Source organism: Pongo abelii, chromosome 1, assembly GCF_028885655.2.
Source record: "Pongo abelii isolate AG06213 chromosome 1, NHGRI_mPonAbe1-v2.0_pri, whole genome shotgun sequence".
NCBI lineage: Eukaryota > Metazoa > Chordata > Mammalia > Primates > Hominidae > Pongo > Pongo abelii.
Window position 1 is genome coordinate 134169412 of NC_071985.2, and position 144179 is coordinate 134313590.

Below are 144179 nucleotides of genomic sequence, written 5' to 3' on the forward strand. Positions count from 1 at the left end.
ATACTTGGGGCTGTAATTTACTCAAAATGGACAGAGAACAGCTAAAGAAGAAGAGAAGCATCTTCATTCAGAATGTAAAATGTAAAAAACAATTGATACCAAGTGGGAAGGAGGGAAGATTTATATCTGAAAAGAGTAATTAGGTATTACCCCTCCCTAAACAATTACACAACATATATTTATAATCTATAATACATAAAGCTATAAATACACTATATATACACATATATATCTTTCCCAGATATTGAATATCTTTCATGTATTATTGACTATTTCCCCACCTGTCTTGTATATGTACAGCAATGCTTTAAAAATATAAAAAAATTAACTTTTATTTTTCTAAAAAATAAAATTTCCTATTTACTATCAGACTAGCAATACTTCTTTTTTTTTTTTTTAAGATACAGAGTTTCACTCTGTCACCCAGGCTGGAGTGCAGTGGCACAATCATAGCTCACTGCAGCCTCAACCTCCTAAGATCAAGCAATCCTCCTGCCTCAGCCTCCTGAGTAGCTGGGACTATGGTATATACCACCACACCCAGATAATTTTTGTATTTTTTTTGTAGAGACAGGGTCTTGTTATGTTGTTCAGACTTATCTTCAACTGGTCTCAAGTGACCCTCCCACCTCGGCTTCACAAAGCACTGGGATCGCAGGTGTAAGCCACCATGCCCAACCTGATCCTTAATTTTAAAAGCTTTTTGTGGATGTGTACTTTGCACTGAGCTTGTGCTGATGATGAACGACAACCAAAGGGGTTGCCTCCTATATAGAGCAAGGAAATGCCTCCTATATAGAGCAAGGAAACTGTAAATAAAGCATCTCCCTTCCCACCTCTTTGCCATTTACTTGATGTAATTAAGAAAGATGGCATTAGATGCTTGTATACTATCTGGAGTAAGGCAGCCGGACACTGTATATTAGGAGGAAAGTTATTTCAAGGAGTAAGGAGATTCACTTGAAACCATATTTGGCTAAGGAAGTGAGAGGACGAAGAGAGGGGATGAACAGTTCTAATTCTGACTCTGTTTTCAAATAACTGGAACCAGGGCCCACTGTATAATGTGTGGGGCACAGTGCAAGATGAAAACATTAGGCCTTTTGTTCAAAAATTACTAACACTTCCAAGACTGTGGCAGCAGAGCATTAAACCAAGTGTCGGGCCCTGGTAAGCCTAGGAACCTGCATAATGAAACAGGTCACATACTGTGTCCAAAGACCTGGGTTCACAATTTATTTGTGAATTCAGGAACTGATTTACTAAGTTAGCTTGTCTCCATGGACCCATCCAGAATTTAGAATTCCACATCATGACAGTATAACATCTTATGTTTCTTATATGGAAAAGGTTATAACCTTCACTTGCTGTAAAAGAATTTGATGATGTTTTTCTCTAAAAGTGAATTACTCACCAAAATATCTTCCAGTATTTATAGCATCCTTGCCTTAAAGAAAAAATAATAATCTCATAAATGAAATTTTTGATTTCTGTCACATATTTCTAAAGAAACACGAAGTAATCTTGCCTGTTAGAAAGAATTTGCATAAGTCCTTCTAGAAGGAAAAAGAAAATGCAGCTATTACGTATTTTGAATCTTAAAATTTAAAGTTTAAAAGCAGATGCTATAGTTCTTTGGTTGTATTTAAGCCTTCATTAAAGGATACAAATTATGCCATCAAGCCATTTTGAGTTTTTTATGTTTTTGTAATATGATAACTAAATTAAAAGGTTTTCTCTCCAGGAAAGTATTGATTTTAGCACAATTCTCTCTCTCTTGAAATATTAGAATCTGAATTCCTTTAAGGGGTATGTGTTACTTTATGACAGAAACATACAGGAGCATGAAATACCAAGAGAAAGAATGATTATAAGAAACGAAGAAAATAAAGGGGAAAAAGGAATGGAGAAAGGAAGGGGAAAAGGTAAGTTACCATGATGCTATTCTAAGGAATGTTTATATTTTATATTAAAGAATATTCAAAAGTAAAATTATGTGACTGCAGTGATGATTCAGAAGCAATAGTGGCAAAGAATCTATAAGACCTTTGAGAGGAGCTCTGGGCAATCATGAAGTCTGGGATCAGGCTTGAAGACATCTCCTAAGACTCAGTCTTCAGGTCAGCAATTCGCTGCAGCAGACTGACAGCAGTGAGAAATGGGATTTCTGTACTGTCCACCACAGGTTGTGATGTATTACAGATAATGCTGGTTATCCACCCTATACCTAGACTTCCATTTTACCCTAGTAATGGAGCTCTAATTTTATTCTGTGGAAGCTGTGTGTAAAAATAAATACTAAATTATCCAGTATCCCTTAAAGGTAGGTGTGCTATGTGACTGGCCTTTGAATTTGTGGTGAAATCTGGCCACTGAATTATAAACAAAACTATTCATTATAGTTAGCATGTAATTCCTAATTGCTTAGTTCAGTAGGCCCATTTCCTATAAGTTCTCTTTGGAGCAATTCACTTTATTTTTTTATGTATCCTGAAACTCTGTCCTTCCTTAGCTTTCAAAATAAAATTCTGATTTTTTTCCTCTAACGTTTTAGCCACTCTTTTCAAATATCTATTACCACAAGTTTGGTTAAGATCACAGTAATCTCTAATGGGGACTACAGCAATAAATTCTAAATTACCATCTCAGCCTTTGGTTCAAATATAGCTCTTCGGTTTGTTATGCACTGAACATTTTCATATGTTTCTCTAATGGCATAGAACTAGTACAGTTTGAGGCTGAGAATATGACACAGAGAATTAGAGAAAAATTATTATTCCTGTGACTGTATTATTCCCAGAATGATCTAAGCAGGTAGACTTCAAGAGCAGCGGCACATGTTACAATAAATAAACGTAGCTATAAAGTGCCACAGGAGGATGGAGGGAAGAGTGATTCTTGGAGATAATAGGAAAATTCATCAACGACTGGATGTCATTAAGGTGGGTCTTAAATGAGTAGGAGTTTGAAAGGCAGGAAGGAAGAACTCGTCAATACAAGGAAAAACATGAGCACAATTATAGAAAAATGAAAGTGCAACTGTGTTTGGAGAATGCTGTCAGTCTACGTGATTGGACTTTAGAGGAGGTGAAGAGAAAAGTATGGAAGGTCATTCAGACCAGTAGTCTTCAAACTAGCCTGGGGCTACAGAAGAAAATTTCCAGAAAGTACTCTGGTATGGGTAGTGTTTTTGGTTATCAGTTTCTAGACACTAAATTCCTAAATCTATTCTTTTCTAAAACTGTCTGCTTGAGAATATTCCTCCTTTCTAGAAGTCATACCTAATTTTCTTTCTTTCCGTTTTACAGTAGATGCTCTCTCACTTTAAAAAAGAGAGGCATAGCTCTTACACATCTGGAATTTTACTATGGCTAATTGCCTAAGAGTGCAAATCCACTAGTCGCTAAACAAAGAAAAAATTAAAATGTTTCTCATATATATATATGGGGTGCGTGTGTGTGCCCTGTAATTAAAAATGCTGCATTCTTGTCAATGTTGCAATGTTCAGAATAATTTTGGGTGAGGTAGGGTTTATTTAATTTTCATTTAGTGACCTCAATCTCATCTGCCTCTGGAGGATCATCAAAGAATGCTTTGCTCCAGTGACTGTGTCTCATGAGAGCAAAGCAATGAGTCTATTAAGAAATGTGGAAAGTTGTGATGCTTTATTTTATGCAAATGACAAGCTAGTAGCAAGGGTGAACTATCTATTTACCTATCTGTGCACCCATCCTCCCAGCTATCACCTATCTGTCCATGTAATGATCTTAAAATTCAGAAGGCAGATGATTCTCATGAAAATATGAATTTGTATATTTATTTAAACTGAAATATAATGATTGACTTCACAATGAGGGCTGGCTTGATCAATTAGGTTATATGGCTGACATTTTCTATAAATTTCATGAGCTAAGTCTGTAACTCCAAAGTTTTGACAAAAAAACTTACAATACGTAAGAATAAAGCACTTTATCAAAAATTGTTGTCATAGCAAAGGTTTATTAAAATTAGCAATATTTAAATTTCCCTAACATTTTCTGTTAAACAAGGTGCCTCTAAAGTGAAAGAGTAAAAGATGAGTCATTGTCATTGAATAAGTTTTGGTAAAATCTCTGCTATTTTCCAGAAACTAAAAAGAGAAGAAAAACTCTGTGTGACAGTCACTTAGACAGCAGCTAAGTCTGTAGCTTAGCTCTTCTTCCAGGAGAGACCCTGTCATGAGAACTGTAGTTAGCAGGCAGCCCCCAACTGCCACATCTTCAGATCCACTGCGATTTCCATGCAAACATCCTACTTTCCCCCAGACTGCTCTCAGCCAGTGACAGCCTGGCAGAGGTACCAGAGCTGGGGGCCACTTCTGCCAGGCCAGGATCCATAACAGAAAAGTTTTGCTCCGGGAATCTCTTTGGCCTAAGACTTTTTGAGAATTGTTCTGTATTCTGAGGCCCTTTGAACCCACTTTCTTCTCCTTCCTCCTCTCCCCTCATAGATCCAGACCTGCATGGCAGTCAGAAGCCTTTCTCTGGCCCTCTCTTCTTTATCTCTTCTACCCATAGTTTCTATCAATCTTTGACATTTCTAATTTTGTCTTGGAGTCTGCCTCCCAATCTGAGACACTCTAATACCAGGGCATCAAATCCTTTTTTGATTATTTACTTTCAACAAAATTGAGAGAGGATCTAAGCAAAAGATCCTTTGCTAAATAATAATTTTAAAAACTGGTAATACATCCAGAAGTAGGTTAAATAGAGTAAAAGTAATCTCATTCCCCTAGTTTGGAATTAGCTTAGAAACTCAGGTCTAGGCCAACTGTGTGACAAAATAGTCACAGGGATTGGTTCAGGATAGGCATAAATTTCAATTTGGAGAAATGAGACACAAGGAGAATGTAGGGTATTCTGGAAAAGAGTTTTCCTATTCTTAAAAAGTAACCATTGGAAAAGATAACTTCCTGCTTCCTTTCTATACCATGTATGTGGATACAAAATTAAAAGCCACCAAGTCACTTTCATACTGTAAGGAAAGGAAGCCAATAAGCAAAATGCTCACAGACCAGGGAACTGCAGAGAAACAGGGGTGGAGCAACCAGATTAAGCTGATCTTAAAGCCCACTCTACTCAGTGACTTCCTAGTTAAAGGAAGATACATTTTCTCTCCATTTAAACCTGCTAGAGTCAGTTCCCTATCACGGCCAAATGCATCCCACTTATTTGAGAGTGTTAGCCTTCCATGCCTCCACTTACATTGGAGCCTGCCTGGAATCCACCTTGCCCCAGCTCCCTCCCATGTGCAGTGGATCCTGTCCTTTATGTCTCAGCTGCTTTCCTGGAATGGGCATGCAGTTGTTTATCTGGACGTTGGGCTTTGCCTCTGCCTCAGCCTCCACTTCTTATATTTTCTCTGTGGAAAGGGACCAATTTGGACGTGAATACCAGCCTGAATCAAAGTCTACCTGGTCGTTTATTGGATTTTCTGCTTCTTTGTTTACCCAGCTACATTTCTGTCTCTAGCCCCTACAACTACCCTGTCAGTTAATGCTTTTGCGTCTCTGTGGATCGTTAAGATTTCAGAGACTATGGGCATATAAAGACAGACATATAAAATAATTAACTTTTAAGCTTATTCTGCCAATTTTCACTAATATATGCAAGTGTACAAACATATTTCCATATATATTTTTGCACACATGTACATGTATATAGACATAGAGACATATCTATATAGAGAGAAAAATGCCTTTCTATATATTTATGTCTGAATATCACATTTGAAAGTTCTTACTATGATATATCCAGTGTATCACAGGTGAACTAATCTAAATAAAGAACTAATCCAAATAAAGAGCTGATGCAGGGGTCTCCTAGGCCCCTGCTGTCTCATGAGACGTTTTCATTTCTGAAACTTGGGGACAATCTGGGGACAGTTCTAGAACACAAGTCAGTGGGGTGATTGGAGGCCTATGCCAGCAGCTATTTAGCAATTATTATCAAAGTATTTAAATGATTTGTTTTTCCTACTGGCATACGTCTCTAGATGGCATCAAATAGTTTAATAAGAAGTATGGCTGTACTAGTGCAAACCTCCCTGAATATGAACACTACTTATGACAATTTGAAGCCTGGTATCTTGAATTTCTATTAGTTCTACTGATGTTCTTATTTACGCTTTAGGTTTCCTAATTCTTCTGCTGTTCCTAGCTTCGTATGTCCTCCAATATCCCCACCTTTGTCACTCACTATAAAGGAGGTAATAAAAACCATATTGATTGAGTCCCTTAGAAGTTCACACTATCCCCAACCAAGTTCTGGTAATTGCTCACAATTCCTAAAACAAAACAAAACAAAAAACAAACAAACAAAAAAACAAACCACCAACAACAAAAACAACAACAAATTCTGGTAAGTTTCAACTCATCTTGGAACCTCTTCTTTCTTGCTCAGTACAGCCCAGACACCCTGGTTTTCTTTCACTTCCTCCTATGCATTAAGCTTTTTCCCATCTCTGGGCCCTTGCATGTGTTGTTTCATTCAGCCACAATCTACTCCCCTTTGCCTGGTTTGTTCCTATTTTCTGGGTCTTAAGTCGTGCTTCACTGTCCACTCAATTTAAAATAGATGCTCCATATTATTCCCTCTCTTACATCACAGCACTTCACACAATATGCAATTATGCATTGTTATGGGTTGGATTGTGTCTCCTTTCCAAAAAAACATATGTTGAAGTCCTAACCCTCAATACCTCAGAATGTGACCTTATTTCACTATGGGGTCTTTATAGAGGCAATCAAATTAAAATGATGTCATTAAGGTGGGCCCTAATCCAGTAAGACATGTGTCCTTGTGCAAAAGGGAAATTTGGACACAGGGACACAGAGGGAAGACAACGTGAGGACACACAGGGAGAAGATGTCCATGCAATTGGAGTGATGCCTCTACAAGCCGAGGAATGTCGAGGATTGCTGGCAAACACCAGAAGCTAGAAGAGGCAAAGAAGGATTCACCCCTAGAACCATCAGGGAGAGCACAGTCCTGCAGACACCTTGATTTCCCACTTCTAGTAGCCTTGAGAACTGTGAGACAAGTGTCTATTGTTGTAAGCCACCCAGTTATTGATACTTTTATAAGGCATCCCTAGGAAATAATACATGCATTAATTGAGATTTATTTATTATTTATTGTATGATGTCTGTCTCATTAGACTTTTAGCTTTATGAGAGTAGGGTATGTTTACTTACCATAATTATTTACAGCAACACAGAGGATGGTGTCTGGCACCTATTAGTAGTGGAGTATTTGTGGAATTAGTGAATTACTGAATAAGTGGATGCACGGATAATATTTTAATGCAAGGTCCTTCAAAAGAATTTAGAATCTCAGATTGTTCAAATAAACCACTTAAAAGCAACACTAATTTAATCTTAAAATCAGTAATCATAATGCTTCAAGTAGGAAAAGAAAATTTCTGATACCTAATTATCAAACACTTCATTTAACCAGCTCTGATTAGTTATTAAATTGTATGTTGTGGGATGATTCCCCTTAAAATGGGAAAGCATTGTTCTTCTGATCTTACCAAAAGATTACCGTCATGTTTTAAGACAAGAAGCACAAACAATCTCTTCAATCTTCACGATTTACATTAAGAGAAATATAAACAGGAATTGCAGAGGTACAAATTTTCCCTTTTGAACGTATGTAATTATAGCCTTAAAGAATTACACAAGCAAAAGTGATGGCAAACACATTTAAATAGCTGTCCCATTTTAAGGGATCTCATTGCACAATAACCTTATGAACAGGCACATAAATACATAATCAAACCTAGGTGAACTGTAACACATGAAGACTGGGAGACAAGTAACAGCAGGCACGCAGTTGGCTTCCTGCTCCATTGATTTTTATTCCCGTCTTTCCACTGATCACTATATACATTCACACACCACACATGTATACAAACACGCCACATAACACATGTATATCATGTATATAAATATAAGCTTAAATATGTATCTATATCTATTTCTATTGACACATATGCATGACATTCTGAACATATCTTACTATGACATGCCTTGGTAAATGTGACTATTGTTTGCTTTATCTCAGGATTCACCTATGAAGGGATTCGGAGTTTCAAAGATTTAGTAGGTAACAAGAGGAAGCTGAGGCAGAACTTAACTTTTTTAATTCAAAGTAAGTAGTCAAAGTCAGCTGTTTCTAATTTATTCTTACACTTTCCAGCAATGTAGATCTGGCAGATTAATTCCCCCTTTCCACAGATGGGAAATTGGGGCCTAGAATAGTTAACTCACAAGCTCAGAATTTTAAATGCTAAAATGACTATTTTTTTTTACAGTATGTTCAGAATTTAATTCTAGTTCTAACAACTCATGTGTTTCAATGGAATCTTAATTCAGTATTTCCACATAAGAATATTTCTTACATATTGAACTCCTTATTCAATCAATTCTAACATAAAGGTTGATTTTTTAATACAGATGAATGCACTAACAACTCTAATTTCACAGTCTTGTGCTATTTTTTAGCTAACACAATTATGATTGACTTCCTATGTAATTATATGTGCTGGACTAATGGTTTATTCACACTTGTAATCGCAAATAGATATTCTTCGAAGAGCTATTTTTACATGAGTCCTTGCTTGTTGAAGAATTTTAGGCGTAAGAAGTGTTAATTATATAAATATATAGAACTAATATAATTCTAGATAGATAAAAATGTATGTTCATTTAAAACTATCGTGTGGACATGTATTACTCTATCTTCCCCAGTACTCTTTTTTCTTCTGGATAAAGCAGCCCCTTCTTTTAGATGGTGAACACGTAAGGTGGCTGAATGAAAACTGCCATCTCCCTTTGGTCATAACTTCTCTGCCTACTGTAATTTGTGTACAAGTAGGAACTGACCTTGGCTATGATAATAATAGCACACTGGCTCCTAGCCACAAAGACTGACCTCAGACCTGGGGGTGGGGATAAGAGGGGGTTTGGCTGTATCCCAAGCCAGTTCTTCTCTCAAGAGTTTTAACTGAATTGAAGGTGGAAGGGAATAGCTCTCTCCTTCCTAGTAGCAAAGCTGGGCACTTGAGAGCCAGGAGCTACTAGCAGACATTAATCTAGCCCAGGATTTCTCAACCTCAGCAATGACATGTGGGGTTAAAAAAGTATTTGTAGTTGGAAGCTCTACTGTGCATTCCTACCTCTATCCACTAGATACCAGTAGCACCCTCCTCCCCAAGTGTGACAACAAAAAATAGCTCTAGGCTCTGCTAATTGTCACTTGGGGATCACATTGCGCCAGCTGAGAACCACAGAATTAGCTTCACGTAAAGGCAGCAACAGGAGAAAGTGAGGCCAACCATTCAAGAGAAGTAGGGAATAGACAGAAAGAAAAAGATATCTGTTTAGGACCAGTCATGCCCAAATATACCCTTTTCTTTTTGATTATGTAAACTAGTCAATTCCATATATATATATTTTAAAGTAGTTTGATTTGTTCTTTTGTCAAGTGCAATAATAAGAATCCTGAAACAAAGCATGGTCTCTTAACAAGTAATGCAGGGACAACTGGATACCTACATGCAAAGGAATAAAATTGGGCTTTTTCTTCGCACCATATACAAACTTTAAATCAAAATGGACTAAAGCCCTAAAACTCTCAGAAGAAAACAGGAATTAATCTTCATAACCTCATACTTGGCAATGAATATGATACCAAAAGCATGAGCAACGTAAGAAAAAATACTTTGGACTTCATCAAAATGAAAAACTTCTGTGCTTTAAATGGCATAATCAAGAAAATGAAATTCATAATTCGAGGGATTTGTATATTAAATACATAAAGAACTCTTACAACTCAATAATAAAAGCACACAAAACCTGAATTTAAAAGTGGGAAAAATATGTGAATAAACGCTTGTCCAAAAATATGTATACAAATGGCCATTAAGCACATGAAAAGATGCATCAGGTAAATACAAATAAAAAACAATGAGATGCCACTTCATACCCACTAGGGCAGTTATAATAAAAAAATCAGATAGTAACAAGTACTGGTGAGGACATGGAGAAATTAGGAACTTTATCCACTGCTGGAGGGAATGTAAAATGGTGCAGCCACTTTGGAAAACAATCTGTCAGCTCCTCAAATGGCTAAACAGAGTTATAATATAACCCAGCAATCCCACTTTCAGGTATAGGCCAGAGAAAAATGAAAACATATGTCCACCCAAAATCCTGTATATCAATATTCATAGCAGCATTATTCATAATAGCCAAGTTGGAAACAACCTAAATGTCCATCGGCGAAAGGATAAACATAATAGATGAACAAAATGTGGTATAACCACACAATGGAGCATTAGATGAACAAAATGTGGTATAACCACACAATGGAGTATTTTTAGCCATAAAAATAACGAAGTATTGACAAATACTTCAACATTGATGAATCTAAATGAAGGAAGCCAGTCACAAAAGATCACATATGATTATATTAATATGAAATATCCAGAATAGGCAAATCTATAGAGACAGAAAGAAGATTCCTTAGGCCTTGGGAGATGGGGGTTGAGGACTAAGACAGTGACAGTTAAAAGGGATGGGGATTCTTTTTGAAGTGATGAAAAAGTGAAAGCAAAGTAAATAATTATAAACAAGAAAATGGCTGCATAAATTGCTGTAGATTCATTCATGATATACTGTGCAGTCATGTAAAGAGTAGAGCTATTTTTGACTTTGAAGGCTTTCCAGAAGATATTGTTAAGTGAGGAAAGAGGCAAAACAGCATGTATAGTATGATGTCATTTTTAGATCAAAGATAAAAGCTATGTGTGTATAAGTATGTACAGTATATTATGAGAATGGAAAAGTGTAAGGAAGGGTACATGCTAGTTAACATGGGTTACCTGTGCGGCTATGCATGGTATGTATTTGGGATAGCAGCCACGTGGATGGAAAAGGAGGAGAGGGATGAGGAAAGGCATACGGTGCAGTAAAGAGGGGGGGGAAAGGTATTGCACTTAAAAACAAAGCACATTTCATATTATCCCATTGAATCATTTAATGATTTGATTAACTATCATTTCTCTGCCAGGTTTTCTAAGTTTACTGTATCATTTAACAACCTGTGGGTTAGAGATTTAGTATCTCCATTACCTCCAGATGGGGAAATGGAAGTTCAGAAGGCTTAAAGAGTTTGCAAAACAATACTGTTGGGGCAATTTTGATAAATAGGAAGGACTCCCACCTAAAATTTGTTTTGGATGTCAAGACTCATGATGCCACAAACACAGCAAGAGGATATGACAAGGTTTATCGCTTACATCATGAGGCTTTCGGGGGAGAGCAAGGCTGACCTCTTGGACTGATTTAAAAATGGTTTGAGACATTTGGAAAAGGAAACCAGCTAAGGTTTTTATGGTGGTTAGCAGGCAGATTCCCATCTGTAGGGAGGGGCTTGCATGGCTTGAACTTTATTCCAGTCAGTGCCAAAGGAGGGAGCACTTGGGCTCTCCAAGCAGCTTGCCCAGGAGATGTGGGGCAGAAGAGGAAGACAGAGGGATGGGACTTATAAGCTGTCAGCAGCCAAAGGTCAAAAAATGGAGGAAGATTTTTTTATTACAAATGGTTTAAAAATTATATTTGCCAATATTTAAGAAAAGTGTTTAGTTTTATATTTATAGCTGTGTGTGTATAAGTGAATCTCGTGTCTTAGTTAAAACAATTTAAATGTCTAGTTTTGTGACACTTAATTGATAATACCCCAAATATAGTCATATGTGTAAGACAGCATGCATGACCAAATTCCTCAAATTTCACAGTCCTGAGAAATATCTATTTCTGAAAATCAGCAAAAATTAAATAATCAACACATTTAGCTTTTTATATGGTTATAAAATTAATAGAAAAAATCTGTATGATCAATATTACCAGAATGTAAGCTCTGAAAGTATCTTTTTCATCACTACAGAACATAAGCACTTACAACTGTGCCTTGCATGGAGTAGACAATAAATGAATGAGAAAATAAACTTGATAAACACTGTATATCTTAACAAATAAAAGCTAGGTATGAACTGTAAAGAATATGCAAAAATTTTACAAAGCCCAAATATATCTACTAGTGGGAATATAATTATATAAGGATTTCTAATAAATAATAATCTAAATCTTGGAAACTTTTTAATTGTGGAAAACACTTACTTAACTTTTAACAAATTAATTTTTGAACAGTTACCAATTTTAATAATGTCAAATAATTTTTAGATATTACTTTGAGTTCCTAATATTAAACTGAATAGTATTTCAGAGGAAATGATAATGAAATAAAAATGAATACGCAGTATACTTGTTAACACATGCTGAACTCATTTTAGAATGTTTAAGAGGCTTGAGCTACTAGGAGGAAAAGAATACACTGCAGCCAGCCACTTCATACTAAACTTTTTATTAAAACCGTCCTTATAACATATTTAAAATGGCATGTTCCACAGTCAAATATTTAAGAAAAAAAATCTATCTGCAATTATTGGCACACAAATTTAAGAACATAATTAAAACCAAGCCAGATCTCTCTCTGTATTTATATATCTATACACATATAGATATATATCCATACAGATAGATATATCTTCAAATTCATGTCAGTGACCTGGAATACCTGAGATTTCAAGTTGTTGGTTTTCCAGATGGGTACAAAACATTTTTCATCCACTTTATAAGGGACACGGCAGATCCAGAAAGAATAACTTTGGTTAATAAATGCTGTCTCCCAAAGATCAAACAGAAGTCCTCAATGGGATTAAGGTTTATCTTCAGAGGCTTCTTCCAAGTGGAGGTTGGTCTGTGATGTAAGGAATGATTCCCACGTAGCAAGGCACTGAATAATGGAAACACACCATGAGGCAATCAACAATAGTTTACTTTCAGTGTTAAAGGATTAATAAATTCTAACACATCTGTTCCTACTGCAATCTGCTCTATTCTTCTCTCCCATCAGCTTGTCAGAATCCTTGTCATTTTCTACATATTTTAATTCTTAATGAGGGATGCTACTGCTAAGTAAGGGGAAAACATATTAAAGGTTAAAAAGATTAGCAAGGATTAGTTTGCTGAAATAATCTACTATTACCCCATATCAAGAGAAAAATAAGAGCTCCATGTTATAGAGGAAAAGATGGACCCAGCTGGAGCTGAGGAGGAGTGATGATACAAACATACTTCAGTTCGATTTGAATCCCATTACATCAATTGTGAGTTTGAGAAAGTTGATTAACCTTTATTAGTTTCTTCAGCTATAAATTAGGTTAATGATAGTACTTACCACTAGCACAACTGTGAGAATTAAATGTATATAATCTGTATAAATCTCTATGCAGAATGCCTAGCATAAAGTGAATGCTCCAAAAGTTAGCAACTGTTATGATGGTCTGTTGGGACTGGGTGGAAAGACTTAGTTATTAATGTGCCACAGGAAATGAAACAGGATTGTAAGCATCTGAAGGCGTTGGGAACACATAAACATAAATGTGGCCTATTTGATTTTGCCTGGGGACGATCCTCCTAACAGACTAGTCTCAAGCATCTGTATGAAGTTTATCTACAGCATAATTTTAATAGTCTGTACACATTTAGGATTCTTCTAAATCATACCTACTCTAATGTATATTCAGCCTGAGCTATAATGAATTTGGAAAGAAATTATGTTTTTTTTTTTTCACACGTGGATAGACTGCCATAGACATGTATGTTTCTACATAATACACTCCAAAGCTGGACTGATTAACACTGGTCCACCTGGCTCAACTACCTCCATGTCACTTCTTCTGCCTCTAATCCTTTCACAGCTTTAAAGTGTCCATATCAGACAACCAGTGCTAATAACAGACTAGAGATTTCTCAAACACTGTAAAAACTCAAATATTTAAAGCTCTCAAATTATAAGTGTGTTGCATTTCAAAAAGTATGTATGTATATACTTATGTATGTGTATGTGTGTGTGTATGCACAAACACATTTTTTTCAAACTGAAGATTTAGAATATGGGAAATACTATGTCAAATCAGATTTTCATAAAGATTACATACTGTGATTTAATTCTGAGATAGGCTCTAATAACCTAGGAAGCTAATAATAAAGCTAAAAGATTCGTATAATTACATGAGAACAGTAAAACCCTGAAAGACCTAATTGTCAAATAAAATGATACTGGGTAAAATTTACCCAATAAATTACTGGGTTAAATAGTGGGTATTTATTTTGTCATATATTTTGAAGGCCAGGCTTGGGGTAATGTAGGCCTCATTAGAATAATCAAGTTTATCAAGACTTTAAGGGATACTTTTTGCTTTAAATAGCTTTAGAAGGTACTGAAAGCCAAGTACAATCCAAGAAGCACAGTCACTGTAATGAATTGATTCTGGGATTTGCTTTTATCCTCCAGTAAGTTACTAACCTTATGATATTGTAGCTCCTCAGATATATAATAATAATAGTCTCTCTCATAGGGATGGAGAAATAACAAAATAAAATAGGAAGAGGAGGGGAGGGGAGGGGAGTAGAGGAGTCAGGGTCAGGTAGTTACTACAGGAGCCAATTAGTAAGAGTGGCCTCCTCTTAGACAGTACAGGAGAAGAATTTAGATATCTTTAAGTGTATCCAAATGTCTATACTCATGAAAAGGCATAAAAGATGAATACTTCACATTTAGTATATTTTTCAAATTTTGGGCTGTAATTTATAATTGTCCAAACTATGCATGATCTGGGGGACATGGAGGGTAGACATACAAAAATCTCTTCACTCAACAAATATTTTGAAGTTCTTACTATATGCCAGGCACTGTGATGATGCTAGCACACAGCCCACAAACTAATAGGAATGATGATTTAGCATGAAACCCAAGTAAGCAAATATAATCAAGTATAGGGTCTGTGATGTTACAGGACATGATGGGAGTAACAGTAATAGGATCTAAGTCAGATTGGAGTGTCCTAATGTTTCCTAGTGGAAGTAATCACCGAATGCAGACTAAAAGATGAGCAAAAGGTAGGTCCCATAAATCTCTGCATGTTTGTGAAAGGTCAATGTGAGGAAGTATAGTGTAGTGATCAAGAACTCAGGCTCAGGACTTCTGTTGCTGACCCAGAGGGTGTAACAGGGACTGGAAAGGCTCTTTTGCCTAAATCAATCAATCAATCAATCAGGTAGATACTATATATACATAAAGCAATGGTTTTCAACACCCTGGAAATCAGGCAACAAAGGATAGTGGTCCCTGAGGGGGAAAAAAAAAAAAAAACCAGAGTAAGCTCCATGATTACCCCAGTGTTATGGACGGAAGCTCTAATTCTAGTACCTCAGAAAGTGACTATATTTGGAGATAAGGCCTTTGAAGAGGTAATTAAGGTAAAATAAGGTCATATGGGTGAGCCCTAATACAATATGACTGGTGTCCTTATAAGAAGAGGAAATCTGGACACAGAGAGGAAACCAGAAATGTGAGCAAGGAGGAAAAATCATCTGAGGACGCAGCAGGAAGGTGGGCATCTGCAAGCCAAGGAGAGGGACCTTAGAAGAAAGCAGGCTGTTGACAACTTGATCTTAGACTTCTAGCCTCTAGAATTGTGAGGAAACAAACTTCTGTTGTTTAAGCCACCTAGTCTTTGGAATTTTGTTATGGCATCTGTATTGGGCTGTTCTTGCATTGCTATAAATACCTGAGACTGGGTAATTTATAAAGTAAAGAGGTTTAATTGCCTCACAGTTCCGCAGGCTGTATAGGAAGCTGGTGCCAGCATCTGCTCAGATTCTGGGGAGGCCTCAGGAAGTTTACAATCATGGCGGAAGGTGAGGTGGGAGCAGGCATGCCACATGGCGAATGCAGGAGTGGTGGAGGTGGTGCTACACACTTCTAAACAACCAGATCTCCTGTGAACTCAGAGCAAGGGCTCACTTATCACCAAGGGGATGGTCCAAGCCATACATAAGGGATCTACCACTATGATCCAAATACCTTCCACCAGCCCCAACTCCAATACTGTGGATGACATTTCAACATGAGATTTGGGTGGGGACAAATATCTAAACTATATTAGCATCCCTCTAATATGCCAGCTTATTGCCTTAACAGAATTTTGAGGCCATGGTGAAGGGAGACATTACCTGGCTGACTCACTGAGTTAAAAGGATAGAGCTAAGAGTTAGAGAAAATGCAGCTAGAGTTCATAGACCAGAGTATCAGAGAAGAGAGTGGTGCATGGAAAGCTCTGGAGATACGCGGAGGGTGCCCCACACCAAGCAGAGTACTGACTGGCACATGCACGTGAGAAGACTACCAGAGACAGGGGAAAAAGCCATTGGGAAGGATTAAACAGTATCCAGCATTCTCATAGGGCCTACAATAGTACAGGATCCCATCAAGCAGACTGGAAAATCACTTAATTCATTATCTGCAAAATTTACCAGTAGGAGAACACACTACAAGAAATATTAAAAAAAAAAAAAAAAAAAAAAAAAAAGCTCATCTGTCAGAAAAAAGAGACCAGATAGAAATATGGATCTATAAACAAATGACATAGTAGCTACATAAGTACATATGATACATACTTTTCCTATTATTTAAATGTATTTAAAAGCTAATGAATTAAAAATAGCAAAATCTTACAGGGCTTATAATACATGTATAGGTAAAATGTATGACAAAAACAGCATAAAAGCCAGATGAAAGGGAATGAAAAAACACATTTGTAGGTTCTTATATATGCAGTATAATACTACCTGAAGGTAGACTATGATAAATTTAAGACACATACAGTAACCTAAAAATAACCACTAAAATAATAAAAGTTATACCTAATACAAAAGAGTTATATCCAATACACCACAAAGAGATGTAAAATGAAATCATGTAAAATTGTCTATCAATTCAAAAGAAGGCAAAAGAAGAAAATAGGAACGATGTACAGACAGGACAAATTAAAAACAGCAAGATAAAAGACTCAAATATATCAATAATCTACTCAAATGTCTATATGCTAAACACACCATTAAAAGATGCAGATTGCCAACTGAATAAAAAAACAAGACCTACCTATACTTTGTTTAAATTTCTTAAAAATATTTTAAATATAAGGACAAATATAGTTAAAATTAAAAGGATTAAAGAATATATATATGGGCAGGCACAGTGGCTCATGCCTGTAATCCCAGCAGTTTGGGTGGTCGAGGGGAGAGGATCGCTTGAGCCCAGGAGTTTGAGATAAGCCTGGGCAACAGAGTGAGATCCTGGGTTTACTTTTTTAATTAAAAAAAAAATATATATATATATATGTTTTATTGTAACACATGTCAGAAGAAAAGCTAGCATGGTTACATTAGTATTAGCAATGTAGATCTCAAGAGCAAAGATCATTATCAGAGATAAAGATGATCATTTCATAATGATAAAAGGGCCAATTCATCTACAGGAGGACATAATTTAAAATGTTTACACACAGAAGAGAGTTTCATAAAAACTGACAGAAATACAAGGAGAAAGACAAATCTATAATTATAATTGATTTTGATAGCCCTCTGAAGAACTGACAGAATGTGTGGACAGAAAATCAGCACTCATATAGAAGATCTGAACCACACTATCAATCAAGTTGACCTAACTGAGATCTACAGGACAAAAGCAGAATACATATTTTCTTTCACGTGCCCATAAAACATTTACCAATACAGATCACATTCTGGGCCATACAAGAAGTCTTGATAAATTTTAAAAGATTCAAGTCATATAAAGTATGTTCTCTGAACATAATGGAATTAAATTATAAATCAGTAACAGAAAGATATCTTTAAAATCACCAAATATTTGAAATCTAAACAGGACAATTATAAAAAGCCTCCAGTGTCAAAGGACAAATCAAAGGAGAAATTAGAAAGAGTTTTGAACTGAATGAATATGAAAACACAACACATCAAAAATTTTGGTATGCCATTAAAATAGAACAGAGACATTTTTTAGCACTAAATGCCTACATAAGAAAAGAGGAAAGATTTCAAATCAGTGACTTTAGTCTCTACCTTGAAAACCAAAAAAAGAACAGTTAAATGCAGAAGAAAAAAAACAAAAACAAAACAGAAAAGAGCAAAGTGGGACTCAATGAAAGAAAAAAGAAAAACAATAAAGAAAAATCAATGGAACTGATGTTAGATCCTTGAGAAAATTAATAAAATTATTAAACTTTTAGCCACGTTAATCATAAAAAAAGAGATGACATAAATTGCCAAGGGTCAGGAATGAGAGAGTTAATGTTAGTTCGGATTCCACTAAAGGAAAAAAGAAAATTATGAAGATCTTTATGCCTATACATTTGACAATGTAGATGAAATGGACCAATTCCTTGAAAGACATAAACTACCAAAATTCACCACAGAAGAAACCAATAACCCAAATGAATTTGAATTTGTAGTTAAATATCTTCATACACATACACAAATTTCCAGGCCCAGAATTCTTCACTAGTGAATTATAGCAAACATTTAAGGAAGAAATCATACTAATTCCATATAATCTCTTCCAGAAAATTGAAGACATGGGGATGCTGTCCAAAATGCCAGAGCCAAAGATATTCCAAGAAAAGAGAACTACAGACCATTATTCCTCCTAAACATAGATGCAAAACTTCTAAATAAAATTTTGGTAAATCAAACACAGTAATTTCTATAAAGACTTATGCATCATAACCAAATGGAGTTTATCCCACAAATCCAAGATTGGATTAATATTCAAGTATTTATCAAATGATAATATTAAGTGCAATATTATCTCAATAGACAAAAAAATTTATCAAATTCCAATGTCCATTGCTTATTAAAAAAAATTTCTCAGCAAATTAGGAATAAAGGAGAAGTTCCACAACCCGAGGAACATCTACAAAAAGCTACAATTAACATCATATGCAGATATGCAGTAAATATTAGCTGTTATTAGTATTTTATTGATTTTCAATACCAAGAAAAAAAAGAAACTAAAACTCAGTTTCATAAACCACTCACAAATCTCCTTCACCAAATGTCAAGTATAAAAAAGAAGGAAATACAAAAATGCCAAAGTATATCTTTAAAAAATCTACTCACAATGTTTACAAAACAGAAAACTATTAACTGGGTTGAGAGGGCTGACAGGAACAGCACCACACTTTACATTTAGAGAAAAGCCCTCAGTTTCCTTTGCAAACCATCTTTCTACTAGAGCTCTCCGGTTTGCTCTCTGCAAACCCATACACAATCTTGTATCTGGTACCCCTACAGGGCAGCCCCAAAGCAATTACTACTTTCAGAAGATATTACATATTTTTAATAACTGCAAAACTATCATTTAAATAAACTTCTGAACATTCTCCAGGTAAAATTCAAAATGAAATTCTAAGCAGTCTGCTCTATTTAGAATTCCTGTCAAATAAGTGATTCAAATTGTACCAAAGATGGCATTAGTCCTCAAGTGAACAAACTCCTATCATTTTCATATTCTGCATTAACGATGCTAGTTTAATAAAGATCTAAGATATTCAGTAGTCATCCATGCTAATTAGTGATGTGAATTAACATTTTCCTTTCTAAATTGAGTACTAAAAGGGACAGTAAAACATGGTAAGACAGACAAATTAGCTATTTCACGATTTCCTTATCTTCCATACCAGAGGCAGAAAAAGTATGTGTTTTGAAATACAGAACATTATAGAACAATTGACATAGGACAGCAACAGAAATAACATTAGCAACTGCCATATACTGATATGAATACTTGGTCAGGCATTATAATGACTACTTTATATATCACCTTCTTTAAGCCTCACAATGACTACTGTGAATCCTATTTTACAGGTGAGAAAGCTGAGGCTCAAATGGTCTGAGTGTGTTTATATGATAAATCTCATAAATTGTATGCCAGTATTTATCCATTAACAAGTGGATAGTCAATCTCCTGAACCATCACCAGGGTACACTTAATAAGTCACTGGGCCAAGAGAATGAGATGCCTTTCTTTCACAAAGTAGAAGGATGATTTTGGAAGGAGAAGTAGGTAAGAAACCCTGACTGCAGGGCCATCGGGCTAATCACATTTTAGGAAAGAGTATTTACAAAAGGTGAGGGTATGGAAATTAATTCCCTTTATATATCTTGGAAATTCTGTATATATTTCTAGGAACAGATCTATACTTTGAAGAAGACTGAATTAATACATGCCAGGAATATGGTAAGTGCTCAGTAAATGCACATGACTCTATAGAGAAGGAATATATTGAACAACTGAAGCTAAGATGTTGGCCATCAGAAAACTGCACTTTTCTATTTGAACACTAACCAACTGTTACCTTGGTTTCTATTGCTCTCCAAACATGTAAATATTAGGTTCTGCCTTAAGAGCCCGATCCCCATTCATGTTGCTGACCAATATGGTTTTTTTCTAGGCCTGTAAAGCTGAGAATCGTAAAGCTGAGAATCTGACCTTGAACTATGCAGCTCCTGACGCTACCAGATCACTTTGGGATTCTTGATAGCCGATTTTTAATGAAATAAATGTAATTGCCTGTTTCCACCAATGTTTCATATTCACCTGTGTTACCTGATATCCTGCACATATATCAAATTAATGTACACAAGTCTTTATAAACAACAAAAAGATGATCTCTAAGGCTCCTTAAATTTCTTTGCTCTTGAGTAGGAAACCTAAGGGAAAACTCAAGAAATATATTGTTTACACCACATAGTTAGGTAATTTATTACAGTGAGTATTTACTGTCCTCAGGATTATAATTGGAGGATATAAAGAATCATTAATACAACCAAAAAAATCTCAAAACCTAGTGTGAGACTTGCTTCTAATTATAAGTTAGTATTTTTAAAAGATGTTTCTATTTGTTATTTGGCTTTGCATTGTCATCAATTTTTTTCCACTTTTAAATCATTACAATGAGTGAAGAAAGTTAGTATCTGTCAAAATCAGAGGAGTAATAAAAAAATATCCAGCATCACTGCTGGCCTGACATTTAATAGTTCTGGTTCGCTCACTGTAGCTTTGGATTCTCATACTATCATGGGAGAACCAAGAACAACAGGAGTTCCACTTCCATTTGAATAAGATGTCATCATTTTCCATACATACTGTTTTATTTCATGCAATAATCTTTTGACGAAATCAGGTAATTTCATTTTACAGTTAAGAAAACTGACTCTCATAGTGCAGTACTGTGTTTTTTCCAGTGCTCTACATGAAACCATGGTGAACAGCTCCTTCTCACTGCAGAAAAAATAAGCTGATAAATATGCTATACGTGCAATTAGCCAGGATGTGGGTTGACCAGAAAAAAAAGCTTATCACAAATCCTTGTTAATTGAGAATCCAGTACACGTTTCCCCCAGGTGGCTGCAGTTGTAGCCAAAGTCAAGTGCAATTTCTCTTTGAGGCGAGAACTCAGAGAAAGAGAGCCACCCCAGGAAGGTGAGCCAGAGGTGGGGAAAGCAGACCCAACAGGTAAACAAAGCCTTTTCGTTTCTACACACAGGCTGAAAACCTTCTTAAATGCAGTACACACAGATGGAATACATAGGAAATTAAGTTTTAATTCCAAAACTAACTTTCAGTTTTGAAAATAAATCTCTTGCTACTTCAGTAAAGGTGGTGACATTTTGCATTAGAAGAGGTAAATGTCTCTTCGGCTCTCATAAGTGGGTAGTAATCCCAGAAGCAGATGTGATCAAGTTTTCTAAAGAGTAAATGGTGACAATAATGGTATTTCTACAGATATGATACAGCTTTCAATGGAAGCTTCCACAGTTGAGAATCACTATTTTCTCAAGCTTGTGGGATATGAAGATGTTCTGTCTTACAGTGTGATTTAAGGCAAATTTCTTTATTGCTCTGGGCCTGTTTACCTATTCATAGTAAGGGGTTTGAACTATGTGTGTCCATTAAGCTTCATTCCAGAACTAAAACTGAAGATTTCCAGAGGCTAACCATGGCTGACAAGAAGTTGGCAAATGAAATCACATGTAATGTATAAATATGCCTCGCTCTGCTTTGCTTGACCCAGTGTGGAATACAGCAAACATAAAATTTTACTTCTCCTCCTAGCATTTGGTATTTATAAGATAACTGTCACTATAATTTCCAAAGATAAGATTCATAAATATATGAGAAATATTTTCAGTACCACTACAGCTGCTAGTACTACTAGTAGCCAACATTTACTGAATCCTTATTAGACACTGAGTTAACTGCTTTTCTTTCATTCATTCATCCATTCATTTGTTTAGCAGCTTTAAAACCTATTTTCTATGGTAGCAATTTTGGGCTCAAGTAAAATTAGTGGCTTAAGGCATATGCTGGTTAAGACTCCTAGAAATACCTGATGAGCATAAAATCTTATAAACTATTTTTAGTGACTCACTGGGAATGTTAAATTTTGCTTCTAAGACTTTTCTTTCATCTTTACGTATTCCTTTCCATACATACATATATGTATATGCATGTACATTTATATTTTAACACCCAAACAAATCCATGGCAGTTTCAGCACTTCATCGATGAGGATACTGAGGTTCACTAAAATAAAAAAACGTCCTCAAGGTCACTCAGCTAAAAGTCAGAAGTCATGCCTGTCTAAACCCATGCCCTTAGCCACCATGTGATGCCTACATAACACTTGATATCTCCATAGGTAATGACACCACACTGTTGATAGAAACAGCTAATAGAAAATTTACTTTCATCCAAATTATTACATAAGTCAAAACAAAATATAATTATGTATTTCTGTGGTAATAAAGTAAAATAACTAGACATTTACCTAATAATAATGATACTTATTATTATAGAATATGTAAAAGCCACACCTTCCCATATATTTATTTTAAAACTGGAAATTCCCATATTAAACCATATAAAGCTGTTGTGCTTCTACTTTTCACCTCTAATCAAAAAGCACCTTTTAGAGAGAGTACCATGATAATTACGTCTTTCTCAATAAGCTACCAATTGGAAATATGACTGAGTTTCTTCTAAGTATTTTAACATTGTCTCAAATGATCCTGGACACAGATGATATCACCTACATTTGAGAAAACATTGAAGCTCAAATTCGCAATCATTTCTATGCTAGGCCAATAGCATCACGAAATTATTTATCATCTATAAAAATTGTTAGGTTATGCCTAAAATGAGGGCCATAGGGTATGTAACATTTTAGTAACTTTTTTAATCTCCTAAACCTAAAACTGAAACACTAATTAAAACTTTCAGGAGCTACATATTTTCAAATTCTGAAATGTAATCAATCTGGAAATTAGAGTTGATATTGCCAGAGAAAAACAACTTCTATTATTTTGCAATAGCTCAAAATTATTCATTATATTTCATTTTTGGAAAAGTCTAAATTCAGCTTCTAAGAATCATCTGCCAACTTATAATTTCAGAAATACCAATAACTTAAAAATAACAGGATTTGCATATTATTTTTCTAAAAATTACTTTTACATATCTCTCAAGAATGTAAGTGGTAAGTGTGCACTTGTAATTATTGCAAATATTTAAATGACTGCAACACAGATAGTTAATGCAAAAGGACTCATTAGCTACAAACGCCATCTTGTGGTCCATTTTTTTATTATTCTGTAGCATTATTCTGTAGATGTCTAACTCAAGGCTGATAAAGACAGATGCAGCCCTAGATAAAATTTATTCCATTTCTCTTATTTTTATACATGGGGAAACTGGGGCTCTGAAAAGTCTAATATATTAGAACTCTTTATAGGAGAAATTAACGTAAGAGCCAAAACTTAAATTCATATCCTTACAAACTCATACTTTTTCTATACCACAACATCATTGTTGTTTACTTATAGCTAAGCCAATTACATGAAGTTTATCCAGTTTAATGCTAGACACTTCAGACATCAAGCTTATCTGTTTTCGTGTAAGCATACGCTGAAAGTACAACAAACTATACAGATAAGCACATTTACCTTCGGATTATTAGAAAATTATTAAGGTGCAACTATGATGTTTAAGCACATTATTTTATAGCATGTTATATGTGTTCCAGTTTTATTCTCCTAAAGACTTGTAAGGGGTGTATGTGAATGGGATGTGGGGTGGTGGAAGGGAGGAATATCTCTATTTGGCAGTTTAGCAAACTGGGTATATAGAGAAGACATGATTAGGACTTTATAATTAGCTAATGCAGGCATCATGGTACCCAACTTTAATTTTTTCCATTAGAAGACCCACCTTTCTTACTTGTGATAAAATGCTGTGTGTGTGTGTGTGTGTGTGTGTGTGTGTGTGTGTATGTATGTGTTTAAATCATTTCTTCCTTTTCTATACAGAAACTATTATATTGGCCCATAGTATGCAGTCTGTCATTTACAAAGCACAATAAGCAGAATGTCCTTGATTCAGAAACTAGACATTTTTAGAAATTATTTCATTATTATGTGTAATCTCCTTCTATGCAAATCCCTGATAAACTACATAAAAACTTATGTAGCCCAAAGGATGGGAAGAAGCACAGACTATGCCATGATATAACTGTCTATTTCATAGCTAAGTTCACTTTATTTGCATAGACAATTGAGAACAAACTACATTACAGAATATAGGGGACTGATGAGAATATTTTTCAGTTGAAGTTTTTGAGACTGCAGAAACCCGGCTGGGTGCAGTGGCTCACACCTATAATACTCTGGGAAGCCACAGCAGGCAGATCACTTGAGGTCAGGAGTTTGAGACCAGCCTGGCCAACATGGTGAAACCTCGTCTCTACTAAAAATATAAAAAATTAGCCAGGCATGGTGGCAGGTGCCTGTAATCCCAGCTACTTGGGTACTTGGGAGGCTGAGGCAGAAGAATCGCTTGAACCTGGGAGGCAGAGGTTGCAGTCAGCTGAGATTGGAACACTGCACTCCAGCCTGGGTGACAAAGCAAGACTCCATCTCAAAAAAGAAAAAAAAGTAAAAACCTGTAAAACAAAAATATTTAAGACTTATATGACACATAATAAAAGGTTCACAACTAGATGGAAACATGAGCTATAGCTATGGATTTTGAAAATTTAATTCAGAGCAGAAATCACACTTAATCAAACAACAAAATAATTAAGTACATAATACTTAAGAATTCTAAAAATGACAACCAGTTGATTCTAAAGTTTCCTTAGAAATCAATAAAAATAAAATCCTGCTGCATTTAAACCTAATCCTACCATTGACTGTGTTTTATATGCTTTATATGATGCTTCAATATTAATCACTATAAACTTTTAAATGAGAAAGGACACTATATTAAGTTTAAGAGATCAACAGACTTGTAAAAACCAGAAGGAACTTCAGAGAAATGCTTCTTAAACTATCTGTGGTGAAGAACAATTGTTCTGTTTTTTCTTCTTTCAGTCTTCTAAGGATCATTAAATGGTCTTACTGGCCATGACTCGTCTAATTCATGCCACATGCAAATCATCACAAAAGCTGGACAATATTTGAATTGTTCCACAGAATTCAACAAGTCAAACCTCCTAATCACCTACTTGGTTGTCTTGGCAATGTCTAATTGCTATTGAAGATTCCAATTGATTACTTTCAACTTCTCAATTCAATCTCTAATAACTTATGGAATGAGTATCAGTCCACACTTAAAGTAGCATTAGAGATCAACACTATTACCCAAGATTTCCTAAACTATGTTCTGTAGAACACTCATCCTGCAAGAAGAAACATTGATCTAGTCAAAAAAGTTATTATGTTTTCAGATTCACAACCATACAAGCACATAAAGTACTCTGAGAACTTCTTTAGTAAATAAACCTGCTTAACTACTTAATAATTATTTTGCTTTTTTTTTAAGTCAGAAGTGTCTGGTAATACAACAGGACCTTAATATGACTCTCATAAAACTTAACTTTTGAAAAAAATTAAGTTTTTTTCAAAATTAATTAAGAGGTCACCAAAACAAATACCCAGAAAATTAAATAAATGACCTCTAAAAAGCATATTATCATTCTCCACGCTAAAGATTATCTTATTCAAACTAACTTTGGCTTGAATATAAAGATTCCTGCAGAAAGAAAGTAGTTAGATTTTAGATTTACCTCCTGGACCTTATCAATAACATAGAAGATAATATTTACCTTCTTATTTGCTATGGTAAGGGAATATTCATCTATACATCAGTGAAAAGTTGCATCAAATTATGCAAACATAAGTTCAAAGGCAGTTGGCTATAACAGAGCAGTGTTTTAAGCCATGTTGAATTAAAATCTACTCTGTCAAGACCTCATGGTTACCTAAGCTCATTCAAGTGGTGTTAAAATGAACACTCTAATGAGCATTAGAAATCTTATATCTCTATCATGTGTTTTCCCTCTGTTTTCTAGAGAACATTTCAGACAATTACTCCATAAATGGCTTCTGTGAGCAAACAAATTCGGTATGTGAGAGAATAAAGAAAGGTGAATACGTTTCTTTCCTAAGAATTTCTTAGAAACTTAAAACAGGCTAAGATGCATTGCCAACCTTCTCCAACAAAATGAAACAGTATAACCTAAATGGGAGTAATCTGGCTATCAAGTTGTCATCCTCAATCAGTGGAAGTAAAGGATTGTGGGATCATGTATACCACAAATATACAATAATTCGAGACCCAAAGAACTATGCCCAGAGACTTCCTCTGATATTTATAATAGTCAATTTTTAAAAAGTTATTTGTGAAATATCTTAAATGTAGATTTCCCTGAGTTCAGCTTACAATTCTTGCTTCTTCACTTATCCAAATTTCCTGGTAATAATGTGTCAAACTGAGAAGGCAGTTTCTTGGAGTCTATGGTGGCTTGCCTCCAAAGATGTTCTAGAATCACAGAAGGCTATTCCATTTCTGTATCTTTTGCTCTGATCATTTCTATGTGCCTTTAGATTCTATTTGAAAAAAGAACTGATTGCTCAACAAAAAAGTGATATATTTGGTTAAAAGGACAAGGTTAATCATTAAATAATCAGTAACAATGTTGGTATCTCGAAACACGAGAAAACTCTATTCAATGTGTTGCCATTTAATGGCATTAAAAAGATGAAAAGTTGTTGTTTTCCTTTTGATGATCATCCCTAAATAAATTAGATGATCCACAGAAAAGTAGCAATGATGTAACCTGAATTTCTTAATGCATTCAGGCTTCCAGTGAGTACTTCCCAATGAATAAGACAGTAGGATAATGCAGGTACAAGGATGTAACGAATTGGAAAAGTTAACTGGTATAAAAATGGCTAGACTGAGTAAACTTCTAAGCTTCTTATCCTCTCAAGCTGGTGTGTTTGCTTTGCCAGAAATATAGCCTACACGTAACTGGAATCTATTCAATTTTAGAGTGTATAATGTAGTTCTGAGATATTCTTCACATAGTTCCAAAGATATAGACTGCTCTTTTCTGACGGCCTATTTTAGCACCATCAGGGCGTCTGTCTCCTGAGGTCTAGGGTTTAGGTCAGGCTTTAGTAACTATTAGGAGGCATGACTGTAAAAAGAAATGCACCTTGTTATGGATTCAAAATTCCCTGTCCTGGATAACTCTGGATTATTCCAGCTCTAGTCAACTTCTTTGTTTCATAATAAGGAAAGAGAATTTAACTTTAAAGAATGTGCCTCTTGACAGAGATTCAGCCTAGGAGCCTTTTTTATGGCCAACATAAAAAAAATGATTCAATACAGACCTTCTATTACACCTCTGTTCCAACAATTTAAAAGAAAACTCAAACACTACCTGCCATTTCTTAGGCTCAAAACTATGCTGAACAACTCTATCTGGGTAACTCTCCTACCATATCCATCCTTCTCTCTCTAATACAGGCTATTGACAAAGGGTTGAGCAAGTATTAGGTGACTGTGCATGGTGTGTATCAGAAATTACAGAAGAGGTTACTTTGGAAACATTGTTCCAGTATTGTTGAAAACCTTCTCTGGGGGTAATTTTAGGATTCACCTAGGAAAGTAACATGGCCTGCATTTCTCCTGGGTAAGTAAAGGTCTGTCAATCTTCCTTCTATGAGTAAATTTAGAATTAAGAGCTTCAACTGGGGCTTTGTAAGTACTGCTTTCAGGTTGGTAAAGGGTGGGCTTTTGCACCACTCACTGAAAAACAGAAGACACCCAGCCATCTCTTTTTGCAGCAATGGATAGTTTTTGTTTTATTACTTCTTCAAATGTACTGGATTTTAGTTAACTTTTATTTGTATTTGCCTAATCCTTTCATCTCATACTTTCATTCTCCTTTGTGGAGAAAACAGCAGTGAAATAGAAATGAGTTAATTCTGTTTTCTTAGTTTCCGTTACACAGTTTCCACTAGGAATTCATTTTTATTAATTTTTTGATAACATATTAATTCCTAATTTTCTTGCTTCCAAAGATGCTCCTCATACCTACTCTCATTTGACTCTGGTACTGTTTGGAAGCTCTTCACATTTTTTCCCCCAAAACTCTCTTCTTCCTGACATATGCTTTCACTGACATTGCCTGTTTTTTTTCCTGTATTCCTCCTTGACTGTATCCTCCTCTATCATCTTTGTTTCCACGATCCATGGTCCACAGGTATAATTGTGTCAGATTCTTTACCTGCTTCATTCTTTTCACTTTTTAGAATTGTCCACTCCTCAAGTCATATTCTCATTTAGAGTATAATTAACTTTTCTCTAATTTTTTAAGCTACTTCACTAAATTCTAGGAAATATGACTGAGAATGGCCAAGTCTTCCTTCCTTTGCTTTCACCTCCCAGATTCTGAAAATAGTACTGTCTCCTGATGGAACTGTCATGTTAAGATAACAGTTCTTTGTTAATCAGAATTAAGTCTAGGGAGACTATTCCCCTCATTGCTCCTTTCAACTCACAGATGAGCACAAATCAATACTTTTTCCGATTTTCAGCTTTGAATAGAATGAAATTTCTGACAGGAATCTAAATGCCATCCATCCAAATCTTGCTTAGGTAGCAGTTTTATCATCATTATCAATATAGTTTAACCTCTTAAGGTCAGAATACTTGGAAATTGTCCTAATTTGGACCAGGATGTTTTCAAGTAAATATTTACAAAATCTACAAAATGTTCCGAAGTATGTAGTGTAGTATTAAGTTTAAAACAAACAAACATGTCACTAGAATTTATTTCACCATTTTCCCAACACAACAAGAAATAAATCCCTAAATAAGTAAAACTACACTTGAAGAACCTTCTGGACACTCAGTGCTTATTCATACTTAGTTTTTAGAGGACTGCTGTGAGATCTATTTTTACAAAATTTCTGTAATTTTTAAATGAGCCATAAATAACTAGACTTGGATTTTAAGAAAACATTAGTAGTACTGTTCATCTGGCTAGACAGATACCCTTGTAACGATTTTTTTTTCCTCAAAATCTTTCAGAAATTTTCCTTTGCTAGAATTGTTTTTCTGCTTGCTAGATGTCCATATAAATATATTTGTGTTATCTGCTAAGAATAGAACCTTTTATTCAGTCTATCCATTACAATCAAGCAAAAAAACTAATTTAAATACTTCACCATTAGAAAAAAAATAACTTTAGGGCTGTATTAATCAAATAAATGAATAAATATTTTTATATGTTATTTTTCCCTAATCAACTTTAGCCTCCTAACAGCAAGACTTAAGTGTGAATTTGGATCACCTCTCCCCATGCCACGCCACCCCCGTGTTTAGCACAGGGCTTTGATGATAACAGAATCTCACATAAATGAGTTTACATGAGGGAACTGACATTCTTAAATAAGACAGAGAATAAGAAATGCAGTAATCATAGACCTGCTTATTTCTTGAAATTCTTACCAAGTAAGTTTTCAAAAAGCTAATATTTATAATTATTTTTAATGGTAATGATAGAAGAAAAGAGAAAAACAAATGTTTAACTATTATTATCTAAGCTAATAAATATACATCAGTATGATGTATCATAAGAAAATTATGACACCGTGGAAACATATGTAAAATAAATGAAAAATATGGAACTCAAAATACTATTCATTAAATACATTAAATGACCAAAAGGACATCAGAGCTGTCTGTCACCTCCTTAATAACAAAGGTGATTTCACTGGACTGGGTAAATGGTTCCCCATTTTTTGTGCTCGTCCTGCCAAAAGGTAATTGTTCTCTTTTATATTAATAGTTCTTGCCAAGTCCAGAGCTATTCTAAAGCAGTTCCTAAATAGCTGCACTTTCCTGCCAGAATTTCCAAATAAGCCCTCAAAGTCTAATTGTAAGAGGACATTGGATAGCCAAGTGAATTCAATGATATTAAAATAAAGCTTTGAGAAGAATGTGCTCTTCCAGTTCATAAGATCAGCCAGGAATCACTTGCTCTCAAGCCTTCATCATTAGCATCATCAGCATTGACAGCAACAAAGCAGATATTCTTTTGCACCTTCAAGAAAAAAGTTAAGAAACATCCATGCCCTGTATCCAGGGCATGGATGTTTTACTGTTTTAGAATCCTTTCACATTAGCAGAAAGTCATTTCTTTCATTATTTGGGTATCAATATACTTTGAAATCATTCACCCTGCTCAAATGGATTTTTAATTTTATTGTTTTGTTATTCATTTGTTTAAAAAGAGTCAACACATTTATCCTTAATTATTGGTCATACAGAACAAAATGGGAACAACATCATTTTACCTAGTAAAAGTTTCGTTTGAGACACCTGTTCTGGATTTAGAATCAACTCTCTCCCAATAAATTCATACATCTAAGTACAACATGACACTGATTATTACACGTTCTTAGATGTAATAGATGCCTCTAAGTATAACATGACACAATTATTGCACAATATGATAATAACTGGCGTTGGATACAGACCCATACCACATATTTATAATATAATTTCCCTCTGCCATTTTGATATTTAAGTTTTAATTTCTAAACAATCTGTGACCAGAACTTAATACAGGTAAATCCAAAGGCAAATGTATATATACCCTGTTTCATCCATCACACTAGGAATAGACCATTTTGGGAATACTGATGAAAAAAGAAGTATTTCCATTAGAATGTGATGAAATTAAACAGGAAATAAATGACCTCATTTCCTGTTTATGTTTCCTGAAATGTTTCCAACATTTCACTTCCCTGTATATCTGAGATTTTCTGATGTTAATAGTTAGTGACAGATTGTTGCTGTTTAGGCCTTAATCTTTCTGCTAAGAATCCTTGATCATTTAAGGGCTTCAACTTTTTGATTTTGTTTTACTGGACTGATGTGCCAAATCTGTTAGAAGTTTTTCACTCAGGAAAAAATTCAACAAACAATTGGAGCTATAAGGATCTCTGGAAGTTATACAAAAGAGAAACAATGATCCCTCCAAATTTATACATTTAAGATGGAGGACACTTGATATACTTTGTAACATTTAGAAATGTAGTACACTTGGGGAAAGAGTTAAAAACATCACACACTGATAGAAACTGCTGTGAAAAACAAAATTTGCAATATAGCACAGCGATGCTCATTTAGCTGTTTCTAAGAAAGGAACACTTTGTATAAACAGAATTCAATCAATGAGACTGAAAAAAAATACATTTTTATGTGAGAAGTAAGGTCAAAACCCAAACATTTTAGTTGAAATTCTGTGGAACTGTTATGAACACTTTTTAAAAAATCCAAATTTAGAAAAATTGGCAGATCTTAACATTTAAAGGAAAATAATATTAAGTGCATTTGTCATGTGATTTTTATACCCTAATATACTTAGGGTTTGTAATCATTTATAGAAAACTGCATGTTTTAATTTAAGGCATTTTCTTATAAATTATCTTAATTAAAATTTTGGTTTTATTGTTTTGTTATTCATCACAAGTTGACTTTCTTAACAATTCTGTAATGTAAGCGTAGACAAGTTCTACTATAAAGGAGAGGTAAGGTTAGTTCTGTGGATTTAAACAGCTAAATGGTAATAAAGCCTTATGTTGATAAATGTGCTTTATTAAAAAGAAATACTTTATATCATTCAAAACCTGAGATTTATGGGAAACTCATTTTAGATACTTGAATTTACTTACGGTTGTTACCAGAATAAAAAATTAAGGAGAGATAGAAAATGATCTTTCCAGTTCTACCCAGTTAAAAAACAAAACAAAACCACGGATCTGTTCGATAATCTCTAGCCCACTAACATGAAACTCCTAGGTCAGTTCACATCTCTGCCTTTCCTGCCTCCTAACTAGTCTCATCACGTCCAGTGTTGCCTAACTCCGACCCATGTACAGTCAGAGTGATCTTTCCAAAAGGCAAGTCTGATCCGGTCAGTTTCCTCCTGAAAACTACTCAATGGCTCCCATTTCCCTTAAAGGTAAAAGACTAAATTTATAAAGCACTCTTCAGCCTAATCTTTCAATTCAAAATTACCTTCACTCCTTCTTCCTCCAAAATAGAACCTCAGTTATCTGAACATGTTCTCTCTCCCTTCTGCGCTTTTGTGCATGCGTTTTCTCTGCTCCAACTCCATTTCTCACACTCTTATCTGGCAACTCCTTATTCATCATTCAGGTCTCTGCATAAACATATCCTTATTTTTTCTAGATTAGGTTATATGCCCCTGCAATGTCTTTCTATAGCGAACCTTATACCATTTTATTATGCTCTCTTTGTGACTGTTTCCTTCATTGGCTGTAACTACATGAGAAACGGATTATGTTTGTCTTGCATACTGTGGTCTCTCCAGGGCCAGGCACAATGTCTTAATTAACTTAATAGAAGGGGCTTAATTAACTCTAGGTGAATAAAAACATTAATATCAGTTCATCTTTCAAGATACATAATATTTCAGTTTAAAGTTCTTTTAAACTGATGAGCACTATATACTATAAATTACAGGGGTCCTCAACCCCTGGGCCACGGACTGGTACTGGTCATTGGCCTGTTAGGAACCCAGCTGCACAGCAGGAGGTGAGCAGTGGGTGAGCATTACTGCCAGAGCTCTACTCCCTATCAGATCAGAGGCAGCATTAGATTCTCACAGGAGTGCGAACGCTATTGTGAACTGCACATGTGAGGGATCTAAGTTGCGTGCGCCTTATGACAATTTAACTAATGGCTGATGATCTGAGGTAGAGCAGTTTCATCCTGAAACTAACCCTGCCCCCCACCTAGGTTCACGGAAAACTTGTCTTCCATGAAACCTGTCCCTGGTACGAAAAAGGTTGGGGACCACTGCTGTAAGACATAATTTTGTTGATGTAATAATTTCATATATTTATTAATTCAGCCAGAGATAAGGTTAAAGATGTTATTTTAAAATATACTTTCTAGAAAAAGTATGTTTACAATAAAAAAAAAACTTCTCTGAGGAAAAGTCAGTTGTAAAAAAAATGAAATACAATCATCTGAAAAACAAAATGAACTTAAAAAAAGATGTTGTTACTCTTTTGCTGATGGAATGGTGTGCTCCTTTGTTGATGGTTTCAGAATAGCTACAGAAGACAGGGATAGCAAGGACATAGAGTACAGGCCCTGAAATGATTTTCTGCTCATTCAAATCTCTGCTCCTTTCCTTCCTTTGCAAACTCTTCATAAACGGAGAAGAGAAAGGAAAGAGGAGTAGTTAGGAGAATCATTAGAAAGCATTATCAAATGCTTCTGAAGAATCCAAATCCAAAACAACAAACTGAGGATAAACAAAACCAAATGGTAACTGACAACTTCATCGAAACCAAGCTACCAGAGAGGCATTAGAATGTGACACTTGTTCTTTTATACACTCTTTCAACATTGGACAGACCAAAAGTAAATGAGAATATAACTTTAAAAGGAAGCAATATCAAATAACACTAATTACCTGTTCATAATAATGGATATTCTCCTCAGCCATATCTGTAAATGCTAACTTGATATCATTTTGCATATTTTGTTTCCATCTTTCCCAATCTGCTTTCAGGGCATTATTAGCGCATTCCACTTTATCTTCAAGTTTTCCAATCTCCTCTGGAAGCTGAATTAAGTCACAAAGAGAGATAAATTGATCTATGAATTCTTTCCATCAGGTGAATTCATCAAATTTAAGTTGAACAAAATACCAAAACAGACTAAATATAACTTTTTTGTTTTTAATCACCAGTATTTACTCTGTGTACTAATTAAAGTAAAAAGAACATGGGGTTCAGTCAGGTTGAGTCAGGGTTGTTGAGTACAGTTCTGTGGTTGGCCACCAATTAGCACCTGACCTTGGCTAAGTCTCTCAAATCCTGGGCTTCAGAATTTCACTATTTATAAAACAAAGGCAACTGAAGCAAAAATTAAGTCCAAAGTCTTTTGTATTAAGACTTTCCTTATAACCACCATTTCTGGTGATAATATTTATATTAAAAGATATGGTTTCTTTTACTTCAGATTCCCAGTTCTGGTCCTCATTTTTCAATGGTTTTTAGCTGAAGCCTCAACTAACTGAGAGGTTATAACATCCATACTCTGTAGTCCCACCTGGAGGCCCAGGGGATTAACCTGCAAACTCTACTCAGATAGCTAGTAACAGAGGCAAGTTTATAACTCAAGATGCCCAAATCCTAGACCATGAGCCACTGGACAGGCTTAGTGTAATATTTACCCTCTTCCCCACCTTATCAACCTTTGAGCATGTAATCCATTGATTTATTCTTTTATATTTGGCATATTCATATATATGTATTTTTATATTTATATTGTAGCTATTCATATATTCAGTATATATTTACTAAGTGTCTTGTCTGTAGCAGGCATTCGTCTAAGACCTGGAGATTCAGTAGTGAAGAAAATACACAAAAATCCCTGTTTTTACCACAGCTTATACTGTACTGGGGAGAAACAAACTACAAGCAAGGTAAATAAAAAATGCGAACTGTCCGCTGGTAATAAATGCTAAAGAGAAAAATGAAGCACAACAGTAGACAGGGAATGTTAGGATGCTGCAATTTTAGATAAGGTGGCCAGAGAAAGCCTAAATAAGTATGACTTGAATAAATATCTGAAGCAGATGTGAGAATAAACCATGGGATTCTCAGTGGAAACACATTCCCAGCAGAGGAAACACCAAGGGCAATGACCTGGAGGTAGAGGTATGCCTAGGTAATTTAAGAACGGAAAGACCAGCATGGTTGCAAAAAAAAGAGAAAAAAAAGAGGGGGGAAAAGTCCTGGGAAATGAGGTTAGAGAAGCAGTGAGTGGCCAGATCATACTGAGCCATGTAGTCTATGGTAAGGTTCTTGGATTTTATGGAGATTCAAAGCCAGGAAGATTTGAGCAAAAATGACATCATCTCTCTTATGTTTTAAAAGGGGCTTATATGTTACTACCGCTTCACGACAAAGTGTTTGTAAGAGGCCACCTTTTACAAAGAATTCCCACTTCAAGACGCTAAAATGTAAAAATGTCTTAGAACCAATCAAATGTGTTACTTCTGATGCTTGTTTGAATTAGCTCTTTTTTAATATGAAATTTCACTTCTGTTCTTATTTCACAGCAGCCATGTGTGCTTTCATTTCTGAAATAATAGATATTTGGTATTACATAAATCTTGCATGACCAATGTGAGATGTATTTCAGTAGAAAGGCTGACTTTCATGTTTGTGTCTGTGTTTTATTTTTTCACTCTCTTGTTTAGTTTGTAGGGTCAAACTATATCAATGAGAATACTTTATGGGAATCTGTAGTCTTCTGGGTATTTTGCTGAATCTTAAAGAACATGTCTAATGGGATGTTATTGAATAACTAATAATGATAGGCTGTGGGTGTTTGGAAATAGGCACCCACAACCATAATAAAATTGTTGAAAGGCCAAACTCAAACAGGATCTGGGTCTGCTAGGAGACCTCAGGGACGTTAGAGAGCCTCCTCTAGATTGTTGGATGGAATCCTGCCATTTGCAGAGCCAGGTGGGGATTATTAACACAATGCCTCCATCTAGGATCAAGGGGTACATACACCAATTGTAACCACACTGTTAACTCTCCTCTGCTTATGCTTTGCAGTTTAAATTGCCATGCAATGGCATGGAATGCCAACAGAGTGGTTCTACTGAAATCGGCTTTCAGGAAACATAGTATCTAAATCACATAGTCTATCTTCCTCTTCTTCCTGATGGAGCTTATAATGGTGTCACTGTCATAAAGGATTTACTACAAAGAGTTTTTCCATGTCAATCTGTAAATCCCCCTCATTAAAGCCTTTGAAGTGGTGGTCTGGTTAGTTGGTGGCTCTGCTCTAACCAACAGGTACTGTGTTCCTAGAGAAGAACTTAAGAACTCACTCTCAGAACTTTGCCCTCACTGTCACCTACAGAAAGAAGGACTGTAGCCTTATCAGCACAGCACTGGGATTAAGAGGACTGACAGTAGGTTAGCCTGGTCTCAGTTTAAGTCCCACTTCTGTCTTTTACAAGTTATGTGACATTGGGTAAGACAATCTGTTGAAGCCCTAGTATTTTTATCTCTAAAATAAAGGTAAAAATAATAACATGCATTTCATAGGGATTCTTATAAAAACTGCAGCATGAAACAATGACCATTAATTCTCTTATACAGGGCCTGAAAATTTGCCTACTAAATGTTCTCACCACCATCATCACCATCATCATCAGTTGGTGAAACTGACATTAATTCACTGTCTTCTTCCAGTATTTTAGTCTCTGGTAATATGTCATTCTTCTACTAGTGTCTAGGTCTTAAGTTAATTTCTAGTGCTATTTCCTCAATCTATTTTCACCAGTGCAGAAAATGACACATATGCTTTAAATATGTATGATCAATTCTTGTCATTTTTTGGTGACTATATCGGAGTTTTCTTCTTTCTTCGATGAGTTATTCATAATTTTAGTTGGAAAAAAGGAAGGTAAAAAAATTAGGTATTTCCTCACAGGTAATCATCTTTCCATAATTTCAAATCTAAGAAAGAATAACATAATAAGCACAAAACACCTAATTCAAATTAAGAATAATCTGCACTATATCTTTCCTAACAACTTACAAAAGCATAATATAATTAGATGTCCGTGTCCTTAGTTGACTTCAATTTTACTACGTTCTTTGGTACAAAGACTATGCATTCTGACTGTGCCACCCATCCAAGTTCTAATAGAACGTATATACTCAACAAAAGTTAATCTGAGGGGGAGAATAGCCCACTGGCAGGCTAAAGAAGTCCTTCTGGTATTTTACTGTTTCCTCCAACACCATATATCGGGTTTCAATAACTCTAACCATAGGAAATTCAATCCATATACTGCAAAATAGCATGGAAAAGACTGGGCTAGATAGGATTTAAGGCTTGGTATTATTCTTCTTTTCACAAGTACTGACAGCAGTTTAGCCCTCTGTTATTGGAAAAATTGAAGAAGCAAGCAACCCTTGTTGCCAGCAAAATTTGTAATGCCAAAATAAGTAATAATAAAAGACTGTAAGATAGTGAAAAAATGCTTTATATTTAATGGTAAGGCTAATGGGTAATTTCCAGCTTCAGTTATATTCAGCTGGAAATTAGCCACACAATTAAAGTCATCAATTCTAAAAGCTCAAACAAAACAATATGTTTCTACGATGGTGACTACATATCTATAGTAATAGTAACAGCAGTAATCATGACTATTTTTTGAATTCTGTCATTGGCTATATGCTTTCCATACATTATTTCACTTAATCTGCATAAGCATGTTACAAATTTGGTATTATCATCTTCCTATTACAAGCTGGGAAACTAGAAGAAAGAAGAGGCAGAGATTATATAGCTAGTTGTGGCATATTAGGGATTCAAACCGATGTCTGCCAGTCAAGGCACATGCTCTATTCATACTGACTGAATAGCACCAGCCATTGATTCGACAAGCTTGTCTGTGGCTTTCAAGCTCAAACTGATATAGCTGTTATCTCAAGGATAATCCATTAGGTACAGATACACAAAAGTAAAGCAAAAACCAAAGGCTATAATAAAAAGTAGAATGGGATACATACCATAATGGAAAGAAAAACGTAGAAGCGGTTATTTACAGATACAGAATGGAAGATTGATGCTGATTGTGGGGTAGGGGACACTTTGACTTTTAATTCACTAGGCAGTGACTGGGACAATGAAACACCTATCTGAGGGTATGATATGAACACAGCCACAGAAATAGCATGCTGCAGAGTATGACAGAAGAATGGACAAGAGGCTGGTCTAGAGTTGGCAAGGAGAAGCGTGGGAAATACAGCTGCAAATGCATATTAGAGACTGACCAGTAAAGGCTGGAAATGATATTGAGCATGAAAAGGATTTTGCAAGAGATGATAATCCACTGAAGGTTTTGATCAAGGCAGAGCTGTACTTCAGACGGACTGAGTCAGAGGTATGTGGAAATTGTTAAGAGAGAAACAAAGGAGGAGGAGAAGAAAGGAAACCAGTTCATCTGAAATGGGACTAAGGAATCAACCATAAAAAGCAATAGGGAGGATCTGGTTGGTTCTCACTCATTCACCCAGCAGCTTCCACTCATTCACCCAGCAGCTTCCACTCAGCATCCATCTAGTCTGCGTTAGGAACGAAAATGGAGGGGGAAGAAATGGACCTTGCCCTCACAGACTCATGCTAATGGGGTGAAATAAATAAGTAATCAGGAAAAGGAAACTTGAAAGGCATTCATGCAAAGCAAACTGCAGATGTTAGTTCACAGAAGCATGTTTACCTTGGAGTTTCTGAAGAACTACAGATAGTTCTTTAAGGTTGATACCTAGAGTACGAGTAGGTGAAGAGCTAAGGAAAAGGACAGAGAGGCAGGCAATGCCAGGTCCTAAAGGGATTTCTCCTGCAGGTTGTTCGTCTTTTCACAGAAGACAAGTGGAGGCGCTGAAGGAGTTTAAGAAAGAGGACTAGAGAACAGTGGTAAAGATCAGACTCCTGATGCCACAGAAACTGAAAAGCAGCAACTGAAATGCTAGGAGGCAGAGTCAGGAGGGTCAAGCCCTGACCTAGATGGTGGGCACTGAGAGAAAAGTCTGCATTGCTGATAAGGTTAACTGGAAGAACAGGTACAGTAGGGTGTGATAGGAGATGATGGCCTGAAGGCTAACAGCTACATTCACTGTGCCAAATAGTATTGCAAAGTGAGGGACACTGTTATATAAACATTCAAAACCACTCAGTTGCATACAGAGCAAAGAATTTTTGGAGGCTAGCAGGAATCAAGGTTAAAGTTAAGCTGTGAAGCTTCCAATAACACTTTGCTACACTAATTTGGGTGGTTTGGGCAGGCTGGGAGGTAATATGGATGCACCAATTGACATACCAATTGCACCGAAGCAGACCTGACATTTTAAATAAAAAGCTACAGGAATATGTCTAAGGAAATAAGTAAAACTGATGTGCAGCTCTGCTCTTTTGGGAGAGACCTCTCTCCATTATCAAGGTTTTTTATTTGATGTTTCAATGATGCTTAAACTGATTTGGAATCTGTTCATTTGGAAACTGTTAAAACATTTGGTCCTCTAAAATGAATGACTAATCCTCCTCAAACACATAAATATATAAATCTGTTTTTATTTGTTGACTCTGACCTCTTTCATACCTCTTTGGATACAATCAATTATGGATGCTCCTGACTTACCTACGTGAAAGAAAACAAAAACTCCAATCTGAACCCCAATTCACTATGCCAAAAGAAAAAAAATAAGCTGAAAGCTGAGTCATGCAAGAAGCTGCCTTTCCTTTTGTTCCTAAGCAGATACCTATAGATAAAAAGATTAAATATCTCCACAGGTAGCTACTCTATGTTCACCTTATCTTATGTAAAGTGCCCATCACTGAGGCTGAGAGGAATACATAATTGACTACTCCCCTACCTGCTCCTTTTCTCTTGCAACAAGTAGATAACAGTACCCTCCCTATTTCCCCTCCAGCCCACTTTTCCCCTTTAAATACTGAAGCCTTCAAAATCATCTTTGGAGAAAGTTACAGGCCATAGACTGTTTCTGTGATTCCATGTTTATTTCCTCCACGCATGTCCCTAACCTTGGCAAAATAAACTAAACGGATTAAGACCCGTCTCAAGATACTTTTGGGGCTACACCTACATCCCAATAAACCCACTGTTAGTTGAAAATATTGTATAAGTCAAAAATATATTTAATGCTGGCAACACAGCAGATGGTCTCCAAATTACAATCATTCAACTTAGGATTTTTTGACTTTAGGACAGTGAGAAAGCTAAACACATTCAATAGAAACTGTAACCCATTCTTAAAGTTGAATAATCCTAAATGGAACCATCAGAATTCAGGAATCATCAGAATTCAGAGACCATCTGCATTTTGAAGTGCTAAGCTTTCAGGGCTATCTGAAAACTGTAAATCATTTTACTGGTTATAAGTAATTCAAATGTCATTCACATTTAATTATATAAAAGCTTTAAGTTTGGTGTACCTATAGCAGAATCAAGTTAGTAAGAAATGCAAACAAATTCAGGAAACTTTGTAGAGTCATGTGCCACATATCGACATTTCAGTCAATGACAATCTGCATATATGACAGTGATTCCATAAGATAATCATATGCTATTTTTACTGTACTTTTTCTATGTCTAGATACACAAATATTTACCACTGTGTTTCAATGGACCAAAATAACATGCTGTACAGGTTTTTAGCTCAGGAACAACAGGCTATACCACAAAGCCTTGGTGTGCAGCAGAGTATGACATCTCAAGGTTGTGTAAGTATACTCTACAATATTCACACAATGAGGAGAATGCCTAAAAACAAATTTTTTCAGAACATATCCCAATCAGTTAATAACATATGACTGTATAGTAATTGAGTTATGGAAAGTTTGACATGAAAAACAGCTGAAAATTTTTCTACTGAAGTCCAAAGACAAGGAGGGCAACATGAGGGAATTCTGAAGCAGCTCATGCTCACCAAGACAACTACTTTGTGAGAATTACGAACTAAAACTATGAAGTTCATTCACTTAGTTAATAAATATTCTTCCTGTCTACTATGGGCCAGTCACATGGTAGATGTCATGAGAGATACAATCTAATAAGCACACAGTTCCTTGAGGCACTTGAAGCTAAATAAAACAGTATTCTTACACTTTTTAAAAAATTTTTATTCTTATAAAAAACAGTATTCCTATACTTCGGAGTTTTCTTTTGTTGGTTCTAAAAAAAAAAAAAAAGGCTGGAATAAATTCTGAATTGTTTTTGGTTAAAACTATTTTTCCTGAGAGGGGAATATGTTACATAGGTAAACATGTGCCATGGTTTTCTGCACCTATCAACCCATCACCCAGGTATTAAGTCTAGTATGCATTAGCTAGTTTTCCTGATGTTCTCCTTCCCCACTTCCCCCGCCAACAGGGCCCAGTGTGTGTTGTTCCCCTCCCTGTGTCCACGTGTTCTCACTGTTCAGCTCCCATTTATAAGTGGGAACATGTGGTGTTTGGTTTTCTGTTCCTGTGTTAGTTTGCTGAGGATAATGGCTTCCAGCTCAATTTAATGGGAATAGCATTGAATCCATAAATTACTTTGGGTAGTATGGCCATTTTCACAATACTGATTCTTTCTACCCATGAGTATGGAATGTTTTTTGCATTTGTTTGTGTCCCCTGATTTCCTTGAGCAATGGTTTGTAATTCTCCTTAAAGAGGTCTTTCACTTCTTTTGTTAGCTGTATTCCTAGGTATTTTATTCTTTTTGTGAAATTGTGAATGGGAATTCATTCATGATTTGTCTTTCTGCTTGTCTACTGTCGGTGAATAGGAATGCTTGTGATTTCTGCACATTTATTTGTATCCTGAGACTTTGCTGAAGTTGTTTATCAGCTTAAGAAGCTTTTCAGCTGAGACAATGAGGTTTTCTAGATATAGGCTCGTGTCATCTGGAAACAGAGACAGTTTGATTTCCTCTCTTCCTATCTGAATATTCTTTATTTCCTTCTCTTGCCTGACTGCCCTGGCCAGAACTTCCAATACTAACCTGAATAGGAGTGGTGAGAGACAGCATCCTTGTCTTGTGCTGGTTTTCAAGGGGACTGTTTCCAGATTTTGCCCATTCAGTATGATATAGCTGTGGGTTTGTCATAAACGGCTATTAGTTTGAGTTACATTCCATTCATATCTAGTTTATTGAGAATTTTTAACATGAAGGGATGTTGAATTTTATTGAAAGGCCTTTTCCGCATCTATTGAGATAATCATGTGGTTTTTGTCTTTGGTTCTGTTTATGTGATGGATTACATTTATTGATTTGCATACATTGAACCAGCCTTGCATCCCAGGGATGACGCCTACTTGATCATGCTGGATAAGCTTTTTGATGTGCTGCTGGATTTGGTTTGCCAGTATGTTACTGAAGATTTTCACACTGATGTTCGTCAGGGATACTGGTCTGAAGTTTTCTTTTTTTTATTGTATTTCTGCCAGGTTTTGGTATCAGCGTGATGTTGGCCTCATAAAATGAGTTAGGGAGGAATCCCTCCTTTTCAGTTGTTTAGAATAGTTTCAGTAAAAATGGTAACAGCCTCTCTTTGTTCCCCTTGTAGAATTCAGCTGTAAATCTCTCTGATCCTGGGCTCTTTTGGTTGGTAGGCTATTTATTACTGCCTCAATTTCAGAACTTATTATTGATCTATTCAAGGATTCAACTTCTTCCTGGTTCAGTCTTTAAAGTGTGTAGGTATCCAGGAATTTATCAGTTTCTTCTAGATTTCTTAGTTTATTTGCATAGAGGTGTTTATAGTATTCTCTGATGGTTGATTATGTTTCTGTGGGGTCAGTGATGATATCCCCTTCATCATTTTTTATTGTGTCTATTTGATTCTTCTCTCTTTCCTTCATTACTAATAGTCTATTAATTTAAAAAAAAAAAAAAAAAAACAGCTCCTGGATTCATTGATTTTTTGAAGGGTTTTTCATGTTTCTATCTCCTTTAGTTCCACTCTGATCTTGGCTATTTCTTGTTTTCTGCTACCTCTGGAGTTTGTTTGCTCTTTGTTCTCTCGTTCTTTTAGCTGAGATGTTAGGTTTTTGACTTGAGGTCTTTCTAGCTTTATGAAGTGGGCATTTAGTGCTATAAACTTCCCTCTTAACACTGCTTTAGCTATGTCCTAGAGATACTCGTATGTTGTTTCTTTGTTCAAAGAACTTCTTGATTTCTGACTTAATTTCATTATTTATCCAGGAGCCATTCGGAAGCTGGTTGTTCAGTTTCCATATAGTTGTGTGGTTTTGAGTGAGCTTCTTAGCCTTGAGTTCTAATTTGATTGTGCTGTGGTCTGAGAGACTGTTAGGATTTCAGTTCTTTTGTATTTGTTGAGGAGTGTTTTACTTCCAATTACGTGATCAATTTTAGAGTAAGTGCCATGTGGCACTGAGAAGAATGCATATTCTGTTGTTTTGGGGTGGGGGATTCTGTATACATCTATCAGGTCCACTCGATCCCTAGCTGAGTTTAAGTACTGAATATCTTTGTTAATTTTCAGTCTTGATGATCTGTGTAATATTGAAAGTGGTATGTTAAAGTACCCTACTATTATTGTTTGGGAATCTAAGCCTTTTTGTACGTCTCTAAGATCTTGTTTTGTGAGTCTGGATGCTCCTGTATGGGGTGCATATGTATCTAGATTAGTTAGCTCTTCTTGCAGAATTGAACCCTTTACCATTATGTAATACCCTTCTTTGTCTTTTTTGATATTTGTCGGTTTAAAGTCTGTTTTGTCAGAAACTAGGATTGCAACCCCTGCTTGTTCCTGCTTTCCATTTGCTTGGTAGATTTTCCTCCATCCCTTTATTTTAAGCCTATGTGTGTCTCTGCCTGTGAGATGGGTCTCTTGAATATAGCACACTAATGAATCTTGACTCTTTATCCAGCTTGACATTCTGTGTCTTTTAATTGGAGCATTTAGCCCATTTACATTTAAGGTCAATGTTGCTATGTGTGAATTTGATGCTGTAATCATGATGCTAGCTGGTTATTTTATAGACTTTAGTGCTTCCTTCAGTAGCTCTTGCAAGGCAGGCCTGGTGGTGATGAATTCCCTCCGCATTTGCTTGTCTGAAAAGGGTTTTATTTCTCCTTTGCTTATGAAGCTTAGTTTGGTCAGATATGAGATTCTGGGTTGGAAATTATTTTCTTTAAGAATGTTGAATATTGGCCACCAAACACTTCTGGCTTGCAGGGTTTCTGCTAAGAGGTCCATTGTTATTCTGATGGGCTTCCTTTGTAGGTGACCTGGCCTTTCTCTCTGGCTGCTCTTAACATTTTTTCCTTCATTTTGACCTTGGAGAATCTGAAGATTATGTGTCTTGGGATTGATCTTCTCATGGAGTATCTTACTGGGATTCTCTGGATTTCCTGAATTTGAATGTTGGCCAGTCCTGCTAGGTTAGAGAAGTTCTCCTGGATGATATTCTGAAGTTTCTTTTCCAACATGATTCCATTCTCCCCATCTTTTCCAGGTACCACAAACAGTCATAGGTTTAGTCTTTTTATATAATCTCATAGTTCTCAAAGGTTTTGTTCATTCCTTTTCATTCTTTTTGCTCTAATATTGTCTGCCTGTCTTATTTCAGCAAGATAGTCTTTAATCTCTGGAATTCTTTCCTCTGCTTGGTCTATTCAGTTATTGATACTATGGTTGCACTGTGAAATTCTCATGTTGCATTTTTCAGCTACATCAGGCCATTTATGTTCCTCTCTAAACTGGTTACTCTGTTTAACAGCTCCTGTAATGCCTGTAATGTTTTATCATGGTTCTTAGCTTCTTTGTAATGGGTTAGAACATGCTCCTTTAGCTCAGTGAAGTTCCTTATTACCCACCTTCTGAAACCTCTACTTCTGTCAGTTCATCCGTCTCAGCCTCAGCCCAGTTGTGTGCCCTTGCTGGAGAGGTGCTGTGATCATTTGGAGGAGAGGAGGCACACTGGCTTTTTTAGTTTTCAGCGGGTTTTTTTTTGGTTGATTCTTTCTCATCTTCCTGAGTTTATCTACCTTTAATCTTTGAGGCTGCTGAGCTTTGGATGGGGTTTTTGTGGGGACACTTTTATTGATGCTGTTGTTGTTGCTGTTTGTTTTTCTTTTAACAGTCAGGCCTCTCTTCTACATGGCTGCTGTGGTTTGCAAAATAAATTGGTAGAAAAGTAAACAATCATTTTTTAAAAACTTTATTTATTTGAGACAGAGTCTTGCTGTGTCACCTAGGCTGGAGTACACTGGCACAATCTCAGATGGCTGCACGCTCCGCCTCCCAGGTTCACGCCATTCTCCTGCCTTGGCTTGCCAAGTAGCTGGGACTACAGGTGCCCGCCACCATGCCCAGCTAATTTTTTGTATTTTTAGTAGAGACGGGGTTTCACCGTGTTAGCCAGGATGGTCTCAATCTTCTGACCTCATGATCCACCCGCCTCGGCCTCCAAAAGTGCTGGGATTACAGGCATGAGCCACTGCACCCAGCCAAAAAACTTTATTTTTAAGTGCCTATTATGTGCCAGGCATTGGCCTAGACACATGACCAAGGGCACAGGATGAATATGAGAGGGAAGGTCCTGCCTCTGGGAGCTTACAGTCTAGCAGGGACTTAAGATTCACATCGCACTGGGCATTCTCTGGCATTCTACCTTAACAGTCGCCTTAGAGTTTCTCAATGAGTTTTCTTTTTAAAATAAAACAAGTACCCTCCAAACTAAATCTTAAGAAATCCAGACAATTTAGATCCAAAAAAATCCCCTTAAAAAAGAAATATATCTCTATATTCAACGGACGTTTCTTACTGGACTAAATATTCACTTGATGAAATATAGATAAGTAAACAATATATAGATAATATAGATAATGTAGATAAGTAAACAATCAGACATAATCAAGCTCAGTTGAATGACATCTTTATTTCCAGCACATTTTTACATGTCCAGTGCTCTGCTACATGTGGGGAGAAAGACATGTACCTGTTATGAAGCGGATGCAACACCTGTCTCAACGATAAGTTTCCCGTCTCCTAATAACAAATGCTTCTGGCTTTAGGTCAAGACTCAGATTATACTGGCCACTCAGGCAGCTCCACTTTGAAGAAATAACATTTCATCTTTCTCAGTTGCCTTAGGGTATTAACAATTTGGTGTTACCTGCTTCTCTTGCGCCTTTCTTACTGAACTTTAAAAATTTACAATCACATACATTTATCAGTCAGTGATCTAAAGTCTGGGCTCTGAAGTCCTGTGGGTTCAAGTCCTAACTGTGTGAATGCAGACAAGGTCATTTCCTTCAGAGGGTGCAGTTTTCCCCTCTGTAAAATGCGGCACCCTGGTGTGATTATGAGAAGATTTTTATTAAGGTATCAGAACTGTCCTAAATGAATCTGCCCTCTCACTTATCCTGTGTTAAGGAATTGAGGATCTGTAAGAAAAGAAAACCACAGGAGAAACAAAGAGCTATGTTATTAATAACTCAGTAAGCTCCTCAATAGACCTGACAAAGCCTGAGAGTGTTGGTGGGTGAACTGAACAGTGAAATGTTTCAGGCCAAAAAGTCTTCTATTATAGTAAGACCCTTCTCCAAATCAGATAGTTGAATCCAAAAAGCCAAGAAATTACCTCTATTTTAGAAACTTAGGTTGCCATGCCACCTCAATAAATTATTCCTCTCAAATCCAAGAAATTTCAGTGTCTTGCAAATTATGGAATGTAAATACCCTAAGACAAAAATATGCAAATGGATGTTTTCCCCCTGACTCTGAAAGCACTTTAGAATATACTTCCTGGTAACTAAAAAAAGCTGTCTAGCAATGTAAGAAGAAGAAAAGCCAAGACCATCCCTTTCGACTTCCAAACATCTTTTTAGGCCTTTAGTTTTTTATTAGAGATCAGTTTTTTTAAAGTATATTAACTCAGCCAACAACTATTTCTTCAGCACTTACTTCATGCCAAGTACCATACCAGGCACAGTGCCCCCTTGTGAAATGTTTTTCTTTCTTTCTCATTCGTTTTTGGAACACTTCTTTCATAGAGGCAAATCTTTGCCTAATATCACAAAGTCCTTCCAATCCGGATATAGTCTCACGATGAGACCACTAAGGAATGCTTTAACATAGTTTTCTCAAATTGGGATTCCTATATCTACATCAACACTCAGCGATGGCCTAAGGATCGCCAAAGTCATGAATAAACATGGAATAATTTTCATAGATATTTTACAGAGATTAAACCATTTTTAAATTAACAAATATAAATATATCATGGAGTGGTGATATTCACACGAGATTTAAAACAGGAGATCTTAAAGAAATTTTGAGTTTGCATTGCCCATGAGGGGGTACCTCCCAGACTTACTGGAGCATATATTCCAACTTTCCTATACCATATAAACTCTTTTGGTAAAAATGTTTGAACTGTACACCATATTAAAGTATGTATTAAAAGAAACTCTGCTTGACTGCTAAACTATACATTTAATAAATAATTAATATACTTTAGCATGATGATCTAGAGGAGTTAGTTTTCATAATCACTAACAGTTTTATCAAAGTATCAATTATAAAAATTATGGATTGAGAAATCAGCTTCCCTACAGTCTGTTTCTCTAGGAATAGCTGCCAGAATGGCAGAAAATATCCAGTCAAAACCTTTTTAAGTCACTGCAATTTATCATTGCTAAAAAGCAATCTAGGGAGAAATTTCACTTCTCTAAGAAAGAGCCACCCATGTTGACTATTTAATTAATAATCTTCCATCACTTATCCCTGATTTTGTAATCTAGAACTAGAGCAAATAAGCATCCTTTATCCTTATCCCGTGATTGTCTCTATACATATAATAGTAAGGTCATATGGTAGCACAATTAAAATTTAGAGTCTCTCCAATATTATTACTAAGCCCCTAATGTCTAAACGTCTTATGAGGTCTGCTCCTAATACATTATGAAAAGAGTTATTTCTTCATTAACAAATAATAGCATTCTCATACAAATTAATCTAGTATGTAAAAATTTATGAGGCTAGCATAACTTTGATACAAAAAGTGGCATTTCTGGCAGAAGCAACTATAATTACAAATCATTCTTATTCAGAAATGTGGATACAAAAGTCCTAAAAAAGAAAGTGAGCAAGCCAAATGCAGCAATGGCCAGAGTGGGTTTATCCCAGGGACCCAAGCATGGTTAACATGAGAAAATCTCTAGTGTAAGTTGCCACAAGAAAATAATAAAAAGTGTACAATTATCTGAGTAGACACAGAAAATCATTCTGAAAGTTCGAAACTAACTTATGAATTAACCTCTCATCAAATAGGAATAAGAACTACCCCAGCCTGATTAAAATATATAGGATAAAAAACTATAGCAAACATTATTACTTATGACAAAAATCTTAGAAGCATTTACTTTACAATCAGGAAAAATACAAGAATGTTGTATCACTAAGAACATTATAATGTTTTTTTGCCAGCTAACAATGAAAAAGGAAATATGAATTACAATTATTGAATAAATAAGACAAAACTGCCAATATCCACCCGTAATAGAATTTTCTTTCTTTTTTTTTGAGTCAAAGTCTTGCTCCGTCACCCAGGCTGGAGTGCAGTCATGCGATCTCAGTTCACCACAACCTCTGCCTCCTGGGATCAATCAAGCAATTCTCCTGCCCCAGCCTCCCAAGTAGCTGGGACTACAGGAATGCACCACTGCGCCCAGCTACTTTTTTTTGTATTTTTAGTAGGGATGGGGTTTTGCCATGTTGGCCAGGCTGCTATTGAACTCCTGACCTCAGGTGATCCACCCACCTCGGCCTCCCAAAACAGGTGTGAGCCACCGCGCCCGGCCTAGAATTTTCTATGTAGAAAACCCATCTATAAATTATTAAAATTAAAAATAACTTAAATCATTAAATATAGAATAGATATGCAAAAGTGAATTACTTTTCTCTAATTCTGGCCAAAAAAAAAGGCCACAAAATGTTTTAAAATATAAAAGTTATAATAAATACAAGCCAAAAAAATAAGGTACTTAGTAATAAATTTAACAAAAAGTATACACGGCCTTTTTGGAGGAAAAAAACGTCTAAAACTTTATTGAGAGATACTGAAGGAGTTTAAAACAGTGAAGTATCTAAAAAAAATCATCTATTTTAAATCTTTTGCTGGTTTTCTTTCATCTCAGCTTAAATAATAGCTCCCAGATAATACTTCCCAAAACATTTATGTACAAACCAGGGTTGTTGTTCTTTTTGTTTTTTGTCTTTGTTTTTTGCTATTTCCTATTTCAGTCCATTCATTTCCTTAGCATTCATTAGATCTCGCAATTATTTTATTTATTTGTCTTGTACTTTTCTGTTGGGATGTAAGGTCTACCATGAGGGGCCTGGGGTCTATCCATCTTTTCATTGTTATCCCCAGTGTTTACACTAGGTGGGAATCTGGTAAATATCTGTAGATTGAATGAGTGATTTTAGGAAAGTGAAAGGTTAGTAATTAATCCAGGCTTATTTCTCCTACTGGCTTTATGAGTATTATTTCTTTACATAGATGTATGTCTATGTAAAGATATATCACCAACATTTTTGAGCAAAATAATAAAATTTGAGGATGATAGTTATTCTTACTTAAAAATATCATCATTGTTTTCCTTTTTAAATGGCTTACCTATTATTTCCTTTTATGGAAAAAAAATCAACCATTCAATCTATTTATTCAAATGCTAAAAATTTCTCTTCATAATCAGAAAAGCTGGGAAATTATCATTTTGAAAAGTTCTTGAAAATAATATATCTAAATAAAAGGATTAAGATTGCCACTCCATCAGAAGACAATAGAAAATTCTGAAATTCATTTCTAATCTGACAGCTACCTCTTCTTAACAAGTATTAATTAAATTGCAGGGGAAAGATAAGAGGGCTCTTAACAATAAGATTGTATTATTTTCTGATTCGTGAGAGAGGTGAGATATGTCTGAAGAAATTAGGTGCTTGATTATACAATGCTGCTTAAGCATACATGTGATTACCAAGTAGTACCTTTTTTACATACTTTACAATACATACTTTTCTTAAAAAGTGGAAACCTCTCTCCCTGAAACCCACTGCAGATTTTGTTATCCAAATGTAACTTGTTCAGTAAAACACAATGCATTTTCTAAAAATGACAAATTGAGTCATAAAACACCCATAAATGTAGTTAGCGCATCACCTTTCAAGCCAGCACCTTCAACACCATTAACATCCCTCAAATAATGATTATAATTTTTTGTGACATTGCAGGAAACAGAAAGCCAATTATTTAAAGGGCCACATTTTAGGACAGTAGAGATCTCCTCAGAATCTTCTATACAACAAAAGCCACTAAATATACATCAGAATATAAAGGATTCACTTCTTTCTAGGTGCTTCCATCAGTCATTAATATATTTTTATTAAAAAGAAATGATGTGGCTCCTTAAAAATAAGACAAAAAAATTCACAGTCCTTTACCTCTTCAGATATAATTCCCTGTACTTTTCTGCAAAATATAACCTAAGCCTAGAAAAGCAATATGTTCAATTACCATTAGGCTTTCCAAAGTTAAAAATTATTTCAAAGCCAAAAATCAAAATTTATTTATTTCACAGAACTTCACAGGCCAATTTTCTGTTATTAAATATTTTTATTTTACTCACTACTTAACTAAACAATATCTCATATATTATCTCATTTAGTTCTCAATATACCCTGTAAGGTAAATATTATTTTTCCCAGTTTACTTACAAGAAAAAATAAGGCTTATTGAAGTATAAAAGTGACTTATTTTGAAACTTCGATCTAGAACCTAGGTTCTCTACAGCTTGTGATGCAAACCTTAACATACTACAAAACTCCAAAATTGGGTAGATGAGGTTTAAGGCATATACAAGACAGCTCACAATACTACATAAAAGAACCTCCATTTATATTTAACTGCTATGCATTGTCTTTAATGTCTACTTACATGCACAGTTTGTAACACAAGTAAAACATGAGTATCCCTTATCCAAAATGCTTAGGATCAGAAGTGTTTCAGATTTTGGAATATCTGCACTACACCTACCAGTTCAGCATTCCTAACCTGAAAATCCAAAATCCAAAATGCTCCAAAGAGCATTCCTGTAAGCGTCATGTCAGTACTCAAAAAGTACCAGATTTTGGAGCATTTTGGGTTTTGGAGAAATGCGTTGGGAATACTCAACTTGAGGTGCAAGTAAATAATCTGTAAATTAAAAATGAACATCTACTGGGAGGTGTGCTTAAAAGATATTTATTTGATGGAGTATGTGATCAAAAGAGTCTGGTGACTACCATATTATTTTTGCTCTAGTACTGTGTACACTATAGTTTTAATCAGGTGAATTCCCCTGATGTTTCTTTCAGATATTCATCTCTTTTCTGTCTGAATCCCTACCAAAGCTAAAACTTCCATGAGAAATGATCTCCCTTCTTTGATTCGATCAACCAAACTACCATATATAAAAAACAGCTCCTAATGCTGCAACATACTGTAAAACAAATCCAGCCAAATAGAACATTCTGTGATGATAGAAATATTCCATTCTGGACCGTCCAAAATGGTACCAATAGCCACATGTGACTACTGAAATTCAGCTAGTGTGACTGAGAAACTGAATTTTTAGTTGTGTTTAATTTTAATTAATTCAAATGTAAGAGTAAATAGCACATGTGGCCAGTGGGTACCATAATGTACAGCATGGCTCTAGAAAGTTGTGATCATGTAACTAGAATAGTGTCATATGTATAGCTCAAGTATAAAAATTAGGGGTTCACTCAAAAAAGTATCCTTTAATAAGGATAAAATTGCTTTCATGTGTTTTCCTAGAAATACTCTAATATTACTGAATATTTTCTCAATCACTTCATTTTGAAAAATGAGGTAATATTTTATAAGAAATATTAGCCTGAGGCAAATTCAATTAATGGTAGTTTTGGATATACATAGTAGTCTACTAACGGAGTTATTTTTTAAAGAAAGGAGACAAAGATTAACAACAGAGTTATTTCTAGGAAATCTCTCATGATTCAGGTATTTGATTATTATTATAAATATTTTATAGTTTACTTTTAAAAGCTCTGTAAATAGACAAGCAAGAGGAACAAAGAGTGGGGGTAGATAAGTCCTGCCATTTATCAAACATATTACAAAACCTCCATTATTGACACAGTATGGTCTTGGAGCATTAACAGCCCAAGGGAACATATCAAAAGTCTTAACATTGTTGCATATGAAAACAAATTAAGTATATTTCAAAGCCAGCATCAAATCACTAGGGAAAACATGATTATTCAATAGATAACTTGGGTACAACTGGGACAGTTAATAAAATATATACAGTTGAATAATATATATAATATACATAGTTGAAATATATATAATATATAGTTACATATATCATTAAAAATATATATTATATATATAGTTGACTCAAAAACCTCATATTTATAAGAATCAATTTCCAATGGCTCAAAGATTCTATTGTAAAAAAGGAATCTCAAAAATTAATGGAAGAAACCATGAGACATTTTTTCTGTTACCTGAAGTAGAACGCTTTCTAACTCGTCCTTAAAGGTAAAATCTTTAAGAAAAAGATAGATAAACCTGACTTTATAAAAACTAGAAACTTCTGCTAGTAAAAATCAGTATAAAAAATTACAATATAAATGAAAAATAAAGACTAATTTCCCGAATAAGAAGTTCCTATAAATCAGAAAGACAGAGATAAAGAATTAATAGAGAAAATATAATGAACAAAAACCAGACACTGACAGATAAAAGCAATACAAATTTTACTTAAATATATAAAGCAATGCTTAACCCCACTCATCAGATGAGAAATGCAAAATTAAACCTACAAGAAGATACCATTTTTCACTTTTGAGGTGGCAACAATTCTACGGGTTGATATCTCCCCTTAACAAGACTGGGGGTGGAGGGTACAGGAATAAGCCAGCTGGTGAGAATGTAAATAGCTTTTCTGTGGACAGCAGCTGGGTGCTAACAAGAACAGCAGCAGCAGAAGAGCTAATTCTTTTATCCCTTCCTATGGGCCAGGCAATATTCTAAGCACTCTACATGGGTTAACACATTTAGCACTATGAGCTAGGTACTATTATTATCTCTAATCCACGAAGTAAGAAACTGAGGCATGAAGAAGTTAGCTAATTTGCTCAAGATAGCTCATCTAGTAAGGGGCTATCAAAATTAAACACCCTCCGATTTAGCAATTTCACTTCTAAGTATTCTAAAGATCTACTGGTATACTTACAAAAAACATCTACAAAATTCTTCAGCAAAGCATTATTTATAGTCACAAAATATCAGAAATAAATATTTACCAGCAGGGGTCAGGTTAAATAAATTCTGCACAGCCATACAACGGTATATCATGTAGCTGTAAAACACCAATAAATGGAATGATCTCCAAGATATCTTATTACATTCAAAAAGCAAAGTGCAGAAATCTTTAGAGTGTATTACCACATGAATTAAAAAGTCAAAATGTATATTGGTATTTACTGTATATCCATAAAGAAAGTGGAAGGCTACAGAAGTAACTAACAATAGGACATGCTTATACTAATAACATGGGTAGTGGGACTTGGGAGAATAGGATATTGGGATGAGCACACTTTTCACTGGGTGTGTTTTCTAAATTTATGAATTTTGAGCCATGTGAATATATTATCTTTTCAAATAAATCATAATTTGGGGTTATTTTTATAAGCAATGCACTAATTAGTTATGTTAGAGATCAAGACTATATATCTTATGGGATGAATGAAATGTTGAAGTACCTAATGTTATATAAATGAGTAGTGGTGGTTGGGAAGTAATATTTGTAGGGACACATTACATCCGGATTCAGAAAATAAGGCATAAAAATGGAGACTCTGAGTTCCTTTTTCCTGATGTGTGTATATGTTTCCTCCTCCAATAAAAGTGTTAGATGATAAAAGAAGTATTGAAAATGCATGTGAAAGTGGAAAAGGTGTTATTTCTATATTAATGTATTATTTAATATATACTAAAAATCACACATTCATGTGTGATCTTGACTCAAAGTTAATCTAAATATTGTAACTAAAAATTTGACATTGGACAAAAACTATGTTTTTTGGTGAGGGACCTTCTTCAGGAAGTGTGTTAGGGAAACCTTACATTTGCACTTCTATGTGCAATAAGTAATTAGCACATCTGGCACTTCTCTCACCATCTGACCTATGTGCCGCCCCTTCCATTTCCTCATTTATGGAGTGCCCATTATATGTCTTGCATTTTCCTGGTACAAGGGTCTGCAACAGCTCTTTAAATGCATTAAGGTTTATTCTGAATGCATTTCATGGATATCTGTCTTTTTTCTTACTAAGTTTACATTAAAAGCTTCTAAATAAGAAGGTCTCAGAAGCAACAGAATCTGCCTCCTGGGAAGGACACTATCTTCGTAATTTTGTGTATTTTGAAAATGCCTCTTACCCTCTTCCTACCCACACTGCTTATGAGAACCACTGACATACATTAAGGAAAGAAACTGTACCTCCTTAACTCATTTCATACCTTCTTTGTGACTGAGAGATAAACAAGGCAGGTCAATTTAACCTAAAATAAACACTATTAAGACTGCCAGTTCACTGTAATAAAATATTTCAAGTCACCAATGATGTTCTGGCAAAGAGAATTTATCACATGCAAACTCTGATTGGTATTAATTATTTGAAGCATGTTGGTAAGTATTTTCTGAGGATTGTTCTGGGATTAGATATAGCGGTTTCTGCAATGGGTAAACCAGTAGTAGGCTATTTACAAGTATTGTCTTGGAATATAGTTTTCAAGTCCTGGAATATAGTTAATAGCACAATTTCTGAAGTTCTGCTTCAAAAATTCCTGCATGTGCAATGTTGTTCAAGTAATTCTATTTCTCTGTTCCTCAACTGTGACATTTTTAAAACATATAAAACTTATAAAATGAGGAAAATAATAGTAACTACGCCCCATTGTATTGTGTGAAACAATACACATAGAACATTTAGGACTCTGCCTGGCACATCATGTGTGCTTAAGAAATGTTAGCTATTATTATTATTATCATCAATTAGTTTTAGTACGACCTGTTGATCTAGTTAACACATAATTCTATATAATAATTCCTTGAAAGAAAAAAAGACTTTCAACTCTCTGAGATAATTAAGACTCTATGTATTTCAAAGCATTTCCTAGTGGCAATTTACAATTTATTATGAAATCCAAGTATTTTTTTTAAGAAGATAAAAGAAGAAAATACCAAATTTTTATTCCTTTTTGCTTTGATTTTAGTAGTAGATAATTGTTACTTGCCTTAAAATTTTCTCATCTCCCTATGTATTTCAAAGCATTTCCAAGTTGCAACTTATAATTTATTATGAAATCTAAGTATATTTTTTAAAGAAGATAAAAGAAGAAAACACCAAACTTGTTCCTTTTTGCTTTGATTTTAGTAGCAGATAATTGTTACTTGCCTTAAAATTTTCTCATCTCCATGGACTTCAGACCCACCCATTGGGAAAAAAAATTGTATTTATGATACATCAGGGAGTACAGAGTTAGGTTACAACTCTGGCTCTTCTATTTAACTAGCTGTATAACTGTGAGCAAATCATCTAACTTTCTTATCAAAATCTCCACTACTACCTTCTTTTTTTATGCCATCATTCCCCACTCATGGTATTGGATTCAACACAGCTTTCTGTTTTCCCATGCAGGAAACATAGTGAGCATTTGAGAGCAACTATAAACACTTCCTTTCTCTTTTCCCTTCATGAACAACTCAGCTCTAAAGGTTAATCACTGCAGGTAGAACAAGAATAATGTCCACACTGGTGGAGAAAAGGAGGCAAAGTCATGGTGGCCTAGCACAGATTGTCAAAGCAGCGAGATGAGGAGGTAGTTCCTGCAAACGGTGGCCTAGAGTAGGGAGTAACTGCCCAAGTAGGATGAAGAGGGCACCATATGGGGACAGGAGGCAAACCTAGCATGGGGAAACAGAAGTGTGGTAAAGAGGAGGTATGGTGTGAAAGCCCAAGTGGAGTGGAAAGTGCCACCAACTTAGGAAAGATGACTTGGCCTATACAGGATTGGTTATATACAGGGGGATTAATCAAATATGTAGATATAAAAAAGATGAGAGCCTGTCTCTCGCTGTCAGAAAGGGAACTACAAATACAGAAAATAAAAGATATCAAGAATGAATCCTTATAACTAGATTAAAATTGGAGGCATTGGTGTAAATTCATTGTTTTAATACATACGTAAATACACAAATAAATCATAGATATAAAAACATGTGTGTGTGTGTGTGAATATGATTAAACAGACATACTCCCTAGCTCTGCTCATACAGAAGGTCTTGGATAGTGATACCTCAATAGCAATGAACACATCTAATGCCAAGATATTGTATTCTAAATATAACTTTTTCTACCAAAAGGAACCAGGGCTCATTAAAGAAATAACTGATTCCAGGGCTGAGTCAGGCAAAGCGTACGAGAGTCAGAATGTTTTGTTGTATCAGAAGCAAAGAGGGGATCAAAATGATGTGAACATATCAAAAGGGCATAGAAGCCAGCTTGAAGATGGTCCCATTCATCAAATTTGGGTAACTCATGCATCAAAACAAGTAATGATAATAAAACCCACATCCTAAAATAAAAACAAATTCATACATGAATAAATTGAAAGTTAAATTACGATAGGGCATGGGATCATCAGTCTCAAAGACGCTCCCCACAAAACACTTATTAATTACATTGGAAAAAGAGTGATTTTTATAGTGGAGAAGCTGGATGGACATTGCCTTAATCAGTGATCAAGAATCATAGAATCATTAATGGGACAAATAAACATCATGTACTACCTAAAAGGAATCAATGAAAGGATCACAGTAACACTTAAGTGACATTCCTATCAAAGACTGATAATATAAATCTAAGCTTAAGGAAATATGAAACAAGTTAAAATAGGAGGATTTCTACAAAATAATCTTCAAATGTAGAATGGCCATGAAAGTCAAGGGAAGATGAAAGACTGTTCCAGACTGAAGGAGACATCTAACTAAATACTGTCAAAAAAACATTACAGAACTGGTGAAACTTGAATGGGTCTGAGCATTTGATAATATAAATATATCAATAATTTATTGATATTGATGGTTGTACTATAGTTATATAGGAAAATATTCTTGCTTGTAAGAAACACACTATTCAAAGGTTATTAGATTTACCACTTATTCTCCAATAGTTCAAAGGAAATGTAGGTCTTTGAAGTGTACTTGCAACTTTTCTGTAAGTTTGTCACTTTGAAATAAATTTAAAAACACGTACCATGTCAAATACAACTCTTCCCTACTTGAAACCCTTCAGGGGCTCTCCACTGCAAATAGAAGAAAACTCAAGGCCTACACGTTCTTCATCCGCTCACTTTCAGTCCTCATGCCATAGTGCTGTGCCTCTGTCCTTCATATTCTAGCTACTTGCAACCTAACAAAGCTCCTGGAACATGTGAATTCATTCTCATTTCAGAGGATCATGGCTTTTCCTCCTTCTTCCAACACTGGTGCTCCAGAATTTGGATCAATGGCCCCTTATGATGATTCAGCTCTCTTCTCAAGGTCATCTCCTCAGAAAGTCCTTCTCTGATCACTCTAGATACTTCCCCTCCTGGTATTCTTTATCATATTACCCTGTTTTATTCTCTTTATAGCACTAATCACGGTCTAAAATTATCATATTCATTTAATTTTTTTACTTATTTTCAGTCTCCTTCCACTACAGAATAAGCTTCTAGGGAGACGGGCTTTTTCAGTCTTCTTAAGGAGCTAAGAACTATTTGCTGATTGACTCTCTAGGAGTCAATTTTCCCATCCACAAAAATGGAAACAAATTACTACCTATCTCGCAGGATTAGACATTGGCTGATATATGTGAATGCTTAGCATAGTGCCTGGCATACAACATGTACTAAATAGATGTTAAATATGCTTATAAAATGAAAGCACTAGTTTGGGTCTAGAAATTCTCTGAAAGTTGAATGGCCAGGTGATTGGGGCATTGACACCCCTCTAAATTGACTATTGACTAAGATTCACCAGAGAGAAAAGGCTTATTCTCCAAAGTCTACTAATTATACAACTATACCTAATTTTATTGTACTGTGCTTTTCCGTACTTTGCAGATATTCCATTTTTTTTCTAACAAATTGAAGCTTTGTGACAACCCTGCACTGAGTAAGCCTACTAGCATCATTTTTCCAACAACATGTGCTTACTTCACGTGTCTGTGTCACATTTTGGTAATTCTTACAATACTTCAAACTTTTTCATTATTATCACATCTGTGATGGTGATCTGTGATAAGCAGTCTTTGATGTTACCACTGTAATTTGGAAGAGGGGGAATTGTGTCCATATGAAGTAGTGAATCTAATCCATAAATGTGTATGTTCTGACTGTTATCACTGACCATTCTCCTGTCTCTGTTCCTCTCCTTCGTATTCCCTGAGAGATAATAATATTGAAATATGATCAATTAATAACCCTACAATGGCTTTTATGTGTTCAAGTGGAAGAAAGAACTGAGTATCTCTTACTTTATATCAAAAGCTACAAATGATTAAAGTTAGTGAGGAAGGCATTTCAAAAGCTGAGATTGGCTGCAAGCTAGTCCTCTTGCACAGAACAGTTAGACAAGTTCTGAATGCAAAGAAAAAGTTCTTGGAAGAAATTAAAAATGCTATTCCAATAAACACATGAATTATAAGAAAGCAAAAAAAAAGCCTTATTGCTGATATGGAGAAAGTTTTAGTGGTCTGAATAGAAGATCAAACCAGCCATAAAATTCCCTTAAGCCAAAGCCTAATCCAGAGCAATGCCCTAACTCTTCAATTTTATGAAGGCTGGGAGAAGTGAGGAAGCTGGGGAGGAAATGTTGCTAGCAGAGGTTCGTTCACTAGGTTTAAGGAAAGAAGCTGTCTCCATAACATAAAAATGCAAGATGAAGCAACAAATGCTGATGTAGAAGTTATAACAAGTTATCCAGAAGATCTAACTACGATCATTGATAAGGATGGCTACATTACAAACAACAGATTCTCAATGTAGAGAAGTTTTTTTTTTTTTTCCTGAGACAGAATTTCGCTCTTGTTGCCCAGGCTGGAGTGCAATGGCATGATCTCAGCTCACTGCAACCTCTGCCTCCTAGGTTTAAGCAATTCTCCTGCCTTAGCCTCCCGGGTAGCCGGCATTACAGGCATGTGCCACTATGTCTGGCTAATTTTGTATTTTTAGTAGAGACGGGGTTTCTCCATGTTGGTCAGGCTCATCTCGAACTCCCAACCTCAGGTGATGTGCCTGCCTCGGCCTCCCAAAGTGCTGAGATTACAGGTGTGAGCCACCGTGCCCAGCTGACAAAAGTTTTATATTGGAAGAAGATGCTATCTAAGACTTTCATAGCTAGAGAGGAAAAGTCAATGCCTAGCTTCAAAGGACAGCCTGACTCTCTTGTTAGGAGCTAATGTAGTTGGTGATTTTTAAGTTGAAGCCAATGCCCATTTACCATTCTGATAATTCTAGTGCCCTTAAGAATTACTCTAAATCTACTCTGCCTGTGCTCTATACCTGAAATAACAAAGCCTGGATGACAGTGTTATCTGTTTACAGTATGGTTTACTGAATATTTTAAGCCCACTCTTGAGATCTACTGCTCAGAAAAAAAGATTCCTTTCAAAATATTACTGTTTATTGACAATGTACTTGGTCACTGAAGAACTCTGACGGAAATGTACAAGGGGATTAATACTGCCTTCATGCCAGCTAATGTAACTTCCATAGTCCATGAGTCAATGAGTCATTTAGACTTTCGAGTCTTATTTTTAAGAAATACATTTTGTAAGGCTGTAGCTGCCATAGATAGTGATTCCCTTGATGGAACTGAGTAAATTGAAAATCTTCTGGAAAGAATACACCATTCTAGATTCCATGAAAAATATATGGGATTCATGGGAACAGATCAAAATATTAACATTTATAGGAATTTGGAAGAAGTTGATTCTAACTCTTATAGATGACTTTGAGCAAAGGGTTCAAGATTTCAGTGGAGGAAGTAACTGCAGGTGTGGCAGAAATAGTAGAGAACTATAATTAGAAGTAGAGCCTGAAGAGATGACTGAATTGCTACAATCTCATGATAGAATTTGGACAGATGAGAAGTTGCTTCTTATGGATGAGCAAAGAAAGTGATTTCTTGAGGCAGGATCTACTCCTGGTGAAGACGCTGTGAGTATTCTTAAAATGACAACAAAGAATTCAGAATATTATGAAAACTTAGTTGATACAGCAGTGGCAAGTTTTGAAAGGATTGGCTCCAATTTCAAAAGCAGTTCTGTGGGTAAAATGCTATCAAACAACATTGCATGCTACGGGGAATTCACTGGTGAAAGGAAAATCAATCTCTGCAGCAAACTTCCTTGTTCTCATATTTTAAGAAATTGCCATAGCTACCCCAATCTTTATCAACCACCACGTGATCAGTCAGCAGCCATCAACATAAAGGAAAGACACTCTACCAGCAAAAAGATTACAGCTCTCTGAAGGCTCATATGATCATTAGCATTTTTAACAATGACATCTTTTTTAACTAAATTATGTACATTTTTTACACATAATGCTATTGCATATTTAATAGACTACAGTATAGTGCAAACATAACTTTTATATCCACTGGGAAACCAAAAATTTCTTGTGACTTGCTTTATTGTGGCAGTCTGAAACTGAACAGAGTATCTCAAAGGTATGCCTGTAATAAATCAAAATGCATTTAATGTAATATATCCAAATGTGCCAGACGAAAACTACTGGTTCTCTATTTGGTAGGAATACAATTTTTGATTTTAGTACTAAACTATTTATACTTTAAGCCAGTCCTGTAATCCCAGCACTTTGGGAGGTCAAGGCAGGCGGATCACTTGAGGTCAGGAGTTCGAGATCCAGCCCGGCCAACATGGTGAAACCCTGTCTCTACTAAAAATACAAAAATTAGCTGGGCGTGGTGGCGTGTACCTGTAATCCCCACTACTTGGGAGGCTGAGGCAGGAGAATCACCTGAACCCGGGAGACAGCGGTTGCAGTGAGCCAAGATCACGCCACTGCCCTCCAGCCTGGGTGACAGAGCTAGATTCTGTCTCAAAATAATAATAATAACTATTTATACTTTAAATAATGTTTTATAACACCATGATGAATTATCTAACATTTGACATATTCATACTATAACTTACCAAAATTTTTACTAACACAAGTCCTAGATTTATAAACGTTAATTCATCTTCAAAAAAAATTCTTTAAGCGTAATTTCTGCATGTTAATGGATAAGGAATAATTAACATCTGATTAAGGTCACAAGTTAAATAAAAGTGAATCAAAGCCTTCTCCTGGCTTCTAATTCCCAGTGTGTTACTGCTCTAAGCATTATGAAATATTTATTAAGTGCCCAGGCAGGGCCGGGAGTGAAAGAGATATGTAAGACAGATCCTTAGGACATATTTCTCATTAACAAAAAGTCTAAATTAAAAAGAAATTGAATCTGGTTTGAGTTTCTATATACGAAAGCTATTTAAACTTTCTATCTATGGCAGGCAAACCACATAAAACACACCACAAATCCAAAGGACACCGTAAGTAGAATTTCTTAAAACCCTGAGAAGAAATGACTGGAATTTTAAACTACCCCTTTTACTTGTCCATCTGTTACTTTTTCGGTTGCAGTTAAGGCAACAGAAAAAAAAAAAAATCTTCCTAGAGAAAGACACAGAACTTAGTCTTTCTTTAGAAATTATCTGCAACATTGTTACACTGCCTCTCTTTTTCCAGTCTTTGTCTTCTTCCTTCTTCTCCCCTTCCACCCTCACCCACCACAAACATACACAGGCCTTATTCATCAAGACTGTACATTTTTATGTTCTACTTTCAAATTAGCAAACCTTAATATGCAGTTACTTCCCTAAGCAAATTTCATGGTAAAATTTTGAAAATAGTACAGTATTTTTCACCTCACCCTCTAATATCTCTTGACAAGTCTTCTGGGTAATGGTTACATGAGTCATTCTGTGTTCAGGTTTGTGTTCATAACAGACATGCTACTGTTTATGAATTTCAAAAGAAATGACTAAAAACACACTTAGGCAGGGTGGGTCACAATATGTTGTAAGAAATGTGTGGTCTTTAAAATGATTTGGAATACTTTACCTCTAGTTCTTATTAATTTGTTTCTAATTTATTCCTTATTAGATTCCATATTCCATATAAGAGAGCTTCCACAATTGTACTCTACAAGTTTAAAGACAGTAAGTAAAGACATTAGTGCAATGAGAACACGAGAGTAAGGAAAAAAACAAGGTAAAGCCAAGGGTGAGTCTGACACACAAAAGACACACTTGCCAGACAGAAGTGGATCAGAATTGGGGCTCTCAATAGTCTAGTAACTACTGTAAAAAGTGAGATAAATGGGATAAGATCAGGTATAAAACCCAAGATGCGTATAAGCTGAAAATACACTAGCTACTCAGGAGAAGTGAAACCATATCGCTGGTGCTGAGATGTAAATGAAAGCTTTCTCATGAGGTCTCATAAAAGAAAAATATAAAATAGTGCTGTTGATGTTTATCAAAAATAGATTTATAGTTCTCCTTAAAATGTCCTTCTGATGCATCAATGGTACAAAATCGAGTGAGCTGAGTTAAAATAATTCCATAGGAGTCCAAAGCACAACCTCTGAATAGTCTGCATAAATTCAGATACAATTTAAAGTATCTATGCAACTGCCTAGAGCGACCAGGTAGGGCAAATGGGAGTGGTCACTACACAGCTAAAGCTAATTGCTGCCTCGCTTTTTCTTTTTTCTTATTTTAACACTGTGGAGGTCTCACAAGCAGTACTGCGGTTAACACTTTCCAAACTTTGATTTAGAAGAACGAAACTAATATATACTTCAAAGAAAGTTCCTTTAACGTTGTTTATAGAAATATTTACAATCTAATCCTGGTTAGGCACTGGGCTAAGGTTTCAATATGCTCATTTTACAACACTCTACGGAAGGTATTACCCACATCTCTCACAGTTGAGTAAATTAAAGTATGGAGAATGTTAAGTAACTTGGCCCAGAACTACAAAGGCAGTAAGTGGCCTCTGCCACAAAATGCTGTGTTTTAAATTACACACAACTCTGCAACTGGGATTAAGACCTTATATTAAATACTTTATAGAGACTGCTCTGTTGGGAAGTGCCAGGGGCACAAAAATAAATGACAGAGAGAAAAATCCAATATGGTAAAATTCCAACCAGAGATCTCAGGCTCAACAGACTCCTATTCATAAGGTAGATATGGTGATTTTTACAATTTAATCAAATATTCATTATTATCCTTTACAAGTTTATATAAATAGGAGAACACAGTTTTGCTTTTGTACCTACCACTCAAGCCAATGAAGCCTTGAATGAGACAGGGCTGCCCAAGAAGACATAGAGGGAGAGGAATTCTAGGCACTCCCTGGTACTTTCTTCTGGGAGGAGCTGGCTGCTGAGGGCCTTCTTGATAACAGCATCACTCATGCACCATTCCAAATTCCCGGCCAGCTGTGTGTGCAAACCCACTACCCTGCTGCACTGTCTGTGGCCAGCATTTATTAGTGTTTTACCCAGAATCCATCCTCTACTCTCCACGTTACGTTCTGCAAAGGCCCCAGTTTTTTCAGGTACCTGTAACAGGGTGTGTATTGTAGCTGATAAGTAAATTCTGATGGCCACATTCCCACTCCACGTGACTGGTTTGATCCTGACTTTTCACAATTCTGACCAATAAGTTTTGAGGAAATATCAGCCAGGTGCCTTTTAGGATAAATTGATAAAAGGAAATATGCAAGAAAAAAAGCCTCTTCTCATCCCACTGGACACTGTCATGTTCTTTACTGCTGTGTGTGTTTATGTATACGTGTGGATGCATGTGTATCTGTGCGTAAGAGACAGACACACAGCTGTAAACAGACAAAAAGAAGCAGAGTAGAAAATGGATTATATTAGGAAATGAGGCATATAGAAAGGAATAATTTGTAAAAAGTTCAGGAGAGAAGTGAGCCAGACAATACTTAAAAAAGGAAGAAGCAACCTTCACCCCCATCACAAGCAAGGCTCGCTATGTCAAAATTATTTCTTTAAAGCTTCCTAGAATTAGAGAGAAGGCAATCTTGCTCTGTGCACCATTTATACACTACCAAGATCATCTGAAAATTAATAACCTCTATTTAAGGATGAGAGTGAAACAGCAGCCAAAAATAGCATGTCATACTGAATAGGGACCAGCTTGAATAATCTGGTATCTGTTTGCATCTACTGAATGTGGCTGTGCAAAATTCCAGACTGTGATGATCTTATGAAAATGCATTTCTTTGCTCACATAAATATACTGCTAAACAGCTATGGCATTATATCTAGATCCAACTTTCCAATTCTATGCACATATTGCTAAATGTCAAATGTATTCATATTCATTTATGTTTGAATGCTGCTTTGAGTGGAAAACTATAAATCATCCATTCAGAAATAAAAATAAAATAGATACGCAGTATTATTTAGCACCACAGATGAACCTTATTTATTTTACAGTTAAGCAGTGAAGTGAATAAGCATTTTCAAACAGAAGCTCTGACTCTGAAAACTTATAACAAAATGGCAAAACTCACAAGTTTCTCCAAATATCTGAGTTTCTTCATAATCTCAGTTATTATTATACCTTTATCATCCCAGTCAAAAATTATGACTTTCATAGGATGGTATCTATTACATTGAATATCTTCTTTACTGGTGCACATAATGCAACTCAATTACTCTTGAAATATTTTAATTATCATATATCAAATTGTTTTTTGAAATGCCTCATAAATGGAGAAATGGTTTAAAAAGTTGGATGACCCTAATCAGATCTCTTTAGTTAATCTTACTGGTGCAATGATCTATCACCAGACAAAGCTACATCAAATTCTTTTCCTTCTCCCCATCAGCCAAAACTTCTGATTTTCCATTATCATTAATCTCTTAATGTTGAAATATGCCAAGGCTCTGACCGAATTTCTTTCTTCTCTCTTTTCTCATACTTTAATGACCTTGACAAATCTTATAGCTTTAAATACCATCTATTTGCTAATAATTTCCAAATATATATCTTCAGCTGAACCTATGAATTTTTACATGTAACTCCCTACTCAATAGTTCTATCGGGTGACTAATAGGCAAATCAAACTTTACCTTTCCAAATCTGAGAAAATTATCTTCCCCATTAAACCTGTTGTTTCCAAAGTCTCCTCATCTCAATTAATGCCAACTATTACCTTCCAGTTGCTCTGTCTAAAACCTCAGAATCATCCTTGCCTCTCCTTATTGGCTCACGATCCATAGCCCACCAAATAGCAAACAGCTCTTCCTATGAAATATACTCAGCTTCTGACCCCTTAATATCACTTCTGCTCTGGTCCAAGCTATTATGTCTCACTGGGAATACTTTAAGAGCTACTCTCCTGCTCTGGCTTTCCTCCAACCCATGCACATACCACATGCACATACCACATGCACATCATCTTGTGCTTTCTCCAAGCACAATAATCATCTTGTAACTTAAATATGATTATGTTAATCCTCTGTTCAACTATTTTCCTATCTCACTGAGACTAAAACCTTATAAAGCTCTATATGGTCTAACCCTTGGTTAGACCTGACTTCATTTCCCACAACTCTTCTACTTGCTCACTTCATTTCTGCAACACTGGTCTTCTTGCTTCTTCTGGAATGTACAAGCATACTTCATTGTGCATGTATTGTCCCCTCTGCCTGAAAGGCTCTTCCCCCAGGTACACATATTACTTAAACATTATCTCCTTGGTGAATATTTTACTGACCCCTAATCCTAAATTGCACTGCTCCTCAACACTCTGTCTCCTCCACACTTATCACTATATGACAATATATTATAAATTTTAATTATTTACTCTTTTTTTTAACCCACTAAAACATAAGCCTCATGAGGACCTGGTTTCTTTCCCCAGTGTTGGGAACAGTGACGTTCATAGGGTAAATAGTCAATTAACTTTGCTGAAAAGTGTTTGTTGAATACCTCTACCTTAAATATCATCTTATCATTATGTAAAGTTGCACACCTCCAAATTTCTTCTTCACTTTTTATTCTGTAGCTCAGTGTAGAGAGCCACGATCTGCCCTGCTGCAAGTTAGAAATGTTAGTTATTAACAACTTGAAACATTGGCTGCCCTGCATTCTTTAAGTGATGTGGATTCTACCCTCTGCCTACCTCTTTCTCATATTAACTCTTCTCTGCAACTCCACTGCCACCTCTTCCGTTCAGGTTCCCACTGGATCCATACTGAGCAAAGGATAAAGTACGTATTTCTCAACCTGACAGATAAGGCCTCCTTTCCACCTGACTATAGTCCATCTTTAAGTCACATCCCCTCTTCCTTACTGTACCCTCCCCTCCACACACCAATCTGGTTTAATCAATTTAGCATGCTTTTTGAGCTTCTAAAGCTTTTCATAGTATCCATTCTACCTGAAATATTCCTTGTGCTTTGCAAGGAATAATTCCATAGTCATTTTATAGGACCAATCTCAAATATTACCTCTATACTGTCATCAAAATGACAACAGCTAAAAACTACTGAGTGCTTACTATGATCCAAGCAATTTATTTGCATTATATAATTTAATCCTTAAACAAGCCTATTAGAAAGGTACTAATAATTTCCTCAACCTATATATGATAAAATGAGGCTGAAAAAAGTTAGAAAACTTGCCCTGGGTCACAAAATTAATAAACAGGTGAGCTAGGATTTGATGCTTCATTTATCAAATTCCAAAGCTTAGATGACAAAACTCTAAATGAACAGCTGAACTGACCTTCAAATGAATATTCCGAATGTCTTTACTGACTTAAGTAATTTTGAAACCATTAATTTTATTGCTGTGAGATAAGAACTATAAACCACAAACTCTAAGAAGGAGCCACTTTGCAACTAACCATGTAATGTATCAAGGACCCACTGTCAGATATTATTTTAGTTTGCAGGAAAACACATACCTTTTGTGGCTATATCTGTGTGATAAGAAAAAGTAACTGTAATGCCATTATTGTTCATTTATAGCAAATGCAGGATTATAGGCAAGGTAAAAAGACCAGAGCCCTTGCATTTGCATACCACAAAACCCACACAAAGGTCACCTGACATAGTCAAATGTCCTCTGGAATGTTACATAACTGCTATCTTTCTACCCAATAACTATAACTCCTCTAATCTTTGCCTTTCTTACTAGAGCTTCATTTCACTGACCTTTTCATTATCAGTTGCTTTGCTGGGTTTGCACTTAGCATCCCACCCAAAGGTGACTTTGATGGAGTCTCTGAAGGCTGCCCCAATGTCTCCATAGAAATGGCCCCAGGGTTGTCTCCAAAATGGCCCTGTCTGAGTTGCCATGGCAAACAACCAGGCAGATTGCTATATTCAGTTCTCTGCCAGGGTCGCCATGGTGACTGCAAAGGACGGCTCCTTAGAAGGACCTCACAAGGGCACGTTGCCATGGTGACCCTATCCTGCATATTTCTAAGCAACTTCCTTTCAGTCTTTCTGTGACCAATCAAGGCCGGTTCATTTTTAGAGTAACTCTGGTAGGTTCCTCCCGAAGATACCATCATAAGGCACAGGGATTTTAAAAGTGAGAAGGCCTATAAACAAATTAATTATTTGAAAATATAAACAGTTCCATTCACAAATCATTAACTCAGTCCCCATAAATTTTAGGAAAAATTTGTTTTGATGATAAACAAAAAAATACCTGCAATGTCTCTGTTAAATGTGTCTGTTTTAAAACTTAACCAAAAGTATCTTACAGAATATAATGCAGATAATTAAAGTTTCAAATTTTTCCAGTTTTACAATGTAGCAGCTACGTGGGTATTAAACACTTTAGAGTAGACATGACACACACACCCAAGTGAAATCATAAATATATACTGATTAAGTTATAACAAAATATCAAAAAAATTCTTATACAGCAGAAGACAAAATATTTGCAAGCTCAGTGGAAAAATAATGTGTTTTTTTTTGTTTTTTTTTTTTAACTGAGTTGGGAAATCCCAGCCATATTTGGACCCAAGCTATTTTTTTCCTTGTGTTTTTGTGTTTGGAACAATCCCGATTAATCTTCTTTTCATTTTAAAACATGAATATAGGCCATTCTTAAAATATGCTTGGTTTTTCAGCCATGCTATTATTCTCCTGAAACTTTAAAATATTCTACTGTTTCTAGTATTTCATCAAGAGCAAAATTTTGTCTAACCACTAACTTCGATATCCTTAGTTACTTAACACCTAAAAACAAATTCTAAAATTCAAAAGATGCAATTACAATTTCTATACACATGTGCAGCCTTTCACAGTCAATTCTAATTGACTCTTAACTCTATATATATAGTTAAGAAATATATGTATATATGTACTTCTATGTTTATATATACACATATGTATATATATGTTTCTTAACTATATATATTGAGAGTGTTAGGAGTCAATTGTTTCTTACTAAATAGAAAAGGTTAATCTGGGGTTCTCTCTAAATCACAAAGATGATTTTTCCCTTGAGCACTAGTTCCTCTAGTTCTACATTTTCTGTTATTCTCTCTCACAGATTCCTTTCTCCTACTCTGTCCACAGCAGCCCACCACTCCCCACTCACATTCCACTGGAGAGAACAGAATTTCACTTAATATGCATAGTCAAGAAACGTAACAATAATTCACAGTATAATAATTCTAAGTTGCACAGAGACATGCAAGTTAGACTTCGTAGACACAAGGACTCTTCGTATTTGTACTCATCTTTTCTGGTTTTCACAATATTAATTAAATAATGAAATAATTGCACAGTCTGATTTTCTAGAGACTTCATGCTTCAAGCCTTCAATATGCTTGCACAAATCAGAGTAGTCACTGTGGCTTCCACTCATTCCTTCACTACATATTTATTGAGTGACCACCATGTGCCAGGCAGTGCACAAGGGTCTGGGAACACTCCAGTGAACAAATAAAAAAAAATCTGCCCTTAAGGAGTTTCAATTATGGAGAGGGAAAGAGAGAGAAAAATATACAAAGAAAACTAATTAGGAGGTCATATGTTAGGAAGTGATTAAAGTTAGGGAGAAAATTAAAGCAGGGAGGGGGGATGCAGAGTCCTTGGCCAGGTCAGGGCTGAGGAGGCTGCAACACTACAGATTTACAGGGAAGTTTCAAGGACTCCCCCACTCACCTGATGTAAGTGCACTCAATATTGTATTCAATAACAACCTAAATCCTTAAATTTAAAGCAAAATTTAAAAAATATTTCATAATGCACTCAGTAGAAGTTCATTAGATTAAAAGCCCACTTTTCCCACTTCTATACCTGCTTTCTGATAGGCAGCACTGTCTGAGGCACGCAAGAGACATCACCACCTCCAATCCTATTCTGCATTTCAAGACCTATATATAAACTTAGGCAAATTACTCTACCTTTCAAGTGTCTTCTCACTTTTAAAATGAGAATAATTATTCCAACCTGATAGTATTACTCTGAAAATGCGAAGATACTAAAATATAAATATAAAAATACCATGGGTAAAATAATCTATATCTAGAATTTGCTTTAGAATATTCAGTAAAAATTTAAAAATGAGGAGAGACAATAAAAAAAGTTGAGCCAAATGTTGAGAATTAATGAAGCCCAGTTATGAGTATATGAGAGCTCATTATATTATTAGATCTCACTTTGTTTGAAAATTTCCATAATACAATATCTTAAGGGAAAGATTAAACTTGCAAACACAAAGATATTCCCTTTCATAAAGATTTTAACAATACTTAGAAAAAAAGTATACAGGAACATTAATGTATATAAATATCTCAAAAAAACTATTAAAAAGTCGATTTACTTACTGAGTACTTACTAGCCTGGAATAATGCTAGCATTGCCTTTCATACTTTCTTCCAACACATTATCTCCTTTTTACAAAATTATACTTTCCTAATAGTACCAGACATAAGTCAGAAAGGCAGAAAACCATCATTGTTAAGCTTGTAGACTCACATGGTATCCAATGTATAACAGATTTTAGGAAGAAATTTTACTATAATTTGCTGAATGCTTAGAAACAATCATATAAGAAACAATCATGTAAGGACATTGCTAACAAAAATTTTAGACAATGAATTTTATATGATTGTATCAAGAAACTTAAAAACTTACCAGATCAGTATCTGCCTTTTTATAGGTCAAAGCTTCAACTTTGGAATCCAGTTCTGCTTGTATTTGGTCTCTTCTTTTCATAACACCCTTTACATTAAAACATACAGATAAAATAGGCTGTACTTAGTTTTAATAATCTTTCCTATAGCAAAAATATATATTTCAGAATATAAATAGCATCTCTTCCCCAAGCCATCAGTCATTTGGGGATACAATACATTTTAAAAGTTGTGGTTTTCTTTGTTAATCTCTAAAAACTAAATTGAAAGCAAGTATTTAAGAGGGTTTTTTTTCCTATAAATGTTTTATTAGTTTTCCTAATGCACATTTTACCCATTTAAGCATTGTACATATGTACTACATTTGATGGAATCCGCATGTATAATTCTTCAAAAATAGTAAAGAGCAAAACAAACAAAAAATAGTAGAAGCACTGGAGAAATACACTATGGCATAAACTAGTTATGGGTGGGATGTCACATGGACCATATCTACACTCTGTGGCAACCTTCTTATCTGACTCCAAAGGATCAGATAATCAAACAGGAAATTATGGTAGGGAATCAGAAAACTGAAGTATGCATTCATAGCCTAAGCATTTTATTTTAGCTCAAAATATAAAATATTCATCAGTTAGCCAAGCTTTGGATGAGAGATCATAGCCTCCTCTTTGATAGTTTCATCTTGTTTTCTTGATTTCATGTTTCAGAGTTTTTAAACTTAAACCACCCACGTGAAGAAATTTGAGTGCAGAATTCAACTACATCTTTCATTTTTGCCGAACTTTTACAATGTCTTTAAGTGATTCACATTTCTTCCAAGACATGTAACTTAGACTTTATGGACACAAGGACTCTTTTTATTTGTACTCATCTTTTACTGGTTTTCACAATATTAAATAATGGCATTCTAATAAGAAGCACAAATGGCCTGAACAGGTTAAGGAAAAAATAAAATTAAGTTTGGACAAGCAAACAATTCAACCAGCTAGAGAAGTACAGGACATAAAAGAGAAGGGCCTTCTGGTGTTTTAAAGAAGAAGGAAAGAAACTAGACACAAATCAGTTACATGGAAGTCAAACAAGATGGCTCTACACTATTTAAATGATAACCAAAAAGCATTAAGTATCGAGAATCACCTAGTACAGTTTTGCACCTGGTGGAATGACTCTTAAGACATTCAAAGCAGGCCAGGCACAGTAGTTCACACCTATATCACATCTCAGCACTTTGGAAGATAGAGGTGGGAGGACCACTGGAGCCCAGGAGTTCAAGGCTGTAGTGAGCTATGATTATGCCTCTACACTCCAGCCTGTGCAACAGAGTGAGACCATGTCTCTTAAAAAAAAAAAAAAAAAAAAAAAAAAAAATTCAAAGGAAGCTAACATTTTTCCTAGTTGCAAAGAAGTCCATAGAAAATTCAACTAATACCTCAAATTCCCTTATATTTACCTCAATGTTTAAATGCCATTAATGTCAAGAAAGCTCTTCCTTTCTTTGACCAAAATGACTCACTCTCTAATTCAGTCCTATTTATTTAAGGTCCATTTCAAAAAAGATGAAGCACTGGTTTTCATATGCACAAATACATTTTAAGTAAAAGGTTGCTTCAGAGGACAACTGGTGAAAATTACATGAAATTAATCATTTTTATGGAAGGATTACTTTTCATTACTTTAGCTGAAATTGAAGAGAATGTTCCAATATCAAACAGAACAAGAAATGCAATATAAGTACTACTTATTATACCCTAGGCTTCTAAAAATTAATTCAATCAAACGAGGACCTATAAAATAATTCTAATTTTTCCATACCATTAATAATGTAATGTAATACTTCAATTACATAATTTCCATCTTGATATAATATAGGAGAAAACACTAATTAATGGAACAGAACATAAAAATCCGATCTTCTTGAAGATTTACACAAGGGGGTGACCCCAATAATGACGTGAAACCAAAGGATGTAGCCAAGGAAATGGATAGAGAGAGGAAAGAGAATCATCAACAGTGAAACATCGAAGGCCTTTGGGAAGCAAGAAGCTTTGTTTACAGGAGGACTCCAACAAAGTTAAGTACAGCCGAAGCCTGAAATGTCTGTGCAATATTTAATGACTGTCAAAGGAAACCTAAACATGATCAACGAGAGAGGCAGATCTCATGCTGAAACACAAAGTGAGCTTTTCAGACTAAAACAAGGAAAAGTTTTTAATAAAGAAAAAAATTGAAAGGAATCCCTAGAAATCAAGGGTACATGTCCAAAGAAACCATGGTTCCAATTATAAAGAACGGAAAAAAGGAGCTGTATCTGAATGCAAGCTGATTCCTTTCCCCATCACCACCCTAAAACACTGAGGGTGCCAATTTGCCTGTGCAAAGTATTGTAGGCACAGAAAAATACTGGATGAAAAATATTAGCTTTGCAGATAGGATTGTTAAATTCCAAATATCTAGAAACCTTAACTTGAACTGAGGAAGTAGAATGCAAAACTTTGATATAAGAGGAATAAAAGCCTTTTCAAGTAGTGAAAGAAAAACATTTTAACTTGAAAGATTTCTTTTAAAAGCTACCAGAAGGCAGAACATCAAGATCCGACTCAAGTACTTTCTACATAATGGTACTAAATATATTGCTAAATCAAATGTACCTAGAAGCAGGAGAGCAGTTCTTTCATGAAAAGAAATCCCCAAAGCACCAAAAAATTTTAAAGTAAAATTTCATAAGGTTTGGAAAAACTAATCATATTCCCTATGTAAATTTTGATTGAGGATGCTTCAAATCTATGTATAATCTGATAAATTGTTGGTGTTGCTATTGAGTGTTCCTGCTTTTTAACAACGGATTCTTTCCTTCATCTATTTAGGCACACAGTGAACAAATATTTATTGAACATCTACATTCAAAACAACCTGCTAGGACAAAAAGATAGTGGTTTTAAAGAAAAGAAATATAGCTGCCTTTATAGAGCTTATAATCAGGTAAGGGACTGAGGTAAAATTAGAATTAGGTGTTCTTACCATTAACATTTCACTATAAAGCACATACTCATGTACAACAGGAAGCAGGGCCTCTGAGAGTCCAGACATCCGCTTTTCAGTGGCCTTACAGCATCTGTCAATGCAGCTGGCAACATCCTTTAGAGTATCAACCAGATCCTCTTCTGACGCTGACCACAGAATATGAATTGGGCCATATTCTTTCATTTCATCAAAATATTCTTAAAAAAAAAAAAGAATAAGCTCTTCAATAAACAAAAGTTTTCAAAATACCTGTATCCTAGATAGTAGGAAAGGGCCTTATTTCTCTCACAGTGCACATGTTCTTACACAAGAACATAAGAAAACGGATATCATCCTTCATTAAATCAACCAGCCATCACAGTTTGCCCAGGTCAGTCTTTGAATGACTACTATCCAAGTGTAATCAATAATGACATACCTTTTCACTGTCAAAAATGTCTTGGCTTGAAAAATAAATTATATGACCATCATATCTATTATAGACTTCTGCCTACCACACAACTGTATCTGAGTGCCTCATAGGCAACATGCCCTGAAAAAAACTTAGCATCTTCTTTCTCCCCTTCTTCTGACTATATATTCTACTTAGTGGTAACTACTATCCATAAATCTAAGCAAAAAATTGGGAGGTTATCCTAGAATCATACTTACACAGAGCCAGTCAATCACCAGTTCCAAAACTTCTAGATCTTAAACTATCCATCTACCTATGTACTTATCTTCACTTCCACCACCATCAGCATCTCTAATCTGTACTGCTTCAAGGGTCTCCTATTCTCCCTCTATTTTTATCACAGTATAGAAACATTGACTCTTTGTAGCTAAATTAGAATTAGTTAAATTAAACCTTTATCATTAGTCCTCACCGTCTGCTTCTCCAGGTCCAATGTGAAATTCTCTCCCAAAGATTTTAACTCAAGACAAATTGCTTGTTCAGTCATGCATAACCCATGATTTCTCTTTACAAAAACATTTGCACATGTCCCTCTGCCTTGTCCTCTATTTCTATCACCTGACAAACTACTTCTAATCCTTTAAATTCCAGTTCAAATAAATCTCCTCTGATTCTGTTTCAAAGGATTCATAGATGCTTTGGCCCTCAATGAGCTTATCATAATTTTATACTTTCATTAAAGCATTATCCCACTGTATTATAGATGTCTCATAACTCAAATGCTCTTGGCCACATACTCCTTAAAGCAGGGACTGAGTCTTATTATTTTTCTATCTCAAACCCTTACATGTAATGAGTTCAATAAATATTTTCATATCAATGAAAGAATGCATACATGAGTAACCAAAGACCATTCAATGTTTGATACACTATGTATTCAAAAATTTTTGGATTTCATTTTAAAATGTGACTGTCTTTACAATTTTACATTTTTACTTTCACACTTAATTTTCAATGATGTACATAGCTTTTTGTGGTGGAAAATTTATAAGCAGTGACCATTTTTTGTCCACTATCCATATAAATACAATTAAATTATCTATATTTAACCATCTTACAGTTAACTCATTAGGATTTGCTGATATCTGTCATATTTCTCTAAACTATTAAAACTTTAAAAGTTTGTATTAAATAAAAAGTTTAAAAATATGAAATTTAAAAACAGTGGAGATACTAGTTGTTACCTAATGAACATTTAATCACCTCTATAATCCTCCCAAACTCCACCTTCCTGATCCTAGGCCTGTCTTTATGTTAAATAATGACCATACTGAACTAATTTCTAGAAAAGAAAATTTTCCACTCTCTTTTCTCAATTGAGTCAATTGAGAAATCTCAAATTTCTCATTTTCTCAATATATGTCAATGTCAGTCATTAAATCTGAACAATATTTATGTTTATATGCAAAGCTGCCCTAAAATTCTAAACTGCGCTTACATACCACTCAAATCACATCTGTGTGCAAACATTTAGTTAGCTGCGCTGTAATTTGTCTGTTAATATACATATTTCCCAACTAGACTGTGAGCTTAACAGGTACCATCTTAATTACTCTTTGATACTCATTGATAGTTTATAAAGCTCTTAACTAGCAATAGTTTCCAGAGATCTCTTTGAATTGCCATACCACCTAACTATGCATCCAGAATCTACTAAATAGAACTGGAATCACAGAACCTAGTTAAAATAATTCACTTATTCAGGTTAAAAAAAAAAAGACAAATAATAAATGTAAGGGCAAACCAAGGAGGTTTAAAACAAATTATTATACTACATTCAGTCACTGCAGTAATCTCATCAGGGGTCAATGCACCAAAAAAAGGTAGAAAAGGGGCAAAGTACATGCAGTTATAATTTTTTTCTATATCTCTTTTTAAAACCAATCAATTCTTAATAAAGCACATTTTCCTACACCATTCCAAATCTTATGTTCATTCATGTTTTTTTTTCAATCACTGAAAAAATTTTAATTGAGTATTTATTATGTTTAAACACTGTCCGGATACTAGAAATAAAATATTTCCCAGCTTATCCTGATGGGCAGTACAGTTAAGTAGAGGTCAATTAACAAATAAGCCATCAACTTAGGAACTTTTGTTTGTCTTTATGTAATTCCTCATCTCTAATAACAAATTATATTAGGAAATTATTTGCTGACTCAGTTATCTATTTTTTAATGTAAGTAAATGCAATTAGAAAATTAGGGGAAAAAATCATCACGTGATCAGAATTAGAATTAGAAAAAATTCACCAACAATTCTGATTTATAAACTAAAAAAAAAAAAAGAAAATAGGAAAAGAGGCAGATTTTCCAATACGTAAATCTCTGCCATACTTCGAAAGGTTTAATACAGAGTATCTGTTTCCTCCAGAAAAAAATAATTACCAGAAAATATGAAAATCCTATTTCCTGAAACATTACTTCTTTGATTCTGAGCTCTGTTCCATGTTGAATACAAACAACCACATCCACAATCTTAAACTCGGGGCTTACTTTACCATTATTATCTATGAATGGGAAGTAGAGCAGCTAGTGATTGATAAAAGCAAAAATGGAGACTGGCCATAACTACCTTTGAAATCATTTAGGAATCAGAAATGTCCATCAGATGGCTAGGAATAAGCCACACTTTGAAGCTGACATTCTAACTGAATGTTGCTATAATATACCAACAAATGTGAAGATTCATCAGAAACTGAACAACTTTGAAATCACATTTCAGTAATTCTACTCACCCCTTTCTTCCTTATAAATTCTCTGAGATATTTTATCTATCAAATTTATTTTCTGGCTAAATAGTTCAATAAAGTTATTCATTTCCATGAACTCCTCTGGGCGGTTTTTAACTCCTCTCATTGAGGATGCAACAGCTCTGACTGTTTGCCCCATCCTGCTTAGCAAGCCAGGACCTTGCTTCTTGTGAGAAGAGAGTTCCTAGAAACAAAAAACAGTATTTCTAGTGAAACAAGTCTCAATATTCCGAGACTCAATACAAAAATAAACCTAATTAGGAGAATAAAATTAAGATAAAATGGTTTCATAGGCATCAATCTTTTTAATGTCAGCTTGAAGCAGATGAGCTTTATTAAGGTACAGTGTTTCCTCTAAGTGGCAGCCTCCTTAATAATATTCCCTTTCACAGTACTCATGTAAAACAGCTATATAGTCTTTCCTCAGACGTAAATCTTTAAAAGAACAGAGTTTAACAGACAGAATACTGCTCAATGAGATACTAGAGAAGATAAGGATAATATGACATACCATCTATATTTTATAACAGGAATTTAATGGAAAATGATTGAGAGAAGATTTCTCAGGGCCTAAGTTATACTCCGAAAAATAAAATTGGAAAACTTCATTAATTCTTTAGATGTAATAGTAGCTAACATTTATTTAGAGCTTAATACCTTCTGGGCACTATACTGACATTTTAATACACGTAATTCACCATAAACCTATGAGGTAGGTTTTATTATTTTCCTCATTTTACAGAAGAAAATAGAGGCACAAGAAAGTTAACTAACTTGCTCAAGATCCCAGAGCAGGCTGGCTGCAGTGGCTCACGTCCGTAATCCCAGCACTTTGGGAGGCTGAGGCGGGCAGATCACGAGGTCAGGAGATCGAGACCACCCTGGCTAACATGGTGAAACCCCGTCTCTACTAAAAATACAAAAAAATTAGCCTGGCATGGTGGCAGGTGCCTGTAGTCCCAGCTACTTGGGAGGCTGAGGCAGGAGAATGGTGTGAACTCAGGAGGCAGAGCTTGCAGTGAGCCGAGATCATGTCACTGCACTCCAGCCTGAGCCACAGAGCGAGACTCTGTCTCAAAAAAAAAAAAAAAAAAATCCCAGAGCAATTAAGTGGTAGAGCAAGAACTGGAATCCTAGAAGTCTGATTCCAGAGGCTACATTATTAAGCACCAACTTGCTCTGCCCACTTAAAGTCATTAGGATGGTTTGTAAATAGATACTACCTGAACATAGCACTTCAACCAAATGAAGTGGGTAAACTGTGACACCACCTTCACCAGCTGGCTGTCTACAGAGAAAACTTTTTTTTTTTTTTTGAGATGGAGTCTTGCTCTTTCCCCCAGGCCAGACTGCAGTGGCACAATCTCGGCTCACTGCAAGCTCCGCCTCCCGGGTTCATGCCATTCTCCTGCCTCAGCCTCCTGAGTAGCTGGGATTACAGGCGCCCCCCACCGCGCCCGGCTAATTTTTTCTATTTTTAGTAGAGACGGAGTTTCACCGTGTTAGCTAAGATGGTCTGCATCTCCTGACCTTGTGATCCGCCCGCCTCGGCCTCCCAAAGTGCTGGGATTACAGGCGTGAGCCACCGCGCCCAGCCGAGAAAACTTTTAATAACACACGAAACTAGTTATTTCATACTTAACCTAGAAGGGACAACTATAGACTTCCAAAATAGATAGAAAAAATCCTATAAAAGAATATACTACACAGAAACATATCCCTTGAGAAGTATGGTGTAAGTTAAAAGAACAAATAAAAACAAAAAAGGACAAGGGATTCTAATCATCGTTGTGGCCCTTGTTGAAACACAAGCTTGGGATCAAATAAAATATGTGATCAAATAAAATACTGCTGACTACCTAATCTACAGATAAAAATATATTATTTACCCAAATATTAAATAACACATTGTCTATCTTCCTTCAGGTTTTCGTTCCTGAATATCTTGCAGAAAATAATACATACAAAGTAAACTTGTTTACTTCCAATTCAGTGTGATTTCTTTTGTGCCAATAATAACAGATGCCATCCTTGACCAGGCAACACATCCATCCAAGAGTGCTACAGCCTCATTTGATAGAGTAAACATTATCAGAGACAGCTCACGTCACAACTGGCAAGCTATTACTGAAACTGTTGACTGTAGAGAATATTTCTAACAGCTTCTAAGGTTCTGAAGTCAGGCCACATATTCATTTCACGTAAGTCATAAAGGGCTTCCATAGAGCAGGACTATCTGTCAAGATTGAAATGAACCACTTTTTAGCTTCTACCACTGGCAACAACTGAGAGATATAAAACTCAACATTTGCCAGTAACTGTTTAATATTGACCCTTTGTCCTGTTTGTTATCTTTCTTGCTGAGTTATAGCTTTATAGAATAAAAGAAAAAACAAGTAGAATGGATAAGGTTTCTGTATTAAAAATTAGGCACTCCCCCACTTAGATAATTAAAGGAAAAGTAAGGAGATTATATTATCTATCTGTCCGTCTGTCCGTCCGTCCATCCGTCCATCCGTCCATCCATCCATCCATCCATCTCCATTCATCCATCTACCCATTTAATAAGGACTTTTATCCTAACTTAAAAAGCCCTGATCCATTATTACTCAAAATAAAGTAGACCCTTGAACAACACAGGTGTGAGCTGAGCAGGTCCACATATGTGGACTTTCTTCAATAAATATATTGGAAAATTTTTTGAAGATTTGCGACAATTAAAAAAAACTCACAAACCATAGTCCAAAAATGTAGAAAAAACTGAGAGAAAGGTATGTCATGAATCCACAAAATATATGTGGATACTAGTCTATCATTTACTACCCTAAAATGTATATAAATCTATTACAAAAAGTTAAAATTTATCAAAACGTATGCACATATTCTGACTCACATGCCACCATTTGCAGCTGAGAGAAATGTAAACAAACATAAAGATGCAGTATTAAATCAAAACTGCTTAAAATTAACTACAGTACACACTGTACTATTGTACTATTTTTGTAGCCCTCCTGTTGCTATTTGTGGCAAGCTCAAGCGTTGTGAATATCTGCTTAAAATGCCATGTGACGCTGATCATCTCCGTGTTAGTAGTTCATCTCTCCAGTAAATTGGGTATAGCAGTAAAAAGTGATCTCTTGTGGTTCCCATGTATTTTTTTTATTGTGTTTAGTGCAGTACTATAAACCTGAAATAATACCATGGGACCCATATGAAGTGCCACTAGTGATGCTGGAAATGTTCCCAAGAAGCCAAGAAAAGTCACGTCATTACAAAAAAAGTTGAATTGCTTGCTAAACACCATAGACTGAGGTCTGCCACTGTCATTGCCCTCCATTTCAGACCGACAATTCATCTTGTAAACAGACAACATAAACTTATGGTATCAATAAATACAGTAGAATACTGTTAGTATATTTTGTCTTCCTTAGGATTTTCTTAAATAACATTTTCTTTTCTCTAGGTTACTTTATTGCAAAAAATACAGTATATAATACACAAAAGGTATACATATGTGTTAACCAACTGTTTGTTACAGTTAAGGCTTCCAATCAACAGGAGGCTACTAGTAGTTAAGTTTCTGGGAAATTAAAAGTTACACATGGATTTTCAATTTCATAAGGGGTTGGTTTCCCTAACCGCCATGTTGTTCAAGGATCAACTATAGTGTCAATGAAAGAAATATATTTATACCTGTTCAGTATTTGCTATTTATGCAAGAAGCACCCTGACATTAAAACATTAGAGAGACAGAAAGAGAGAGAGAGAGAGAGAGAGAGAGAGAGTGTGTGTGTGTGTGTGTGTGTGTGTGTGTGTATATATATATACACACACATGGAGAAGATACAAGATTTCTGTAATATTTATATGTAGATTTGACACAGGGTTATATCTGAAGGATAACTCTCCAGTGTTTCTGAAAAATTCCATCTCAATTCAAGTACACCACTGCGTGATTTGTAATGAAACAAGAGGAAGAATACAATCTACTATAGATACAGACACCCAAAGATTATATGAGTATAAATAAAAATCCTTTACCCAAGCTTGTGCAGTGAGAAAAATTTTGAAGTCTTCATTAAATGTTAAAGTTGGATGATCAGCAATTCGGTTCAAAAATTTATGTAAAGCCTTCCTGCGTGTCTCAATGAAGTCATCGTTAAAGCGTTCCACCATTCCTTTTACTATAAACTTTTCTGGCAATGGCTAAGGCAAAAAAAATTAAAAAGGTATTCAAGTATTATTAGCCATAGGTTTATAAGCAATTCTACGCTTTCCCTTTTTGGAAGACTAGTTGAACATCGGATCATTTCTTATTAAAATAATTTTTAAAAATTCACAATGTTAGAACCAAAAATGAGAAATCATAATATATTATGAAGAGTTTTTTTTTTTTTTAAAGTGTACACTGATTGAAACATTTAGAAATCAATATTATTCCTAAGATAAATGAATTACAGTGAACTTAAGGTCTGAAATTAGGTTTTAGGCATTCAAAAAGACTCAACAGAAAACTGGTAGCTATTCTATGAAAAAAAAATTTTGCAAACTTACTGGAATAATCAGAGTGGGGTGTGCTTCTTCCAGTTTTCCCTTCAACCAAAGGAAATCTTGATACCGTCTCCTAACTTCAAATTCACTGGAGTCAAATTCCCCACGAGATGTCTGAAGAAAGTAAGAGAAAATAACAGCACATGCAATATAAGATAGAAGAAACTTGCCTAATGTTATTTTAGACATTGTGAAATAAATGGGTCTCTAAGAAAAATTAACAAATCCTAATTATTCAGTGTTTGTCAGCCTGTAATTTTTTTTTCTTTTTTGTCATCTATTCATGTAGCAGATGAAATAAAGCAAACTTTCTGGTATTTCCAGAAAGAAAGCAAATATCATACTTAAATTTAAAATCCAAACTGAAAAATCTGTCTTACAACAACCATCTGCCTTCCACAAGATTTTAACTACTATTATCTTTGGCATGACTTTCTCGCTAACAAGCAAGTGTGTTCTGAATTTAGGTTTCAAATATATTTCTTTTCTCAAGATGATCAGAATTCAGAATTTGAGGAAAGTCCTATTTTTGCAATTTGGAAAATAACCTGAATGTAACTGAGAAAAATGTTTTCTTGGAATTTGCTCAAATGAATTGCTGTGCTAGGATTTGCTTTTGGTATATGAAAATTCTAACATTTTAGAGTGATTTTACCACTGTTTAAAAAGAAGTAATTAATAGACATTTGATGTGAAAAGAAAATCTTCCTGTCATTTCTCAAAGAATTTTATTTTGGGTTATATGCCTAAACTCCTAAAAATTAAGCAAATACATTAAAATATCTGTTCTCAACAAACCAAAAATCCATGCCAACACATGTGACAAGAAGAACATGGGTACAATATCAACCTCATTTCTATTGCCTGAGTCCCAAGCCAAAGACAAAAATATGAGTTATCTAATGCACACTCACCTCTCATAGGAAAACAGTCACTCACACCAGTACCTTATTTAACTGAATTTTTGCATATTAAAAATTACATGCAGTAATATTTAGGTTGAATTTTCCTGCAGAAGTAAACATGGAATAACACATTGCATATATATTTCACACTCACCAGAAATATCAATCACCCACACAGATGTACACAATTGTAAATTAAACAGTCCAAGTCATAAGATGCAATCTTCATTGTCATAAAATAAGGTCCATGAAAGCTATACTTTCCAAAGTTTATTCTCTTAAAATGAATGTTTAGAATATTATACAATGTATCTTTGTACAACGTTCCCTTTATAATGGGAAAAAGTGGGAGCAAATGAAATGCACAAATCTAAAAAACTAAATGTTCACAAAACACTACAAAATTTTAACTATTATACCACATGGTACATGATATGGAAATGGTAAAAACAGGAAACTAAATCAAGTACCAGCACAGTTTAATAATATACACTGGTTGGTGTATGTCCATATGCAAATAGATGCATGCACCCAAAACATGGTTTAGAGTAACTCATTAAAAAATATTACTGAGCATCTCCTTGTACCGGGTACATATGTACAGGTCCACTACCAATTTCTAAGAATATAAATTGCCATAACGAACAATGAAGCACTCAAAAGAAAAAAGCCAGCAGTTAAAATAAGATTGAGCTGTATATGTCTTCAAGAATATCCAACATTTTATGTAAGCATAAAACAATCTAGTATAAATTCCAGTAAGAAGATATAAAATCAAGTCAAATAATTGGTTCGGTCTATCCTCATCACTCTGTCACTGACTCAAAAGAATTCTCTAATGCAGTACAACAGAAGAAGAAAACAGAGGATAAGTGCAAGCAACGAGAAGAATATGTTATTTCTTCCTACTGTAAGATTTCATTCTTCTCTTGAAGGGCTGTAAGAGATACATATGTAGGAATATGATAAGGAAAACAGTCATTATCAGCAGGGTTTGGAACAAGACTATTTTCCCTACAGCAAGGATTAGAATCATTGTCCCTTCTAAAGTGGACAAATTTGATCATTATAAGATGCTGCAGTGGCTCACGCCTGTAATCCCAGCATTTTGGGAGGTCGAGGCAGGCAGATCACGAGACCAGGAGTTCAAGACCAGCCTGACCAACATGGTGAAACCCCGTCTTTACTAAAAATACAAAAATTAGCCGGACGTAGTGGCGAGCACCTGTAATCTCAGCTACTCAGGAGGCTAAGGCAAGAGAATCGCTTGAACCTAGGAGGCGGAGGTTGCAATGAGCCAAGATCACACCACTGTACTCTACCCTGGGTGACAGAGCGAGACTCTGTCTTGAAAAAAGAAAAAAAGAAAAAAGACGCACAAAAGCTTCCAAACCAAAGCTTCCAAACTGTAGAAATATCTGGGTTTGATAACATATATCCAACTTAGAAATATCATGTATTTCATAAAGTGCATTTGGAGTACAAATAATGCTTCTAACATAGAACACAGTTTTCTATGGAAGCAACATTGAAAATGCTGGCCAATTTTTCATGTTTGACCATAAAAGCTTGGGTACTTGAAGTTTAGTACTAATGAACTCGTGTGATCTCTACCCCCAAATGCATTTATTCCAAAAATACCAACCTTCGGTCAAGTGTGAACAGTTATTCTAAACTCACTATTTAGAAAACTTTTTTTGAGGGAAAATGAAACCTAATAGTCAGTTCAGCCAATCAAGAATATAGCTTAACTCCTAACTATACAGTGACAGGCATTTATAGTTTTGTTTTCACAAAGAGAAAGTGGAAGGAAAGTATCTTGTTAAATCTCTTCATTCTTACTCTTATATGTACTAAGAGAACATACATCTCTAGATCTCCAAAAGAGAAAATACTTCTTTATAACAGTCACTTAAAATATGCTAACCTAGACAACAAAGGGTAATTTCTCATAAAAAGAACAGATGCCACAAATGTGGTCTTCCCGATACAATCATTTACAGATGGATCATTCTTAAGTACTCCTAAATAGGTGATTGTCCACGTACATATGTGTATATTCATTTATGCTTACAATCCTTAGTATCCATGAATATAAATATTTATAAAACCAAGATTTTCCCAGGAAAGCCATCTTTCAACTTCCAAATTAGATGGTGTATCCCATGCTCATAATATCCAATATTTTTCCTTCAAAATATTTATAACTATAAATAAATAACTTAGTATATGATATGGTTTGGCTGTGTCCCCATCCAAATCTCATCTTGAATTGTAATAATCCCCATGTGTCAAGGGCGGGGCCAGGTGAAGATAACTGAAGCATAGGGGCAGTTCCCCCATACTGTTTTCATGGTAGTGAATAAGGCTCATGATATCTGATGGTTTTATAAATGCGGGTTTCCCTGCACAAGCTCTCTCCTGCTTGCTGCCATGTCTTGCTTCCCCCTTGCTTTCTGCCATGATTGTGAGCCCCCTAGTCCAGCCATGTGGAACTGTGAGTCAATTAAATGTCCCTCCTTTATAAATTACCCAGTACTGGGGATGTCTTTATTACCAACATGAGAACAAACTAACACAGTACAAAATTAATTATTTAATATCATCATATGCAAACACCCCTTCCTCAGAGAGAAAACACCAGGAAAGTAGAAAGTTCCTTTTGTCATACCTATCCTGATCACTGACATATTCTTAATATATAAGCACAATACTTGGGACAAAGGGGGTACTCAATAAAAGCTTGTAGAATAAATAAGTAAATGATAATAAGAAAAGACTATTTGATAACATGATCTACCTGTACTATTTATATATTTGTATCTCTAATATATATTTCTGTATATATAGACATAGTCTATATACTAGTAATAAGAAATAGAACAAAGGAAGTCAGTTTATAATAGTGAAACTGAAAGTTTACCACATCCATACCTAAATGCACAAAAATATAATAGAAAAAATGTATACTATGAAAGTAAACTGTTTGGATTTAAATCTCAGCTCAGCTAATTACAATGTTGTGTAACCTTTAACAAGCTACTAAGTTTCAGTGTCCTCATGCATGAAATGGGGGTAAATCATAATATCTGTGTTTGAGGATTACTGTGAACCTTAATGAGTTAACATGTAGAAACTGGTTAGAATATTACCTGGCACAAAGCAGTCACACAGTAAATGTTTGCTAGTTTACACGCTTTAATATTATTATTACTACTACTATTACTACAAGACCAGTCCATTTAAAGTATGTGTAAACAGGAAAACTCAGAAGAACAGTATGTCCATGATCAGAATGAGACTCATAAGGTGCCTTTTGAAAGAGTGTCTTTCTGAGAGACGCAAATGATGGAAAAATAATTCAGTTTCACAAATTATTTGCTAGAATGGATAATGACAATAGATAATTATAACAGTATTAATAGAAGAAATTTGGCTCTACTCTAGCAGTATGCCTGTATTAACATATTCCATTTTCATAAAGACCTTATAAGGTTAGTACTGTTATCCTATTTACAAACAAGAAAACTAATATAGAGAGGTTAATTAAATTGTCCAAGTCACATAGCAAGGAAGGAGAGAAATCAAGATTCAACTCCATGTTGTCTTGCTCTACCACATCTTGATATAGCTAAGATAATTCCTTCATTCATTCATCAACAAAATAAATAGTTTACTTCTTATGTCCTAAGATTTGTGTTTGGAATTATGGATAACTTAAAATACAGTTACCTTCCTTGAGAAACTCACAAACTCACTGAGAATAAATACAAATAAACATCTATTCACATACAGGTAGATGGCAATTACTGAACACTTATCGTGTGTTAGGCACTTTACTAAGTGGGGTGTGCACTGATTACTTATTCTACTGCAACCCTACAGAAGTGAGTTCTATTATCTCAGTTTTATCGATTTAAAAAAACAGCTTAGTTGGATTAAATATATGCTTTTGATGTTTTGCTATATTGACTCTTATGTTTTACATTCCTTAAGAGTTCAATAGAACAGTACGAGAAAACAGAGGAAGAATAACTATTTCAGCCAGGGGACAGTAACAACTAGAGAAGCCTTCACAGGCATCTAACATTTTGAGTTGTATATTGAAAACTAAACATGACTTCTTCTGTCTAAGAAGGGGATGGACACAGCAAACAGAAGGAAAACTATATGCAGTTATGAGAGCAAGAGATCCCCTAAATATTCAGAAAACAGAAGCAGCTCTACATGAGTGGAGAGCAAGGGTACTGAATGTGAGGTGTAACAAATAAGTCTTATATGGTAAGTGGGCACCAGACTGAGAAGCCTCTTTATATGTCATACAAGAAAGTCTGCACTTTGCTCCGCCTGAAATAAGGGGTCAAGAAAGGATTTTAAGAATTCGAGTGAAGAAATAAGACATATATATATATATTCAGGAAACAAAACTAATAGCAGTGTGGCAGTTTCATTGGAAGAAGTGATTATAGGAACATAGTTCAGAACTTTTTCAGCTAAAAAAAGAGATGTACTTTTACATTTATGAAATATAAAAGTCTAGGGTGAGGCTTCATAAAATATTATAAAGAGAATTATTTAAAAATGCTATTAAATAAAGGACTTAAAATACAGATTATACTAGGTGGTTGCTTAATTGTGTCTGAGGTAAACTGTCTTTGTAGCGCTTTGCCCTACCATTAAAGAGATCTGTGTTCTAGATCTACTTTGCCCTTGAATTATTGCACACATAACAGTATCTCATACATGAGACAAAGTGGCCACCTGCCCCACTTTGAAAAACAAATGGTACCATATATAATCTTCCAAAGAAATCTGAATACATAATATTGCGAACAGTTTAAGCATTTTCTTTTTTTATTAACAACTTGAGGCCCATCTTTTCTAAAGGTATTTGTTAATACTTTTTTTTAAACTAAAAACCTAGATATTCTTATTCTAAGAAGTATAGCTGCTATAAAATGAGTGACTATTTCTCAAGTCAAGTTGAATTTCACTGACTTAATACAGAACAAGTGAAGGGCAGATAAGAAGCAATGTGTTAGCCAAAAGGTTTGAAAAAGTAAGTCAATTCAGCTAAGATCCTGGAATGTTGAGAATTATAATGAACAAGAGGTACTTACTTCCAAAGCTTCATAAAAAGCATCTATATTCAAGAAAATATTCATCCAATGTTTACCTTAGTAATAATCCTATACGTAATGAAAGTTTCTATTGTAGTAACGTGACTTTCAGGTTCATCAACTGTGATGAAGAGATCCTTTAAATCTGGTTCATCCTCAAACTTGATTTGATTTATCATTGATAAAGGGGATGTTGGCATCACAGGGCTGAAGGAGTTCATGTCCATCAATGAGGCATCCTAAGAAATAAAACATTCAAAAATTAGTATCAATAGACAAACTCTTCTATTTCTAGATGCTATCGATATTAATGAAATATAAGAACAAAAGGGATTATTGGACTTTTAGTTAAATGTGGTGTATTGAACATGTATTTTTACCTGTTTCCTCTTGAAAATCCCACCCAAAAGATGACAGTAAAGAAAGAAACAAACAAATGAAAAGTATAAACCCTCAAGGATTGCTATGGTTTGAATGTTTCTGTTCTCTCCAAATGTCATGTTGAAACTTAATCCCCAATGCAATAGTATTAAGAGGTGGAGCCTTTAAAGGTAAGTCATAAGGGTAGAGCCCTCATGAATGGTACTAGCCACCTTATAAGAGGGCTGTAGGGAACGACCTAGTGCCTCTCCTGCCCTTTCACCATCTGCCATGTGGGGACACAACAAAAAGACACCATCTTGGAAGCTGAGAGCATCCCTCGCCAGATGCCAAAACTGCCAGCATATTCATCTTGAACTTCCCAGCCTCCAGAACTGTGAGAAATCAATTTCTATTATTTATAAATTACCCAGTCTCAGATATTTTGTCACAGTAGCACTAACGGACTCAGACAAGAATAAGAAGAAAAAACTATAGTAAATGAAATGTGCCAACTGCTTTTTGGAAACTGGAGATCTGATCGTCAAGTGGTAACTAAAATAGCAGTGCAGAGAAAACTGAAAAGTAATCTAGAAGAGAACAGTAAACTAGGAAGAAGCAAGGATATTTATGATGTAGAATGCCAGAAAGGTTCAAGAATTGGAGGCACTAAGAACCTGTGGACATAAAGGTTGTGGCAGAGCAGAAACAAGATGATTGGTTATTAAGAAGATCTAATAAAACAAAAAACAGTTAGAACCTCAGATTCCCTCACCTACCCTAGGCAATCTGGTAACTTTCCCACCCCAATCTGGCAGAACACTGGAAGTCTACTTTCTGAAAGGTCTGAACTCGAGGGCATCCAGTAGGATAGGGAAGAGGTCCTATGAAAATACAGATATCAAGTGAAAGTCCTGTATACCAGACCAAAAGACATGCAACCCTGTTCACCTGGTCCCAAGAACGTTGGCAGGAAGGTGCAACCCCCACCCCATCATAGTCCATTCAGGCTGTTATTAAAGAAAAATACAATAAACTAGGTAGCTTACAAACAACAGAAATTTATTTCTCACAGTTCTAAACTAGGAAGTCTAAGATCAAGATGTCAGCAGATTCAGCATCTGGTGAGGGCCCACTTTACAGAACAGCTTCCTTTCACTATAATCTCACATGGTAAAAGGGGCGAGGGTCTCTCTGGGGTCTTTTATAAGGGCGCCAACCCTAATCATGAGAGCTCCACCCTCATGACCTAATCACCTCCCAAAGGCTCCACCTCCTACTATCATCAGCTTGGCAGTAGCATTTCTATGTATGAATTCTGGGTGGACACAAATATTCATACCACAGCGCCCACCATAGTTGGAAGTTTCCTCTCTTAGCTGATCTTGGAGAAAAACTGACAACTGACAGTTGTAGTCGTCTAATGAATTAGTCAGGTCTCTGCATAACCACCCTACATCAAAGCCCCTGCCATGCATGCAGAATGTCTACTCTGCTTTTTATTATTTGGTGTAGGAACTACCAAACATCTAAACATGAGGTAAGGCTCTGATGTGAAATAAAGTCACAAACAAACCAAAACAGAAGATTAGAGGAAGCAGATAGAACAGAGCATAAACACTTTTAAAAAACCATGAAATACCAGAAAGATAAAATATTAAATCCATGAATGAAAGCATGCTGTTTTTAAAAAGAAAATTCAGAGAACAGCAACAACACCAACCAAAAAAGAGACTCATGAAAATTAAAATATGATAGCAATATAAAAATGCAACAGAAGGTTTGAAAATCAGAGCTCAAGAACTGTCCCATTATGTGAATCAAAAGAACAAGAGATGGAAAATGAGAAGATTTTTTAAAATGAAAGGATTCAGGCAGGCAGTGCCTGAATAAAAGGAATTCCAGAAAATGAGAAAGAAAAATATCCTTGACATAAAGTGTTTCCAGGTTGATAGTGCCTGTGAGGTCTCCCCAAAATGAACAGGACACTGGTTGGGTAGGTGGTAATCCTACAAACATCCATCACCATGACATTTCATAATACTAGAGATTTTTAAATTCCTGAAAGATTTAAGAAAGAATATAAGTAAAATAAAGGAGGAATCTTGGGAATCAGAATGGCATCTGAGTTCTTAAACGGTGATGCTGGAAACTACATGATAATAAACTAATGTCTTCAAATTTTTGAGAGAAGTATTTTCCACCTAGAATTATACATATCCAGGCAATTGTCATTCAAATATACAAGTAGAATAAAGCCATTTCAGACATAGAAGATTTCAAAAACTTACTTCCCATGTACCTATTATTTGGAAGTTCTTTACTTCTCCAAAATAAGGGAATATGCCAAGAAAGAAAAAATAGAATCTAAAAACAAGAGATACAACAGAAGACTAAGGTAAAGGGAATTCCCTGGAAAATAATGTTCTAGGTTGACAGTTTTGCAGCAAACCTAGAGAACAGCCCATATATACTGGACCAGGAAAATAAATATCCAGGGTGTCAAGGAGACGACAGGGAGAAAGAATAAAGGAAGTGAGGGAGGGAGGAAGGAAAAGGAGATGGTGAAAAACAGAACAAGAAAGGGGAGTAAGCAAAGGAGGAAAGGAAAAAGAGAAGGTGAGAGAGAAAAACAAGGAAGAAAGGAAATTAAAAAAGGAAGTGAAAGGAGGACAAAAAAAGGAAGAAAAGAAAACTGATAGAATAATGACATAAATGTGACAGGAAGCATGCCTATGTTAGACCTGTAGATAAATTACAACTGGTACAAGAAAGTTAAGGAGAGAGAAAGCAAAAGAGAGAAAAGGAGGGATAAGAAAACTTTTACTTATTGAGAGTAAGCTAGAAACATGTTGCCCCATTATTCCTAAATAGGTCTGTGTGTATTTTCAGAAAACAAGAACACTCTCCTATATAACCATAGTACCGATACAGGTATTTGAATCGGGAAATTAGCACTGACACAATACAACAGTCTAATCCACAGACCCTTTTGAATTTCTCTGTCCCAAAAATATCTTAAAAAGAAAATGTTCTTCCCCTCTGGTACAGAACTAAATCCAGGTTCATCTGTTACATTTAACTGTTATATCTCTGGTCCCCTTCAATCTGGAACCATTTCTCATCTTTCACTTTCTATTATGGTATAGACCTATTTGAAGCTATTTTATAGGCAATGTTTCCTTTTCTCAAATATATACATATGTTTTTCTCTCTCCCATCATCTTAATTTATCACCATTTTAAGGTAGATCCAGGTTTAAGAAAAAAATTATTTTTATTCACAGCCAAGCCATATAGTGAAATTCTGATTACATTTTCATTTTTCCACTGCCTTAAAAAATATCTTACAGTGATAAGGTCTTGCTATGTTGCCCTGGCTGGTCTCAAACTCCTGGCTTCAAACAATCCTCCTGCCTTGGCCTGTGACAAGGTTTGGTTGTGTCCCCACCCAAATCTTATCTTGAATTGTAACTCCCACAATTCCCATGTGTCATGGGAGGAAACTGGTGGGAAACAATTGAATCATGGGGGCGGGTCCTTCCCATGCCGTTCTCCTGATAGTGAATAAGTCTCATGAGATTGTTTAAAAATGGGAGTTTCCCTTCACAAGTTCTTTTGGCCTGCTGCCATCCACATAAGATGTGACTTACTCCTCCTTGCTTTCCACCATGATTGCGATGCTTCCCCAGCCACGTGGAATTGTAAGTCATTAAACCCTTTTTCCTATATAAATTGCCTGGTCTCAGGTATGTCTTTATCAGCAGCATGAAAATGGACTAACAGTAAATTGGTACTGAGAGTGGGGCACTGCTGAAAAGATACCTGAAAATGTGGAAGCAACTTTGGAATTGGACAACAGGTAGAGGGTGGAACAGTTTGGAGGGCTCAGATGAAAACAGGAAAACGTGGGAGAGTTTGGAACTCCCTAGAGACTTGTTCAATGACTTTAACTAAAATGCTGATAATGACACAGACAATGAAACCCAGGCTGAGGTGATCACAGATAGAGATGAGGAACTTGTTGGGAACTGGAGCAAAGGTGACTCTTGTTATGTTTTAGCAAAGAGACTGGTGGCATTTTGCCCCTGCCCTAGAGATTTGTGGAACTTTAAACTGGAGAGAGATGATTTAGGGTATCTGGTGGATGAAATTTCTGAGCAGCAAAGCATTCAAGAGGTGACTTGGGTGCTGTTAAAGGCATTCAGTTTTAAAAGGGAAGCAGAGCATAAAGTCCAGAACATTTGCAGCCTGACAATGCGATAGAAAAGAAAATTCCATTTTCTGAGGAGAAATTCAAGCCAGCTACAGAAATTTGCATTAAGTAACAAGGAACCAAATGTTAATCCCTAAGACAGTGAGGAAAATCTCTCCAGGGCATGCCAGAGGTCTTCATGGCAGCCCCTCCCATCATAGGCCCAGAGGCCTAGGAGGAAAAAGTGGTTTTGTGGGCTGGGCCCAGGGTCCCCATACTGTGTGCTGCCTAGGGACTTGGTGTCCTATGTCCCAGCTGCTCCAGCTGCTTCAGCTATGGCTGAAAGGGGCCAATATAGAGCTCAGGTCATGGCTTCAGAGGGTGCAAGCCTAAAGCCTTGGCAGCTTCCACACAGTGTTGGGACAGACAATGCATGGAAGTCAAGAATTAGGGTTCAGGAACCTCCATCTAGATTTCAGAGGATGTATGGAAATGCCTGCAAGGCCAGGCAGAAGTTTGCTATAGGGATGGAGCTCTCATGGAGAACCTCTGCTAGGGCAGTACAAAAGGGAAATGTGGGGTTGGAGCCCCCACACAGAGTCCCTACTGGGGCACCACCTAGTGGAGCTGTGAGAAGAGGGCCATCATCCTCCAGGCCCCAGAATGGTAGATCCACTGACAGCTTGCACTGTGCCCCTGGAAAAGCCACAGACACTCAATGCCAGCCCATGAAAGCAGACAGATGGGGGGCTATTCCCTGCAAAGCCACAGAAGCAGAGGTGCCCAAGACCATGGGAACTCACCTCTTGCATCGGCATGACCTGTATGTGAGACATGAAGTCAAAGGAAATCATTTAGGAGTTTTAAGGTTTGACTACCTCACTGGATTTCGGACTTGCATGGGCCTGTACCTCCTTTGTTTTGGCCAATTTCTCCCATTTGGAATGGCTGTATTTAACCAATGCCTGTACCCCATTGTATCTAGGAAGTGACTAACCTTTTGATATTAGAAGCTCATAGGTGGAAGGGACTTGCCTCGTCTCAGATGAGACTTTGGACTGTGGACTTTTGAGTTAATGCTGAAATGAGTTGAGACTTTGGGGACTATTGGGAGGGCATGATTGTTTTTGAAATGTGAGGACACGAGATTTAGGAGGCATCAGGGGTGGAGTGATATGGTTTGACTGTGTCCCCACTCAATCTCATCTTGAATTGTAACTCCCACAATTCTCATATGTTGTGGGAGGAACCTGGTGGAGGGTAATTGAATCATGGAGGCAAGTCTTCACATGCTGTTCTCATGATAATGAGTGTCACAAGATCTGATGGTTTTAAAAATGGGAGTTTCCCTGCACAAGCTCTTTTGCCCTGCTGCCATCCATGTAAGATGTGACTTGCTTCTCTTTGCCTTCCACCATGATTGAGGCTTCCCCAACCATGCAGAATTGTAAGTCCATTAAACCCTTTTTCCTATATAAATTTCCCAGTCTCGGTTATGTCTTTATCAGCGGTGTGAAAACAGATTAATATAACCTGCCAGAGTGCTGGAATTGCGGGTGTGAGCCACTGTGCCAGCCCAGTTTTTGTTTTCCTGAGTGTTCACTATTCATGTATTCATTCCCTCTCACTCCAAACTATATCAGTGTATATATGTATACTGCTATTTTTTATTTTTCAACATTGATATCATCAATAGGCTTTCCACTAAGGAGACTAAAGAGTATAATATTTTGTTTAAGTTAATTATATGACTATAATTAATTCATTATATGATGATAGACTCAAATTAATTATATGACTACAGACTCACAGATTCCTATTTTATTCAGTGGATATAATTCATTAACATAATTTATTTTGATGTTTAAACAGTCCCAAGTTTGACAAGTGGGAGCCCCTTAAAGCTGCACCAGTATGTTTTCGATATGTCTTCATTATTCTTTGAGCACTTTACTTTTTAGAACAAGATGTTTCAAGTTTATAATATTTTGTTCTTTCCCTGCCCAAGCTCTGGAATCAGACATTTCTTTGAGGAGCTCTGGTTCCTTTTAGAGAAGATTGGTATTTACAAACCAAGATATTAGTGCTAGGAAATAAATGTATGAGACATACACATACATATATACACTGATATAGTTTAGATGTTTGCCCTCTCCAAATCTCATGTTGAAATGTGACCCCCAATGTTGGCAGTGAGGCCTAGTGGGAGGTGTTTGGATCATTGGGGTGAATCCCTCATGAATGGCTTGGAGCCATCCTTATGGTAATGAGTAAGTTCTCAGTCTATGAGTTCAGGCAACATCTGGTTTATTAAAAGACCGTGGATCTTCCTCTTTCTCTTGCTCCCTCTCTGGTCGCATGACATGCTGGCTGTCCTTCACCTTTCACTACAATCATAAGCTGCCTAAAGCCCTCACCAGAGGTAGATGCCAGCACCATGCTTCCTGTACAACATACAGAACCGTGAGCCAAAATGAACCTCTTTTCTTTATAAATGACCCAGCCTCAGGTATTTCTTAAAAGCAATGCAAGAACAGACTCACACACACATACACACAGACTCATACAGCTCTAGATCTATGGCTAGATACAGATATAAAATACCAAGAGTTCACAAATTAGAATTATACACCTCTATTTCTTTTTTTTTTTTTTTTTTTTTGAGATGGCATCTCACTCTGTCATCCAGGCTGGAGTGCAGTGGTGAGATCTCGGCTCATTGCAACCTCCGCCACCTCGGTTCAAGCAATTCTCCTGCATCAGCCTCCCAAGTAGCTGGGATTACAGGCGCCCACCACAATGCCTGGCTAATTTTTGTATTTTTAGTAGAGATGGGGTTTCACCATCTTCGCCAGACTGGTCTTGAACTCCTGACTTTGTGATCCACCCACCTCGGCCTCCCAAAGTGCTGGGATTACAGGCATGAGTCACCGCACCCGGCCTATATACCTCTATTTCTAATTTGACATGTCATGGCTTATCTAGCCTTTCCCTTTTCCATATTTATAACTCTTTTTGCCAGCAGTGAGAAGCCTGGCTCCTATTATCCCAAATATGTTCACTTATTGGCTCAATTCCCCTGTATGTAACCAATCTCCCAACCACACCGGCTTCCTCCTCTACTCTGACCACACAGGCCAAGGCAGCCTTATTCCCAACCCCAACCATGCAGGATGCCTCCTCAGCTTCAATTTCAATTGGCAACACTGGTCATCTGCTCAGTCACCTTCAATAGTTCTGTCTAAATAAAAGAAAGAAAAAGATGGGAAAGGAAGGGCTACATGTTATTCTTTATAAATAAAATTAATTGAAACATAAGGATAATTATGGTAAACTTTAAATTCAAATAATGGTTCTTTCACATGCAAAGATAAAACTAACACTCTCAATAGAATATTTGAGTTATCTCTGCAGTGGTAGTAAGAACTTGTTCTCCAACTCTATACTTTTTCTTTTAGATACATTTGTTCCCCTAAAGTAGTGATACAGATGTTGGAATCAAAAGTTTCGTCTGTTGTTATGTATAAGATTATAAAGTTAACTGATATGAATATTAAATCTGCAACAAAGCCCATTTTAGCTTAGCAACAAAGTTGGCCAGTACTGAGTAAAAAAAAAATCATAAAGGAGGCCAAAAATGGCTTCTAGTCCTATCTCTGCCATTGACTAGGCAGGCACTGAACCACTAATTCAGCCTTTCTATGTTAAATTACAAAGTTGGACCTGATGATTTTCAAAATATCTCGGATCCAAATGCATTAATATAGTACAATGTAATAAATTCTGATGTTTTAAGAAGAGATACTTTTTTGTGAAACTATGAATGGGAAAAAAGATGAAATCATAATATAGACTTGTTTTCTCCTCAAACCAAATCAATAAAAATGCTTTTGAAGCGTCAATAATACTCAGAGCACTGCTCTAAAGGCTCTTCCCACAAAAAGTTTAGCTCTGTAAACTACAATGTAACATGTAGGTCATCCTTCAATTAATAACAGAAGAGATAGTATCACAGGATATGCTAACTGAAGAAAGAAGAATAACAATAGTCATGAAGATTACGAAGGTTCAGCCTATTATCACAAAAAGATTTGTGATCATTTAAGCATTGCACAAGGAGTAGAAGACAAATTTCAGTTGGATTAATCAGACACAGAAAATTTAGAAGCAATAAATGTCTTGCAAAAAAATTTAGTGAAATAAATCATTTTATATCTCTATGGGAGGATATAATGAATTCTATCCATATGATAGAATACAACATAGTAACTTAAAAGATGATTTAGAAGAACATACAATAACTTGGAAAAAGTTTCACAGTATGTTATTCAGAAAAAAATGGCAAAATATAAAATTTGTGTAAAACCAGATTCCAATGTGTGTGTATGTGTATGGCAGGGAGGGAGACAGGGAATTCAGCAGCTATTAAAAAAAAAGTTAACAGGAATTATTCCAGATGTGGGGATTGCTGTTGGGTTTAATATTTTTCTATGTGATTTTCTTTATTTTCCAAACATTCTAAAACATATGTTATATTTTGTAACCAGAAAAAATGTTAAAATTGTTAGAGTCAACATTGTACATGATGTGCTCAGAGACAGTAAGAACCATAGTGATAAAACAGTTGCCTAGGGCTGTTTTGGCAGAATACCTTGGATTATATTTGATTTTTTTCTTAACAAGGTTGCATAGTTAAATAATAAGTTATGGGATGCTAACACAATGAAATACTAAGCAGCCATTAAAACCAGAATTTAGAGCTTCCAAATAAATGTGTAATCAGCATGTACAAAAATCTCTCTCAAAAACCATTTCATATAAATAGCAACTTTGTAAGCTGACAAATTTTAATTTGGTGGGCAAACGTACTTTGTATTTTACTGACATTACGTACAAACGTGCTTTGGCATTCTTTTTGCTCATCCTCCCAACTCACCACAGCCTACTTCTTTTACCTACTACATAATTTAGCATTCTATTTCTTCCACTTGAAATGCATCCTTTTGTAGAGTGGGAAAGATCTGCATGAATTTACAAACGCTCACAATTCCAATGAGTACAGTGTGGTGTCATAAAAATATGCTTCGATATCTAGCAAAGGCAGAAAATTACAGGCTGAAATTTAGCAACATCCAAGATTTCAGTAGAAGGATTTAAATTACTATGAATCACTCAAAAGCATTCTTAAAACCTCAATAAAACTGACTATCTAAAGTGTTTTATATTCACTTCAAAAAAACGAAAGAAAATATACTGACAATACTTAAAAGACTTAACATTTGGACATGAATAACTGAAGAAAATAAGTGTTTGGGAAGATCCAAAGAAGCAATTAACCAAAAAGAACTCCATTTAACCTTTTGCGGTTGATGCGTTTCAGGAGAAATGGATCAATAAAATTTGTTCTTTCCAAACAAAGGTCTCACCTCCACAATAATGGATGTGTGTCTCTCTGTCTCTATTTGGATATAAGACCATTATCTTAGGGTCATTTAAATGATGAAAATATATCTTTTTATTTTTTCCTTCAACAGATTATAGCATAATAAAAATTATCTGTGTGACAAATCTCTACTTCTTAAATAACATTTACTCCTATAGCTAGAACAGTGAAAATGCACACACACAAGAAAATCCTGGGATGGTTTCAGGCTGAGATTTGAGTGTGTTTCATATAGAAGAAAGCCTGTGTTGCAAGAATTCATGGTCTTTTATCCTTACTCCAAAACAATACATCCACTGTCAGAAAAACCACTTAAATAACTTAACTGAAATAAATGGATTAGATTGGTGTTAGCATGATAATAGAATTTATTGCAAAAATCACAAATTAAGTGTAAGTTTTTCTGTTGTTACTCGGGGCTTATTATAAGCATTTGTTATGGGTCGAATTGTTCCCTCACCCAAATTCACATGCTGAAGCCCAAATCCCCAGTACCGTGGAGTGCGACCTTATTTGGACATGGGGTCCCTACAGATCTGATGAAGTTAAAATGAGGTCATTAGGATAGGCCCTAATCCAATTACGACTGGTATCTTTCTATAAAAAGGGTAAATGTGGACACAGAAACATGGACGGAGAGAAGAGGATGTGTGGAGACACTGGGAGAACACAGATCTATAAGCCATGTTGGGAAGTCTGGAACAGATCCCTCTCTCACAGCCCTCAGAAGGAACCAACTCTGCTGACTTCTTGATTTCAGACTTCTGGCCTCCAGAACCGTGAGTCAATACATTTCTGTTATTTAAGACACCCAGTCTGTGGTACTTTGTTATAGCAGCCCTGGCAAACTCACACAGCATTTCTGCACTTAAAATGGTACACAATAAAAATCTGAGGATGGAGGCAAAGCTAAAAGGAAGAAGTCATGATTAAAATATTTCAACTTTGCTCCATTCTTTGTAACAGGTTAGTAGTCAACTCCAGGAATTTCTGGGAATGTTTTTTTCCACCCTCCTTTAATGCAATTAGATGATTCCAACATTCTACCACTGAAATAAATAAAATAGATAGCTGAAATTTAAAATAAATGATGGTTTGTCAATATTTGAGTGCTCAGGTGATAAACACCAATAGAAACAGGTTAAAAGGTGAGATATGACCTCTTTAAGAGGTGTCCTTCCTTAACATCCCTCACTGAAATGCTACTCAGGAATGTCTCATAAATATAACGTGAATTACTCTGATAATACTAAATCACACCCACCATCTGTGCACAAACAGCTATTTTCTTTTTGTAAGTTCACAGGGAAAAAAAAATCCATGTGAGAAGTGTAATAAATCAGAATACTGGCATGAAAAGGCCATGCAAATAAAATTGCTGATGCACAAGAAACACACACACCCAAGAGACATCTGGTAAAAAAGCAACTTAAGGTGGAAGGAGTTTGAGAAACCATGTTGTTAAGAAGGACACTCATCTTGATAGGCCTAAATTTAGACTTGCCAGCTGTGTTTTGGTTTACAAATCCTTCCAATCTGCCTGCTTATAATAATAATAAAAATGAGAAAGGCTTTCTGTGGAACACTGTTGAAAATGTGACTGGGGGAAAAGTCAGCCTCTGTCATATTCTATAAAGGGGCATACAACACTCTTATCTTGTTTGACATGATTTCCATCACTATGTACCATATATACACCCTTGCATACACATATCACAATTTATCCATTCTTTTGTCACTAGTTTTTCTACTTTCTAATGGTGCTGCCTTGAATATGCTTGTACTTCCTCAAGTTTTATATACTACAGAGCTACAGACTGACCTTAGAAATTTTTCACATAATTTTATTTAACATAATTTTCCCTTCTGGCAGAAAAAAAAAGAGTGGTATAATAAAAGAAAAAGTCTCTGTACATAGGCAGTGCTAAAGTTAATCCAAGTTTACACATGCACCAGCTGAGTGAACTTGGTCAGGTAACTTTTCTGAGGTTCAGTTTTCTTTTACTTGCAACTTCTTAGAGAGGTCATAGCTCACCTTAGATCACAGAGGACTAAGAGGACAAAAAGAGATAATAAATGTGTGGTACACAATGTCTGCTTGAAGGGTTTATATGAATTATCTTATGTAAACCTTACCACACTCCTGCAGACTATATTTTCCCCCCTTGTTAGAAAGACAGAAATACTATTGGTAAGTGCTCTTTCCCCTCTTATTTTCAGATTAAATTACTTGTTCAAACAGTAACTGCTATTAAGTGAAAGAATCAGGATTTGAGCTAATGGCCAATAAGCTCAAGTATGACAAGGGTCAAAATCTTACATCAAAATATGACAGAGGTCCCTGGGACTCATCACTGAATTCACTTTTTTCAGTTTCCCATGAAGTTAAATAGAAATCTAAAGCAAAAATAAATAAATGTATGTGGTCAGTATACAGCTCTGTAGCATACAGAACCTGAGGAAGTACAAGTGTATTCAAGGAAGCACTGTTGGAAATTAGAAAAATACTAGAAACAGAAAAATGAATAAATAGTGAAATATGCATATAAGGGTGTGCATACTACAGAGCAATGAAAATAAACTACAACTTCATATAGCAATATGGCCAATTCTCATAAACTAAGTATTAAGAGAAAAAAGCAAATTATAGGAGAATTTGCACGGGATGGTATCATTTTTTAAAGTCCTAAAACATTCAAGGCCCCAAAATCAGTAAATCTTTAAAATATATTACTTCAAGATACCTATATAAACTTCCATAAAAAACAAACAAATGACAAACATAAAATTCAGATTATTAGTTTCTTTTTCATAGGAGAAGGATAATCTCCTTCTCCTATGGGGAACACAGGGATGTCAAAATTTTTGAATGTTTTATTTCTTAAGCTGAGGAGTGGGACATGGATACAAATTTTATCATTCTATTACCAAGAATCTGCAAAAATTTTCTGTAAAGGGCCAGACGGTAAATATTTGGGGCTTTATAGGCCATCTGGTTTCTGTCACAAATTCTCATCTTGGCCACTGTAGTGTAAAAGCTATCACAGACAATAAATAATTAGGTGTGACTGGGTCCCAATAAAACTTTATTTATAAAAGGTCAACCAGATTTGGCCCACAAGCTGTTGCTTGTTCCTACTTTACACTATAGATATTATATAGACAGCTATATAATATAGACAGATATCTTATAAATATGTATAGTGTTTCATATGTATGAAAATATTACATAATAAAAATCATTTTGAAAGTTTTCAAAAGGTATCTTTGAGTAGGTTAAGTATATAGTGTCTTTCCACAGTTTTGTTTTGATTTTTGTTTTTTGTTTTAGAGACAGGGTCTTGCTCTTTTGTCCAAGCTAGAGTGTAGTGGTGCAATCACAGTTTACTGTAACCTCAAATTTCTGGGCTCAAGAGATCCTCCTTCCTCAGCCTTCCAATTACTTAGGACTATAGGCAGGAGCCACCATACCTGACTATTTCTTTAAATTTTTTTTGTAGAGACAGGGTCTCACCATGTTGTCCAGGGTTGTCTCAAACTCCTGGCATCAAGTAGTGCACCTACCTCAGCCTCCCAAAGAGCTGGGATTATAGGAGTCAGCCACCACACCCAGCCTCTTTTCAGTTTTCTAATGAAACTTAGAAATAAAAATAAACTCCTCTTGACAAGTGGTAGGTAGGCAGAGGTAAGTTCCAGATTTGTAGCATTTCCCTTTCAGCTATGGACATTTTTTACACTCAGACAGATACACTCACAAATCAATGTTTTTAATCACCACAATAAAGACAACTCCATATATAAGCAAGAACAAGTCAACAACAACTAAAATAATTAAAGCTGAAAGGTAGGCAAGGCTCCCCCACTAAGCGCATCCTCCAGCACACTGGTGCAGTTCGCACGTGTGCCTCAGCGATAGGTCATATTATTGCATGTCAAAAATATTTTAAAGCCATGAATGCTAAATCTACAAATGATAGACGGTCAACTGAAATTGCCTTAAAACAAGTTTGGGGTAATGGATACGCACATAAAACACAGTATCAGCCAACTACCCAACTGTGTTTCAATGATGACTAACTGGAAGCGAAACAAGCCAGGGAAAATAATTTCCGTAACCAGAACTTATGAAGAGGTTTAATATATGTCCTACAGACAGATAACGCTGCAGACCCAACTCAGGAATGTAATCAGAAGTGGTTTTAAGGAGCACAACCAGCTGACTGTGCCCTTAATAGGCATGTCGAAAATGGATCCTGTCTTATCGTAAACTACAACTATTCCCCTAAACTAAAGTGTTGTCTTTATAGATATTCTCCAGAGAAACGGCCTAGATATCTAACTCTACCAACAAATTGACAGAGCATTTCTCAAGAGACAATATATGCTTACACATATATCGGGAAAACCAGTCGGTGATTAAAACAGATTCACCAAACAATCTAATCTCCCAGGAATTCTAAATTGCCTGGCAGATATTACATGAAAGGACTCACTCAAAGAAGGAATTACGCACATACTGTATCACTTAAGAAACAATACTGTTGAAAGTGATACCAAAATTCTGGTAATTTAAAAACATGTGCTCTAGTTATTTCAAATTAAAAGTACCCTACCCTCCTATGTTTTATCTCCATGGAGCCTTTATATCCACAGAAAATTTTTCCAAACTTCCCATACTTAACTAAGTAGATGTACATATAGCCCTATCTAGATTATCAATTTATTGCCACAATATTTTCCCTTAAATAAGTATAGGTTCCTCAAAGACAGAAACCAGTATATTTTTGTGATCCTCTGAAGATCTCACCACAAATTCAAAGTGGCTGCTTACACAAGTCAAAAACAAAATATTAATCTTATATACCATAATAGGAAATACTGAGAGTTTTCTAAGTGCCAGAGACTATGTGCCTTAGCAACATATACATGTACTATTTCATTTAATCCTCTCAACAATCTGATGGAAGTGTAATTATCATTGTCCATATTTTACAGTTGAATAAATGTGTGGTATACGGATGATAATCATTCTCCCCAAATCACTTACGTCTTAATTGATAGCAAGACTCAACCACCCTCACCATCCATGTGCACACGAAAAGCACTCAGTACAGTATTTTGATTTCATTTAACAAATGTTCACTGGACGTCACCCATGTGTCAGGCACTGGGCTGGGGATACGACAGTGGCCAAGACTGGTAGAGTTCCTGCTCTCATGAAGCTTATACTTTAGTTGAGAGGGAAGGGGAGGGTACATATAATGAGCAAATCTATAGATAAGTAAAATAATTTCAGATAAGAAGAATAAGTGTTAGGAAAAAATGGAGCAGGTTGCTGAATAAAGGGGCTGCAGGGAGCAGGAAGAATGCTTTCCATAGAGCTGTCAGGGAAAGCTTCTTTGAGGAGGTAACGCGAGAAGGAGTCAGCTATACAAAACACTTGGAGAGGAGGATTCCAGTCGGACCAACCAATGAGGCCCAAGGCAGAAGAATATTTGAGGAACAGAAAGAAGACATGTGGCTGGAACATAGACTATGATGAAGGAATGACCAGCAAAGCTCATTTTCACATTTGCTGTATCAGAATTCAAGTATTCATATATTTTATCTAATAGTCTTTTAAAAAGGGAGGAGCATTCTGTGATAAATGAATGTTACACCTGAAAATCCCAAAGTAAAACACTTGTTGCAAAGCTAGAGATTGTTAAGCATCTGTATGGTCTTATTCAGACTCTTCATGAGCATTAGCCAATTGGAGGTGATTAATCATATCAAATGCAGCTCCATTTATCTTGATTACACTTGAATAATTTCTTACTTAGTAGAAAGTTTTACTTCTTGTATTTAATACTCTATTTTAAAAATTTGGTTTTATTCATTCAGAAAGGTCTAAGATGCCATTTGCCTATAACTTTGCCACAAAACCATTGTTAGACGTGGTCTGATTGTTCCTAATGATCCCTCTTCTTCCTGTGAGAGGATTACATCTCCTGGCCAGTTGCCAGGTGATTTTCAGTGCCTCCCAATTGGTTTGACCAGTTACTTGCTTTGGACAATGGCAGTATCTGGGTAGAAGATCTGGGAACCATTGTCTATTTCCACCAGTGCTCATACTATTTTCCTTCTGTCACAGGAGTGGCATGTCCCAGTTAGGGGTTACTGCTTCAGTCTTGATCCCAAAATGAAGAAGATATGTGGAACAGAGTCAAAGCCGAGAGAAGAATCACAGTTTAGCCACAGCTGACAGACACACGAGCAAGAAAGAAAACTTAAATTGTAAGCAAGCCACTGAAATCTCGAGGTTGTACTGCAGCATAACCTAGTGAAAGCTGATGAAGATAGCATTCAGTGTTCAATTAGATTACAAAATACACACGCACATTTTTCTCAGAACAAATTAGGGATTCATTTTTTCTAATTTTCAAGATTCATATACCAGGAATTTGCCATTTGTTTCTGGTTACACACAAGGCTTTCATTTTCATTCTAAACAGACTTTTTTTTCTTAATATTTCAATTTAAATGATTCAGCTTGTTTATTTTAAAACAAAAACTTATCTAAAAATAAAACTGATATAAAATCATTTTTGTAATAGAAATGAACCTAAAAATATGACAAATGAAAGAATCTCAAAATTCTGATAAAGCATATATGATATGATTCTATTTATTTGAAATTACCTAAAAAGACAAATTTATATAAACAGAAAATTTAGATGAGTGGTTTTTGTCTATGACAGAGAGAAAACAGAGATTAACTGTAAACAGGCATAATGGATCATACTGGGAAGATGAAAATGTTCTAAAACTGGTTTATAGTGATAGCTGTACAATCTGGTTAATTATCTTTAAGAAAATCATTCACCCAAAATGGGTGAATTTTATGGTATGTAAATTATACTCAATAAAATTGAATTTAAAAAGAAAAAAAAGAGCATGTCATATAAAAGCATTTCTCAAAGCCAAAAAATAATAAAATTTTTCTATTTCAATGTTAAAACTGTTGGTTTAACCCTATGTTTTAACATAAGCAGATTTTTATTGTCAGTATTTGCTAATAATTTTAATTGTCTTTTTGTATTAATACTAGAGGTAACACTATTATCCAGCTTGATTGATATATGCAACCCAAAGTTAATCACATATTCTGTTTAAAACGAGCAAAATCTTTTAAGCATATAACTCTTTACCTGTTTACTGACAAAACTGTAAAGTATATACTTAAGGTGATTCCAATGAAAATGTTTAACTTTTAGTCTCATATCTTCTTTGGAAAGTGTGGGACACAAATAAACAAACATGAATAAAATAAATTCTGAATACTGTAACCACGTAGCTATTGAATGTGTTTCCTTTTGATCACACTAGCTACTTGTAAAACTACAGCAGGCTATGAGGACCCTCAAGGATACAAACATAAAACTTTATCTTTAAAACTCAGGGAAATAAAGTATTCTTTTTAGAGTACACTAAGTTTAAATCTGGAGCCTTTTAACATCATTTTCTCAAAATATTTGTAATAACTTTCCTCATTGCTCCTGACCAATAAATAAATAAATAAATAAATAAATAAATAAATAAAACTCACTGTCTCTACATAAAAGAGCTGTAGCTCTCTTTCCTATAGGTCCTCATAATTTTTTTTCTTTGTTTATACAACATCCAATCCCCTTTCCAAATACAGGCATGTGTCATTTAACGATGGGGATAGGTTCTGAGAAATGCATCCTTAGGAAATTTTGTCATTGTGTGAACATCATAGAGTTCACTTACACAAACCTAGATGGTATACCCTACCTCACACATAGGCTAGATGGTATAGCCTATTGATCCTAGGCTACAAACCTGTACATGTTACTGTTCTGAAAACTGTAGGCAGCTGTAACACATGATTAGAAAAGGTACAGTAAAACACAGTATTACAATCTTAGGCAGTCCATCATTGACCAAAACGTTCTTACACAGCACATGACTATATACCGTTGGCTATAGTTTCTGCTAGCGCCTGTCCCTTTCTGCACCTGCATTTCCAGCCTTTACATCTACTCTGTGAGCAATCTAATATTCAAGATTGTACTTCTTTCCTGCCAGAGTTGGCTTCCACTACTTGTAACCAAGCTCCCTGAGACAGGTGCTATTATAGTATTAATAGCTTAATATGTTTTTTTTTTCAAGTAAAAGAAGGTTTCTAAATTATTATCTTGGATTGTTTATGCTTTATGTTTATTTCTTCTAATATAATCTAAATGGGAGATTTTGTTCAGGATTGAGGCTCAACATAGCTCTCTGTATCATCAAACAATAACATTACTCACCATTAATTAAGACTAATTTAATTCTATGTAGTTTAGTATCCTGACAGGAAAGACCAGTATGATACAAACTGAATTCACTAAAAACAGATCACCAGCAAATTGCTGTAATAACTGTCTCTATAAATATGAAAAAAGTCAGAGGCTATGTCATTCATTAATGTATTTATTCTGTAAATAGAGTTCCTACTCTCCTACCTTCGAGGAGCTTAATCTATTGAAAATAGATGAGCAATCAAGATTTTGGAAAAGAGAAATAGTATCTATTTATAAGACAGAATGTATTAAGCATTAAATGATTCAAAACACTAGTATGGAGAGCACAGACTGGAAAAAATTAATTTCAGCTGAGGATTGAAGACAGTTCTTAGGGATGATGAGTAACAGAAAAGGTTTTGTTTCACTGCCCTAACAATAACTACACAAAAGTAAAAAAATACACAGTAAGTTCACATAGTGGCAAGTGGACCAACCTAGATCAGTGCTTCTCAAATTGTACGGTGGAAACAAATCACCACAAATCCTGTTTAAATCAGATTCCAATTCACTGGGTCTGAGACTGCATTTGTAACTAGCTCCCAGGTGATGTAACAGTCATGGAACTGAATAGTGAGGCTCTCCAGGAAAGAGAGTGATGGTGAAGGAGAAGGCTGACAGCCTAATCATCAACAGCTGTGAATGGCAAATGGTGACAATATGATCAGAGCTGTGTGCTCTGGAAACACTGACTTGCTGGGAACACATAGAATGGGGGCAGAATATTAGGAGAATGAAGACCTTATGAGGCTATTTTAATAGTTCTCAGAGGTAACTACATAACCACTCCAAACATAGGAGAGGAAACTGAAAGAAGGCGCTAATTCCAGAGATATCAAAAAGGTAAAAATGATGGGGACATTCGGATATATGAACAGACATGAAGAGTGCATGAGAGGGATGATTAGAAGGTAAACACTGAGGATTTTATCCTGGACACCTAAGGATTATGTAATTCTTACATCACTAGGAGAAAATTAAATGGAAAAGACAACAGGTTTGGGAAGAGAAATTAAGAACTGGAGAATGGCAGAACATAGTCCGGTTGGAAATAAACTGAAGGGATGACTAGGCCCATCTAATTAAGACTTTCCACTGCTCTTACAGTTAAATTTAGTAAGTTAAAATTCCATTGGAACAGCCACTTAATAGTAAAAAAGGACAGTTCAACTGTCACACCCTCCTCTCCTCTGGGACAGTCAGTCATCCAGCTTGTACCAGAACATTTTTAGTGACAGAATTCACGATCCTGCTGGGTAACCCCTTTCATTTTGGAAACTTTAATTAGAAATCTATTTTCTGAATTAACCTGAAACTTCTCTATATTTTTTGACCCAGTGGTCCTAGTTTTGCCCTTCAAAACTGTAAACATTTAATCCACCTAGATCATAGTAAGTCTTCATAAGGAGTTATTAAAAGAATTAACTCATCTCTTCCAAGCTAAATCACTTTTTGTTCTTCACCAGACTTTCTTCACAGGCCATGGTTACTGTGGGGAAAAGAAAGAGAGATCAGACTGTTACTGTGTCTGTGTAGAAAGAAGTAGACATAGGAGACTCCATTTTGTTCTGTTAATCTATAACCTTACCCCCAACCCCGTGCTCTCTGAAACATGTGCTGTGTCAACTCAGGGTTAAATGGATTAAGGGCTGTGCGAGATGTGCTTTGTTAAAAAGATGCTTGAAGGCAGCATGCTCGTTAAGAGTCATCACCACTCCCTAATCTCAAGTACCCAGGGACACAAACACTGCGGAAGGCCGCAGGGACCTCTGCCCAGGAAAGCCAGGTACTGTCCAAGGTTTCTCCCCATGTGATAGTCTGAAATATGGCCTCGTGGGAAGGGAAAGACCTGACCGTCCCCCAGCCCGACACCTGTAAAGGGTCTGTGCTGAGGAGGATTAGTATAAGAGGAAGGAACGCCTCTTTGCAGTTGAGACAAGAGGAAGGCATCTGTCTCCTGCCCGTCCCTGGGCAATGGAATGTCTCCGTATAAAACCCGATCGTATGTTCCATCTACTGAGATAGGGGAAAACCGCCTTAGGGCTGGAGGTGGGACATGCGGGCAACAATATTGCTCTGTAAGGCACTGAGATGTTTATGTATATGCATATCTAAAGCACAGCACTTAATTCTTTACCTTGTCTATGATGCAGAGACCTTTGTTCACGTGTTTATCTGCTGACCTTCTCTCCACTATTATCCTATGACCCTGCCACATCCCCTCTCTGAGAAACACCCAAGAATGATCAATAAATACTAAGGGAACTCAGAGGCTGGCGGGATCCTCCATATGCTGAACGCTGGTCCCCTGGGTCCCCTTATTTCTTTCTCTATACTTTGTCTCTGTGTCTTTTTCTTTTCCAAGTCTCTCGTTCCACCTAACGAAAAACACCCACAGGTGTGGAGGGGCAACCCACCCCTTCAGTTACCAGAACATATCATCAGTGAAATCCCTTAGTTGATTCTCTTTCATGAATAGCAAATACGTGTGACAAAACTGTTGCTACTTCCTGTGCCAAAGGAAGACAGTGTTAATGGATCTAGACCTCTTTCTAAGCTCAGACCAGATTTCAGCTCCATCTTAACACAGTATTCCAAAGAATCCATAACAAGGCACTGGCATATGAAGATGAGGCCATATTCCTCTGCCATTTTTTGACATCGACTGTTAACTCTCCTTTTAAAATGCTGAGAGTGGAATGGATCTTCTGAAGTGGCATGGACAGTTCAGATTTACATTAAAATTAATACCCTATATGACCTTGAAAATATGGTGTTTAAATTCAATATCATGTCATTTGTGTATACTGGTTTTTCAGTCACTGAAAACCACTAGGAATGTTTGCACATAAAATGGTCCTATACAAGGTCTCCCCAGACTTATTTTGAAGTTTCCTTATTTGTTTTGGTTTTATTGTTGATCACATATGCTACCTCAAAAAGAGAAACTTAGAGCTTTTCACCTTCTTTCTATTTCACCTACCTAGACTTCCTCCCCAAGGAGAAATATAAAAGAATACTTAACCTATAAGAGAGCTATAATGGCACAGAGTGAAATTTTTTGCAAGAGAAATATAAATAGTCCTGGATCAGCCCTATTTTGTTCTATTGTTGTTGTTTTTTCCTAATCATCAAAACGGTAAGGCCCACTAAGACAAGATCAGGATGTAGGCCTTAGGGATTAGGGAAAGGGGAACATATATATTAGGGCATGTAATTGTCATTAGTATTTATCCTCATCTTACAGATGAAAAATCTGATGCACTGACATTAAGTTACTTGCCTTAGGCAACAATGCTAGTAAGCAGTGCCGCCAGGATTTCAAATGTAGGCAATGTAGTTAGAGTCCCTACTCCTGGACCAGGTATGGTGGCTCACACCTGCAATCCCAGCACTTTGGGAGGCCGAGGTAGGCAGATCACCTGAGGTCAGGAATTCGAGACCAGCCTGGACAACATGGCAAAACCCTATCTCTACTAAAAATACAAAAAGAAAAAAAAAAATGCTGCGTGTGGCAGTGAGCAACTGTAGTCCCAGCTACTGGGGAGGCTGAGGTGGGAGGACAGCTTGAGCCTTGGGAGGTGGGGGATGCAGTGAGCCAAAATCACATCACTGCATCTAGCCTGGGTGACAGAGTGAGACCTTGTCTCAAATAAAAAGAAAAGAGAGTTTCTGCTCCTAACTGCTAAGCTTATATCTTAATGGTATTTTTACTTACAATGACTAATGGAGCTTTCTTCAGAACTTCATATTTATCCCAATTAAATTTCATAGTCTACTTCTGAATACAATGTTCTAACTTATCAAAAGATTTGGAAGGCTGATTATGATATACAGACTATTAGCTATTGTTATAGTTACTACTGCTGTGTAACAAACCATCTGAAAACATAGTCGTATAAAACGATTTTATTGTTTTAGATTTTATTATGCTCACTGGTTTACGCAGGAATTCAGGAAGCACACAGCAGAAATGGCTTGGCTCTCCTCCATTATACATGAGGGCTCAACTGAAGAGACTTGATGGCTGAGGGCACATGAATGCTGGAGGCTGAAATCATACAGACATCTTCACATGAAAGCCTGCCACTTAATGCTGGATAGTGCCAGGGACTTCGGCTGGGGCTGCTGACCAAGCATTTACATGTGGTTTCAATGTAACATGGGTTTCCTAACATGGAGGTTTTAGGTTGCATTTCTTACATGGTGCTCCAAAAAGCACAGTGTCCCACTGGACACCACAAAACCTACATTCCCTTTCATGATCTAGCCTGGGAAGTTTCACAGCATTACTTCCACCATATCCTATAGATCAAGGCAGTCATAATCCCACCCAAGTTCAAGGAAAGCAGCACTTATTCCATCTCTCTGTAGGAGAATGGCAGGTCACATCATAGAAGAGCATATACAATGAGAGATACTGACAGTCACCTTTATTGAAAGTAACTCTCCACATTGTTGTACTATGTCCTACGACCCCACCCATCTATTTTCTGTGCCCTAGGAGGCTGGCACCTATAGATGACATCACCTTAGCAAGATCACTCAAAGAGGAGTGCAAGCAGGAGATCCAAAGGCAGGAGGAGAGGAATTCAGGGAACATACGCCTTATTTCCTCCTGCTTTGGCACGTTTCCGGCAGTAGCTACCTCTCTCTGTAAATGCAGTTCCTGAAGAAGTGTCCTCATCTCCACAGCTCCAGGTCTGACTGGTTTCCAGCAATGCTATCTCCATTTCTTGTCCCTTTAAAGCTAGGGACGCTAATAGCTTTTTCCCACTACAACTCTCTAAATGCCTCAGTATTCCTTGTTTGTTCACTAACTCTGCCAATAATTCCATAAATAGTCCCCGCATTCAACTCTCATTTAAATCATTGGAGAGAATTCTGATTTTTATCAGAGTGATGACTGATATAGGCACACAACAGAAACCAAATAGACTGTGCAGAGAATATATGTGAGAAATTAGTAAGCAGGATTTCCTAATCTTTTTCTAATTATTTGATAGCATAGATGAACAGTATAATTATGCTGCTCCATTACTATACTGAATTTCCAAATTGACAAAGAAAAAATATATATATATAAAGATATGTATACATGTGTATGTTAGATGTCTCAACTTTATTCTTCCAGAAATAACCTTTTCAGCTGGGCGCGGTGGCTCACACCTGTAATCCCTGCATTTTGGGAGGCCGAGACGGGTGGATCACTTGAGGTTAGGAGTTTGAGACCAGCCTGGCCAACATGATGAAACCCTGTCTCTACTAAAAATACAAAAAATTAGCCGGGCATGGTGGCGCATGCCTGTAATCCCAGCTACTCGGGAGGCTGAGGCAGGAGAATCGCTTGAACTCGGGAGGCAGAGGTTGCAGTGAGCCAAGATTGTGCCAACGCACTCCAACCTAGATAATAAGAGCAAAACTCCATCTCAAAAAATAAACAAATAAATAAATAACCTTTTCTGAAGAAATGAGTGATTTTTTTCAAAAGCCTTGCTCAATCATGTCATTATAACTGTGATTTACCATAAACACAATCTTAAGTCTTTCATTATTCTTATAAAACTTGTAGCTTCTATTAATCATGGTTTTTTCAAAGTGTGTATAAACAACATACTAAATAATTCACTTCATGGCTTTTTTGGAGATTGAAATGAAACCTACTGTTTGGTACCTTCCAGAACTTCCTTTTGCCCATTATTTTTAAAAACAATATTTACCTATCTCTAGTTTCGGGGAACCATTATTGCATTTCATGATTTCTCAAAGACGACTAGTGGTGATGAAGATGATTACATCTGTAAGTTCCCTGACTATCCTAGATGATATATATCTCACTTTATGATCCCGAATATCTTTAAAGAGGCCAATTAGAGCTATCACTTACTGAGTACCAGATAAGCATCTCAGTGCTTCACTGTGGCCTAATCACGTACACTGTATCCACAGCTGTTTCTTTTATACAGTATTCAATAAAAATAAAGGCAATTTATTTTAATTTATTGTTTTTCCCCCAAAGAGGAGGATTTTTTCCTTTAAACGTGAAGAAACTGGCCCTTTTTCTCCAGTTAAATTTTTTGGAAGCTTCATCTCATTGTGACCTAGTTCTAAAATAATTCTTAGGCTCTTGTTAACATTTGTGTATCTTTTTTATTTTTTTTTATTTTACTGTTTTTGTATGATTGGTTCTGTTCTCTTCCTTCTAACATCTATCCCCGTTCTTTTAAATCAATGTTCTCTGCATTCTCTTGAAGTCTGGCATCATTTTCTTCTCACTGGATTATATGAAAATTCAGAACAACTTTGTTTTACTTTCCATCCCTCTTGATTTATATTGCCATTTAGAGTTTGTCACATCTTCCCACCTGGACTATAAGATTGTGACAGCAAGAACTAAATCTTGTATTTCTTTTTTTTTAAAGCATACTTAACACAAAATTTATATTTGCCATGTACTTGTAATATGTTGTGGAAAAAAAAATAAGAAGAAGTTGTTTTGTTCTTCTTTCGAGACAGTCTCACTCCGTCACTCAGGCAGGAATGCAGTGGCGTGATATCTCAGCCCACTGCAACCTCTGCCTCCCGGGTTCAAGCGATTCTCCTGCCTCAGCTTCCCGGGTAGCTAGGATTAAAGGCTGCCACCACCACACCCGGCTAATTTTTATATTTTTAGTAAAGATGGGGTTTCACCACGTTGGCCAGGCTGGTTGTGAACTCCTGACTTCAAGTGATCCGCCAGCCTCAGCCTCCCAAAGTACTGGGGAAATTTATACTCTTTAAAAAGCTTCTGGAAGAGTATACCAGACACATATTCACAAATAATCTAAGGGAATAAGGGGACTATAAAGGTGAATGTAAATTAAATATGTAGTTTGCCAATCTCAAATTACTAAAGGGGAAGGACAGTCTGCTTCATAAGTAATTGTGAGATTCCATCCTAGGGTAGGCTGAACAGCAGTGGTGTTTGTCTTATAGAGGAGCAGGCAAGGAAGGTAGTGGAAAGGGAAGGCCACGTGCAGCAGGCTTTCTTAAATTTGCTTGCTTAACTACAGATAACGGTTGAGAAATTCAACTTACTGAAATGGATGAAAGTGGCTAATTTTAAACTTTTCCAACTATTCTTTTTGGATTTTCACTAATGTTAAATCTTTGCCTTAATCTATGTGGGCAGTTTCTACAGAAGTTGTTCTTAACTTTTTCTAAGCATCCAACACGCGCAGTTAACACTAACAAGCAGGGTGGACCCAGGTGTACGGGCTTTTAGAGTTTGGAAGGTCCACTTGTAAAAGAATACAAAATTAGGTGGAAAAACAAATTATTCAGAATGAGAAAAGAAATCTCAATAAATGATTGGAGCCGTGGAGATCTAGATTCCTTAGTCTGAGAGAGCTTTAGGCAAGTCACCAGAAATGCTTATTTAGAAATGCTTCTGGTTGGGACCTGTCATTTCCTTCCCACCTAGAACATCTGCAACTCCAGCAACCCCCAACACGCCCAGAGGTCTAAGCAAACGAATAGCGCTGAAGCTTCAATTTCACTAGCTTCACGTTGGATCTGCCTCTGACAAGAGGACCTCATTTAAACATTGATTCTTAAGTCAGCTAGAACACTTAGAATCTGGGGAAAGAGAAACCACTTGACAAGTTTAAAACAATCCCAAGCACTGTGGCTCAAGCCTGTAATCCCAAGCCCTTTGGGTGCTGGAGGTAGTAGAATCCCTTGAGGCCAGAAGTTTGAGTCCCGCCCCGACAAAAAAAAAAAAAAAAAAAAGAAAAGAAAAAAAAACAGAAAGAAACCCCGATGATTCTGATACACTATTGCTATTTCCAACATCCCAACCCATTCCATTTTGAAAGTTTCACAATGCATAACCATAGACTAATATTCCTTATCTAAACAGCAATGTTAAGAAGGAAAGAAAGTAAATAACCAACTGGCCATCTGTCGTTGATCTGAATATAAATTGTGGAATATAAAAAAGCAGAGTTTACCTTTTACAACTAAACATAAAACAATTCCATTGTTTTACTACTTAATAGAAAAGTCAAGAGCACAAAACTGTGATAGTCTGTTTAAATATCCGGAATACAAACCTGGGCCTATCATTCCATCTAATCCGAAGTAGAAATAAGTTTTATATACTCCTCTTTGGAGTCAGAGTATGCATGTTCACTTCCTAACTTTGGTTTGCTCTCCCAGAGTAAATGCGGTGGTTAAGCAGGTCGTTTGCTTTACCTAATATCTCCAGGTAACATTAAAATCAACAGGCTTATTAGTAATGAATACAACGTTGTGATCTGAACTCAGTTCTCTCAGCAGCAACTTGCGAAACTGGAGTGACATTCAACCTCCCTGCAAAAAAGGTATTTTTCTTTTCTAAAACCCTTTAAGAAATTACAACCACCAGTCTACACGTACCAAAAGTCTACCACTAGCCCCCACAAGTCAATTTCCCTCCAACTGTAAAATAAGCAAATAAAAGCCTTTGGTCCTAAATTTCCCGGGGGCAAGGAAAAACGAAAGCGCTGGCTGTGGGTTGGGTGGCAGTAGCTGACCATCTGAAAAATCCTTAGCTCCTCAGCGGAGGAGCTTCCTGTTAGAAACAACCGTTTTCTCCTGTTCAGGGAGATTTCCTAGAACCTATTCCCACAGGACCCGAGACTCACCCAAGTCTCAAATCCACAACCAGCAACACTAAATTAAGAATAATTTCTCTAAACTCGGCTGATCTCTCCCCCAGAGTTCAGGGCTGGCCTCGCCCGAAAAGCAGCTGGCGGGAGCGGTTTCGAGCCACCAGCCTCCCAGGTTCGGGAGCTGCCGCCAGGAAGATGTCAGAGAAGCAGAAAGGGAAAACAAATCGCAACTTTGCAGACTCCACTAAGCCACAGCCCCGCCGAACGGAAGGTCAAAGTGCGGAGGAGGGAGCGGCTGCGGTTTGAGGCCCCGAGGCGACGCGGCCCCGGGTGCGGCCAGAGCTGGCAGGCGGGGTCCAGCAGCCCGGGGGACCTCACCCGTCCCCAGTTCAGAGCCACCGCCCCGGGAGGGCAAGCGCGCCGGAGGCAGCCGTCGGCGCAATGTTGGCAACTCCCGGAGTTGCCTTGGAAGTTTCCCGGGACTCGCCGCCGCCGCCCTCACCTTGCTGAACACCTCCAGGTCGTCCTCGTCCTCGTCCAGATCCAGCACCTCCGTCTGCAGCAGGGCGGAAGAGCCGCTGCTGCCCGGGAAGGGGGCACCGCCCCCCGGGCTCTCCCCATCGGCGCCCCCGGCCGGGAGGCCCGAGGAACGCGCCTGCGATGCCCGGCGCTCGCCCTCCATCCCGAGAGTGCGCGCCCGGCCGGCCGCCGCCGCCGCCGCCAGCCCGGCTCCCCCGAGCGTGCCCATTGGCTCCCGCGTCTCCTGCGCCTCCCCGGTCGGCCCCGCTCCAGCCCCTCGCCCGCTGCGCAGACGCGGAACTGCCGGGACCAGCGCTGGCCCGGGCCGGGCGCATCCCCACCTGGCCTGGGGCGGGCTGGAGGGGTGGGACTGGGACTCTCGGATTCGGGCTAGGTTGGAGAAAGGGTTGGCTGTAACCTGGAGAAGAGGAGATACTCAAAAGTAGGAGGTGGGCCTCCTCGCATTGACCCAGTCGGGGGCCACCGAATGACGGTTTCCGCAGTGGCGGGGTCTGGGAAGAAGCCACGGAGCGAACCGTCCGCTTTGCGGGACCCGCAGCGAGGCTGGAAGGCACCCGACCCAGCCTGCCAAGAGAAAAAAAAAAAAAAACCAGCAATAACAATACTGTATTTCCTGTATTCAGTGGTTGCCTTTCTTCTTGGTTGTGATTTTCGAGCTAATGTAAAAATAAAGACATGAAAACTTCTCCTGTTTTGTTAATTGATTTTTGACCCAGTGACTGGCCTGTGCGGTCATTTCATTGTTGAGCCAGGAAAGCTGAGCTTTGCAAACTATTTTCAGCCACTTTCAAATGCATCTTTACTCCTGGACATCTTCCTGAAGTTAATGAGCAGAATGTTACCAAGACTCAAGGACAACTAGCAAGTCTGGAAAATTGCCACCGAGAAATAATCTTCAGTCCTTGCATTGCCAAGGCAAAGCTTTAATTATTTAACTGCTTATCATTCAAAAACAAAACTAAGTTCCAAAACTAATGGAAAATTATGCCCACGTTGATATATTTTTTAATTTATCTTCAGGTTTTATTTACTTCCGTCAACCCCACCTCTTTTCTGTAGGCCCATTTAAAAATTTTTGAATACATTAAGTTCTATGTAAGAATTCCTTATTTGGGGAAATAGAGAATATCTTTATTTCTGATTAGAGGCAAGGCCTTAATAATATATTCTATCCTAATCATTCAAATGTATTCCCATTGATTTCAGACGTGCACCCACCCTTCAGTCAGGTTGGTCACTGCCCCATGAGTATCCACATTTGTTCCTGTGCTTGATGATTTCTGTACTTTAAATGCCATCTCCTGTCCATCCTTCAGAAATTAAATATAGTCCCATCTCTTTCAGAAAGACTTTCTAAATGACAGTCTGTTCTCAATTTAGCATTTAATTTTATTCCAGCTTGCAGATTGTATTTGTTTCATGTACAAGTTTTCCATTCCTTAGTAAATGATAACATTTTCAGGTTGGGGATCCTGATATGAATTAACCACAGTATCAGATGTACTCTCAAAATGCTCTCTGCTAATTTCTGTAAAGAATATAAGTTATTAAAAGACTTTATTTTTTCCTTGATAAGCTTATTCTGACTAGTAAGGAAGATTCAAGGTTTTTCTAATTGCAATCTGAACCAGGAAATTCTTAATAATGCTGTAACTCACAGAATTGCCAGAAACCATAGCGAATGGGCTCAGAAAATGGGCAGAATAAAGCAAGGCTGCACAGCTTGGATTATAGCCAAAAGCCAGGCCACAGAACCAGTGGTACAGACATTGCTGCTACCATTGCCTGATACTGGATGCCACACCATCTTCACCAGTGTCAATATTGTCATTAACACTGATGTTACTGGACTTCAGTTGCTTTCCCTGGCAGCAGTACCACAGCTGCTTCTGAGAACTTCCCTGCTATTACTGCCACAAAAATGTCTCCATCGCCCTGTTTCTCTGTGTTGATTTTTCTAGTATTAAAACCCTGGAGAGTATGTGTGCTTGGCCAATCTGGCCAAGTTTCATGGAAATTCCTAAGGCAGAGAATTTTCTAAACATGGAAAGGCCATATTGATGCTTGTCAACCAAAAAGAAGAACAATAGGAAGAGGGGGAGGATGAGGAAGAGGAGTAGGGAAAACCTGACTGTAATTTGCCCCTTTGGCTGTCCAATTAATATTGCCTTTCTTCACATACTCCCCCTACCTCCATGCTTTGAGCACCTGAGCATGCAGTTCACAGCCCCTCAAAGGGAGAAAATCCCCAACCTACTCATTATTAGTACAACTCCAAAGCAGTATGTCTATTCCTCCTGTAGTCTCAGCTTCCTATTAAGTGGGACTATCACTGGGTTTTTTTATTTGTTTGTTTGTTTTTGAGACAGAGTCTCACTCCCTCGCCCAGGCTAGAGTGCAGTGGCGCGATCTCTGCTCATTGCAACCTCCGCCTCCCGGGTTCAAGTGATTCTCCTGCCTCAGCCTGCTGAGTAGGTGGGACTACAGGCGTGCGCCACCACGCCCAGCTAATTTTTTGTATTTTTAGTAGAGATGGGGTTTCACCATGTTGGCCGGAATGGTCTCGATCTCTTGACTGCATGATCCACCCGCCTCGGCCTCCCAAAGTGCTGGGATTACAGGCTTGAGCCACCGTGCCCAGCCTATCACTAGGTTTTTTAATGGAAGAATTCTTATTTGGGTACTAAAGCCTTTAAACCAGCATAGTCCAAAACTTTGAGTACAAATATAATATTAAGAGGAGCCCTACCCACTCCTGTCCTGTTTAAGAGAAATAATATCATACATTAATTTATGGTTTCATGAATATACATCTTGTCAAAAAGCTTTCTCTCCCTTATACTTTCCAGATGGGATCTCTTCAGACCATAACTGGATCTTTAATATTCCATTCCACCATCTATGAAGTCTGCTGTTTCTAGTAATGGGTTTTGTGATGAGACGTTACCCCATGGGCATTGCCCAAAGGCTTTACTTCTTTTGCTAGAAATTGATTTAACTAGTTAGAAAAAAATATAATGTGCAAAATCTAATGAGGAATAGACCACTCAATAAGTTCATGGATGAGCGTGTTGAGGGAAATCTGATGAGCAGAAAAAGCAAAGCCATTTGACTTTTCCACTAAAGACAAATCATGGCATCCTCCAGTGTGGCAGGGTAAGGGTCCTGCATAGTTGCTGTGGCAAGCTGAGTGCTCAGCATTGGAAGTAGCCAATTATCCTTTAGTGAGAGGAAATCCTTATTTTTGAGCCAATGCATAGCATAAATCCCTGCCACCATGGCCACTTGGTATGTGAAGCCATAGAATAAGCACTGGAGTTTCTAGAAAAGCAGTAGGATTAACATCCACAGGAGAATAAGCATTATTGTCAAACTTATTTTTGATGACAAATTCATCAAATGAAAAGGCTTTTTTGGAGAGCATTGTTGTGGGCTACATACAAATATGCTTTTATTCTAGGGCCATTCCAAGAAACTCACCCACATACATTTTCTCAAACCTTCTTGACCCCGAGATCCTACCTTGTTTCTTCTGAGTCTCATCAAGTCAAACCTCTAGCCTTTGTCCTGGAAAGAGCATAGAATCCTCATTCTAACTCCCCTTTGAAGCATAGTGGGCACTGTTGTATACCAAGGGGAGGATTTCCCTTGTCCACTGCCCTTTTGCACTGCAGTAACTACTAACTGATTCCCGCAAATGATAAAGATCCATCTGTAAACCAGATTTGGAGTTTTTACCCCTTAGTTAACTGTTCAGATAAAACTCCCTATGAGATCATAGGGGTAGACCTGCTGAGAGCAAGAGCCAAATGCTCATGCAATGTATGCTTATAGGACCACTTTCAAATATAACATTTCCACATGAGCATGGCTTGCTAAAGGAAGGCTGGTTCAATTTTAGGATTTTTTTCATTATAGCACCCATTTCATGAGTAGCTGCTTGGATCACATGGTCACCTGATGTCACATGCTTATGTATCTAGTTGATATTGTTTGGCTATTTGTCCCCTCCTAAAGTTATGCTGAAGTGTGATCCCAAATGTTGGAGGTGGGGCCTAGTGGGAGATGTTTGGGTCATGGGGGAGGATCTCTCATGAATGGCTTGGTGCCCTCCCTGTGGTAGTGAGTGAGTTCTTGCTCTATTAGTTCACACAAGAAATGATTGTTTAGAAAAAGAGCATAGCATCTATCTCTCTCTCTCACTCTGACTCTTTTTCCGAATCTCTCTCTCTCGCTCACTCCCTCTCTTGCCCCATGACATGCCTGTCTGTGCCCCCTTTGCCTTCTGCCATGAGTGTAAGTTTCCTGAGGCCTCACTAGAAGCCAAGAAAATGCTGATGCCATGCTTATACAGGCTTCAGAACTGTGAGCTAAATTAATCTCTCTTCTTTATAAATTACCCAGCCTCAGGTATTCCTTCATAGCAACACAAAACAGACTAATGCACTCATCTTTTCCAAAACCTGGTAACAAGCCAATGGCTGGTTTCTTAAATCTATCAGAGAGAGCACATTTTGCTCTAAAACATTAGTCTTTTTGATTTTCTTTCAGAACTTGTCACAGGCCCCACAGAGTATCCTTATTCTCTACAGGCTCATCAGTAATATTAACAGTGAAAGGTAGGCCAGGCGTGGTGGCTCACGCCTGTAATCCCAGCACTTTGGGAGGCCAAGGCTGGCAGATTACGAGGTCAGGAAATCGAGACCATCCTGGCTAACACGGTGAAACCCTGTCTCAACTAAAAAAAAAAAAAAAAAAAAAAATTAGCCAGGCTTGGTGGCAGGCGCCTGTAGTCCCAGCTACTCGGGAGGCTGAGGCAGGAGAATGGCGTGAACCCAGGAGGCAGAGCTTGCAGTGAGCCGAGATCACGCCACTGCACTCCAGCCTGGGCAACAGAGCGAGGCTCTGTCTCAAAAAACAAAAAACAAAAAACAAAACAAAACAAAAAAAACCGGGGAACGGTGGTGAATGTCTACTTGAGTCAGACACTCTTACAAGTGCTTTATGCATGGTCACTCATTTTATCTTCACAAACACCTTAGGATGTAGATGCTATTATTACCATCCCCATTTTACAGATCAGGAGACTGATGAACAGAGAAGTTTAGTAATTTACCCAAGGTAAGTAATAAGTGGGAAATAATTTACTCCTCACTGAAAAGAATGTTATATATGTTGTCTTTAAAAATAGAAAAGAGGCCAAATATGGTGGCTCTTGCTTGTAATCCTAGCACTTTGGGAGGTTGAAGCAGAAGGATAACTTGAGGCCAGGAATTCGAGACCAGCCTGGGCAACATAAGGAGACCCCATTGCTTCAAAAAAAAAAAGAAAAGAAAAACTTTTTTTTTTTTTTAAATTAGCTGTTGGTGGTGGTGCATGCCCATAGTCTCAGCTACTAGGGAGGCTGGGGTGTGAGAATCTTTTGAGCTCAGAAGTTTGAGGCTGCCCTGAATTATGATTGTGTTACTGCACTCCAGACCAGTGACAGAGTAAGACTCCAAAGAAAAATAAAATATAAAGGAGGATTTATAAGGATATTCAGGGATTCTCAGCTCTTGGAATTTAGCAGAACAGATAATTCTAAAATTCTTCCACCACCAATCCTGAAGAACTGTAATAAGAATCTTTAAATTCATGGTTGAATTTGCAAAAAAGTAATTAACTTTAAGGATACAATAAACAAAGTAACCTTATGTGAGAGAATGAAATTGGTAAATATTTGGGCAGCTAGTCTGCCTGTCCCCAGGGTGAAATGTGTAGGATTGGTCTCAATAATCTAAAGGTTTGTGTTTGAACTATCATAGGAATAAGGGAAATATAAACTTATAAGAGATTCAGTCAATAACAATACCCTTTTGGATCAGCCTGGGCTCCACGTAGGAAAGATATCTGCCCAAAAATCTTACTCATGGTTTGGGAAGTAAGCACAGTTCAAAATATTAAAAGTGTTCTTGAGTTAGTGATATAACTGGGGTCTCTGGCATAATCAAATAAAAAGATCTCTTTCTCAACTTACTCTCGACAGTTTCAACAGATAAAACTATACTGCAGATGAGATCATAATACATAATTTAAAGCATTCAAGGAAACTATCATGGATCAGAAGCACCATATAAAACTTTTAGGAGTAGAGCCTCAAAGAACTTTAAATAATCAAACAATATACAAAATATAAATTATTAAATAAATAAAAGAATAACTACAACAGACTATAAAAATAACCAAAAAGTCTAGAAATGAAAAGTAGAGTCAGTATGCTGATTGTTAATTCTTTGCCTCTCTGCTCCAAATGGACTCTCATTGCCTGCTCTGTGATAATGGAGATGAGCCTTATAGATATTTCTCCTTTGTCACCTGTCAAGATGTTAAACATGGTCAGTAGAGGATCTGGAGGCATACTGCAGAAGGAAAGGTTTTTCCTCTTCCTGTTTCTGGTGTGCTCTCTTACCAGTGTCCTGCAGAGAGCTCTTTTTCTCCATTGTTCAATGTGAGGTTCCGGCAAGGCAAAACTTTTTATGGTATTTGACTCACTATCAGACTCACACAGCTGTGTTGGCATAGTCCCAGATATTGTGGGCCTGCCCCCAGCCCAGGTTGCTGCACCCCCTCCCTCTTCTTAGTCCCAGGCATGGATACACACCAGGGACACTGGAGTCCAGCCATTCCCTGATGTCCATCAAGCACAGTAGCCTAGAGCTGACCCAGTACACTAGACTCCTGAAGAGGAGGACTTTGTGAGGCTCCTGAGTCTGATAGTTTCCAACAGGCAGCAGCTTCTTCTGGCATCTAACAAGTTCTGAGGCTCAACACCTACCAGAGGGTAGATTTCCATTGAGTCCTACCATGAGGTACTTCACTGACTTCTCCAACATTCAGGAAGCTAAGTTGGAGCTAAGGTGGTGACATCTGGATCTCACTCCTAGCAAGAAAGGGCTTGTCCGTGGGTACTTATCTCAGCACTATGGTTAGTGGTCACATTTTATATTATATTTGTGTACTTTTAGAATTATTTTGACTCTTATTAGCCAATTCTTCATCACTCCAATTCCCTGTTAATAATGCTTTATATTAAATTTTGCCTCCTCAAATGACTGTGTGATTTTTATTGCCTGACTGGACCTGGAACAATACAGAATTGCTACCAGGAATGGTCCCAGAAGATAGACCTGCAAAAATGGCATTTTGGGAATCTCCTTACAACCAGGTGACTGAGGAAGAAAAACCTTGAGCCTGGCATAGAGATAGGTCTTCACAATATGCTAGCACCATCTGAAAAGAGCAGCTGCAGCACTGCGGCCCCACTCAAGGGTAAACCTGAAGGGCAGTGGTGAAGGAACATTGTCTCAGTGACCAGAACTTCAAGTGTGACATTTGGTCATCTATATGTCTGGAGAGAGAGATGGCTAGAAATACAGGTTCATATAATGCATGGGTAGTTGCAGATAGTTTAGTTGGATTGTCAAGGACTCGGAAGGAACAGTTTTAGATGATTAGTCAAAAGGCAGCTTACAGAAGAAGTATGTGGGTTGACTTTTCAGAATGGCCACAGATTAAAATATCTGTGAATGTGAAATGCCCACCAGAGGGCCACTACTGCAGAGGTAGCTTTAAGTGGATAGAATTATGCACTCCAGGATGTCAGTCAACCTTTCTCCCTAGCCATTATATTCTTTGTTTAATGGGTCCACGAACTAAGTGGCTATAGGGGCAGGGATGGAGTCTATGCATGGGCTCAATAACGTGAACATCCCTTTACCAAGGCTGATCTGGCTAATGTAACCATTGAATACCTAATCTGCCAACAGCACAAACCAACACTGAGCCCTCAATATGGCACCATTCCTGGGATATAGGGGCCAAGCCAGCCAACTGGCAGTGGGTTGATTATGTTGGATCTCTGCCCTCATGAAGTAGGTAGAGATTCATCGTCACTGAAATGAACACAATCTGGATATAAATATACCTTCCCTGCCATTAGTGTTTCTTCCAGCACCACTATTTATGGATTCACAGAATGTCTTATTCACCACCATGGCATTCCATAGAGCATCACATCTGATCAAGGAACTCACTTCATGGTGAAAGAAGTCATCGTGGGCTCATGCACATAAAATCAACTGTTCTTACTATGTATTTCATAGGTTGGAAGCAGCTGGCTTGACTGAAAGGTGGATTGGCATACTGTAGACTCAGTTGTGCTGCCATTTTGGGGACAACATCCTGAAATAATGGGGTTCTATCTTAGAGGATGCAATGTACACTTTGCATCAGAGTCCATTATATGGTGCAGTCTCTCCCATAGGTAGAACACATGGGACCAGGAATCAAGGAGTGAAAGTAGGAGCGACTCTTCTTGCTGTTACACTTAATAATCCACTTGCAGAATTTTTGCTTTCCATCTTACCCCTTCTGGCCCAGAAGTAACTCATGTTTCTTTTGCTCATGACTCATTGGCCAGAAATGATTGCGCAGCTTCACTCAACCTAAAGAGGGTCATGAAATGCAGTCATACCCTGTGCTCAGTAGTCAGAGGGTCAAAAACACTTGAATAGCACAAATGACAGTTACAACCTAAAAGCACTTAATTCTAAGTGATTAAAATGAGGTATAGTTAATCTGATGGAGCGGCTATAACCCTAAGCCTGTGATTAACACCCAATTATTCTGCAAATGGACAGATCTTTACAAGAAACTCCTTACTGGCTTACAGAACTCAGGCATGTATTTTAAATTATTAGCTTCAATTTTCCCATCAACAAAGTAGAGATAATTGATAATATATATTCAAAGGTTATGAGAATCAAAGAAACTAATATACATGAAATCATTTGTGAACTAAAGACCTATATCAATTTTAATTGTGTTATTACTATTACTGTTAATATTATTAATTTCAGTAGTACCATATGGTTGCCAAATTTGACCCATAATTTCATTTGGACTCTCTAGCAATAATATTTGGGTTAGTTCTTGTAATGTAACATAATGCTTTGTAGCTTTGACTAGAATATGTGCTTTGTAAAAAGGTTTTCCTTACTATTATGGGAAACTGGCAATTTCAAGTCTTCTGTCATTTACTGTAACAAATAAATAAATGTATCAGAATAATAAGATAACATGATTTTAAACATCTTTAGACTAGCAAAACCCAAAGGATATGGAATATGCATGTAATTCCGTGACCTATTATGGCCTGCTTTTCTCTTAAACTGGATACAATAATCCTACTACCAAAGAAAGGAATCTAGGAATGATTTTCTTTGAAAACAAAAAGCAAATTTATTATTTAGCAAAACTGAAAATACAGAGTAGGGCAAACTCTAAGCGCAGTGAGATAATTGTTCAGTAAATATTACCTAATTAATTCTATAAATGAACTAATTTAAATATGGCTTAATATTGCCAAGCTTTTTTCTAAAGTGTTGATGTTTTTAACTTAAAACAAACATTTAGCTGTTTTTGAAAGCTTCTCAGATTCACTGTACTCAGCTTCCATGGACAGACTCACAGGACAGATCACTGCTATCACAGAATTTCATTTAAGTAGTACCAGTGTAATGAAAATTTATCTGCTGTTCATTTCATTACTATAACAAGAGTTCCTTGGAATGTATTTCCTTTAACAAAACTTTAGAAAAAATTGTTTTAATAAATCATATATATTTGTTGGTGGCCTTAAGTGAAGGTGTGTTAGAATATAGAGGAACCATATCTTAAAAGCAAGACTCTGACATTTATTTTCTTTTTCTTTTTTAAAAATAAGACTTATTTATATATAATTCACATAGCATACAATTCACTTAAAGCATACAAGTCAATGGTTTTGAGTATATCCACAGAGTTGTACAATCATCACCAAAATCAATTATAAAACATTTTCATCAACCCCAAAAAGAAGCTCTACACTCACTAGCAATCACTCCTATTCGTCCCCAGTCCCAGCCCCTGGAACTGCAAGCCTACTTTTTATCTCATACATTTGTCTATTCTTCACATTTCATATCAATGGAATCATATAATTGTTGTCTTTTGTGGCTGGTTTCTTTTATTTAGCATAGTGTTTTCAAGGTTCATCCATGCTGTAGCACATATTAGTACTTCATCCTTTTTATCACGAAATAATGTATCTTGTTGTATGGATATACCACATTTTATTTATATTTTCATCAGTTGATAGACATTTACTTTGTTTCCACTTTTTGGCTATTATTAATAATGTTGCTATGAATAATTCATGCAAGTTTTTGTATGGACAACTATTTTCATTTTCCATGGGTACATTAGGAGTAGAATTGCTAGGTCATATTGATGACAGCAATGACCCACCTGGAGCAGTTGCTGCAAAGACACTGGCTGCAGCTGGGAAGGCACTACTGGGGATGTGCACTCCACAGGCCAGCCGGAGCCAAGAACAGGAAGAAGCCCCGCCCCTTTCTGAGTTGGAGGGGTGGGAGCCCCGCCTCCCTGGGCAAGCTGGAAGTCCACCTGCCCTGGCAGACTCAGAAATGCCTGCTCCCACTGCCCAGCCTCTCCCCCCTCCCAGTGCCACTCCAATTTTGGTACAAAGTTGAGGCCAAGCCTGGGCCCTGTCCTGGCCCAGCTGGGTGTGCGTGCACTCAGGGCAGTGCTGCCATGCCAGGGCCCTGCTCCCTTGGCCCCCTCTCTGGACTTTGGGCGTCGATGAGCACTGGTTGGAGGCTGAAGGGGAGCTGAGGGTGGCTCAGTGTGGGCCTGCAGGTGCCCCTCAGCACGAACAGCCTGGGTGCCAGGGACATTAGGTTGATGGCAGTGGGAGGCAGACAGGCTCCTGGGCAGAAAGGGGTGGGTCCCTGGTAATGCCTCACCTTCAGGCCTGGGACAGCCTGAAGCCTGGGGGCCAGGCTACCAGTTCCATGGACCAACGTGAGAACTCATGGTGCTTTTTCCCAGCCATACATGGCTGCCCACAGAGCAATCAGCATGTACTTCCTCCCACCTGAAGCCCACAAAAACCCCTGACTCAGCCAGACTGGGGAAGACGTCAGGATGAACTGCCTGCAGAGAGGAGCTACCCACTGTTGAGTTTCCTGTAGCTGAGAGCTGAGCAGACATTGAGACGACCTGCCTGTGGATAGGAGCTACCCACTCCAGGTATCTTCTCCACTGAGAGCTGCACACTGGACAGGACAATCTGCCTGCCGATAGAAGCTACCCACTCTCGTTTGCCTCTCCACTGAGAGCTGCACTCGTCGGGATGACCTACCTGCGGAAAGAAGCTACCCACTTCTGGTATCCTAAGAGCTGTACTGTTGCTCAATAAAGCACCTCATCACCTTACTGACACTCCAGTTGTCCGTGTACCTCATTCTTCCTGGATGTGGGACAAGAACACAGGACCCACCAAACGGCAGGACTGAAAGGGTTGTAACACAAACAGGGCTGAAACTTGCCCCTTGCTCGCCACATTGTGGGTGACAAGAAAGAGAGAAGAGAGGAGGAGAGAAAAGCTGCAGCCCTTTGGGGGCCCAGACCTAGGATCTCCCTGAGCCAGGTCTCTGACACTCTCTTTGAGGCTCTGCAGTTTCTGGCATCTCCAAGCTTCCGTGCACCACCATGTTCCCTGGTGCCAGCAGTGGAACCCACTTGCAGTACACCTGGTCCAGCCTCAGGATCACAGGGAGCTGACACTTGTGCCTGTACCTGGAGCTGCTTGCCCCACCACAGCCAGTGTGTCTGGACCCCACACTTGCTCACTCATGCACCCCTCACCACTCCACACTTGGTTCATCCTTGACAGGCATGGGATTCGGGCTGGTAGTGCAAGCTGAGTGCAGCCTGCCAGGCTAAATGGGAAGAATGAGCCCAGTGATCCCCAGCAAAACTCTGGCAAAGGCCACCACTAGCCACCAAGGTTTCCAGCTGGCAAAGCAACACCCCAAGGATCCTGTCACAATGTCATAACTCTGTGTTTAACCTTTAGAGGAACTATCCAATTGATTTTTCAAGCAGCCATACCATTTTACATTCCCACCAACAGTGTATGAGGATTCCAATTTCCTCACACTTTTTATATTACTTGGTATTTTCCTTTTGGTTATAGCCATTCAAGTGGATGTGAAGTGATATGCCATTGTGGTTTTAATTTGCATTCTCTGATGTTTAATAATATTGAGCATCTTTTCATATGACTATTGGCCATTTGTTAATCTTCTCAGTAACGTATCTATTCATATCCCTTCTCCAATTTTTAAATTTGGCCATTTGTCTTTATTATAGTGATATAAGAGTTCCTTAGAATTATAGATGAAGTCTCTTATGACTTATATTTTATATACTTTCTCACATTTCTTATATTTTCTCACATCCTATGAGTTGTCTTTTCACTTTCTTGTTGACATCCTTTAAAGTAAAAAAAGTTTTTAATTTTGATGATGTTCAATTTATTTATTTTTACTCCTGTTCTTTTTTTTTTCTTTTATTATTATTATTATTATTATTATTATACTTTAGGTTTTATGGTACATGTGCGCAATGTTCTTTTAGTGTCATGTGTAATAAAGTTTTGCCTTAATTCTAGATCATTGCTATGGTCTGAGTGTTAGTGCCTTCCAAAGTTGATATGTTGAAATCCTGACTCCCAGGGTGATGATATTAGAAGATGGGGTGGTCTTTGGGAGGTGATGAGATAATTATAGCAGAGTCCTCAAGAATGGAATTAGTGTGTTTATAAAAGAGAAAAGAGATCCCAGAATGCTAGTCTCTTCTGACATGTGATGTTATAGTAAAAGGATAACTGTCCCTGAACCTGTAAGACCCTCACCAGACACTGAGTTTGCCAGCACCTTAATCTTGGATTTTCCAGGCTCCAAAAGGCAATCATTACATCTTCTGGAAACTTTAAAATAACTTTCTGTTTATTTGTAACTACCCCATTGTGGTATTTTACTATAGCAGTTGAAATGGACTAAAACAGAAAATTGGTACTGAGAAGTGGGGGTGCTCCTGTAACAAATACCTAAAAATATGGAAGCAGCTTTGGAACTGCATAGGCTTGAAGCAATTTGAGGTACATTCTAGAAAAAGACTGTATTGTGGTGAACAGAACATTAAAGAAAATTTTGATGAAGAAACAGAAGAAGAAGAGGGGCGTAGAGAGAACCTCAGTCTTCTTAGAGGACATCTAAGTGGTCATGAACATAATGTTGATAGAAATATAGATGGCAAAGGCCATTCTGATGAGGTCTCAGACAGAGAGGAATATAATATTGGACAATTGGGAAAAGGCCATCCTTATTATAAAGTCGTGACAAAGAACTTGGCTTAATTATGTTTATGTCCTAATCATGTGTGGAAGATAGAACTTTGAGCAATAAAATTGGATATTTGGCTGTGATAATTTCTAAGCAAAGCATTTAAGGAGCAGCATGGTTGGATTTTTTAATTGAGTGCTTATAGTAAAATGCAAGAAGGGAGATGACTTAATAATGAAATAGTTAATCAAAACGGAAGCAAAATGTAAAAATTTGGAAAATTATCAGCCTATCCATACTGGAGAAAATGAGAAAGCTTTTTGGGAAAGAATACACATGGTGTGACCAAACTTAATGAGTTTAGTATGGATCAACCATCCCAACAAAAGCTACGTGATATTCTTGTAGACAATGGGGAGATTTGTCAATCATCTAAACAGAAGCCAAGACATATTATCCAAGACAATGGAAGAATGACCCTAAAGCCATTTTGGAGGCAATCAAGGCTGTCCCTCTTATTACAGTCCCAGAGTGCAAGGGCATGGGAGGCAAAACTATTTCAAAGAAGGGGCCACCACTGCTGGTGCCACCTCACATGGCAGACTTGTTCCCCACATTCTGTCACAGCACTCTGCAGCCACCCCAGATGCAGCTCCAGTAAGCCAGATGCAGTGTGCATTTTGCTTAGCAAAGCTGTGAGGGTATAGCTACCTCTGTCTAGATCTCCAAGGCAGAGCAATGCTGTTGGGAAGAGCCACCATAGAGACTCCCCACTAGGACAATGCAGATCCATGGGAGTAGTGCCAACTCCACAATCCCATACAGACAGAGCCAGGAGCCTGTGATTACAGCTTGGGAGCACTGCAGGCATCTAACTTCAACCAGTGAGAGCTGCTGTATGGGTAGCATCCAGCAAAGCCATGCAGTCAAGGCTGCCCACATCTGCAGGGTGAGATTTCTACACCAGTGGACCTAGAGGGCAGAGCATCAAAGAAGATTATTCTTGAGCCTTAAGTTTTAATGTTGTTTGCTCTCTTGGAATTTGGCCTTGTTTAAGACCAGTGACTTCCTTTTGGACTTCCCAGCCTCCAGAACTGTGAGGAATAAATTTCTGTTGTTTATAAGCCATCCAGTCTATGTTATTTTAGCAGTTTGAACAGAACAAAACACTCACGAAGATACAAGATACACCCCTATGTTTTCTCCTAAGAGTTTCATGGCTTTACCTCTGCATTTGGGTTGATGATCCATTTCAGTTGATGAGTTTATATTTTCTATATGGTGTGAGGAAGGGGCCCAGCTTCATTCTTTTGCATGTAGATACTCAGTGGTCCCAGAACCACTTATTGAGAAGATGATTCTTTTCTCACTGAATTTTCTTAACATCTCTGTTGAAAATCAATTAACTGTAATTGTGAAGGTTTATTTCTGGACTTTCAATTTTGATCCATATGTTTATCCATTGATCCATATGTTTATCCTCCTGACAATATTATACTAATGCAGCTTTATAATAAATTTTGAAATTGAGAAGTGTCAGTCCTCCAACCATGTTATTTTTAAAGATTGTTTTGGCTATTCTGGGTCCTTTGTGCTTACATATTAAGTGTAGGAACAGCTTGGCAAATTCCTTAAAAAGACACCTGCAAATTTTGCTAGAGATTTCATTGAATCTTTTGATCAATTTGTGGAGTATTGCCATCTTAACAATTTTGAGTCTCCTATTCATGAAGGAGTTTTTCAATTTATTTGATCTTCTTTAATTTCTTTTGACAATGTTTAGCCATTGTCAGCATATACATTTAGAATTTGCTTTGTTAAATTTATTCCTAGATATTTATTCTTTATAATGCTACTGAAATGGAACTGTATTATTAACTTGATTTTCAAGTTGTTCATTGTTATTGTATGGCATATAATTGAATTTTTAATATTGATCTTTTAAAAAACTCTTTTTATTTTGCATTTTTGTGGCTACATAGTCAATGTATGTATTTATGGGGTACAGGAGATATTTTGATGGCATATAATGTGTAATAATCACATCAGGGTAATGAGGTATCCATCACCTCAAGTACTTATTCTTCATGTTACAAACAATCCAACTATACTCTTTTAGTTATTTTAAAATGCACAATTAAATTATTATTGCCTTTAGTTACTCTGTTGTGCTACCAAATACTAGATCTTATTCATTCTTTCTAACTAATTTTATGCCCATTAATCATCCCCACTTCCATAATCCCCCTCCCCATTACACTTCCTAGCCTTAGCAACCATCATTCTACACTATCAGTATTAGTTCAATTGTTTTAACTTTTTTTTTTTTTTTTTTTTGAGATGGAGTCTCGCTCTCTTGCCCAGGTTGGAGTGCAGTGGTGTTATCTCGGCTCACTGCAAGCTCTGCCTCCCAGGTTCACGCCATTCTCCTGCCTCAGCCACCTGAGTAGCTGGGACTACAGGCATCCGCCACCACGCCTGGCTAATTTTTTGTATTTTTTCAGTACAGACGAGGTTTCAACTGTTAGCCAGAATGGTCTCAATTTCCTGACCTCATGATCCACCAGCTTTGGCCTCCCAAAGTGCTGGGATTACAGGTGTGAGCCACTGGGCCTGGCCCAGTTGTTTTAACTTTTAACTCCCACAAATAAGTGAAGAACATGGGAAGTTTGTCTTTCTGTGCCTAGCTTATTTCACTTAAAATAATGTTCTCCAGTTCTATCCATGTTGTTGCAAATGACAGGATCTCATTCTCTATTACGTCGGAATAGTACTCCATTGGGTATCAATACATTTTACTTTTCCATCTGTTGATGGACACTTAGGTTGTTTCCAAATCTTGGCTATTGTGAATGGTGCTGCAATAAACATGAGAGTGCAGATATCTCTTCGTTATCTTAATTTCCTTTATTTTTGGTATATACCTAGAAATGGGATAGCTGGATTATATTGTAGCTTTTAGTTTTTCTTCAAGGGCCTTCAAACTGTTCTCCATAGTGGTTGTACTAATTTACATTTCCACCAATAGTGTACAAGAGTTCCCTTTTCTCCACATCCTTTCCAGCATTTGTGATTGCTTTTTTTTTGGATAAAAGCCATTTTAACTGGGGTGAGATATCTCATTGTAGTTTTGATTTGTATTTCTCTGATGATCAATGATTTGAGCATTTTGCATATATCCATTTGCCATTTGTATATCTTCTTTTGAGAAATGTCTATTCAGATTTTTTACCCATTTTGAATTGGATTATTATTTTCTTATAGAGTTGTTTGAGCTCTGTATATATTCTGGTTATTAATCCCTTGTCAGATGGGTAGTTTGCAAATATTTTCTCCTATTCTGTGGGCTGTCTCTTCACTTTGTTTATTGTTTCCCTTCTTGGGTAGAAGCTTTTTAACTTGATGTGATCTCATTTGTCATTTTTGCTTTGGTTGCCTGTGCTTGTGGGATAATATTAATCATTTATCCTATAACCTTGCTTAACTTGGTTATTACTTCTCATAGTTTTTAAATGGATTCTTTAGGATTTCAATAAATAAAACCAAGTCATCTATAAGTAGAGATGGCTTCACATCTTATTTTCAAATATAGATTAATTTTATTTTCTAGTTGTATTTGTCAGAGTTGTATAGAGAAACAAAAATAATACAGGATATCTGTCTGTCTGTCTATCTATCTATCTATCTATCTAATCTGCTAACCTATATTTATAAATAAAGAGGTATATTATAAGGCATTGGCTTATGTGATTATGGAGACAGACAGGTCTTAAGATCTACAGTTGGCAAGATGGAGACACAGGGGAGTCACTTGCAAAATTGCAGTTTGAGTTTGAAGGCCTGAGAACCAGGACTGCTGATGGTATAGTCCATTCCAAAGGCCAGCAGCCTCCAAACCCAGAAAGAGGCTGATGTTTCAGTCTTGAGTCCAAATGCAGTGAAAAAGCAATGTTCCATCTTGTAGGCAGTTACGCAAGAAGAGTTCCCTCTTACTCAGACTTTTTGTTTGATTTGGGCCTTCAACTGATTGGATGAGACCCACCCACATTAAGGAGGGAAATCTGCTTTATTTGGCCTACAAATTTAAATGTTAATCCGTTTGGTCTACTCATCTCAGTCTACTTTATTCAGTCGACTAATTTAAATGTTAATCTTTTTAAACAACCTCACAGACACACCCAGAATAATATTTGATCAAATAACTGGGCACCCCATGGCCCAGTTAAGTGGATACATAAAACTAACCATCATAAACTACCCTTTGTCAACTGCACCTGTGATATTGTGATATAATAAGAAGTTAATAGTTGCTTTTTATCCCTGATTCCTGGGTAGTTCTCCTAAACCCCTTGTAATTTCTAAAGTGATTTTCCTGGTTGCCAGGAGAATCAAATATGTGATAAGAAGGTTGAAATTTTCAGCCCTACCCTCTAACCTCTAAGGAGGGGAGACAAGCTGCAAGTTGACTTAATCACAAATGGCCAATGATTTAATAGATCATGCCTATGTAATGAATTTCTCATAAAATCCCAAAGGCTGGGGTTCAGAGAGCTTCCTGGTTGGTGAACACATAGAGGTGCTTGGAGAGTGGTGTTCCTAGAAGCAGTGTGGAAGCTCCACACTCTGCCCCCATACCTCGCCCTAATTCTTTCTGCTATCTGACTGTTTCTGAATTTTATCCTTTTATAATAAACTGATAACCTAGTAAGTAAACTTTTCCCCCAAATTCTGTATTTCTAGCAAATTATTAAAACTGATTATGGGGCATGGGAACCCCTGTTCTATAGCCAAGTTGTAGAGATGTTGTGGGTAACCTGAGGAGACACTACTTGCAATTAGCATCTGAGATGATAGGAAGTAGTATAGTGGAACTGAGCCCTTAACTTGGGGATATGATGCTAACTACAAGTAGATAGCTGCAGAATTGCATTTAATCAGATGACATCCAGTTGGTGTTTGTTGGATAATTAAATTGATTTGTTGTGGAAAATAAAACCACACACACACACAGAGACACACACACACATCCCATGTCAGGAGTGAAGTACTGAGAGTGTTGGGAATGTACAGAAGAAAACTAGAGTTTTTCCTTTTCAGCACTCATATGCATCACCTCACTTTAAGCATGCTTAATCTCCAAATAAAGACAATAACAAGGTCATAATTCCATCTAACATGATACCACTGTCCTGCATACGACTGTACATTCACTAACCCCTTTTCCAGAGGAGAAGGCAAAGTCTTTGAGTGATAATTACTCTTCTTTATATCCTGTAATTTTACTATGATGTAAAATTAACAATATCTGAATACTATGATATAAATTCAGTGTATCTTATGTTACATGATAAAGGAATAAGAAAGGAAAGAAAGCAAAGACATTTGTTTTATACTCATGACAATTGTGTCCTCATTTTTATAATTGATCTTGTGGCTGTAGCTGAAATTTATAACTACCTTCTTCCATACCCATTCTGCATTCCCTTTGCCTTTCAGCAAGCACCTCAACTGGTCATGGTTCTTTCCCTGTGGGATGACCCAAACTTTCATTCCTAAAGGGTCTGGACCGTTAGTAATACTATGTCATTTGGATTGTTGTAGTTTTCCATTGACTTTAATCATAGGGCATGGTTATAATAAGATATGCCCTAATGAATCTCCTATATTCTGGACACACTCTTTCTTACCTCCATTGTGGAGTAGTAGTCCAATTTCTTCTTGGTAGTTAGGATCAGTCACCTCAGCCAGCAAGGTAACTCCCTTCTTTGCCTTTTGGTTTAGAGGTATGAGGAGCCCCAAGTGGCTGGGCAGCAGTCTTAACATCCAGTTTCATTGGTCTATGTCTGTTTTTAGGCCAGCACCATGCTGTTTGGGTGACTATAGCATTGTAGTATAATTTGAATTCAGGCAATGTGATTCCTCCAGTTTTGTTCTTTTTGCTTTGGATGGCTTTGGCTATTCTGGGTCTTTTGTCATTCTATATAAATTTTAGGGTTGTTTTTTCTATTTCTGTGAAGAAGATCATTCACATTTTGATAGGGATTACATTGAATCTATATAGTGCTTTGGATAATAAGGGCTTTTTAACAATATTGAGTCTTCCAATCCATGAACATGGAATTTTTTTTTTGGTGCCCTCTTCAATTTCCTTCATCAGTGTTTCATTCTTTTCATTTTGGAGATCTTTCATTTCTTTGGTTGAGTGAATTCATAGGTATTTAATTTTTTGTGTGGCTATTATAAATGGATTTACTTTTTTATTTCCTTTTAACATTGTTCAATGTTGGCATATAGAACTGCTACTGACTTATGTTGATTTTGTATCCTGGAACTTTACTGAATTTGTTTATCAGTTATAATAGTTTTCTTACGGAGTCTAGGTTTTTCCAAATACAAGATCATATCATCAGCAAACAAGGATAATTTGATTTCTTTCTTTCTAATTTGGATGCCCTTCATATATTTTTCTTGTCTGATTGCTCTAGCTAGGACTTTTAGTACTATGTTAAATAACAGTGGTGACAGTGAGCATCTTGTTGTGTTCCAGGTCTTAGAGAAAAGGCTTTCAGTTCTCATTCAGTATGATACCAGCTGTGAGTCTGTCATAAATGGCTTTTATTATGTTATGTTCCTTTTATACCCAATTTTTTGAGGGCTTTTTTTAAATCATGAAGGGATGTTTTGAATTTTACCAAATGCTTTTTCAACATCAATTGAAATGACATATGTTTTTTATCATGCATTCTTTTGACATAATGTGTCATGTTGATTGATTTGCATATGTTGAACCATTCTTACATCCAAGGGATAAATCCCACTTGGTCATGATGAATGCTATTTCTAAAGTATTGTTGAATTTGGTTTGTTAGTATTTTGTTGAGGATTATTGCATCAGTATTCATCAGTGATATTGGCCTGTAGTTTTCTTTTTTTGTGTCTTTGTCTGGTTTTTGTATCAGGGTAATACTGGCTTGTAGAATGAGTTTGAAAGTGGTCCCTACTCCTCTATTTTCTGGAATAGTTTGAGTATAATTGGAAAATTAGTTCTTCTTTAAATGTCTGGTAGAATTCAGAAGTGCAGCCATTGGGTCTCAGGCTTTTCTTTACTGGAAGACTTTTTACTAAGTCTTCAATCTCATTATTTGTTATTGGTCTGTTCAGGTTTTGGAAATCCTGATTCAATCTTGGTAGGTTGTATTTATCTAGGAATTTGTTAATTTCTTCTTGATTTTCCAATTCATTGGCATGTAGTTGCTCATAGTAGCCACTAATAATCCTTTGAATTTTTGCAGTATCAGTTGTAATGTCTCCTTTTTCATTTCTAACTTTATTTGGATTTTCTCTCTTTTTTTCTTAGTCTGGCTAAAGATTTGTCGATTTGTTTAACTTTTCAAAAAACAAACTTTTTATTTTATTGATTTTTTTTAAATTTCAATTTCATTTATTTCTGCTTTGATCTTCATTATTTCTTTTCTTTTACTAATTTGGGATTTGGTTTGCTGTTGCTTTTCTAGTTCTTTAAGATGTATTGTGAGATTGTTTATTTGAAGTTATTTTTCTTTTTTGATGTAGGCACTTATAACTATAAACTTCCTTCTGAGTATTGTTTTTGCTGTAGCACATAGGTTTTGGTATGTTGTGTTTTCATTATCATTTGTTTCATGAAATTTTTCAATTTTCCTTTTAATTTCTTCATTGACCCACTGGTCATTCAGGAGCGTACTGTTTAACTTTCACGTATTTGTATAGTTAGCAAATTTTCTCTTGTTATTAATTTCTAGTTTTATTTCATTGTGGTCAGAAAATATGCTTGATATTATTTCATTTTTCTCAATGTTTTAAGACTTATTTGGGACCTAACATATGGTCTACCATTGAGAATAATCCATGTGCTGAGAAAAAGAATGTGTATTCTGCAGCTGTCAGATGAAATGTTCTGTAAATATCTACTAGATCCATTTGGTCTATAGTGCAGATTAAGTCTGATGTTTCTTATTGATTTTCTGTCTGGAAGATCTGTCCAATGCTGAAAGTGAAGTGTTGAAGTCTCCAGCTATTATTGTATGAGGGCCTATCTGTCTCTTTAGCTGTAATAATATTTCCTTTATATATCAAGGTACTCCAGTGTTGGGTGCATATATATTTAAAATTGTTATTTCCTCTTGCTGAATTGACCCCTTATCCTTATATAATGACTTTCTTTGTCTCTTCTTATAGTTTTTGCCTGGAAATCTATTTTTTTTTTCTGATATAAGCACAGCAACTCCTGCTCTTTTTTTGGTTTCCAATGGCATGGGGTATCTTTTTCTATCCTTTTATTTTCAGTGTATATGTTTCTTTCTAGATGAAGTGTGTTTCTTGTAGGCAACAGATCAATGGGTTTTGTTTCTTCATCCATTCAGCCAGTCTATGTCTTTCTACTGGAGAGTATAGTCTATTTATATTCAACGTTATTATTGATGAGTTAAGACTTACTCCTGTCATTTTGTTATTTGTTCTCTGTTGTTTTATAATCTTTTTCCTTTTTCTTTCTTCCCTGTCTTCCTCTAATAAAGGTAATTTTTATTTGATGATATGATTTCGTTTCTTACTTTTTATTTTTTATGTATCCATTGTATGTTTTTTGGTTTGAGGTTACCATGAGGCTTGCAAATACTATATAAAATACTCATCATTTTAACCTGATAACAACTTAACACTATTTGCATAAACAAGCAAAAAGAAAACTAAAAAAACCCTGTATGCCTTATTTCCTCACTTTTTAAATTGTTGTTGTTTCTATTTACATCCTATTGTACTGACTTTGTCTTGAAATGTTGTTGTAGTTATTATTTTTGAATGGTCCACTTTTTCGTCTTTCCACTTAGGATAGGAATAGTTTACACACCACGGTTACACTGTTAGAATATACTGTGTTCTTCTGCATACTTACCATTACCAGTGAGTTTTCTACCTTCAGGTGATTATTTATTACTCATTAATGTCCTTTTCTTTCTGATTGAAGTGCTCCCTTTAGCATTTCTTGTAGAACAGGTCTGGTATTGATGAAATCCCTCTGCTCTTTCTTGGCTGGGAAAGTCTTTATTTCTCCTTTATGTTTGAAGCATAATTTCACTGGGCATACTTTTCTACAGTAAAAGTTTTCTTCCTTCAACACTTTGAATATGTCATGCCACTCTCCTGTTCTGTAAGGCTTCCACTGAAAAATCTGCTGCCAGGCATACTGGAGCTCCATTGTATGTTATTTGTTTGTTTTCTCTTGCTGCTTCTAGGATCCTTTCTTTATCTTTGACCTTTGGGAGTTTGATTATTAAATTCCTTCAGGTCATTTTCTTTCAGTTAAATCTGCTTGGTGTTCTATAACCTTTTGTACTTAGATATTTATATCTTTCTCTAGATTTGGAAAGTTCTGTTATTAACCCTTTCAATAAACTTTCTAGCCCCATCTCTTTCCCTTTCTTCTCTTTAAGGTGAATAACTCTTAGATTTGCCCTTTTGAGACTATTTTCTAGATCCTATAGGCATGTTTCATTTTCTTAAATTATTTTTTTCTTTTGTTTCCTCTGACTGGGTCTTTTCAATTAGCCTGTCTTCAGGCTCACTAATTCTTTCTTCTGCTTGATCAGTTCTGCTATAAAAGGACTCTGATGCATTCTTCAGTATGTCAATTTCATTTTTTAGCTCTAGAATTTCTGATTAATTCTTTTAAATTATTTTAATCTCTTCTTAATTTCATCTGATAGAATTCTGAATTCCTTCTCTGTGTTATCTTGAATTTATTTGAGTTTCCTCAACACAGTTATTTTGAACTCTCTGACTGGAAGGTCATATATCTCTGTTTCTCCAGGATTGGTCCCTGATGGCTTATTTAGTTTATTTGGTGATATCATATTTTCCTGGATGGTGTTGATGCTAGTAGATGTTCTTCAGTGACTGGGCATTGAAAGGTTAGGTATTTATTGTACTCTTCACTGTCTGGGATTATTTGTAGCCATCATTATTGAGAAGGCTTTTCAGATATTTGAGGGAACTTTGGTGTTGTAATCTAAGCTGTTTCTTCTTTAGGGGCACCCCAGCAGCACTGTGGTTCTTACAGACTCATAGAAGTACTGCCTTGAAGGTCTTGGACAAAATCCATGAGAATTCTCTAGTTTAACAAATAAAGACTATTGTTCCCTTCCCTTACTTTCTCCCAAACAGAAAGAATCTCTCTCTGAGCCACCTAAGGCTGGGGGTGGAATGACACAAACACCCCTGTGACCACCACCACTATGACTACATTGGGACAGACTTGAAGCCAGCACAGTGCTGGGCCTTGCCCAAGGCATGCTGTAATCACTCCCTGGCTACTGCCTATGTTGATTCAAGGCCCTGGGGCTATAAAATCAGAAGGTGACAAAGCTAGCCAGACCTGTGTCTTTCAATTCAGGGTGGCGAGGTCCCCCAAGACCCAGATGGGTCCGGAAGTGTTGTCCAGGAGTCAAACTAGAGTCAAAACCTGGTATTCTGGTATGGTATTATACCAGTTGTATTGTCTTGTGGCTTAGGTGGCACTCAAACCGCACAACACAGTCCTTTTCACTCTTCTTTCCCCTTTCCAAAGGCAGAAGAGCCTCACCCTGTAGCTGCCCCCTCCACCCCAGGCCATAAAGAGTATTGCCGGACTACTACTGATTTTCCCTTAAGGCCCAAGATATCTTAAGTCAGCCTGTCATGAATGCTGCCTGGCCTGAGACTCACCCTTCAGGACAGTGGGCTCCCCTATGGCCCAGGGCAGGTCCAGAAATGCCATCCAAGAGTCAAGTTCTGGAATCAGAGATCCCAAGAGCCCACTTGGTGCTCTACCCCACCGTGACCAAGCTAGTATCTGAAGCCAGCAAGTCTCAGAGGTTTACCCAAGACCCTTGATGTGGTACCTGGGTATTGCTGCTGGTTTTTCAGGGTCTAAGAGCTCTTCAGTTAGCAGGTGATGAATACTGCCAGCACTTGTTCCTTTCCTTCAAGACAGCAGGCTCTCTTCTGGTCCAGGGTGTGTCTGGGAGCTAGGGCTTGGAACAGGGGCCTCTTGACTCTGTTCAGCGGCCTATCCAGCCATGGCTGGGCTGGTATCCAAGAAGTAGGACAAAGTTCTCCCCACTCTCCCTTCTCTCCTCAAGTGGAAGGAAGTGGTCTCTTTTGAAGCTTCAAGCTGTACAGTTAGGGGCTAGGGGAGGGGTGATGCCAGCACTCTCTTGGCTTCCCCAGCTGGTATCTCAGTATGTTGTATGCCACACCCAACCACCCCTACAGTACACTGTTTCTGGGCCTAACTCAGCTTGAGGACTCGCCTGTGAGTGCAGTCCTTATGGCCTAGACTGCCTTTCAAGTTTACTTGCAGACACAGAGTGCTATAGCCCATCGTGGTGAGGTTTGAGGGAACTCAATTTCAGACCACTATGATCATCAATTCCCCTCTGACTAGGGCTGGTTTAAATGCTCCCTCTGTGGGTTAGCATCAGCTGAATTTGATCCAGTTTTCCTTCCTGCTCTAACAGGACAGCACTGAGTTCAATGCCTCACAATTGCTGTGCTCTCCCTCCCCCAGTACTAGAGATGCTCACCACACCACACCACTGCTGCTAGGGGTGGGAGAGGGTAGGCATCAGCAATTCAAGGCTGTCTTTTTTTTTTTTTTTTTTTTTTTAATCTCTTCAGTGCTTCTTTCAGCAACATGAAGTTAAAACCAGGTACTGTGAGTGATTTTTGGTTTGTACGAAGATTTTTTTTTTCTGAGTATATAGTTGTTAACTTGGTGTCCTTGTGGCAGAGGTTGATCAGTGGAGCTTTCTATTCTGCCATCTTGCTCCGCCTTCCAAGTTCTTTTTTAAAATCATGGTTTGCCTTTGCAGAGAGGGAGGGGGATCTGAGTGGCCAAAGGCAACTTTAGCTTTTATTCATAAGATGCATCAAAAAACTATCTCTAAAATTATTATAAAAGGAGAATACATTCATGTTTTCCTGGTTTATAAAGAATTTAAAATTTTTAAAGTTTCTTCTGTCAAATACACCAATTCAAGCATTGTGTTTCTTAAGTACAATACTAAATTGTTCTAGCTTACTCTTTCAACCATTGTCTCTATAAACATTCTAGTATCTCTCAAGGCACTTTACTTCTCCCTAATACTTCTCTGTGCAGCTTAGATTTCCCAGTTCTTCATTTCAAGTATTCTAATACTAAACCCCCTCTTCCTCTTTTCTTCTTTTGCTTGTGCCTCTAATGCCTCCAATCTTACAACTATTCCTTTCCCAGTATTCACACCTGAGTAGCTGAGTGCTCATGGAAGAGAGAATCACTGAACATGACAAGTCATTACCAGTATAACTTTATAGTCACCCACTTCAACTGGGTCCTCACTGATGCTCAGTTATTCTACTGTATTTCTTTGTTCAACTCTTGTTATTACTCCCTGCAATGACTATTTCAAATGTCTTCTGAAACTTGCTTGCCCAGCCTCCCTTCTTACTCTCAGCAGGTGACTTTATCTTCTACTTTATAAAGAAAATAGAAGCTCCAGTTTTCAAACATAAAGACCCAGTAACGTCTGCCTACATGCAATCTTCCTTTCTTCTTTTTTAAATGGAATCCTTGTCCCACTTTTGAAAACCTGGACTTTGTCAATTCTGCATATGACATCTGGAAATTTCGAGCCTATTTTGGGACTGCAGGAAGATTTATCCTGGAAACAAAACCAGCATGATGAATGTAGCAGACCAGAAATGGGAATATATGTGCATTTTCAATGACAGTATTAAGTATTTTATCAAGTATATTTGAAAGTGACCTTATCAGACATGTCACAGTTTTGTATGAAGAATGAAATGATAAATACCTTCGTTATTTAAGTTATTTGAATTATCCCTTTTTCTTGGTATTTACATACCGAAGAACTCCACATTCTGAAAAATAAATACTAAATTCAAAGAGATTTGAAAGTGGCTACATGAGAGATCCACTCCCAGTATACTCCTACTCAGATGTGTAGCCCTTTGGGAAGCCAGCTTATTGTGACAGGTGACATGCAGTGCTCCTATTAGACCCTCACATTATACAGGACATGGACTCTTTTGTCTACTTCGATGAGGCTGAAAACTCTAAAATTCTATATTTCTGGGTTGCCAAATACCTTCAAAAAGAAGTACATTTCATATATTTTGAATACTTAATTCAACTTTTTTCTGATACAGAGGTTGATCTGAAATACCTAATCTATTACTGGAAATAGATGCTATTATAGCTTTTAAAATTATAATAAGCTTTACTGGGCTGTAGATTACATTCAATATATTTCACCAACTTTATTATTACCATTATTATTTGAAACGGAGTCTTGCTCTGTCATCCAGGCTGGAGTGCAGTGTCATGATCTTGGCTCACTGCAACCTCCACCTCCCATGCAAAAGCATTCCTCCCACCTCAGCCTCCAGAGTAGCTAAGATTACAGGTGTGCACCACCATGCCTGGCTAATTTTTTTTGAATTTTAGTAGAGATGGAGTTTCACCATGTTGGCCAGGCTGGTCTTGAACTCCTGACCTCAGGTAATCGCCTGCCTCGGCCTCCCAAAGTGCTAGGATTACAGGCATGAGCCACCACACCTGGCCATATTTCACTAACTTTAAATGTATAATTTGATGAGTTTTAACAATTTTATACAATTATGTAACCATGATCAAAATTATGAAATAAAATATTTCCATCAGTCAAAAAGTTTATTGGTAGTGTTTGTCATATAAAAAATCTGAATTCACTAAGTTTAAATTAAAAATATAATACATTTTTCATATGTACATATTCTTTATGTTTACTATATTTATGTATAAAATCTGTAAATAAATATTTCCTTTTACTCTCTTCTATATTATGTAAAAATTGTAGTATATTTTTGATTATATAAGCAAGGAAAGGAAAAGGCCTTGTCTAAAGCAGAGCATTTTGAGACAACTGATAAAGTTAAGTCCCTTAAATGAAGGCATGAGCAGATGGTTGTGTTAACTTAAAAAGAAGGTGCATTTTGAGAGAAGAAGAGGACCAACATTATTGCAAGCTGACTATGGTAGGCACTTACATATATCATCCCATTTTGTACTCACAAATAACTCATAATATTGATTTTTTATAAAGTCACTATACCAATTAGTGTATAGGAGCTCAAAAGAAATATGTAAATTATCCCAGCTCACAGAGTTAGTAAGCAGTAAAACTGAGGTATGAATACAGATTTACTTACAAAGTGCTTTCTTTCTATTTCACATGATCATCCTGTGCATTGGCAGTAAAATAGACAATAAGTTCTTCAAAGATAGAAACTCTGCCCAAGGCACCATTGGGTTTGTATGTGTGTTTGTATGTATGTATGTGTGTGTGTGTGTGTGTGTGTGTGTGTGTGTGTGTGTGTGTGTATGTTAAGTAGGGGGCACCCATGTGAGATCTGATAGGATTTCTTGCAGGAGGTAACATCTAAGCTGAAACTTATGGGGAAAATACGGAGAATCTCTGTGAGGTAAGTGAGGGGTAAAGGTGTGAAGTGAGTTCTAGGAAGAAGGAATTAGATGTGTAAAGGCACAGAAATAAAGAGAAGCATTCCTCAGGAATTTAGCAGGAAGGGAATGATTGGAGAAGAATTTAGAAAGGCAGATAACACGTTGGTCATTTAACAACAGATATCCCACCCAGAAGTATGTCTTGGATAGGATGGATCTGTTAGAATTGCATGTGGGTGCATATTGACTATAGTGGTTGCATAATGTCTGGAGTAACTTTAACAAGTAAGGAGTTATTATTACTGTTGTTGTTATTTTAGACAACTAGAAGTCAGGCATTTCAAATATTAGGTAGCTGGTCAAGGTTAGGTGATTCTTCTAGCTACACGCTTGGCCATCCTTACTTAACATGTGACTTCTGTTCTTCAGGTTTTATGATGACTGCTTTACCTTTATATACTGAATCTGCATTTTAGTTAGGAAGAAGTAGGAAAGGCAAATAGCAAAATGTAAACATCATCAATCTGTCCTTTCTTTTCAAAATCAGGGAAAGACAGTGTTTTTGGAAGCATGAATGAGTAGTCACCCGCTTATATCTTATTAACTACATCTGTGTCATAAGGTCATCCCTAGCTGCAGAGGAGTTTGGAAAATTCAGTTGTTTATTTGGTTTTCTTTCCTTTTTTTTTTTTTTAATTAGGCAGTCTCGATTTGTTAGTAAGATCTTGAATAAACATCCAATAATGTTCACAGTACCCAACATATGAACTCTTTAATAAATAATTGTTAAAAAGTTCTTCAGAGAATAACACCTAAATGTTACTTTCAGGAAATATGGAAAAGGTGAAATCCATAATAGGAAAGTAGACCTTCTTCAAGGTCACTTTTGGCTGTTTAGGGTGCCCTCAGCATAAACCATGAGGTATCATAGCAAACTCACCCCATGATATTTGTGTCACTGGATAGTAAGAAATAATACTCCACTACAAGCAATTCAACCAGAAAGATGGATTTTCTACTTTAATTGAGTTTCGAATTCCTGATAGGAAGTGTCTGATACGTTATGTGTCACAACTTGCAGGTACTATAGGGGATCTATACTGGCAACTAGAGTGATAGGCAATAGAGATAGGCACAACTCATTAATTAATTAATTAAGTATTTTCCAAGTGGATGCATTTTGGTATGCTGGATCATGGCTGGGGCAATAGTGTACTATTTTCTACAATTACTCTCCACTCTCCCCTGTGGTCATATTTTTTGACTACTACTTTTAATTTTTCTTAAAAAAAAAGTTTGGTCCATTTCATTAGTAAGCACGACCTGTATTGCAGTGTTATTCAACCTTCTTATTCCACCAGTTCCTATCTCTGTTTCCTTCATGACAGATTCTATTCGATTGGATTTTGTGGACTCTGTGTTCCTGATTTTTCTCTTACCTCTCTGGGTGCTCCTGTTTACTCTTTGTAGGGCTTTTCTTCCTCAACCTGTCCTTAAATGCCAATACTATTCAGAATTTTGTCTTTTATCTCATTCTCTCTGCACAAACTCTCCCTCAGTTATATCATCCACTCAAAGGGTTTCAATGGTTTCTGTAAGTCAGCAACTGTTAAATGTATACTTTGATTTTTTGTTCTTTTAAGCTTCAGATTAATACACCTAACTCTCTGCAGATCACCTCCCCTTTCAGAAT

General features: G+C 36.7%; 1 protein-coding gene across 3 annotated transcripts; it reads right to left on the reverse strand.

The window, feature by feature from the left end:
- Nucleotides 1-12451: 12451 nt before the first annotated feature.
- Nucleotides 12452-114956, reverse strand: SNX7 (sorting nexin 7). Of its 3 annotated transcripts, none has more exons than XM_002810576.5 (9): nucleotides 114702-114956; nucleotides 87278-87460; nucleotides 81200-81310; nucleotides 80687-80851; nucleotides 76631-76829; nucleotides 73437-73636; nucleotides 70417-70503; nucleotides 33898-34050; nucleotides 12452-12899 (listed from the first exon to the last, which is right to left on the reverse strand). In XM_002810576.5, exons 1-9 carry the CDS (start codon nucleotides 114945-114947, stop codon nucleotides 12822-12824), a joined length of 1422 nt encoding a protein of 473 aa, XP_002810622.2. In that variant the 5' UTR covers nucleotides 114948-114956; the 3' UTR covers nucleotides 12452-12821. The 3 variants fall into 3 exon arrangements, with proteins under 3 accessions (XP_002810622.2, XP_063584382.1, XP_054386888.1); XM_054530913.2 differs by lacking the exon at nucleotides 12452-12899 and adding an exon at nucleotides 23440-30486; XM_063728312.1 differs by lacking the exon at nucleotides 33898-34050.
- Nucleotides 114957-144179: the final 29223 nt, after the last annotated feature.

Coding starts and splice junctions, on each gene's coding strand:
- SNX7 (XM_054530913.2), bottom strand. CDS start 114,947: ATGGGCACGCTCGGGGGAGCCGGGCTGGCGGCGGCGGCGGCGGCCGGC. Junction 34,051..70,416: donor AAAAGGCAGATACTGATCTG/GTAAGTTTTTAA, acceptor GACTTAATTCAG/CTTCCAGAGGAGATTGGAAA. Junction 30,487..33,897: donor ATATCCATTATTATGAACAG/GTAATTAGTGTT, acceptor TTTTTCTTGAAG/GTGCAAAAGAATATCTGCTT.